Raw genomic sequence first — 139,407 nt, 5'->3', positions numbered from 1 at the left:
CACCCCCAGACTCACTTTTAGTCGGCCGATAGTTTGGTTGGGCTGTTGATCAGTATGTCACTATGAACATGTATGGAAGTGCACGCATTACACCGATTTGATATCGGCCGATTCCTCAACCTAAAATAACAACAAATTAATGATAAAAAGTTCAGATAACAGACAGGTATAGTACCGGAGCGCTAGCAACCTGTCTTAATACTCGTACTTGACAAATTCCAAAATATGATATTACTATTACACATTGTTTTTCGCAAATATTATATCAACGACCTTCAATTTTATGTGCACATATGCAGCTACACGCACACATGAATAGAAGTAATATATTTTTTATCTTTAGTACAGTCAGACAGTAATTATGTTAGATTTTGAGACCGATCATAACCGCCACAGGTGGCCCGAGCCGCTGCAGCGCTGCTTCAAAAAATGGACTTAATATTTTTTACAAAGTGAAACACTGAGGTCTGTATTATACACATGACACTTCAGTGTAAGTCTGCACTGAAAAATAGATTCAGGGCTACGGTTTTTCCAAATTAATATTGAAAGTGGACCAGTTATAGCTAATCTATTTGAATTTAAAACTTGACAGACTATACAGCCTGACTTACTTGACATAAGTCCGTTTTCACCATCAATCCCTAATTTAAAATAAATGAAAAATTTGAAAACGGGCATTAATGTCCTCTGTCCCCTAGATGGGACAGAGGGCATCTTCCATCGCGTTCGGTCTTGAGCTTCATGTTTGATCTTGCTCCAAGACTATATGAAAGAAGATTGAATGAGAGTGAGAATTTAAATGAAGATTAAAATAAATATTTTGCACTGTTACCAAACTTTCGGGCCGACTGTACAAAATGCACCTGCAGTAAATCTCGGGCTTTAGATAAAACTTATCGTCTGCACTTATCGGTACCTATCAGATATTATCATAATATTGGAAAAAGTCATATTGACGTCATGCTAAAATTTACTAGCACTTTGCACTAGTCTTTGCCTGCGGCTGCGCTTGCTTGAAGCGGAATGTAATGTATCTCAACATAATAACTCTCGTCATCTAAATAAGTTACTTATCCATTTTTTCAAGTCTGCAGTAGATAATATTATAATCATGTCGTTGACAATTTCAATTACTTTTTTTGTAACATGAGAGCGCGTTTCCACTTACATTTAGCTGGATTGAGCCATCGAATGATCCATCTTATGGAGGACTAGAGCCTTTTTATCGGACGCCTAGGCAAATCGGTGTAATGTGCGTGCAATTTCATACTTGTTCATAGCCTAACTATCGCCCGACAGAAATCTGTAGTTTGCGAGGGATTCTAAGTTATCCAGGACGGCAGCCAGATTGTGACGGCAATAAAATTGTTACTACAACCCAAACCATAAAAGAAGATGAAGATGAAAACGAAGAAGTTTAACAAATATTCAGTGAAGATTGATTTTTTTTTTTTGGACAAAAAGAAGATTCAATTTTTTATCGGACAGCAACGAAAATGCCCGATTTTTTATCGGACAACAACAGTGTACACTGGCGTTCAGTAGCCAGACAGTAACATCACAATACAATGCGTAGTTAGTCTCAAATTCCTATTGTCCGCGACACGATAATTTCCGAATAATGTGACATTTGACGACACAAAGTAATTTTCGAATCGGATGCTTTGACAAGTAATTAGTAATTATACATTTTGACAAGTCGATTGTTCAACATCCGCTGGCAATGGGCACAGGAACTGCAATGAAATTGAATGATACAGTATGTTGAGTTTTATTAATAGAGTTTAATCAGAATTTTATGGCTTTCAAATCACATTATACCTAATAGGTATTTAGAAGATACATAATGAGATTAAGCTTTAATTTTGGAGGTTTATAACAATAATTAACACTAGATCAGTCTCGGTAAGTATAAAAAGTCTGTTTAGTATCAAATACAATTTTGTGTTATATTCGCAAGATTTCCACAACAACCAGTTCTGTGCTGCCCGCATCCAAGTGCTTCCCTCGACCTTCACCAGATCGTCGGTCTACCTAGTGTGCGGCCTACACCGTATCTTCTGCCCCGAGCTTAGTCGCTATTTGCGAACTTTTCTGTCCCAACGGTTTTTCAGCCCCGCCTACTGCTATGCTAAACTTAAGTAGTTTGTAGATTCTTTGGGCTATGACGGTTATGTGAGTTAGTTACTGGTTGATAGGTAAAAATAGCGTTTTTTCATTCATTTTCTTTCCAAGGTCTTCACTGGCGAAGCTGCAACATCAATTACAACAATTATAACTCGCAGGTGAACGCACTCCGGGAGGGTCCTGTAATAGGCCGTATCCCGCAATCACTGCGCAGGAGTTGCGACGCGTGAACTCGCGAACACGCAGCGATCACACGGGGGAAAATTTTGCCCTCTCATTTTATTGTGAAAGGTCAATAATAATAAAAACATGCATATGACATTGATTTTAAAGCACAGATTTAAAATTGACAAAAATTCAATTCCGTCCTCTCATTCCCAAATCCCACCACTTCAACTCCAGTGTCTAGGATCTACTTACAGCTTGAACAGTAAAAAACAGAAAATAGACACAGAAGAAAGAAGTATAGCTAGATTTATATAATGTTTATGGTGAAATGCCAATGTTTATTGCGTCCCTGGTGACGCTCTTTTCAAAATGGTTCCTACAGAATACCAGCATCATGTTCTTTACGGAAGATGATACAAGCTGAGTAGGAGCCATTTTGGTTCAACAATTTACTTATAATTACTATCCAAATTGTGTATAATTACTATGTTTGAACCAAATAAACAATTTTTCTTTCTGTCTTTCTTTCTTTCTTTCTTTCTAGGTCTTTTTGTAAGTACTTTGTCTTGCTATCGAACAAAATAAACTTAAAATAAGTTAGTAATTTTGAAATGTCGAATTTTGAATGTTGATGTTACGATAATATGTACTTAGTCAGTATTATTAAGTACCTACTTATCTCTAACAAGCGCGTGTGTGTGTAGTTATTACCAAAACAGAATTATAAAAAGAAAAGGCTAGGCTACCTATCAGAATACCTAACGATGCGGTGATATTATTGTGAGAAATACGGCATTAATCGCATCCAGATAAGATGTTTTGCTTTGAAATTCATTTAATCAGTCATTAGGAACAACAGCTTGTATGCAATGAGTGCAAAATATTATTTTTTAAACAAAAGTAAATATAGGTCGTGTGTCGGATCGTTTGCCTGTCGTAGGTATGCCTAAGGCAGGAGGATTTTTTGCTGGCCCTGGCCACAAATTGGTAAACTTGGCGAATTTATAGCATTTCAAATGCAAAAATAGTGATATCTGCAGCAGTAAAGTTTCATGTTGTTTTAAATAATAATTTTCATATAAATTCTTCTGATTAAATTCGTTGCTGGTTCCAAGATAGTTAAGCTATCCTCCAGGTCTACTCATGCTTCTCTGGTTAAGTTTCCTGGTCATTGGAGGCCCTTAGATCCTGGCCACACAGGAGTTGCAAGTAGGAAAAAGTTTAGTGGTGGTATGGTCCCGTCATTGTAGTTCCTTTGTAGCCAAAGTCAGCTTAATCGCCAATAAAAAAAACATTTTCCTCCAATAAGTGAAGGCATAAAAAGTCGTATAGTGTGACCGGCGCACTGCGCCGACGCATGTCAGATGGACACCTGTCAACCTCGGACGCGGTGCGTAGCCGTGCTCCATATTGCTACTTGATTACATACTTCGTATTTTAGATTCACTATACGAGTACTTGTATATTGTGTATGAGCTCAACTTATTAAGAATTGGAACTGAATCGACGCAAATTTTAACCGACTTCAAAAAAAAGGAGAAAGTTATCAATTCGAGTGTATGTTTTTTTAACACAACATTTAAGCGCTACGCAACATGTAGGCAAATCTGTCAAGAAGAAAATTACCTGAGACCCCAGAATTTGATCCTAAAATCGATTTTCACCACAAGATTTGAGAACAACATTGACATTATAGTTAAATAATTTTAAAATCAACTATACATAACAAAACGCGCTGTTAACATAACGTTCTTTTAGCAAAAGTATAGTTTTTATTCAACTACGAGTTAATACAGGCTGTTGAACTAACATATTTATGAACTACATAGACTAAATAATTTACAAAATTATTTCAATTTAACCAAGCAACCTAACTTACGTATCAAAATCACTGCCCATCACGATCTTCTAAACCCTTAGCTAAAGAAAGGGGTAGTGCGGAATCGATTCGTCGTAGCGAAGATGCGCAGGCGACGATGATGGCGAGACCAATCGTCGACTGATTGCGTTGCGTCCAATTTGGACACTCAGCCACAGAAAGATTAATGCCCGTTTTCACCATCAATCCCTTATTTTTAAGTGACCCCTATGATAACAAAATTCCTATTATGTGTTACCATAGGGGCCACTTAAAAATTAGGGATTAATGATGAAAATGGGCATAAGCCTTTGTGACCTTTCAAAAGGATATTTTACCAGCAATCTTTGTCAGAGTAAGAAAGTATGCTGTCCTGTGTTCTTCTGAATTATTTTGGACAAACTTGACCTTCACTGGTTGGGTTTTTATTAACGGATCTGTAGATCTTGGCTACACAGGAGTTGCAGCGGTGGGAACAGTCCCGTTTCCTCACAACTACACATACGTGACATTTTTAATTTTGCAATCGCATTATTTTTCAAGTCAATTATCATGAACAAGGGCTCAATTCAATAGTGTCAGCATTTCCATACATTTTGGTTGAATCGGTAGAAACTTTAATAATAATTAGTAGTATTTAGTGGAAATCATTGGGGGAGGCCTATGTTCAGCAGTGGATGTCCTATGGCTGAAATGATGATGATGAGTAGGATTTTTGATTGGCAACTGTTTAAAAATTTACTGAGTATAAAAAAGAATATTTTTATGATACCTCCTCCCAGTCATAAGGATACGAAAAATTTGTTAATTAAATTAACGTCACAGCGGAAGTGATAGATAACCACGAGCGAGCATCGCTTCCTCCCGAATTGGGTCAAGCGTGAGTTCATTAACACGCTGCGCAGGCGCACATTACAGCGTCTGTTTATTGTGACATAATGTGTTGTTCTTAAACACTTATCTAAATATGCGGCAGCGACGCAGCGTCGAACCAAGTTCAAGCCGAGAATATGGAACTAGCGATATAGCACTTAAACTGGTGATATAGCACTTTAAACTGGCGATACTCGTAGCAGCCACGACTGCTATGTTAAGAGATCCATTTGGTGATACTTTTGAAATTTCAATAATTTTTTTAACTGTGTTCAAGTGACATCGAAGGTTTATTTAATAATTATTATTAATTATTGCATATTTTATTAAGTTTTACAAAATCTATGGAGGAATCGCCATTTGACAGTTTTAGTATCAACATATGACGGTTTTTACTAATAAGACAATACATGTTTTTGTGGTGTTACTTTACTCCTTGTGGCAACCAAAACTATCATTATTTGACTCGTGATGGACTTAACTATGAAAGAACACCTGTTTAATCAGTCAATCACACTCTTAAAACTGTTTTTTTAAATTGAGTTTCAATCAGATCTTATTCATTTATTAATCGTGTCTGAAGTCTGTGCGCGACTGTACAACGTCGATGGGCTAGTGATATGTTCACGCGTTGATCGATTTGGTCTATCCAGGGAATGGACAAAAAATGGACACTTCGCTTTTGAGAGACCCATTATGGCCACTTCTAGTTCAGGTTATAAGGAGTTTTTGTTACAAAATAACGAGTATTTGATCTTTATGTTGATTGATATTGACTGGAATTGAGTCGTTAGAAATGACAAAAAGTTTTTGTGAATGGTGGTTACCTATAGAACGACTTTACTAACTTATTTCTTTCTAAGCCCAGATAATAATTTAACGCAGGACGCAAGTAATTTATGTCTGTATCGAACTGAATTCAAAAAATAAAAATCACGACACAATATCAGAAGATGATATAAATGTGATATTATTATAGTGACTGATTTTCTTGCGCTGCTTCTTCTCAGCACTGTGCACTGGCCCATTTATTGTCCTGAAGCAGTGGTAGGGTTTTTTTTTTTTTTCTTATACCTCTGACGATTTCATATCGCAGTGGTAGGGTTAGTTAATACCGGGACGTGTGCAAGTGCTTGTTAAAAGGCTACTTGCAAAAATAAAATGAGTTTTTTAGTTTTATGAACAACGGATAGATAACCCCTAGGCTGGGTTGCACCCATCTTACTTTAACTTTAACAAACGTCAAGTCTGTCAAACACCATACAAAAACACAGGTTATAATAATTATATTTACCGTTAAAATTAAAGTGGTGCAACTGTAGCTTGAAATATTTTGCTTTAAAACTCGTTACAACAATTAAATAGAGAGAAAATCAAATCAAAATACATACTTACATACACTTATCGTTTGTTTGGGTTTTATGTAGATAGACTGTAGACCATGTGGTACGGTTCAACAACCGCTTCCCTTACAATCGGCCATTCATAACTAAAGTCGATGAATCTGATTAATTAACTTGTGTCCATTGATAAGTACCTTTTCATGTTATTAATAAGAAATTAAGTCATATTTTAGAGATTGTTGCGAAAAAAAAGGTTTCCATTTCACGAGTCATATAAAAACTTTATATTAACCCAATCAAAAGTTCTATGTTTCAATTAAATAACTTTTAAAATCAGCATGAAAACTTATTTACTTAGGTAGGTATCGTAATTATGACGCAAAATCAATTAAATTTATCTTTAAATACTGCTAGTATTTACTATTGGTATTACATTATTATGTATTATTCTGTTCTGTGGTATTACATAAAATTGGATCATTGTTTTAATAAAAACCTAACTGTAATTTAACTTATAAAAATTAATAAACTTCAAACTGCAAGTCCAAAGTTAATCATTCTATTGTTGCTGATTTTTAATCGATCTTTAAAATACAAAAAATCTGACAAAAACGTGTTGCCGATAGAAAATCATTATTAGCATTGAACATGCTCGTAACATTGATATTTTAGCTAATTAGTACTTTATTACGTTGGTGATAATTGGTCAATGTGTGAACGGCGAAGGTTGCTTGTGGTTGCACCATCTGTAACTTTGACAAACGTCAAAAATCTGTCAAAATCTATACCTAAAGCACCGTTTATCTTCAAAGTTACGGTCAAAGTAAAGTGGTGTAACTCAGCCTAAATGTGTCTCAGACCCAGAAGTCCCAGGTTCGATATCCAGTGGGGTCAACATTTACTGCTAGATAAGATTGATGGTGACTGGGTAGCATCTACCGTCTTGTATAAGTCTGCCGCCATAACAACAATGTTAACAACATTATTGTGTTTTGACAGTAGGAGGTAAGATAGCAAGTTCCTCTATGGTTGAGGATTCAGTTGAAGCTCGCTTCCACCTTCGGCTGATCATCACTTTGCCTCAGGAGATATGATGGCTAAGAGCTTCCCTGTTACAGTTAAAAAAACTTACTCAGCATCTCAGAGTAAACAAAACTACAAAATTCATTTGAAATAAGATTTTTTCTTGCACAACAGCTACTGTTTCTGAAATTGCCCTAAAAATATTCAACCTGCAACGGAAACGTGGCCGCAACGACAAGGTGCAGTGTTTTTGTGGTCGGAGGGGAAGGGAGGAGGGAGGGGACCAAAATGTGTTTTCAATCAATCATCAAGGACGCGGTTCCGAACTGCGGTAATCTGTTACGGATTTCACAGGGGGATATGCGATGGATTTAACCACATCCTTTTAAAAAAAGATGGAACTGAAACTCAAATTTTGAAATTGGAACGAGTCGTCTTCTTCCAATTTCAAAATTTAAGTTGTACAGTTTTCACTACTCGTAATACTGGTGGAATTTTGTAATGCAACCTGAAGGGAGAAACTCCACTGAAGATAAAAATGTTTTACTCAAAGAAAACATACCTACCTTTGTTTTTGAAAAGAAACAAAACTGCATTCAAAGATTTACGAAAATTCTGAGAATATAGCAATTTCTTAAGTAGGTTGAAAGTGTGCTTAAGTTTGAACCTAGTTTTAAGCTTCGTTTTATAATAATTTGATCCCACCTTATCGGGGTCGTTCTGGGTCGTTCATCTTAGTTATGCCAAGTCATATAAAGTTGAGGCACGAAGCATGAATTGATGTTCCTAAAGTATTGGAATTGCAAAATGGTGGCCTTGAAACATGAGTTTGTGCAAGACCCGGATCTAAGATTCTAGGCAAGTAGGTATTATATTTGCTCTATGCCTTCATAGGTACCTACCTACTACCTACTCTTGGATTTACCTACGACTTTCTTCACCTACCTTATGTCAATAAATTGATTTTTTGATACTATATTTTTTAATTAATTTCCAGTATTGGATATGGGTAAATGTTAGTTAATTAATTAATTCGTTCGTTTCAGCCGAAAGACGTCCACTGCTGGACAAAGGCCTCCCCCAAGAATTTCCACAAAGACCGGTCCTGCGCCGCTCGCATCTAACTAGGTAGAAAAAATATCTTTTCTAAAACATCACCATTCTGGACTAAAAAATACCTTCGTTCATCAACTACGTATTTTGTATACAAAGTTCTTCAGACCATAAAAAAACATGAAAAAATGTTTTCTCGTTCCTTTTTGTTAGCAAAAACCGAACATTCATAGAAAGTTATTTTATAGCGGTATGACAGACAGACGGACTATATTTTACGCAACATCTGCAGCGAGCGGAAACAGTTTTTGTGTGCACCGCAAACTTACACCGATTTCCGTTATAAATACATAAATAAATATGTAGGTCAATATGTCACCTAACGTTACAAATATATTTACATCTGGAGAAAATGTGGTTTAAATTACTAGATACACAAAAAATAATTAACAAATACCTACCTAAATAAATTAATAAAACAAGGAAATCCTTGGGGGAGGCCTTTGTCCAGCAATGGACTTCATTTGGCTGAAAAGAACGAACGAAACACATAAAAAACTATTGTGTTTATAATGTTAAAATAACAGCGTTCAACTGTGGTTCAACTAAATGCATATTGTTAAGAAAGTGCATGTAGATGCGGTAAGTAGGGTAGAATAACAGCTTGTAACAAAAACAATTTATTTTCGCCAATCTTCGAAATGTCTAACGTAGGTAGGAACACCATTATTGAAAAATGGAAAATGTTATTTTGGAAAAATCCGTGACAAACAATAGTTTCACTAAGACGTGAGAAAAAATTTTCAGTCGATTTTCTAAATTGACCCGATTCGGAATCGAATCTAAAACCTCCAGCATTCCACAGGTTTCAGCGCGCCCACTGCGACACCGCGGCTTTCTAAAGTTTCCGAAAACTGTGCGATATGCCGAGAGAAATATTCAGACGATAACTACCTACTTATCAGATATAAAAAAACCTAATTATATATTTACACCATACAAATTGTATGGGTGATCTATTAATAGTGAAATAAGTTTTACATACCTATCCGAAAAAGTTTTTGAAATATGGAAAAAACTCGGACCTACCTACCTATTTAATATTTTAAATGGAGTGCTTACTTACTTACCTACTACACCTTCAAAAAGATGAAGTCCATACAATATTGTTTAAATTATGTTATAAACGATTATTGCAAGTGCCAAGTAAAAGTCATCTAACCTTGAAACGATATTTTAGAAATAATACAATCCACGAATACAGTACACATTGTAGATAAAATAAAAACTTAATTAAGACACAAAAAGCATTCAACTATAACATTTCATCTCTAGTAAAATTAGTTTATTCGAAGAAATAGTAATTATTCATCATATTAAATCTGTTGCCTGCTAAGAAACCATTTTGGATAAAGTAGTATAATTATTGCTCGTCTCGAACAAATAAAGTAACTCAGGCGGAAAACATGTATTTTATACAAAAATAATTATCGATAAACTTATTCGAATCTGCTTGAAACTAAGAAGTAGCAATACAATTTTAACCACATTAATAAACAATTAAGAAAGTTGCAGCATACGATTCGTTCCGTAAATACAAAGAGATTACAATTAAATAAAAGAAAATGCACCGCTCAGGCCTTGAGTTGTCAAACAAACGGAAGCGCGACGCGCCAAATACAATTTTCCGACAAAACTCGAGTCCACCGGAAAGTACCGCGTTTGTTTCCCGCCATCCGGCGCCTCGACCAACCGAAATTTGGCGCCTAAAATCCTCCCAGCCAATCAAATAGTTGGCCGCCATTTTCAACCAATGAGCGCCGAGCCCGCGCTCTCGCCATCGCGTCATTGTCATATCTTGAAAATTAGTACGGCAGTGCAGTGAACCCCGACGGTAAATCGACGATTTTCCCTTGGATTTCACAAAAATCCCACGAGGTAAGTGATAGAATTAACAACAACTATTAATTTCCTAAAAATAATACTTTTCCCCGCCATTTTTACGCAATTTTCCCCGAAGTAACTCGAATATTTCGTAATTTTAATTCAATTAAATCAAGAATGAAGTCACTAGTTGCTCGATTCTCGTGGAAAGTTACTGCAACTAGTTAAATAAAATATCAACACTTCATTTTGAGTAAACTATTATTCAAATTCGACTGTATGAATGCCGAATTCTGAATAAATGTTTCGAAGTTCTAATACAAAAATCGACTCGAGCTCGTATCGGCAAAATGGCGGCGCTGGTAAGATGGACTGGGGCGTGAGCGAGACAAAGATAACAATTGTCCGTTGCTTTGATTGTGTGAGCTCATGCCTCAGTCGCCGTTTGAACACGCTATTACTGTCACGTTTGGATCGAGCCCTGTGTTTCATTTTGCTGACCTGCCCTTCGACGTTAATCAACCCCGCGTCCTGTCTTCTACAAAGTGGTATGTGCGCTATAAATACGCTCGCTGTCCCTTTCACACGCGGCCGCTGTAGTTAGGTTAGAGTGGGACGGTGGCATGTCAGATACGTAGTATCGTATGCTGAACACGTAAGGAGACACGTCTTCGTTGTTCGTAAACAAGTTGGGTGAAGTGGCCGGGGCTGCCACAACGCGATGTTTTATACCCGCAATGTGTGGAGAATGCGCTGGCACTTTAGATATTTTAAAATTATGATCCATTTCTTTTTATTTTAATTGGAAATTATTGAAATAGGAATAAAAGAAATAAAACGCAAACATTGTTTATGTTATTTTAATCTGAATGCAACGCAAAAGTTTTTAACTATGTAACGCAATGCAACTATGTAGGTATTTGTTTTATTTGACGATTTGAACTTATATTTGTGCAAATTATAATAACAATTATTGTTAGATAATAAATAATGAAGTAAAAAATAAGTTGTTGTATTAGTATTTTTTAGTTTATAAAAAAAAATATTTTACCGACTTAGTTTGACAAGAATATTACAAAACTGATTTTAATGTAGTTTTATCAACATAACGACTTTAAAATTACTGGAGAACATAGATTTTTAATATTTTATGCGGACGTGGATGGTTTTTTACATAGGAAATACCTGCTAAAAAGTTGTCAGCAAATCCACGGTAATAGGCTAGTGCCTGCTTTCGTTTCCGTAATTTGTTTTTTATTGTTTTGGCTCGACGAGATCATTTTGTATTGTTTAAGTTTTATATTTTGTACATCAAAATGGTGCCTATTAAAACTGTGTAAGATGCCACAGTGTTTTGGTACTATTACTTATTCTGTGGTTTAGTTTGATGATATGCCAATGTTTTCGACTGTACAGTTACTACCATACGACCACAAATCACAACAAAAGCGCAGAAATGACATTGTTGCCACCTCCACCCCTACACGCACTGCGTTTGCTAGAAGACAATTTGATAGTCAATCAACTTACGTTTACAATAATATTAATCGTATACTCAAAATCTACCCTATGCAACTATTTACATGTAAAAAAACGGTAACTGAGTGGTTAAAAACTTTATCATACGCAGAGACTGAAAGTTTACTAACTAGAATAACCTAACACACACACACACACACACACACACACACACACACACACGCACACTCATACACACACACTTGCATGCATTTACCTATCATAATTACAACACTCACTCTTTTGTACCTCTACAAATTGTATTTTGCATAAAGCTATGTAATTTTGTTTACCGTTTGGAAAGATGCGAGACATTCCCAACACAAGTATCTCCGATTACTTACTGGGAAGCCTCCGCTATTAATATTGTATAAAACTTTTTGTCAATAAAGAATTTTTAATTTTAATTTTAATAACAGTTTTAGTGCACTCTTTTAGTGCGGCTCTGCGTCCGAGGATTTCGTGATTTAATTAATTATCCGGGAGTCCAGGACAATAATAACTAAATTAATAATAGTGAAATAATTCAGAATTGAATTTACGGTTTCTGGTATTACTTTCCTCTTAGATAGGTACATTATTTAAATTATACTATTTCGAATGAAGTTCTGATCATGGGAAACAATAAAAGTAAAACTTAGATAATTTTTAATACATAGTTAATTTCCTAGTTTCTATTCAATAGGTTAAAATAATTATGCTGAAATAAAATTAAGCAATCAATACTATGCAATACAATGCCCAAATCATAATTTAGAGAAACAATAAACCTCTCTCCTCGGTTGAATTGATTCTTGTCCTAAAACAATAATCGTAAAAGTAGGGGACTAAGGCGGGTCGCTCACTCGATCAACAGTCGAGGCGAAGTCGAGGCGCGGACGCGTAAGCGGCACGCCGCAACTAGGATTTCTTTAGAAACAAATGGCAGTGCGCTCATATACTAGAGTCGCGGCACGGGCGAGGTGAAGTCGAGGCGGGGGCGGGGAGGCGCGCTCAATCGTGCCCGAGCCTCGACTCCACCGCCATTTTGTCATTTCGTTTCGTGCGTAGCTGTGTTTAGACGTTTTAAAAATGCGTGACGATTTTGAAACCAACGTAAAATTTATTGAAATTGTTCAATTAAATCCTTGTATTTATGATCAAACACGATCAGATTATAGCAACAGGAACAAACAAGACAAAGTGTGGGGCGAAATTGCGAAACAATTAAACGAACCTGGTAAGTGTTTATTCTTGTTTATTTATAATATTAATTAACACAATACATATTTTGGGCGCGTATAGGGGCTCGGCAACATAAGTATGTGCATAAGTGATCTCTTAAATTTTTTGCTGTGTACCTTACAATAGGAGATTCTGGTATACCTGATAATAGTGTATTTGTTTCTGTAGGCTCACAGAGAGTTCCCTCGCAAATACGTATAAAATTATGCAAGACACACATTGCGAGTACCAAATTGTCTACTTTGTTCGGGTGGCACGAAATTGGTGTTTGCAATAATCTGAATTTAGTGGCTAACATTCCGAAACCACATTCTACCATTTTTCGGGACCTGGACAGCCTGTGATTGAACTGCCTTTTATTATTATCTAATTGTGCTCTTGGATAAGGCGTCATCAAATTTCTCATCAGTGGAAATGCTTCGTCACCAATAAAGTAATAGGGAAAAGTTTGAGTATTAGTCCACTTAATTATCTAAGATTTCTATACAAAAACTTTAATAAACCCTTAAAATAGTGTTTATTATGCTAATAATTAGACATACGTGCCAAAAACATTACGTAAAGTAGCTAAAACAGTAATTAAACATACCATGAAAGTTCCCTACCGGCACGTTTTTTTTCTAACTTGACGACGTTTTCCATTCACCTGTGTGCAGCAGCAACTTGCGTAGATTTTTTTGTAGTTATTACTTGTCAAATTACATTTTCATGCAGGCAGGACTGTTACTTAGATATTATAGATTGTAACAAGTCCAAACTTGCACGGAAAGTTAGGTTTGTATTCTAATTTTCCGTATTTGTTTGTGGCAAGTCGGTCAAATGGACGAAAACAGGCGCTGGACGGAAAACCGGCGCAATTACCCTACAATACGATACGTAACTTTAGATAACAGATGCAATTTTTTATGTATTTTATAGTACTAAGCCTGAAAGCTCATATTGCTTTCACAATACAAACCGTAATCTCAATGGCCATGGCTTAATTATCTCCTAAAGAAACGCTAAGAAACAATATCAAATTATTACGTAATTATTTCACGAATCAAAAAAATCCCCTTAAAATTCGCCATTGCAGTTTTTTGTCTGTCAAGGTGTGAAATGATTCGTAAAGGGTTAAAGGAAGTTCCCATTAAATAATCACCGGCACATAATTAAAAATTAACTAACAAACGAAAGTCTATTTAGTTAATTTTTTATAGTTTTCCTTTGGGGCGATTGTAAAGGATTTGACTGCTTATTAAAATGCATTTAAGACTGGCACGTGACTATTAAAAAACATGAATGTTTCTTAATTTTTTACTTGCCTTTTATTCGTTTTAAATTTCGAACGCAATCCGAATTCCGAATTCAAAATACCGCTATAGAAATACCTGGGTAGGTACTGTTATAACAAAAACAGTTTTCTGTGATGCTCATTGTTTGGTCTTATAATAGAACGAAATCAAACTGTAGGAGGGGCGCGTCTAGATAACGTGTTGTCCTAGATTCGGTTTGTTTTGAAACGCTCTATCTCGGATGCTCAGTTGCCTCCCACATTTGTCCTATTTTAGTCGGCACATGTGGTCTACGAGTAGCGTATTTTGCAGTGACAAATACTATTATTTACTACACCGTTGCTAAGTAACAGTGTTGTATAGCGTACAATTTACAACGCTAATTCATTATTCTGTCGTAATACGTACCTATTCTTTGTCTATTGAGCAAGTAATGAACCAGCAAAGTTTTTGAAGTCTCATTAATCAAATTCACTTTAAATGTAAATAGAATAGGTATTAACATAATAACTTAACAATGACCAATAATTTAATCACTAACTAAACTAGTGTGTATTTCCTTTCAATATTTAATCAGTAATTCGTAATAATTGTAGCGATAACTTTTTTCGTGAAATATGTATGACAATGTGGCATTACCTAAAAATAAACCTATCCTCGTGATGACGATTGTTGACGTCACCACACGGCGCACACTAGTACGTGATAATGAGTAACACGGTTCTATATTGGCTCACATAAAATTCTAAATCCTATTCTTTGTCTTACTACCGATTTGTGTTCATAATAATCTCCCTTCATAATTTTATTTTTCATACTTTTTTTATTCATACATTTTTATTACTACCATCGGAGCTCATAACAGTTAGTAATCATATTTTTTTTATCAATACTGTTACTACCAAGAACCATTTAAAATACATAATTTTTATTTTCAGATCTTTTTTCTTCATAACATTCATTGATCATATTGTTTTAATTAATAATGTTGTTACTAAGAACATACTTCAACTCATAATGTTGTTGTTCAGAATAATTTACTTTATAACAGACATACTCGTATCTTTAAAAAAATCATATATAATTTAATAGAGTAGATAAGCATGCAGAGCATGCAGCATGAAAGCAAGCATGCAGCATGCATTGGTATCTCCTCGTCTCCGGCGCTGCGGGATGTGCAGCCCTTCCGCCCTTGCGTAACGAGGCTCAGGCACCCACGCTTGCTTCCGCAGCTTCGGCTTTTTGGACCGCCATCGGCGCCTTCGGCGCCTCGGCGACCAGCCTCAGCCGCTCCAGCTCACCCGGGCGCCTGAGCCTCGTTACAGCGGGCGAGGGCTGCCCTCCCTCCGCGCCTCCGGCTTTTAAATTACACTCTAGGGGTAGGGCAGACAAGACTACGTGGAGCGAGTACACAGTAAACACAGCAGACCTAGTTCTACAGTCTAAATGGGCACGTATGTCCGGACCAGAAATACCTCATAAAAATATAATAATATTCTGTCCAGCAAGATTTTAATTTATTTGACGGCCAAAACTGCAGACAAAAAGTCAAATCTTCCTAACTGCTGACAGCACAAATCTCCCAAAATAAACCACAAAACGCCGGCACATTGTCCAATTTCAACAATCGCACTCATTAAGTGTGCCGTGTTATGTTTTTTAACTCGTTTATTCTCAACAATATAGCTGCATTCAGCCTCTCTATGCCATTTTTTGTCTGCACCTAACTAAACCAGTAAGCAGTCAGTTTTTTGTTACACACCTATTCAGTATTGTCATCATAAAGAAATCTACTGCGAGCCAGTAAGATTCACTTGCTGAGACATGATAATCTTTTTACTATCCATTCTATTCTAAACGCTCTGGCAACTGAGAAAAAACTTACCAACCAGTATTTTTCAAACCAGCCAGTGATTCTATATCATTGCCACGAAGAAATAAAAAATAAATCTATGAGTCAGGGCTTCGAAACATTTTTTTCGCGGTTCTTTTTTAATTCGAATTGGTATTGGCTTTCTCAACCGAATAATTGAAACCGATTCCGTGCTTAGCTCACACCAAATGCATGAATAAACGTCGGAAACAACAATCGGATCAAGGGTCACGAATTTCTTTGTCTGAAACTGACCAACCGAAGAAACAACCTTAGGGGTCCAGGAAAAGGGCTCACCTTATTCCTCCGTACCATTTCTTAAACGTAATTACACCTTTACTAGTGTCATTGAACTTTGAATGTTTAGAAATATTTTTACGTCTATGAGAATGTAAGTGGACTTAGCCGCGGGGTTTCTAATCGTATGCATTTGATTGCATAGACGAAATTGTTGCAATTCTATAAGACCCTTTTGTGAGTTATGTGCGGTCAAGAAATACATGCGATTTCCGTTACAAGTAGCAGGCTTGCATTAAATGCTTTTTTTAAACATACCTAGTTGGTACTTGAGAATTTGTGTCGATCATAGTAGAATTTATCAAAGTGGATTCGAGTGCCTATTTCACTAGCTAAAATATTGGGAACAATAATTGCAATGCACAGCTGTTCAGAACAACCGATGACTATTTTGAATATAATTAAAGTCCACCCCTATAAATCGCGTAATAAGGAATCGCATTGTGCTGTGATATGACAGCGCACAATAGCGCGCCGTAATGACGGCCGCGGCGCGTGCGCACACCCCTCGCATTCACCCTCGCAGATAATGTAACGGCTATATTGATTTTTTAACTGTCACTTTCTCTGTTTAGTTTAGAAACACGCGTGCTCGGATTTCGGGAAACAATCGTCGGCTCTTGAGTTGGCTCTACAAAAACATAATTAAATTCAAATAATATTGAATTTTATAAAAGGGACCTCTAATTTCCTTGATTATAGGAATATTTAATACGTGCTCCTCAACAATTTTAGTTTTAACTTTTAAGTATCCGATTTATGGACTGAAGAAAAAGACAAAAACCAAATCGTTGATTTGCTATTAGAGTTTTCGTGATTTTGTGGACATTACAAATTATTTCATTTTGTCATTTGTTAAAAAAATATTTCAGTGACAACGACCACTAGTTCGCTCCCTCGTTCTGTGTTAGAGATTACAATTTCAACAAACTCTCACTTTTGATAACTCCAAAACACAAGCGCGAAATCGATGCGGGTGATTACAAAAAAGTTGTCAACGCACGTGTTCCAAATTCGAAAATTTGAACAGATAGGGGAACCGTAACGGTCGTTCCGCATCTGTCTGCGCCCGCGCCGAATTTAGCAGATCGCACCCCTGCAGCAGTGGCTGTGGGGACATTGCCGTGGGGTTATTTTAGTACCCCTGCAGTGGGTGGTAGATGCAGTAACCTAACGCTATGGGCATTTTGCATTTGATGACCCTTAGTCGACAGCTGTTGACGTGAAAACTGATCCGTTTATAGTAAACATGGGTGGACCCGTGCACGCAATATTGAGACAAATAATGTAGCTGTTCTAGCTAGACGATAGATTTACATGCAGCTAGAATTCTTGCGCATGCGCATTGATATTACATGTCATCAACGCGATAAATCTTCTGGATATTTGGTTTAGTTAATGTAACTTTTAAACGGAGAAGAAATGTGAACTCGCCAAATCTTACTGAAGCCAACGCGGACCGTACATTGCCCGTCCCTACTTTAGAGTGAAAAGCAGTTATTAACAATATAATTGCTGAAGAAACAAGCGGCAATTAGCTCAAAACATGCGCTGTGACATCTCAGCAGCTAACGAACCGATTCTTGGTAATAACGTGACACAACCGCCGTAACTATTGCGAAGATCTTTCCCATTACTTACGTGCACCTGCTAATGCAGAAATGTAATTGGTGGAAGCAACGACACGAGACTAATGCGCAGGAGTCGGATGTACGTTATAGTTCTCACGCCTTGTCGGCGCACTTTAACGGCTCGGGGGTTGACAGCGTTTAAAAAATCCCTGAATGTCGTTATTTTACATAAAAGTACATGGCATGATTAAAGAAAGAACTGACTAATATGTATACCACTTATCAATTTTGTTTGTCACCAGTATACGCAGGTAAAATTAATGCAGCAAGAGTATTAGAGATTCATTCACATTTCTTATACCTGAATTGAAGGTGTTTCCATTGATTTGACTAAATATTATAATACATATTGTGGAATGCTGCTCAATACCCTGGATTATTCCATTAAGTAACATTTAAAAAAATGCAAAATTTTTAGATATTTTTCAAAATGTTGCCGACTACTGCCCCAAGGAACGTAAGATATGGTTCAATGCGCGTAACGACTGCAGACGCGGTAAAAACTAACAATTCGCAGTAACAGCACACACGCCATTATCCTGGTGGTAAAGGGCACCACCTGTGACTTTATAGCACCGCAAAAAGTTGCTAATTACATTTTTTAATGATTTTATTAAAATGTTCAACTGCCCTGATTTTAATGGAACAACCGCGTACACTAAAAACAATGTCATTTCTGAACGAGTTAAAATTGGTTTTAATTTCCATAATGTATTCAAATTAGACCTAGTTCATTTAAAAAGCGAGCGTAAGTAACGGATAAATATGCGCGCTAAGTGCTAATGATAACTATAGCTAGATAAATGCCTTTAAAGAGGCACTTAGAGAGGGAAATATGTCTAAAAAATTAACTAAACGTCTGTGCGTCGTTTAAAAGATAAGATATTTTGAAATGTAAAATCTCTAATTTTTTAGAGCAAAAATAGAACAAGGTAAAAGTGAAAAATTCTGAAACTCATAGCGTTTGACTAATGACGGAGTAGATCAAGGACGCCATATTTTGTCACCGCTTATTAATAGTCTGTAGAGTAACAGACTACAATAACCACAGCAATCGTGTGCGTTGGCTCAATATTACTAGATACCATGGTGTGTGTTGCGCAATTATGATTTAGGCACGAATTGTTGAATTGAAATGAATCCTAAGTATTTGTAACAAGGGCGATTTTACGACAAAAATGTAGTCTGACGCACCAGACTATTGCGTATTTTTGTGACGTATCAAATAGCCTTATCAATAACGATAAGTACCAATATCATAGAAAAGAGTAAAATAAACACAACAGGACACCAATCAGACAATTTAGAATTTTAATGATTATAATATACCAAAAATGAGCTATTTTGCACTGCGAAATTGAGAATCTTGATGTACAGTCGCTGTACATCCTAAATTGGCTGTGACAAAAATATCCAGCAGTTAGTAACAAGAACAACTTCATTAACTAAGATGTAGAGCTAAAGAGATTCAATCAACTATCCTAGAGATTTACTAAATTATCTTTATGCAGACGTTATACGATCTTAGAAAACGTTAATTGACGTATACTAATTATAATAGATTATTGCTAATTGGAGAGTGCAATTGGAATTGAAATTAATAAGTAATACCTATCACAAAAAAATACTGTATTATTGTCAGTGACAAATTTTATTTAATTATTAAATGAAAAACAGACAGTTAATTTTGTTCACGAGGAAAATGGCAGGTACATTTTATTGTAATAAATAATTATAAAATATAAATTAATATTGTTGACAGCAATATTCGACAGTTTAGGTGAAAGTCATCCTAAAATTAAATTGCTACAATATTAAACGCGAATTTTCTTACAATTTTGTTTTGTTTTTTTTTTTTTCGAGATACTTAATTACTCGTATTAATGCCTGAATAGATTTTTATTGATAGTTTTCAATCAAATAGTATCTAGCAGTAAAAAAAATCAAATTACTCATTTAATTCTTCTTGTATTATGTTTCCTGTCAGTATTTTGAATTTTTTAGTCATCACCAAAAAAAAATATTTCATGTCTTAAAAAGCACTGGCCACCGTCCACTTTCTCACGTCCACCCTTCGTAATGGCCGAGATATGTCATAAAAACAGCTGATACCACGGTTCGGTTCCGGACGAGAGCGCTAAGGTTTTTGTATGGGAACTGGGCCGCGTGAAATCTAGCCATTCCGATCCCGAAGCGAAAGTGTATGGACTCTTGCTTTCGATGAGTGACTAGGAAAAATCCTGGGGCGTCAACGTCATCTCATCTTTTTTTTTTATTCCGTGCTTCAGAAAGCACACCGTGTCAGGATTATCTTAGATAGAATAGAGTCAACACCATTGTGCATTGCGGCTTAGTTTAACTCCAAAGTAGTCACTGCCATGTTTCACATACTTAATTTAAATCTAATCTTCAATGTGCTGCTTCAACAACCAAATTGGTAAGTATGATAACTTACACTTCAATTCGACTACCTAAAATTAGTGACTAATAATTATAACAAAATTATTGTGTTGTTTATTAATTAGGTTATCATCATGACAATATTCGTTAGGATGGGACTAACCCATACGTAAATAACATTTAATATACTTACTTTCCCTTTTGTTGTCCTCATGATGGCGCTAAATATGACTACTGAATTATTTTAGTAATCTATTGGTATTGGTAATCGCCTATATCCACAATTTCTTGGTCAAATCAAGTTAATTTCGAAAAAGTTTATGGAACTTCTTTTCTCTACATTATTATTACTTACAGTTATTTTAGTTATTTGATTATAACCGCTTTAACACATGCATTTGGACCTTAAAAACGTCACCTTAGTTATTATTTTCTGTGAAGTTAGTTGTCAGACAAATGACAACGAGAACGCTTGATCAAACTGAAAACGTAATTATTCGTCTATTTAACAAGGGGCTGGTGTAATCATCAATTTCCCAGGCCTGGCCAGTTAAACGCCAGTAATTTTTCAATAAACGAATCGATAGTCCAATACCGGGGTAGATAATAATTGATGCTATCGCCGATATATCACCCTTGTTACGTTCCCATGACCACGTGCTGGCCAAATCATGGGAAATGTAACAGTAGTTAAATACGGGAGCTTATATGGTACGTTATTATCTAATTGATTTATCAATAACAATATAAAATGTGTCCAACTAAATATTCTAACCTAATCTAACCCATCACCTAGTTTACACTTACAGATGACTGCCATGGTAATCTACACTAATATTATAAAGAGGAAAACTTTGTTTGTTTGTTTGGTTGTAATGAATAGGCTCAAAAACTACTGGACCGTTTTTAAAAATTCTTTCACCATTCGAAAGCTACATTATCCACGAGTAACATAGGCTAAATTTTATTTTGGAAAAAAATAGGGTTCCGTAAAATATGTAGATAATGTAGTCGCCGCGCGCGAAGCCGCGGGCGGAAAGCTAGTCAATAATAAAAATAATTAATTTAGCATAATACGTTATAGCAAATCAAATAATAAGGTACGATACATGTGAACTATCCACCCCAGCTAATAAATACCTACCGTGCGTGCACATGGCGATCTGTTGGGCGAAAACAGGGGGGATTTTTTATACTCCTACATGCAGCGGATCAATAAATAATTATCATTTCGACCTCGTGTGAACGTAACCTTAGCGTTCTTTGCCAACCTTTTTTAAAATGGCGATTTCATTAAAAAAAAAGTCAATTCCATTAACCTTTCCAACGGACCGAGATCAATACTTGTCTCGCAATGCATCGAATAAAAATCGATGATAACCATTAATAACGCTTAATATTTGAAGACAAAATTATAACGCCTTAAAAGCAAAATGTAATACTTAACAAAATAAATACATTTCACGCCGTCAGATTACGTACGCAGATGCACTAGTCCAGTGTGCGCTCAATCGAATTTCATTATTTTCAATTTGGAGTCGTGTTTCATTATTGTTTTAAATGGAACGCGTCAATTTCAATTTAGGAACGCGCCGGATTTATTTTTTTCTGGTGGCTGACAGCTGTCTGAGAATAAAGCTGCAATAAAATATTTTTTAAAACACTGGCAGCTTATAATATCGATGTTTTAGTCGTGTGCCTAAAATTTAAATAAAAACCGTAATGTTCCGCTTATTGCGCTGCAGATAAGCAGCTGTGGGGGTCTAACCCGGTTGTTTTGAATGTAACGGTTAAAAAGTTGCATAGGTTCACCGGCAGTCTAGTTATTTTTTACCGACTTAAACAAGTAACGAAGATAGGAACCCGCATTTTTAAAAGCATAAAATGCTTATCTCGTTGAACTTATGCTAACAAACTTATAACGTATGCACGTCAATATAACCATAAAGAATTTCTAATAATCATCAAGATTTATTCATGCGGCATACTAAGTGTGTGTACTTTTTGATTCTTTTGACTAACGCGCGACACCGATTACGGAAATGCCTTGTCCGTGGGAAACCGACGCAGTGCTGTAATTACGGCTGTCGCAATCCCTCTGTCATTAAAGTCCGATCGTGATCAAGAACTTTTTGGTCGACTCACTTCTAAAATAGCTTCTAACACTCTCCCTTTCAACAATTTTGATTATAAGAAACGTCGCACACGCATTTGTTTACCTACAACTTGCAGTGACCCGTAGGTCAATTTTGCTATCGTAAAAGGAAGTTTTGCACTGAAAAAACAAGTGTGTAATAGTTAGCGGAATTGCACTCATTATTATATTTATTTCAATTAAAATATGTAAATGAATGTATGTATAATACTTTTCTATGAACACTTAATCCCTGTTCAAAAGGGTATTGATGGCTACGAATACATTTACAATGTTCACCCGAAAGATTGAGGTGAAAACAGACAATCTATCATTATGTAAATCCATTTGTTCCGTTCAATTGTGGGACACTCGTGAAGGGCGTGGAAGCGAAAGACTTATCACTCGAACACAACACAAAGCTCGGGCACTTATAAATCAAACGACATCAACACATTACTTATTCCGAGTGGCGATCACTTCAACGGCGACCTCTTCAACTAGACGTCTCGATCCGCCATACATTCTAATGCATTTATTTCTTATTCCCAAAATCTTAATGACCCATTGTCGCTGACAAAATTTCCATCACTATACCGCGTCTGTCGATACCAAATCTATTGTGCACAGGCGTTAACCCCAAATTCGAGATGGCTTTTTAAGGGGTCTCAGTTTACGCACTTTAAAAATCATGGGAAACTCTACCTTAAACAAACAACCGACTGCCAGAGTCATAACAAGTAAAACTAATTTCGATTAGACAAAACACACAGCGACCAGATACAACGACAGGCCCTTGATATTCAAAATGTTTGCCGAAGACTGTTTACCAGAACGAGCAGCCATGGTTGAGTAGACGACACAATGCGTGGGCGTGGAGAATAAATATCCACGATGACAAAACAGTTTTGAAATACTCGACTGAACTTAGGTCAACGACAGAGATTTAGGGTCGCACAATCCCATTGTGGACGAACTAAGAAACACGTGTGAACTTACACCCCGTTCCAATTCCAAATTCCCTTTATCAATCTAACACTTCATTCTTTGCGGGAATTCAACTGTCACAAATGTCCCCGTGAAGACATCCATCAAGAATATCTGACCCTACGAATGATGGATTGCATTCGATGAATGAATATTATGTTAATACCAGATTGATATGTTAATCCGAAATAATTACTGAGTTGAGTGCGTGGAGTACATCTGAATAAATAGTAAATGTACATTTCCAGTTCCACAGCTTTGTTTGTTGTCGTCATCCGTATAACAATACAGAATAAAGGCGTAACCTTATTCGATTGTTCACCTCAAGCCAGGAAAATTTTAACGTTATTTGATGGCGTAATTAAATAACATTTATTTATGTTAACAATGAAAATATCGCAATAAACAAACACTGGCATTCAACACGTGGCGGCGCGTTATCATCAAATGTTCCGCGTTTGTTTATTATGGAAATATTTCCTGCACTTACCGCAGCGATGTAACATTTACACGCCATAAAAATAATTTTATGTTTACGGGCAAACATCTCGTCAATGAGCACCATTATTCTGAAGACGTTCTTCGCGCTGAGCAAACAAATGCACAAAGAAACGCCAACACATTCCGAGAGCGGCCGGTCCAGCCCTTTGACCTGTCCAAGTCCACGACGTTTCTTGATTTGATTGATAACGGTCATAAAGAATTTTCAAGACGTGACTACTTCCAAAAGACACGGCCCTTCACAAATCTCCCACTCAAAAAACTAATACATCTTACGCCCTTCGCACAAAGGGCAAACCTGAATGGAAGCCACGACAATAAAAATAGGGCATTGTCAAGTAAAAATTCATATTTCATGCTTTTCATATAGATAAAAATTACTGATATAGAGTTACAATCTGAATTTTAGATTTGTTTGTATTTTGATGCGCGTTTGGGTGAATGGACATAATGAAGCTAATTGTGTGTGAACGAATACTGTTCGAGGAGAATATTTTAATATTTATGTTAATGGAGTAACGGATAGGGTCAAATTCGTGATGGACATCTAAAAAACAGATTTCTGTGATAATCTGAGTTAATAACATATCAAAGCTTCTACTAAATCCTTTGTTCCACTCAAGATTGTACATAACTATGACGCACAAAGTCAGAAGCTTGCAAGAAATCTATCCGGTCATTCTGTATGAAACGACTCTACTACGACAAACGCGTAACAGCGAATGGTCCGTTAGTCAGCTCGTGGAGGCCTGCAGGGTTTCCAGCGACCTTCTAACGGTAAACTACTTCGGGCACTGTAGGTCTGCAATCACTTGAACCTTGGCCATATTCTTTTCAATTGACTCTATCATTAGTATTGACATTTTATATTGTTACCGACGTCTTAACTAACATGTCATCTATGTAACTTATAATACTAAAGGTGCTAAGTATGTCAACATCACATTTGACACCAAAAGAGGGAATGGGCTTTCACTCAATTTCCGCGTAGAAATCATAAAATCTTACGCAGTAAAACGCTTTTATGACACGTAGACAATCGCGCACATCATGGCAGATTGATTCGAGTAAAAATTTTCATCAAAAAAGAAAATTTTAGACTACAACTTTCTTAAGTCCAGAACTTTTTTCTTTGAATGCTGCTGTTAGATTTGCAAACATTGGTGACTCCGCAGTGTCTTTGCAAGCGGCGCCGGCGCATCGAGGTCGACGAACCGACGCCACAGCGGTGTTATTGAACGTACCACAACAACACGCACACAGCTTTACGACGTACGGCCAAATTCTGTCGGTGTGCTGACGCGGCCATTAAGTTCACGAACCTTACCAAAAAGGGAGGTACACACTTTAAACCATCGCAAACGTCTCAATTTTGTCAGTCAGCGATGCTGATTATGACTTCATAATAAGATCGTATCTTGAAATACCTACAACAAGAACTTTCTAAAACTTTACAAAAAATCTGCAGAATTTCAAGTGAACCAATGACTTTCACAAGGCACCATTCTCGGCCCATAGCTTCAAATGTTGTATGAAGCATCTATTGTACTGTAGCGGTGTGTAAACCGTATTGAATCAGCCATTGAATCTAAACATTACACAAGACCAACCATTGTGTTACAATGTGTCAAATGGACTAATGTCAAAACATTCGTTGTGTATTCCGGGCCTAAAGTGTACGACCGCGGTAGCTCAATTAACGGTATCTACGACAACAACGCCTTTCGCGAAGCCTTATTCTAAATTCAAATAGCAAGGTGCGCGTACACATACTGTCAATATAAACAAAGTGAGCGTTGAGTCGCTGACGGTACCATCCGCGTACGTGCTGTTATTCCGACTGCGTAAGAAATGCATTCCAATACTTAATACGGTACCTTTTCAGCTACGTGTACTTCACAATCGTTTATCACATCATTGAATCATATCCAACCATCAAGGCATCAATACAACGACTCGTCGAGATAACATCTCCAAAATGGAATTTTTGACTGTTCTCAGAAGTCTTAATCTAATCTACGCTCTGTTGAAAGACAAGTTTGGCTCAACCAAAAGGCTAGTTACACTAGTTATCAGAATGCGTGCAAACACCGCTCAGCAAGACCGGAAACTTGCTAACGATTTAGAACGCAAGCTAGCCATACCCTCAAAATAGTGGGCGGAGGTGGTTGAACTCGACACCACCTCCAGTTTTATTTTAGCAAATTTAAATGGTAATGCGCAAATTGCAACTGACCACGTAAATGGTGCTAATTTAACAGCTCAATCCACTACAAAACTGAGTAAAGCTTTAAAACTAATTGTATCGGTCATAAATTGCAAACACGCTCGTGTGAGGATAGGTAATAATATTTTTATCGTCGCAGATATGGACGCACCTAAGCAAACGCATCGATTTGACGCGTGGGGACTATTTGCATGTGACGTCAAAAGTGGCTTTTAATCGATATGTAATCAGGCCGCTGTAGCATCAGATGATGGTGTCGATGGCAGAAGAGTTTATAAACGGAGTTCGTCGCTCTCAAGTGCGAACAAATGGGATGGTTAAGAATATTTCGATGCGCGTAGGGCATGGATACCGGTATACCGGTATACCGAAATACCGGTATACCGGTCAAAATTTTCGGTATTTTGATACCGGTATTTAAGGGGAAAATACCGGTATTTCCGTTTTTCGAAAAAAATGATCTAATTTTGCAATATCGGCAGTTTTTCAACTAATGGAAAGTCATTGATAGGTTATCACTTATTTTTAATATTGATTCAGATGATAATGATTCGAATCATCATATCGATTCCAATAATCGATTGAGTCAAGTCAGTTCTGCTGATATCATTGAAGCGAGCACGAGCATCTTAATAAGCACGAAAATATACGTATTAATCCTTCAAGGCCCGCGAATCTAGACACAATAGATAATCAATTGTTATGACATTAATGAATGCCGTCTGGGACTCAAGCGGTTAATTAATGACCCTCTCTACGTCCAATGGCTCGTCACCACACGGCTCCCAAATCTTGAAAAGGGCCGTCTTAACCAGCGTATCCCTGTCATGCCACACGAGTTGGATTTGCCTATCCTTGTTCCCAGCCGATCCTTAACTACGGATGCTGAAACTCTTCCCAGCACTCTCTTGAACGACTCTGTGTTATCTACTATGGCTGCTCCTCTTCCTTGCACCCTACTGCACGACTGCGTTGCCTAGCCGTATACCTGGTCCAAGGTTCGACGCCACGAAATCAACTTTGTACGCGTGAAAATAGTTTGAATACTATTTCCCGTGCTTGCAACATTTTTCTTTACTGCTTCGCCCCTATTAGACGTAGCGTGATCGTATAATATCCTATAGCCTTCCTCAATTTACGAGCTATCCCACACAAAAATAATTATTGAAATCAAACTAGCAGTTACTGAGATTAGTGCATTCAAACAAACTCTTCAGCGTTTTAATATGAAACTGTTGTTGTTGATTATTGGAGTCGAACCTTGGACCAGGCATAAGAATAGGCAACGCAGTCGTACAGGAGGGTGCAAGGAAGAGGGGCAGCCACAGTAGATAACACGAAAGTCGTTCAAGAGAGAGCAAGGAAGAGGCGCAGCAACCGTAGTAAAGGAACGGCTGGGATGAATAAGGATAGGCGAATCCAACTCGCGAGCCTTGACAGGAATACGCTGGTTAAGGTGGCCCTTTTCAAGGCTTGGGAGCCAGCGGGTGACGAGCCATTGAACTTAGAGAAGGTCATTAATTATACGCATATTTTTTACTTTGTCGAAGATAAGCACGAAAACGGTTTGTCTAAAATATATGAATTTCGTCTTATTCAATGCAGGATTAAATGCCCTTCACGTGCCATGAAGATCAATTTTCTATACTGCAAGTCCTTTATTTATACGGTATAACCATAAAACCGGAAAGAAAAATGCCCCTTTGGGGGGGCCCCACCACACCTCCGTCGAAGTCGAAAACTTAGGATAGTCTTAATGAGCAACAAATGAAGCTATTAAAACAAAACCTTTAGGAATTATTTCCGATTTGATTAATTTTCACGTCTTATTCTACTGGCCTATTAATAACTTTTCGCAAACGAGACTTACTAATCGTTCTTGGAAACATTTAAACAGTAAATACCAGTATCTCAAGAAATACCGAAAAAATACCGAAATTTCGGTATACCGGTAATTGAAATTTCAATACCGGTATAAAACTTATTCCGGTATTCCATGCCCTAGATGCGCGGTCTGCTCTCGAATCTTTTCAACCGCCGTCATTAGTGCTCCTTTAGCGGTACTTATCATCACATCTGGCATATTTGCATCACCATGATCGACGTTTTTGTAGCGTGTATGCTTTAAATTGTTGCAAGCAACAATTGCCTTAAATACTTATGCCGGATTCAGCCACGTGAACAATGTTTATGTCGCAATGATTGTCATATTTCTTTGCGTAGTTGCACGACTCGGTCATTTTATCTTGTCTACTGCAATTATAGAGCCACTCGGAATGCAGCTTAATTGCAGACATGTCCCCTAGCTAGCCACCGGCACTGATTTCACGTTAGGCAATGTTTAACAATTGACATTTAATCATTACGATTTAGATGCCACAAAAAGAGAGCCCCAAGCCAAAGATGACACGCGAGCTATCGTGACGGAATGTAATATATTGCTTTTAAATTTACACAAACTTTCTAAGACATTGAAGAAATATAATAAGTTTAAATATAAATACGAATAAAGATTGCATTTCCGATAGAACATTTGTAAGTCAATTGCTATCTCGGAATATAAATGTAGCTTTTCAATTCAGCTGAGTTCAGTAAACGGACATCTGTTGAATTTCTACATTTTAGATCACGAATTCACGATATTTTACATCAGAGTCTATTAAACTTTATCTTGTTTGAATATCGTAGTTATTCAGTATTGTATCGTGTAGAAGATGACATAGTAAATTATAAGTAGGCGTCGTTTATCAGTTTAATAATTGAAAATAAATAATTTGCATAAAATATAAGAAACGTTAGAGGGCCTACATTAATGCAATAATATGATTGATGTGCCCTTGCATAAAAACCGCTGCAGGCCATCCTTTGCCTAGTTTAATCTTGGTTGAATCTTTACGGCCCTGACACTGCGCTTTATCGCCGTTTTTGCAGTCATAAACAACGCACAAGCTACTGTAAAACGTCAAAGTAATTCTAGTCGCAGGACATTATGTTTTTGTTCGATCATAATTCAAAATCAACGTCATTTACTTCGAAACTATCCTTCTTATCTACTGTTACGTCATATTTGAAACTAAATTCAATCCAAACATCAATAACGTCTTCATTTTCATCTAACAAATCAATGATGAAAGCATATTTAAACTGGAATATGAGGCTCATATGAATGCACTCAAATACATGTCTGAGCACCCGACGATACCGGTTTGTATTAGAAATCTTGTCTCGATTGCTTCAACCCGTCCATCTCGCGTCCCCCACGTAAGAAACTAGAGGCGATTACTTTAATAAGCGGTCATTTTGTCCTATTTGGATAATTGTACGCGTACCCGGAATATTTCATGTAAAAAAGCATAAAAACTTAATTGCGATGGCACTGGGGTTTTTAGATAAACACATGCATATTGAAACAATATCTGATGGTGATACGTCCAATGTTCATATTTTCTCGTTAAATAAAGCTATAATCTTGACTGACGTTTCTATTCTTTTTCTGTTTCAGGTAAGGAAGTACTGTTTGTTGTCTACATTAGTGAGTATGTAACTAAGAGTTTGCATTCATTTATCTACAACTGTCACCAACTCTTCAAAAATCCTGGTAACGTAAAATATGTAAATATTACCTAATCTTATTCCTCGTGAAATTTCCATTTGTTTACTAACATCTATCAGTCAGTATACAAAGTCAATAGCTACTAAGTATCAGTTTACGCAATCCATTCGAGTTTTAACGTGTTTAATGTTCACATTATGTGCATTTCCACTTTTGTCTCGGAGCTGATTAGGAACTTTTTGTTTATATCTGTCGAGTAGCGTGTGTGAAAGTTTGATCGTGATGGGAACATTCGAACATTTGAAGAACCTGAACACTCAAATTGGTCTATTGTTTTTCATTTGGGAAACTTTACGGAATGCATTAACATCGAACACGCCCACTGACAGACAGCTCTATCGTTTGGAGCAACATTGAGCTGAATTTCTAAAAATATATCAAGCTCTCCATCAGGCACCATGAGAGCGTCAAACAAGAGGGTCAAGGGCTATCTGGTACCCCAGTCAAGTGGGTTACTATTACTACGGAATGTCTCCTGATTATTTTTTTGCCCCACTAACCGCATTCGAAACATCAGGATAAGCGATAACGCAGTCTAATGACGAAACAGCCATTATGTAACCATTAGGAAACATGGGTAATTTTGCTCTCAAAATAAAAGCAGCGTATCGTTTTTGATTACCCTATCATTTATGGGCGATGTAACCAAATCCTAGTGTGAGCGGTTTTACTCTTTTTACCCATAACTCATCCGGAACGAAAATTATATGGATACATGATGCCACGAGTAAAAACCAGCCTCTTACCTGGACCTTGCACAACGCGCCGGCAGAAACCCGCTTTGTGATGATATTGTTTTCTCTGAGCTGCTAATAAAATGTACATCAAACAATCACCAAGCGACTCGGGATACGTAATTAGAATCGCTCACAATATAGCCATTGATGCTCGAAAGGCAGTTACTTCATTATTTATAAGCGTGTTTTATGATGCGCTTTTATTACAGGGTCTCGAAAAGAATTCAACTCAATTGATTTACACGTTTAGTAAAAAACTATAATTTATATTAACGTTATTACTCTCGTTCGGATAATATGTTGCAGAAGTTGCAACGGCTACTCACGTCATAATTTATTAGTAAGGTACATAGGCAAGTGGGATACGTAATGGCCGTTGCATGAGTATTCAAAAGGCTAATAACAATGAAAGCACACTCTCTATCTGGTTTCTTAGAAGTGTAATTATTAAGAGAGATCTTATTAGACGTGGAGATCACGCCAACGCAATCAGTTCTTAGAATCCTTACAAGGGCGGCAGAAGTGTCAGGTTCTTTCTCCACTCCACAACCGACAGGGACGACCTGTCGACCATCTCGCTCGTTTACTATTTGTGAGCTCGTAAAATGATTTTGGTCTCGACAAAAAATTGTTTTGGTTTTTTCCAGACGCGTCTCTACGGACCGTTGAAAAAAAACTTCGTCGTCTTATTGGAGATTTTGTACTCCGTCATAAATTAACTACTACGGGACGCTCGCTTTTTGTGGGAGTCAGATTCGAATGCGTTGATCCAACGGCCTTTTAGAGCACGCTTCATTTCGGGATAAACTTATCGCGACTTGCGTTTGGTGTTATGATATAATTGCGTTGTATTTTTGTTATCTACGCTAACTGGGTCAAGCCTAATCTATTTCGCAAGGCTGTTTTTTGTTTGAACTTCCAATACTGTATCAATATTTATTAGTTTAATTAATTTTAATTAGACCATAAAAATGGTCAAGATAATAGAGCGTAATAGGGCAGAATTGGTTCAATCAAAGTCCCGATAAAAAAACGTTTTTTAATTGGTCAGAAATGGTGATGCTTCTATCTGGGGGAAGCTGCATGGGCACTAGATGCAATCTGGTCGAAGATGTGCGGTCATTGACCGAGCGAGTGAAACACCCCTTAGCGTGCGAGCGGGATGGATATGATGCGTACGCACAGAAAAGGAATGAAAATTATTGTATTATTGTGTGACCCTTGTGTGCGTTTCTGTAATGACGCGAGGCGTGTGCGTGCGTCTAATCCCGATGCGTTTGTTATTGTTTAGTAGAGTCCGCTAGCGTTATTAAAGTACGCTTTTTGAATAACTATAGGGTCAAAATATTTCTTATTGAATTAAACTTCTTCAAACCAGACCTTACTATTAGTCTTGTATGAGAGTTAAATATTTCTCATACAAAAATTGACTCTACACACTATAGGTACCTACGCAGAAATGTAAAACTGTATAAGCTACAGCAGCAACCTTTTCTATGCCGCCTGCGATTCAAAGAGGATTTAGTTCCTATTGTGCAATACTAAATTGAAATCGCTAATACCAATTCCCAACGCCAAGACACGCAGCCGCTTTGTTGATGAATACTCAATAGAGCGACAAAACTAATCTAAATCAGTTTCATTAAATTGGATTAATGACAATATTCCCTTGCTCTAACCTTTAAAAAAATCTATCCGTCACCTGTCATAATAGCCGTCACTTTTCCCGTCAAACTCGATCCGCGATTTCGGTTCCCATGCGTTACTAAAAAAAGCTCTCGTTTGCTTCGATAATTTCTAATGATTATGCATCAACGGTACCTGCCGAGTGCAGATCACGAGCTCGCACAACGGACAATGTGCATTCATCCATTCACATTTAAATTTGAAAAAAGCTGCTCACAATCGCATAAAACGCACTGTTTATTACTCAAAATACACAAATAATGCCGGTCTCATATTCTTTGAGGGTCAAACTGCGACCATTGTTGCCCTAAGTTGTCCAGTTTCTATAGAAGAGGTTACAAGGGACAAAGGTGGTGACATGTCTAAGAAGAGAGAATAGGGCCCGCTAGAGAACGCTTAGGTTATGATAATGAGGTTTAATTGAGTTTATAATAGTCAGAATGATGGATACGTTAGTTGCTGAGGGGCTTCGAGGCGCGACAATTGCGATGAGACAGCTGTTAGACAAGTTCAAATAAATTGGAAACCATTAGGCCACTTATTTAATTAAATATCAATGCTGCGGGTAAACGACGATTGACAATGATTCTTGTATCTAATAGACGTAAATTACACATGAAAACATGGATGTCCTTAAACACTGTTACATTTAAGAAACACACCTGTCCGTAATGTAGCCGTTGTCTTTGATCTGTGAATCATTCGTCAAACAAACGACAGCGAGCTCCCGTTCTATTATCACAAGGCAAATGAGCAAGAAAAGTAACGGTCTATTTTGAGAGTTACATAAAGCGGCGCGGTTGAACGGTGCGGTAGGTCGCAGGAAGGTAAACAAGACGCACGTGCGCCCGATGCACCGACAAGACCCACTGTTCCACTATCAGTTTCTAAAACAATTGTCTGACGCCATGATGCTGCGGCGGACTCAATTGGATAGGTGACTTGACTGACACCAATCACCAATTCCAAGACACAACTTCCTTGGAAATACACTGAAAATAAAATTAGTTACAACTGGCTGTAAAATTAGATTTGAAATCAATAAATCTTCACTCGCTACTTCGCAATCTTATGATATCATAGCATAGTCATAGTCTCTATTGCCAAACAAAATCTACGGGAGAGTCGCTTTTTGACCGATCATAATCATAACATCATTGAATACATACTCAAATCAAACCCACTTACCGATACATTTATCGAAATGTACTAAAATACTCATTCATTATCGGTCATTAACTTGTTTGGAAAAGTATATTATTTCATATCTAATAACGAATGCATGCAATCGTGTATCGCTACAGACAGACTGTCTCCGTTATTATTTACTACGCTTTTATCAGTATGATAATTTCTATTTGTACACACAACTTCGTGTTCTGTTTACCACAAACGTGCACCTTGCAAAAACTTGCGCCCAACTTCTTATAAAGACCTTTTGAAAACGAACAAAGGCTCGAACCTGCCGATCCTTTTCAATAGCACTTATTTCCTTTTCAATTTTGCAATCTTTGCACAATTGCGTTTTTTTATTTACCCTCGCATTGCACTCGGTAACAACCGAGTTTATTATCTTCTAAATAAACACATGTTGCACTGATAGCGACTCTATCTTGTATTGACACAGATGTTGCTTGCAATCTTCCCTGCAGAGACATAGATCTGATAACACGTTTGAGACCGTCTTCTCGGATATAAAGACTCTTTAAACGATTTTTGTCATGTAACATTGGGGCAAAAAATCTTAAATTGCTTCGTATTTCTTAACTACATAGTATCATTCTTGATCGTATGGTATTGTTATTGTGTTGTGTGTGTAATGTGTTGTCTGTTACTTAGCTCATGAACAATAACGTACAACAATACAAATTGCTACTATTGCTACTATACATGGATGATGTACCGATATTCACACGTCACGATTATGATAACCATGTTTGGTTTGTTCTTGCAGCGGTAAACGAGTCTAGTAAAGCTTTCAGAGTCGATGATATTGATAGATCAGATTTTTTCTATTGATCGCTGTCAATGCCTTTCGATCACTTTAGTACGTGAGTTGACACGGCCTATTAACCGAATTCTGATTCGATTACTTATCTAGATATGATATCATCTTCACTTCAAATCGATTAGATTTGAGGTACGTCTCTCGATTTTCTGCTCCAAATTCCTAGATGTATTGTTTATACAAACGGGCATAGTGTTCATATGAATCAAAAATCAAAAGTCAGTTCCCATGTCATAATTTGTGTTCATTATTTTTCTTATTTTAATTAATAGTATGCAACCCACCCCTGTTCCGCTCACTCTATAAAAGATTTTTGGAGATGTAATTTGTGGGAACCCCTGGTCCGGTTACGCTACGATGACTCCTATTTTGTAGTGCTTGTTTATTTGTTTTACAGTCCAACGGAATGATTATTATTTCAAACGTTTGCTCTAACGTCTATTTTCTTTACGTACTCTTAAGTTCTCGATATTAACGAATATTAGTTGTGGTGATTAACAAGGGTTTAGAATTAACTGCCAAGTAAAGTTTAGAGCCGTTAAAGAGATTAATGCGTTTAACGATAAAGTAAACTTCGTTTCTCGCTTGACAACAGCGATACGCGCAACCTTGAACACTATGTGTGCAACCCACACACTGCACCAACTGTTATGAAGAATGAATATAGAATTTTAAACGCCGTATTGGAAACTCGAGTAAAACCAGTATCCATCTAACATTGCAAGTGGACAGCAGAAATTGTTGCGATTAATAAAAGTATATGAATGCAACTATAATTGAATGATCAAACGAACTTACCAAGTGAAGTTCGATCTAAATTATCCTGTTTTCGCCGAAGAGATTTATTTTACCATGTAGTACCCCTGTACGACAACCCAATCCGCACACAATATTCAGCGTAGTAGTATTAAAAAACAAAAGAGCGGGCAACCCCACCCCTACCACGCTGTGGGCTCGGTGTCCGAGCGGTCTCATTATATTTAGAGAAGAGATGACATTGACGTTTACCTCCAGGGAAGAAGATATANGTTTACCCTACTAATTGAACAATTGCGGTTTGTAATTTCACCTTTTTTTGTATCATTTGCAACAATCGGTTAAATTCAAACTGCGCGATCCTATTAATCTTAATTAGGTACTAAATCGCTCTTTTATTGGTAGGCAAATTGTGGTTAATAACAGGAAATAAATTATTTAAATTTTTGATCCCTGGTTCGGATTCATCATCATCGGGAATACTTAATGAAAATTTTAATTACTTTGCGCAAGCAGGCTGAATAAGACTTTCATTCCAGTGAAATGGCGAAGTCAATCATTTCGTATTACATCCTTCATCTTTGAAATATCTTTATTAATGTGTACAATAATAGCGAAAGGTCACTGACTCACTCGAAGAAACTACAAGTGCTAGGAGTCTCAAATATTACATGGGGGTTCCTTTTAGAACGTAGGTGCTCACTAAGATGGGATTTTGAAATATTCAACCTCTTTTAAGTGGGTAAAACAGAGTCCACGCATATGAAGTCGTGGGCGGCCGCTAGTTAACTATAATTATTTGATGTTGAAAAATGAAGTGCAAAAAATATCAGCTTCCTTCTTTATTTTTATTAATGTTTTTTTTCCTTCCCTTAATCAATATCAATTATGTATTTACGTTCAGTTTAAGGATTATATAATTTACTCGATCAAACCGTGTTTAAATTGGGAACATTTTCACAACTTAGGCTGTTATTGCACCACCTAACTTTAATGGTAACTATACGATAACCGGTGCTTTTCGTATGGATTTTTGACCTTTCCAGTGTTAATTAATATCAAATAAATAAAGAATGACTTTGTGCTATCTTTAAGCTCGTTATTGAACGAACATGGGAGTCATCTTCATCTCACTGCTTTAGAATAATATCACCAATTAACATCTTTGTGAGCAAATTGAAACATGTTGCAATCGGAAACGCGTGGAATCCAATAAATGAAATAAGAGCAATCAATTCATTTATCAACAATATTAGATTATAATATTATATCACACAATGGCTTTTAATTTAACATGCCGCATTGTACATATAATTCAAGTTATCCCTTCAATTAATTTAATCTCTTTAGCTCTTTGAAATTGTGAACAACTAAGTTTTTGAATTTTTAAAATAAAGCATTGAAAGAAAATAACCTATTACGTTGCTTTTATTTTCAGATGTAGAGGGTACTTTTAAATATCAAACTTATTCACATGTTGATAATTTGCTAGATACCTACTTAATAGTGGACTTGTAATGAACCGAATAACAATTTTCTCAAATTCGCGCATGTCTGCATCATTGTCTCGAAGCGCTGGTAGGGCCCAAAAGATAAGGAGACATGTAAAGTGCCCCATAAGGGCTACCTTTTTCTTTTTTTATTATTTTCTATTGACGTTCATAAGTGCCACTTGTGGTCTAAACTGAATAAATATTTTTGATTTTGATTTTGATTTTGATTTTTGATCACATTGCGTCATGCAACTGGGATTTGACTTGTCAAAATGTCATTAAAAATATCTGGTATTCCTTCACATCAATGCAAATATTGCTAGGAATTTGATCAAATACAATCGATGGCGGTTAGATTTTGGCACTAGACAAATTGCCTCGGGCTGGAACTGTCTGGCATTGGCATTAGGTTAATAAAGTTTTGAATAGTTCAAAGCTTAGCATTGACAGGCCAAGATTAAAGGCTTTTGTGCCATGATGTCCTGTTTTTCTTCTCTCTTCTTGTCTTTGGGAAATATTTATAATTTTCCTCAAAATGTAGGATAGGAAGGCCTAGGATGCGCGCCGCGATAAGCAGTTATCGTCATTTCATCGATTATGCCCCATACATTTTGACGTCAAAAATCATCGATAAGATCTTATCACGCCGCACATCCTAGCTCGGCTGAACACGTGTAATCAACGTTGATTTCAATCGAAGTAAAAAGTTTAGCAGAATCTCTTGTACATAGTACACTCCAACATTATAGGCCCCGAGCTAAACTGCTCAAACTCCCGCTTTTCCGCATATGCAATTGCCTTTGTCGATCCTATAATATAATAGTCTTCCTATGACGTAGAGCGCGTACAACTGCGACGTCGAGTGCGGCTGTGATCGTGTTTTATTGCTTTGACTTTGATACACACAGACGCAATACACAATGCGTCTTTGAATTCTGCTGCGTTCAGTGTGCTTACCATGAGTTCACGTTAGGTGAGCTCGCTAGCGAGTACGTAAAAAAAATCTATGAAGATTTTATTTCTTGAAAGTTGCCACTAGGGGCGCTGCACAATATGTCATACATTTAAATGTCATTTTTTACGCAGTCGCTAGCGAGCACACCTAACATAAACTCATGGTAAGCACACAGATCACGCTGGTTGAATAGTTTATAAATGCTGCTCAACCCTAGGCTCGCGGGCCACAGTGAAAGAATTTTAAGTAGCCTGCGCCTGTATAGTTTGATCTTAAATCTTAATAATTGAGTTTTTATTGCGCTTGTCCTGAGAGTAACTGAAATAGGAAACGTAAGTGGCCCGTCTTTAACGACTGAATCCACCGTTTGGCCCGACTCGTCATAAGTTTGAGCAGCCTTGCTCTAGGTTTAGCGCATGATTTAAGACGATTATTATTACCTTACATTTTATTAATCTCTAGATTAAGTACGAAATCATCAAAATAATTTGAAACATTTATTAGTCCAGTGTAATACCCTAACGATTGGCTCTTCAAAGCAATAAGACTTAAGTATTTTATTGGATTATCAGGATTGCCTAACTGTAATTAAGCACAACAGAGAAATAAATGAAGACTTTTCTATCTGGCAGCCTATTATTTGCTAGGCACTCGAATCAAAATGATATATTAAACCGAAAGTCTATACGCCCACGGCTAGATATGCCACTTGACTATTTGCTATCTAGCTCTGGAGCAGATGATAATGTGTAATATTGGCTTCATAAAGCACTTACCCGAGCATTAATACTCATCAGCCATGGCGTATAAGCGGCGATAAATTACTCCCCCGTACACTCGCGATCGGAATACATACGCACTATTCGGTATACGGTTGTTCTTCTGGAATTTATGAGTCTGCAAGAAAAACGATTCCGATATCGGCTGTAAGAACTCGTTTAATTTTTGCTCGAGTGAGTGAAAGAAACCAATATTGAAACCTACATTGAAGTACGAAAACATTTATCGTTTCTGTTGATAACCTCTGATACATTGATCCCGTACAATCAAAGTAAAAAAGAACTGAACAATGTTAATTTCTGCCAAGTCCTGATAAACTTTAATAAATTAAACTTAGAACTAACATTTGTGAACGTAAATGCGCTTTTGTGGCTGATTGTACATCACTAATCGTTATTCAATTTGGCTGAGAGCGGCACTGTCTATTATGATATGAGCATCAATGGCTACTGGGTAACATCTCGCATTACCTCGGAGCAAAAAAATGGCTACTGGTTAACATCGCGCGTTAACTTGGAGCTAAAAATGGGTCAAAGTTACGCGTCGTGTCACAACGCTTATAATAAAAATGTACGAGCACTTGCACAAAATAGTTGTTACAACCAACCTTTTGTTGGGTCTAATTCTCGTCACTACACTGCACAACTTAAAATAATTACGTTTTTTGTCGGTAAAAACGTCCTGGTGACGTCACTTAAGCATTTTTCTTATACTGCGTGCGGTCGTTGCGCGTGCGCACAAAGGAATGAGACCGCTCGGACACCGAGCCCACAGCGTGGTAGGGGTGGGGTTGCCCGCTCTTTTGTTTTTTAATACTACTACGCTGAATATTGTGTGCGGATTGGGTTGTCGTACAGGGGTACTACATGGTAAAATAAATCTCGGAGGCGAAAGCAGGATAATTGTAGAGAATGTAAAGACTCAACTTATTAAAAAGAGGGTTTCAAAAACGTTACAAAACGGACCTGTGTTATGCAAATTAACACAACAATTAGTGTAAATCGTGTAATTACAAACTTGTCGAGAGCAATCAAGGCGGAATGAACTCTTGCTATTCTTTCAATGTTTTGATTGTTCTCAATTGTTTTTCACTTTAATGTATTCAACGACACCCAAATCTTGCTAAACGTTTCACACACTTTTTTCCTTTTGTTTCGAATATTAACGGTAAGTCATTCTAGCATAAATTGTTTATTGATTCATGTCAACTTCTTAAACATCTTCTAACGGTCCATTTTCTCTAGAACCGAGCCATAAATCAGTATAGCAATTTATATTTCATCATGGCTAGATCAAATTGATTTTCAACGAGTGAAATTGAAAACCACAACTCGCCGTATTATTATTTGCTTGTGATGTAATTTGTAGAACCCTCCTGTATCAGCGAAATCTGCGTGAACCAGCTAGTTTTTTAATCCGATAAGATCCAGTTTCTATGCACAGATCCGAATCATCTGCATCGAAATTTGCATGTACACCCGTCGCGAAACAGGTCCGTTCCCTGCGCCAGCGCCATTCCCACGACCATTTTAATATCCGATAGTGGACTTGCTGTAATTATGCACAGATAAAAAATACATACATAAGTTTCCATTGGACAGCATGGGCAACACGTTGTAAATTTAAAAATATAAAATTTATTCCAACCGTAAAATTGTTTTGTAATTCTAGAAGTCCATAGAAACATTGGCAGCTTACAATCGGTGAAACTTTTATTGCTCAATATCGTGTCGGTAAAATTAATCCAAGCTAAAATTCTGCCTTTCACTAGCACCATAAAAAGTAACCGACACAACTTAATAGCTCTCTCGCCTTGCATTTCCTTTCCCAAGACCGCTGACCTATATTCATAGGTAATATAATTATTGTATTTGATCCATCAATGCTTGACCAATCGTTTTTATGACCGACCCCGACCGGTCAGTCATTTTACACACTTTTGTCACCCCACCCTTCTGTTTTACTTTCACACGTTTTAAAAAGTGGAATTTGTTGTAGCACCGAGCGGTCAGCTCGTAAAATCTCGTTAGTAAAGATCCTACGGTTCCTGCATAATAATGTCGTAAAAACAATATTTATGATAAAATCATTCTTTAGCCGCAGCCTTTTCTTTTATTGACGATTTTTAAAGTTTTGAAGCTGATTTACGAGAGCTTTTCACTCGCAGCGTTACAAATCCTGCGCATTAGTGCACTGAAACTAATTAGAGCATCGTGACGGTTGAAAAAACACCACATCCATACAAATTACTACCTTGTAGTTTTTTACGAACGGGTTGAGGGAATAGATCATTCGGTCCATTTGGGTGGTCCGGCGCACATCCCTTTACACGATTGTATCAGTTCAAATTTAACCTTTTTTGTTCGCTCACGAGTACATTATTGCTTTACGGCCGGCTCCCAAATTGAATTTACCTTTAGCTAACTAAATATTTGAAATATGCCCAACTCAAAAAACTCATTTACCTCCATTAGCGCTCGCGAGAGAGATAAGGCGAAATCTTTAGCACTTCACGTTTTAAAAGCAAATGTCAAAGGCTCCGCAAGGCAATAACCGGCTGCAGCTTTCTAGGCGTTTAGAAACCCAAGCACTTAAAGGAAATTGTAGACTAGTAACATGAGTAGGGCGACGCAAGCGCAGCCCAACAGGTCGAGAGAGAGTGGCCGCTAATCCAGGCCAGATGCGGTCGCAGATGGCGCTGTGCTTGCCCGGACTTCTAAACCATTACACCGATTATAATTGCGCAACTCCCTCATCTGCCAAATGTTGCCCTTCTGTCCCAGTCAAGGCTGCCGGGGCGCCGCAGTTCACCGCACTGCCGGTCATCTGATAGCCTGCAACACAAAACATGCAACACTATTGTTTCACTCGACTATTCAAACCTGCACACATTTCGTAATGCTCAGTTTGCCGAAACGAATGCTAATTCATTAATTTACTTAACAATGTACATGCACACAGCCGCAGTAAACGTCTAAATACACCCATTTAGAATAGAGATTACACGAAGATCTCGACGGACCCCAAACATGCACGATTTAACTCGAACGCGAATTCGTTATACACGTAGATTTATCTTGAGAAAAAATGTTATGAACCTGTTGTGCATCTTATTAGCATAGCACCGGCTATTGTGTATTATATTCCACATATTCATGGGTAAACACACACCAGTCTTTGTCCCATTGTTCATGGAATACTTAGCAGTATCACCCCTCGCGGTAATCCTATCCTTTCTATCCATTGTCTGACAATGGGAGAGACGCAGGACCGATCCTGCTCTCAAATTGGTCCACAGGTCAGACTCCTTAGAGTGACCTGAGGTCACCTCTCACAATGCACTAAACCGTGTTTACTTTTGAAAAACCGATGTTTAAGCCAAACGGTTGTCCTTAGAATCATCTCAACCGGATCGGAACCTGTCTCCGATTGTTGCCAACAATGGGAGACATCCCAGAACAATGAATCACACAAAAGAATTATTGTTCTCCTATGATATTTAGCTACCGTTGGTCCTATTATTGGAGGTATTATCGATCTCTTTGTGTTCCCGATTTACAACGTTGTTTCGGCTCCTGTTTCATCCCGATTTGAATATTAACGATCATGGGAACGGAGGCTGCGTGTCTAATTCGGTTTAGAGACGTTAGTCGAGAATGTTGGTCCTTCGAGCTGTAATTTGGAGTGATCTTTTTTTAAACACTGCAGATCTGACGTTGTCCGGTAGCCGGTGCAGGTTGCGGCCACAAATCGCTCTGATTTACGTTTATATGGTCGACGCAAACTGCGGATGCACTCGGTGTCCCTGTACGCGGTGATAAGAAGCAGAATTGTGCTTGTTAACTCAATCTGGTCCAGCAACTAACAGTCAATAAAACTTCCATAAACGCTGATGTGGTTTAAGCCTTCTATTGCCCGCATTCGAGTTCCTGATGTAAGACGGTTGGTTTTTTATCAGGATCTCGCCGAGCGAGGACATTGTGTATCTCAGTAGCAGCTGAAATGAGACTATCGATGAGTTCGAGTGGTCGATAAAGCGGGCCTTTGATGGTTAAGATGCGCCGGCGCACGTGGCCTTTGATCTCGCCGCCACCGCAGGGTGCGCATTTTTTAACATTCATTGAGGTTCTTCATTAATTTGTAAAGTGCTTTTGTAATTTTGCAAAGCACTTTGTTTTGTGTTGCTGAGAGTAGTTTTACAATCTATTATTAACTTGCTAATTTTATATTTTCTTTTCGTTTCTTTACCATGGAATGTCCTGTACGTAGGGTAAACCGTATAGCTATTGCCCACTTAAAGATTTCAAACACATTGAGATGAAAAATTAAAGAAAGTATTTTAATTATCGACCATTTATGACTTTTTTCTTATAACTCAATAAACTGTTAAACAGAATATTAACAGTTTTTAGTTAAAACTTACGTAACTTAGAAAATATTGAAATAAATTTAAAATCCTCCAAAAAGTACAGTCATTGCCCATTACTTACACTAATTGCCCACATCAAAGCACAGTAATTGCCCAGTATCTTAAAACAAAATAATCAATTTTAAAATGACAAAATAGGCTTTAAATAAACAAAACAAAACATTAAACTTAAATTCTAGTAGTACAGTCTTCAAAATTTCAAAATAATTTCAAAATAAATTGCGTTTGGCCTTATTAACATATTATCAAATATTTCTGATGAGTCAGAATCGGTAGAGACAGAATCATCAACTTCAAAACATAGATGACGCAAAAATTTGAATTTTATATGTAAATTTTATATGTATTTATTTTTTTATGATCTTTGATATCAGTTCAAGTGGTTGCTCAAAATGTTCAATTAGCTGTTGGTTATTTTTCCCTAAAGTTGTATCTATTTCCTTACAATTAACATTTTCACTAGTAGATTTAACGTAGGATTTTCATTTTTTGCATTTGCGTTTGAATTTTTATCATTGTTTTCAAGCCAAACCATATTTTTCTAGATAAATTGTTGGATACATCTTGTATAGCTTCGATCGCTTTTAGCAAATTTTCTATGCTATATTGAACTTTTGGAGTCTTTGGCATAGTAAAAATGAAACATTAAATTTCAATATTTACCTATGCCTGTAAATTGCAAAACAAGTCTAGCAATGAGTAACTTAAACACTGCTACTGCATGGTGGCAACACTCTAATAATAATTGCCCCGGGCAATAACTATACATTAACATATGGCAATAACTGAAATGATGGTGGGCAATAACTAAAAATATACAGATTTACGTGCAGTGATTACCCACCGTTAAAATCACCATTAGAAATCAAATTTTATCAGTTATTTTCATTGATAATGGAGAAAACACTTATAATTTCATCATGACTATACACCATTAGTTGAATATTAAATAACTTGCAAAAAAAAATTAACCTTTAGGCAAGTAATTCCTTAGTAAAATTGTTAAAGTCTTTACCTGTTTGAGTAACATTTTCACCCGTCTTGACAAAATCTGCCATAACTGTTTTTTTTTTGTGTTTCCTATTGTAAATTTTAAATCTACTGTACATTGATCTCGGAGCCATCTACTTAGTAAATTCAAATCTAACTAGAGTGATTCAAAGTCAGCACCTGACAATATTATTCTTAAAGCGGGCAATCACTACCAGTGGGCAATCACTCTCTGGTTTACCCTACATTTATTTTACTCTACTACAATATTCTATGATTTCCCTCAGAATTATCTGGTTTTCATATTCTTTATGCCACAAAAACATCTCTTATTAATATACAGAGTCCTCACTTGGACTGCAATTATTTATTACGTGCCTGCTTATACCTGTTTTCGTACTTAAATCCACAGCACCGAGCCCCACCGTGCAATTATCTGATCTCCCAACGATTAACTCTGGCGAGTCCTTCTCCTCTAGATTACTAGGAACACCTGCCTGAGTCAACGTCCTAGGTGAACGGACGCAGGACATACGATATAAAAACTAGGCGCATCAACCATCGCCGTCTATCCTCCAGGAAAACGAGCGAGAGGCAAAAAACATCACGTAATGCACTGCGTTTAATTAAACTGCATAATAGCTTGTCGCTGTTCCATCGCAAACTCAACAAAACCGAGGTTCGGGATAAAAAATCTGTCGTCTGTTCAACGTAATAGGCATAACATGCCGACGCCTTAACGGCAGAGTAATTATCCATTAGAAATTTTATTTAATGTGTATCAAAGATTCCAAAGATAACGCGAATTAATTAGTGCTTAACGGTGATGAAACTGATGAAAATCGCTCCATTTAGTCTCAGAATTCTGCGTGGGACTTAGACGCCATATTTTATATGCAATTAGTCCTCTAGTGGCGAAATAATGACTTTAAAAGCACCTGAAACTGCTTTAATTGAGTAATTAACAGGAAATGGACTATTAAAATATCTCATTATGTGACTAACATCATTCTAGTTCGTTTTGGAAGGTTTTATGTAAAGCTTGTCGTTGAAACATGTTGTATAATATCCGTTTCTAGAGGCCTCGGAACATGTAGTGGCATGACCAGTTGCAATCTGTTTAGTGGCATAATTAATTAATGGACTTATGTATGTCCAATCAATTAAGATTGCATGTGGCTTGAGCTTGCAGAATATCCGCAAATACGTATAGATTTACATTTTAGGAGCAACCATTAACATTAAAAAACTGTATAAAATACAGATTTTGAAGGATTATTTTACACAAAAGCATCTATTTTTTACGCATTCAACTTTGAATGTATGACTCATTATAAGCAATAATATATTATTATCATTAATTTACCATTAATGTAACAATACATTTGATAATAAACCTGTTTTGCAGAATTACCTACCAAGAGCCAAAATACAAGCAAAATTAGGCCATGCAACAAACGGTAAACTGTGGTTAAATATCAAACCAGTTTAAAATCACGTGTAATTACGAGCACCATTTCAAACTGAGGTAAATTAAACCAATCGAATCTACGGAATAATGTTTGATTAATTTTGCAAACTACGTTTAATTTTCTTTGCTTTTTTGTGGTACTCCTGTCACCACGGCTGAGGTGGTTGGTAGAGCAAGCATAATGCATCAGGCGGGGTCGCATGTTAATACGACGCGCGAGCGTTGAACTGCGCCGTGCACTCCTGCGCAGCTCGTGACGGATACAAATTTCGTTTTAATGACAGCACCACGAATTCCTAGACACTTATCTAAGAACTGGACGGATTATAAATATTTAAGTTAATGTTTTTTACACAAGTATTTTTGGTAGTTTAAAAAAATAGGTACATGCTTCTGCACTTCTGTGTGTGATATAGCCCTGCCGTTTTAATTAAAATTCCTTGTTAACTTAATCTTAATCAGCCGTCAATTTTGCTTCAGCAATTTCGCTGCTATCTTAAAAATATTTCTTACTGGAACTCGTCCCGGTAATGTCGCCATCATTTTAAGTGCACCAGAAAATATCTGATTTAATTGCTCAATTCTCAAGCCTCGACTCCATCTTACTGGTCAGGTTTAAGAATATTTCCTACAAGCTGGCAATTATTTAACGAATTATCATACTGATAGGCAGTTGTGGGCTTGGTTCTAGTACAGTTAAATTGCACTATAAGTACTATAACAGTCGGTTAGACACGCAACAATGCGCGCTATTTCGCTTTACTTTCACAATTACGTGGCCGGCCGCAGTCACCACCCACGGCAGTTTCTACTGCGACAGCACTTACTTACTTTTACATTGCCAGCACAATCTGTTACGCACGAGACACCAGAGAATATCTCCAGAGAAAACCAAGAATTCACCTGAAAACCAAACCAGTAAAAATCTCCAAGTGAAACCAAGAACTGAAGTGTTTGCAGTCCACTACAAGAAACAGCATAGAACAGAAACCGGACTGCACTTAAATTTGTCAATAAGCAGTTCCATTTGCAAATAAACATAAAATTCCCATCAACACTAATTGCTATTGGGTCCATAAAATACCTAGTCATTTCTGTGAGGCGTGTGCTGGCAATAATAATGTAATGAAACAGGTTTAAAACTTTATCGACACCAGAACCTGATTCGTCTTCATAGTCATTAGGGCAAGTCTATAGTATTCTAAATATAGCCGACCTATCAAAGTTGCAGGGGTTTCTAGAGCGCGTTCTTGACTTTGGTGTTCGTTACCAAAGGAAACTTGTAACACGTCGACACGAGCTCGGTTATCGGTCAGCAATCAATCACTAAAGGCACCTCGACTGCATGCGAAAACCACTATTCCAAACCAAACATGTTTGCACAGCTCTATGCACTGTTGACACTCGCAGCGGACTGTTAACTCGCCAGCCAGTTTCACACAGCTCCCACTTTAAAATCTTCTTTTAACCGATAATACAATCTGTTGCTAACCACAAAATCAATCAACCACTAATTTCACAGTAACACATCATATCCTAACCAAAGACATCTCAGCAAAAACGCCCTCAATTTACCGCGGGAAGTTTTAACTGAGATGCAAAATGAAACGTTCAATTTACGACATCCTGTTTAGGCGATTAAAATCTAGATAATTGCGGTGTACTGGCAGCTCACCTAAGGAGTCTAGACCTGTCAGTGGAGCCTGATATCTATCGCGCAGGTAGTAATTTAGGGTCATTACTGCACTCTGCTACACGGAACCGTCTCAAAATGATTTATTAACCAAAATTAGACCACTTCATGTTTGCTTTGAAACAAATCTAAAAAATGAAAGCGAGGTAGTTTACTGTTCATATGAAAATAGGTTAATCAATCAACTTGCAAACAGGACACTTGATGGCCTGACTCACTAATGAGCAAGCAACAATACCGCTTCCTGCGCAACGTTCTGACTGAGAAGAGAACTGTTGCAAAATCGACACGTCACGAGCCAACAAAAATAGATTATACGGTGTTGAAATAAGTTTATGGACCGTCAAGTTGATCTGTCACAAAAAATATGGGCCCAATACAAGATATCAGATAATATTTAACAAATGTTAAGAGCGGGATACAATGCGCGCTACCTGGATGCATGTCACTTGTTTGTTTAGGCTGCCACGTTCAAAACCAGTAGCCGAGAGCCCAAACAACTATACATATACACGTTTTATAGCCATTGCTATAAGCGCGAGGTGCGCGGGATTATTTTTTGTGTCTCTTTTTATCTCGGCGTCCAGTTGTACTAGAACTTCTTCGCTAGGGCTGGCAACCACACAATGGCTCCGCCTCGCGATATCAATGGAGTGCCGCGTGTTCGCACCGAGTAAGTTTTGACATCAACTCGCCTTTCACTTGGCCTAGATATTTCGGAACTGGTTCGTATCACAATACAACGGACGGAGTTGCCATTTGAGAACTAACAATATATTTCCTGTGGCAGCTGTGAAAAAACGCAGCTGAATGCAGTTAATAGAGTCGGTCGACAGTTCGACACTATCGGCTACTTGTTTTGTTAAAAAATAATGAAGCTAAATAAGTATTTTCCATAAAGGAGTAGATGTAGATGATAAAGTGTAATTCATTCAGCCCTGAACAGTAAGTGAAGAGAATAAAAAGGCGCTACACGCCTCGCGCGCAGGTTAGGCGAGCCAACCTGTTTGGTCGCGGGCGCAGGCGACCCGCCCACGCCTGACAAATCCGTTCCTTACGATAAACCCCGTGTAACAATATAAACCGTGATCGACAGTATGCTTACCGTGCTAGCGAAACAGATTGACGAAAAAGAACATGAATAAACTTTTGAATACAATAAGTTTCCTGAAGAAGTATGGTAAAGCTAAACAACCATATAAAGAATGCCGATTTACGTAGCTGTCGACGTCATAAAATTCGACAAAGCAATTGTACAGCTGCATGGAGATGTATGATGATTGATGGATATTACGAAGATTGATTTGAAGAAGACTAATTTAACTTGACGCATCACCCAAGATATTATCAGTCCCCTCAACAAGAGCACAGTAAGAGTCAACTGCGTTGAATCAAGTTCCGACTTGTTCGAATGAGTCAGGAGGATAAAACAAAGGTTATTGGTGGCGCAACTTTACCGCCAAAACGAAACGTGTATTGGAGCGATGAATATGTATAATACCAGAGTGGTGTAGTATGAAAATAATATTCGCAAATATTTTCCGGATTTTAATAGAGGTCGTTCGCGGCGCGTGGGCCCGTCTATCGTCTCGTCTGAATCGCAGAGGTTATTATTATGATTGCTAAATAATGGAGCCTGTCTGCTTGTATTAAGTTTCTCTTTGCTGTGGTTTCCTCAGCCTTGTTGCCTGCAATTGGAAAGTTTCTTTAGCTTTTTGAATAATGGTACGATCTCGTGATGTGGTACTCCATCGATTTTCTCGTGCATTGAAACGGTAATGACTGCCACGATTCCCGGGACGGAGGATCGTGATCCGGGACTGTGAGCCGCGGGCAACAACATTTGGACACCATTTGTGAGGGAACCCGATCCTTTGTACGGCACGTTCTCAAACAATAAACGTAATGCGGCGAGGGCAATTTCAGCATCGGGCGTGGGCAATTTGGTGAATTGTTAATGATAATGAACGGGAGATTACGAGCCCGCTGAGTGTTCAGCAGGTTATCTGTCGTGGAAAGTGTTCCCATGGAGACATGTGATTGCCTATTCACTTGCCGTGCGCAGTTTCCGCGGCGGGATCAAACGCGACACCGCACGACACTCCGGCGCATGCAATGCAACGCGTCACTCACAAAAAATCCAATTTGACGGTAAGATCCTTCAACTTGCCTCAAAGGAAGGATCCTTTTTACATGACCGAGACTTAATACCCGAAACATTAACGCTTTAAAAGATTCCAGTCATGAAAGGAGCTGCGGATGCAAGACCAGCCGAGGCGGCCTTCGATGCACGTGGGCTGCATGTAGGGTTGCCAACTCTTGAAAGGACCAACCCGGGAGAATTGTGGGGGGGGGGGGGCGCTTGCTCCATAGTTGCTCCATCACGCTGAATACGCGCTCGAATGAAGCATTAATAGAGATAGGAATGGAAAGAACAAACGTGACCATTTTTTTTTCCAGGACAAGGATTTCTGTCTTTCGATTTCGTAAAGAAGTCAACCCAGCGTAAATCCACTCGATTTTCTTCAATAAGATGTGGTTGCACCTCACGCAAAAGTCCAACCGCATCGTACAATTTGTCACTATCTATGTCAATATTTAATAATTCCTGGAGTTTACTAATGCTGGTCCATGTAATTGGTTCTTATAAAGATAAAACTTATACACAAGTAGGTACGAGCAGCAATGGATGCATTTAATTTTTAGAAATACCGGAGAAAATATTGCTCTCCGGGAGGTCGGGAGGTTAACCATTTTTTCCGGAGTCTCCCGGGCAATCCGGGAGGGTTGGGAACCCTAGCTGCATGCGATCACTGCTGCATTGTTATTCACTTCTACACTTGTTACTACTTGACTGACTGAATAGAACTCATGTGTGGTACAAAGTTTATAAATTCTGTATTCGATGCTTCGGCCTTTGAAATATGCAAATGATGTAAGTCACAAAACACATTGTCTAAATATTTCGACGGCGGTTTGAAATACTGGTTTCGTATTAGGTTTGGTGAGTGCGGTAAACAAATTATATCTGCCTACTTCAGAGGAGCAGAGTCGTGCGTCCGCGCAGATATTTAGGTCGACCGAAATAACCTCGGCTCTCCGCCCGCCATTAAACCGGGCTCTCGAACTCTGTCGTTATGCGCTTACTTCGATTCTTAACAAGAAATATTACTTGTTTTAGTACTTTACTTCCTCATAATTTTGAACTCACGTGATGACACACGCATACGCACAGTACAATCGGCCACACCCAATGCTAATAGAATCGCGGAAGCGTCACGCAATGTATTTAAAATACCTGCTAGATTTGTAAAACTAGTAAACTCTGAACGGTCCAGTATTAGCCTAAACGTGATAAACAATTATGATAACGCGGTGATAAGAGCCAGGGCTGTTTGCACAAGCGACGCGACCATGCCCAGCGCACGCGCTCCTTCAAGGCCATTTTGTTTACGCATGTTGTTTACGAGCGCTACCCGGCCCGCGCGCGAGGGACCTTCCTCCGTGTAACCTCCGCGCTCGCGCCCACTTCGGCAATCGGTCACGTTGTACGCGAGAAAACGGCGGGAAACGCTTCATTGAACGTTTGGCGGGAAATATTGCGTAACCACGTGAAAGTATTTTCCTCTGCTCGTAGCGAGCCTTGCGTGCTTCAGTGAAATTCCACGCAATTTTCATAAATATTCAACCATTCTTTCCATTGCGATTGCATATTTTATTGAAATTTTCTTCTGGCTTTTAAAGTTGACTCTTTAAAAGTATTCGTATGGAATTTCTTCGAAATAAGGGTTTTCCACGTTTGTTTTGATGCACACGTGGTCGGATGATGCCGAAATTGGCGGGAAGACGGCGTGGTCCACCAGTCGACCTTGGGTTGCGTGACGTCACTGACATAGTTCCCGACTGCAGAAACCGACGCGACTGGCTTTTTTGCCATGATTCCGACGTGTTATTATTAAACGTTTTTAATTCTGTCTGCTTGATCCGCAGAAATTGGACTCGAGTCTCTTAGAATTTGACTTTGTAACGTAATAACTATACGAGTAATATGGTAGAGTCGTACCAAGGCATGGTAGTGGTGACAATATTGAATATAGGTACTGGATCTTGAGGTAACCTTGATTGTGTGCAGCTATTATTGGTACATACCACCAAATTCGTAGCCTCCGGTGTTGCAATTTGAAAAGGTCCTACAACTTACTGCAATGTCGAATTCATCAAAACTTCATCGAGTTAGTCCAGTCTGCAACTGCAACTTTATACTGCTTCACTTATCAGTTGGTGTCTTATTAAAACTACTCGTACGTTACGCTCATGAGTGTCTCGTAGTATAATATATCAGTGATAATAATACTCCTTGCTGTTATAGTAACTCATACATATATTATACGGCACTTGACACCAACACCAAATGATACGACCTTGACGGCGCATCGCGTGTTGCCAAGCCTTCGTTGTAATAATTTAGTGATCATCGATGTCAGTATGGACTACTGATCCAACTTCTGTTCGTATAATATCGCTCGTTGCGGATTGTTGAATTTTAAATTTGAACGCTTTGATTTCGTCAAACGTGCTCAGATAAAGGCGGGAAACATTAACGCTGTTTTTAGGTTAGAATTTAGTTTGAACGCTGTACAGAATTCCAATTAAGTCTACAACACAGTAACTCACAGCTCACGGCCATTATAATACAGATTAAACGGTAGTAAAAAGCTAGTAAAACTTTTATAGTTATTAAGGTCATAATTTTTCAAAATTAGAAATGGGCACAAAGGGCGTCACCGCCTCTGGGACTTTGTCAAAGGATTTCGGGACTTTAAGAGCTTTGGAGTTTTTTACTTTGTAATGGATGAAGTCGTAAACATGTCGAACGGTTCCGTATGCAGGCATCCGGGTGAACGTTTAATTTTCAACGTCGTAAAATTTACCAATTCCTTCGTTACGGTTTACGAGAACTTTATGCGTCGTAACTAGATGCACACAATGCTCCACCCTTCCGCACAATGTGCGTACTCGTAAAAGTGTTATCAATTGTAATTTTACGACCTCTCGATGTAGAGTCTTTTTCTCTAATAGACGCAGACATATTCAACACGGCATCAATTGTCTGAAAATTAGCAAAAACTTCGCATCGCACGCTTACATCGATCGAAGTAAAACGTGGGAAAAGATCATAGAAGTATTATTGATTTATCGGAGTACTTTCTAAACGATACATTGCCGATGCTGTTATAACCAGTGTCTTCTGGTTTAGTAGCATAGCATCGTATTCTTGTGACGTATCATAATGCAATCTTACTTACTATCTTGATTATGTTCTCAATTTTGCTACGTATTTTATGTGTATTAGATTTGGGAAGTCCTATTCTTCCAAGATAGCCCTCCCGGATCGTTCAACCAGTTTCAGTGGTGGCCAAGTTGTAGATCCTGGCTATACAGGAGTTTCAGTAGTGAAAACTAGTGATGCAATTATCCTTTTGCGAAGTAGTCCCCAATTTGAATTTTCTAAGTTACGCGACTCTATATTTTGAGATTTAGTTAGCTCTACAGTAAGAACCTTTAACTTATCACAATTTTCTCCATTTTCCAGATTACCTGAAGCCCCGCAAGCGGTTATCGGCCGGCGGCAAGAAGTCTCCCGCCCACAAGCACGAGTGCGGGCACCGCGCGCACATCCGCCCGCCCAAGGTGGCACGCCTCTCGCCCGCGCACTTCAAGCGCCCCAGCTAGGCGCCGCCCGCCCTAACCAGGACCAACTGGACTCATATCCAATCAGACTTCCAAAAAGTCGCATACCAGCATCCAACACTCAATCAATGGTCTGCGGTGAAATGCCGGCAGCTACGTCCAGACCTTGTCACGTTCATCAGGTTGGGCTCGGTATGACAAATGATTGTGCAAATTTATTATATTTCTTAATTTATTTTGGATGTGATTGTTTTCACTATGCGGAGAACAATTTATTTAATGTTAAGTAATTTGTAAGACAGTTTCGGTATACCAAGGTTTATATTCGTGGACTCCGCGTTAATGTCTTTTGGGGCTGATGATTATTGTATCCAGTAGTTTCCGCTTGTCACCTTCATTATCCTTTGTCATCACAAGAACATTGTTTGGCTCGACATCAAATGATTTCATTTCATCCATCCACAACAGCTTGTCGTGAAACAAACCATTTGCAATATTACAATATTTATAGACTTAGTTTTAAGTTTTTATGATCTCTTTTGACGGTTAGATTTAGAATTGAGTAAGTGTAGCGTAATTAATTAAGATGTCAGATTTTGTGTTAAGGTTTGCATTGTGAACGACTGGCGCGCTCAGGCCGGTCCAACTTCCGAAATAATTGTGGTCACAACCATAATAAAAGCTGATCAGTTTTTCTTATGTCACAACTACTTTAAAAGCAATACCTCTCGAACCCTCAGAAGTCTCGCCGGAATTAAATTTCAGACGACTTCTGAGAATTCGCGACGTATTCCCAAATTACACTGAATTCTCTTTCATATTTTTCGTACACACGAGAAATGTGTCAGAGATAAATTTTACACACTCGAACACAGCATCTGTAACTTGTTGAACCGACGGCGTAGCGTAGGCGAAATACAAATACTCAAGTAAACAATATTTTGTTACCTCGTAACAGAATTAATTTGCCGATATTTACATTCTAACTGTTAAGTGTACAACGTTTTATTAGAGAATTGAGTATTTGTGTTTTAACAATATTACTCCTATTACAAATTATATTTGTTTTGTTGTTGTATTATAATGGATTATATCTTTATCAATATATTGATGATTGTTTTTATAATATTGGATTACATAAACTTTTAGTAGTTCTAGTTGATCCGGAGTTTCCCTTTCACAGCAATATTCGGTCACTAACCGCAGCCCTTTATTAAAGTACAAATTATATCGCCAGTTTAGGTCGAAGGGCCGCGGTCTGCATACAAAAGACATACTCATCAGTTATCATTTCATATCATTCGTCTTAATGTAACTCTTATTTTATAGGTTTGATTCGTTTTATGTAATGTTTTAATGGCATACTCTGTATGACTAGTTGGAGTTGTACATCGAAGATTGTATTATTTTATTCTATCAGTGCGTCTGCCAAAGCGCTTCTGCTACGAACTGCCGACTACTTGTGAATGAAATATTAAATGAACTTTCTCTGTAACTATAGCACGCTATTTTTTTACAACGCGTTATGACGTTTACAAAAGTTTACTTTATGACTGTTTGAAAAAAATGACGTTACTTGATATTTTGATGAATTATGTTTTGTGGGGTGTCTCAGACAGATTCACGAGTTGATTTTTAGTTTGTTGTAATCATGTTTTATACTGCGACCATGTAGAGTCAAAGTATAATGTGCTTGTGCATGCATATATTAAAAATCATGATTTTTATTTAAGAACTTAATAATAATGTAAAACACTGTTAGGTTCACTTGTACCGTTTTAATAATGTGGCGTTAGCCTAACTATGAATTGATACATTCTCTAGCTGTCAATTTGTTTAAGTTGATAGAGATAGAATAGCTATTTATTCATAGTTATGTTAACGCTAGCGGCGCAAGTGTCCCTTTAGTTGATTCTGTATAATGTATAATAATTGAAACTCAAATATGTAAATAGGATTAGAATATACTGCAAATAGTTGTTTGCTGATGTCAGACAACTTATTTCCAAATATATTCGTTCCGTTGCACTCTGTTTGTGACATCCCACTGATTTTGTAAAGTGTTGTTTTGTAAAAATATTATTTTTGGTATTGTTATGTGCCAAGAGCTGAATATTAGACTTAATTTATGCGTAGTCATTCCTGAATACTATTGATTTGTCATCGAAATGTGTGAATGCAATAACACTCATGGCGTTAATGTTGCAATTATGTAAAAAATAGCTCAATGCTAAGATACAACTATGATACAAATCAAAAAGTCAGGAGTTACAGCAACTATGATTCTTAACTTTAACTAACCAAAACTTTTTTCAATATCCCGGCTTAATTTTCAAGCTTCGCTGCAAGCTCTGTCGCTGTAGCCACAAGAGCCCTTTGTAATTTTATTTTTTCTCTAACACCTGTGATGTATTAAATATGATCTCAGAACATAATGTACTATACCCAATTTCATATTTAATATTTGTTTAAAATAGTGTTACTGAAGCGCAAAGTAACAGGTATCCCAGGCGAACGTACGAACGTCACGATGAGAAATAATTTAATACATCAGTTAATAATATTTTGGTTATCGCCATTAGTGCGTAGGTAGGGTTACTGTAAGTTGATGGAATGGACTGAGTTCGGAGGGCGAGGGCCCCGCGCACTGTAAATAACTGCACTCTAGTGTATTTATTAAGAAAACGGGGCAAACACGCTCGCAGGTGACCTATGTAAGGGATACACAAAAATATCTAATATATTTGTATGTTAATTATTATATTCATAAAGCTTCAGAGGCAATAATTATGGTTCTTTTAGAACGAGACACAAAGATTAATTAAGTAAAGCTTAACTTGTACTTGAATCACATTTTCCCGCCCTGTGACGTAACAGGATAAGTGCAAGCAAGGAATACCGCTGGGCGTTAAACTATGTAAATACTTGGACAAAATTCAATTAACATTTTATAGTGTATGCGTATATTATTATATTATGTAATGTATGAAAACTTAAATTTAGTTAAAAAAGCTTATTTCACAGAATACTTTCTTTTATTTCCACCCATTAAACTTCCCCATAATAATCATAGGAATCATAAATATGTATAGCCTGACCAGGAACATAAAAACCCTCGCCATGTTGCGGAAAACTAATGGTACTAATTTCTTTTAATGGCAACAGTAACTGAAAACTTCATTGACATGTCACCTTGCATGTCAGTCTATTGCTGTCAAAGTGTAAACAAACTTTATTTTAAATGTGCGCAATTGGTTTTATGAATTAAATTGCTAAAATCTTTTTATAGTCGTGAAAGAAAAGTGGTTCACAATGTGTTAAAGTATTTGTCGAAGAGAAATACTAAGGGTTCGGACAATATTTTCATTGAATAATGTTTCCGACAAAGGTTGTCAAATTGACTGACATGTTTATCGTATAGTACAGTCCACTATGAAAATTAGCTGTGGTTTGTTTCAACTACCTATTTTAAATTTTTTGTCACTTTCTAAGTGTTGAATTTTATGGGATTGGGAAAGAAGTACCGAGTTTGAAGCGTTCATGAGCAGACATTGCAGTTGAATATTCAAGTTCTGAATTTGATTATTGATGAATAATAAAATAAATTCTTCTAGCTCGATTGATGGTTTCATTTAATTTATTTAAATCAGGTTACCTATAATAATATTTTTTCGTTTATTTATGAAAATATCAAATTAGCCCGTAATTCTGAATCCTGATACATAAAGTTAGCCTATTAATTTAACACAGGTACGACTGTACTCAGTGTTGCACTATCAAATGCAATTGACGCGCCTCTATGCCAGGGTTTTTATGTTCCTGGTCAGGCTATATATGCATTGGCTTTTAGCCTTTTACTAGCGTTTCAAACCTGCTATTATTGTGTAAGGTTAAAGATAAAGTACAGTAATAAAATTAATCTCAAATTAATTTATTTATGTAACAATGCCATACATACTGAAATAACATAGAAAGAGAAATATCTGTTCATCAATAACTCAATCACTAAACGTCTATATCTCCTGGCCCAGTGACTACAACGCCAGCTACCGTCGCGAGTTCGAATCTCGCCGAGAACAATTTTATAAGTGCATCAGTATATTGTCCTACTGTGCACTAAAATTTACTCTAAGAATACATATATTTTTATTATATAAATTAACAAGGCACAAAAATAAACAATGCTCAGGTTGATATTCATTTGTTGCAATAAGTGTTCAATTGGCCATGACCATAACACTAAAGATAATAATTTCTATGATGCCTAATTATTATTCAAATTCAAAACCAAATAAATAAAAGAAAAAAATAGTTTTAAAATACTTATTTTAGTTAAAAGTGCCCATAATTTAGCCACTTTATTATCTGTGGTCGGTGCCGTGGTGGGGATAACGCCCAAAATGGCGGACGGCATAGTCAGTTGGTCTTAGAACTTTGTGAAGGTAGTTTGAAAAGTGTTTTCTGTGTAAAGCTACGGGAATTAAAATGAAGAAATCACGTCGACTGCGCCTTGAGAAGAACGTGCTCCAGACGAATATTGCTAGGACAGGAGAGTTTTTGGTAAGTGAATAACTATTTTTTACCTTAGAATTTCAAGTTCCTTGTGTGTTAACAGATCCTTTATTGCTCTTTAAATCAGTATAAGATCAGTCGATCCTATAGATCAGCATCAGGCATCAGCATACTTGGTGCCTACCTAAAATAAAAAAAGTTCCTACCGCCGCACGGTGGATCGAGCCCATACAAGGTGTTGGACATGGTGCTTTAAATGCAACTACTTAAAACAAGATTGATTTGCATATAAATTGAAAGATGAGACTTCATTCTATCAAATATCACTAATATCAAGTCATGATCTACTATCATAGTTATGTGGTGCGACCGTAAAGTGAACAAAGTCAAAATCATGGATTTTCTGACTTCTGTTTGTATTGTCAATTTATCCAATTTCGTTCACTGGTTTTATGTTATTACTTATTAATGTATTAGCTTATACCTTTATCTTAATCTGTGTGTTAAAATGAGTGCCTAAAAAACTTCTAGCTTGGCTATTTTGACGTATTTTTAAAAGGTATTTTTTTAAATGAAAACTGCGTGTTTTAGTTGACATCTTGGGCGATCTTTAACAAACCATGAATGAGAGATGATAGATGACAACGTGGGCGATATTATTACTCAGTTTTTAGACCCTTATTCATCCATATTTTCGAGAAAATCACAAAAAACTAAATAAAAGCGCCTCATTTTTCCGCATAGCAAAATTAACTTAGGTAAAATTCGTTACACTAAAATAATGTCAGGTAAACCAAAGATGTTTATTTTGGTTTATGAGTTGTTTATCGTGTGCAATTCAGTAAAAATACTCATTAAAATGAAAAACCTCAAGTCAAATAGAGATTTGTATGCATTATTAAAAACCACGATGAAAGATCGCGCTAGTTCTTTAGCTAGGATACTAGAGCTGTTTTCGCATACACTCTCTTCAGATAAACAGAGGTAAGTACTAACGTAGTTAATACTTTATGAACATAAAGAAATACTATAAAACAGATATAGTAAAAAAATCATATTGTCATCATCTCAAAAGATTGTCGTTGAATTTAGTACATACCATACATACATTTTGTATGTATTTTTTTCTTAATTTATGATTGTGTTAGGTAGGTACTGAGTTACACATTTTATTTATCAGATAACTATAAAAAAAAAAAATAATTTCATTGACACTGTTTGTCGCAAGAAGAAGTAGTGTCATTATAATGAGAACCAGTTTTTAGCTACAAACGTAGATTGGCTTAGGCAATCTGTTGATTGGAGTCAGTTTTGTAGTCCGCTAAGTCCCTATAAAATTGCATTAGTATGTATCTAACAGCTAACAGAATATAAAATCAAGCTCGACAAAATCGAACAAAGTGATTGTGTGCAATGAAAAATCAGGCGTTTGCAAAAACATTTCTTTCATAAGTTTAACACTTAATGAGAATAAATTTAGAGTATTGTTAGATTATGTATCTAACAGTTAACAGAATATGAAAACAAGCTCGACAAAATCGAACAAAGTGATTGTGTGCAATGAAAAATCAGGCGTTTACAAAAATATTTCTTTAATAATTTTAACACTTAATGAGAATAAATTTAGAGTATTGTTAGACTATGTTACTCTTTAAATATGGAAACAGACCAAAATGAGTGAGTATTTGCTTTTAATTGAACAATAAATACAAGTTTTTCATCACTATATTTTAAGAATTTTTTTCACTTATATTAATTGCCATCTAATAAGTAAAATCTATCACATTAGAAAGATAAACTTGTCAACCTTACACTGTAAAAATTTGAAGTTACTACGTTGACGCAATCTCATTTTATTTTAAAAACACTGAGTAAGGAAGCGATGTCCAACGCTTTGTATGGGCTCGATCCAGTGTGCGCCGTTGCTAGATTTTAATTTTTTCAACGACTCATTCTTACATGAGGACCAGTTTAAAAAAGTAAGTTTGCAAGGCGCGGCCGCGATGTAGGTAGGTAGACTAAAATGTCAATTATAGTAATTTTACCTTCCTGCTGCCTTTATGAGGTCGTCGGTAATATGTAGTTGCGAAGGTAGAAATGTCTTTTTCGTTATTTACTTAAGTCCAGCAAGTAGCTACAATGAGGGTACCCGTATTTTAGCCAGTGGCGCTAACTAGTGAGCGCAAACGGCATCAGTTATTCAGGTAAGGTTCTATCTGTCTATCTGTGTGTGTAGGGTGCGTTCAGAGGTAGGAAATGAAACAATTAAATTGGATGCTCGTATGAAAATGTTTACTGATATCACAATCAAGTCTACACAGCTACCCGATTAGCCATCGTTTTAGTGTACACGGCGAATATGAATGATTTTACAGAAAGATACACTTTAGTTACCGATTAGTACATTCAAACGCCGCAGCGCGCTGACGTCGCTACAATACATGTTACAAATCTATAATACATTTAGTTTTCCAATGAAACAATTACTATAATTCTGGATTATAATGCAAAAGATCATTCTGGCGTGCTATAAAATTCAATAATATCTAAATTTCTAGTGTACCATAATAACTACGTGTACACAAATAGGTACGTCCGTGAGTGAAAAGTAAAAAACATCTAGTGGATTAGAAAATTACTCGCTAGTCAGTACAATACTATTTTGATTGGAATATTAATAAATTTAGTTATCAATAAGCCAGGCAAACAATGGTAGGTATTAATAAAAAGGTGCGTACGTTATAAGAAAACATTACTAGAAAATTAGAATGCAAAAGAGAAGTTATTGTCTCAAAATACATTTTGCAATTAGGCGTTCTGTTTTACAGGAAATACAAATTGTGACGTCACTGGCATGGTGGCGCACCATGCTACACTCTCATGCTGAGACTTGTAATAAATACAATTAGGTACTATACAAATATATACAATTACAATAATAGATTATTACACTTAGGCACATCAATTGTTATAAAATTACGATTTAATTCGAAAACGTGATCCGGTCACCGACATCTGCTATACTACCACGAATCTAATACACATATAGGTGTGAGTATTTAGTAATTTACACGTGGGAATAGATTTTAATCGTATATAACGAAAATGTATATTCAAAATTTAAAAGAAATGGGAAATGACGCAAGAGAACAATTAACTACTACAACATTTATAAGTTTGAGACGATTAAAATCAATAATATTTATGTAATGCAACTTCTTTCTCATATATAATTCTAGGTATATAAGGAAAGAGCTTTTTAAAGCATTTAAGACTGCTGGGAGAGAGTGATAAATTTGTACTTTCAATTTTTCCCAGTCACGCAGTATGTAGTCGGTTATCATAGCATATAATATAACATTACTTATCACTTAACAATCATTTGTGTGTAAGGATATATTAATTTATGCTAATTTGGTCGTAACACTACGTTATTGGAACTATTCTAGCATAAAATAGGTAGGTCGTATCTCTATCGGTCTACGCGCACACAGATCTACTGGACGCTAACAATATGTCGTAATGAAATGTAATATAGAAGACAGCGAACCTCGAATATTCTGGACATTGAAATCACGTAGATACATATAGAAATAAAATTTATTCGATTAGTATAGAAAATGGCGACATCTAATTTATAAAATTCAATTTGGTGCTTACTTGACGCGGGTTCGTGGTGTGGTTTTTCGCACTTGCATTATAGTAGACGTCAATTTTAATATTTAATAGTATTCATAAATATGTTAAGCTTTCAAAAAGTGTAAAAAACACACCATTCACAGCATACGAACCCTTAAAACTTTTTATTAAGTAAAACGCTGTTAAATTGTAGACATAAAGTTACTCCTACGCAGAACACTACACCCATAGCTTGTATAAATCTTTGATAAAGTTTTCTAAGGTAAAAAGCCAACGCTATCTCTAGTTACATCCCTGATATTTATTTGATCGATCCCCTGCATGCTCTGGATTTGTCAGTGTGTGCTTTGCCTGAAGCCTTCCAACAAACAACATGCAATGGATCGAGTTCACCTTAAAAGTCCTACAGCCCTATACCGTCTATAAGCTCTAGGTAAATATAAAATATTTAGACATCTATAAATTTATAAGTCGGTTGGTGTTGAAGTATGCGATTACGGTTAAAATGAAATTACCACAAGTATCAAACAGTCCAGCTGTCTGTCGTCCCGCGAGTACGGAACTTGGACGGCAATATGGTGAAGTGTATCTGAGAACCGAGATATGACATACACCTAAGTACAAGCTGTTGATATAACGTTTACAATTGACGAGATACGATATAGGTCCGGTCCTCGAGGCCAGGCCATCGCTCTGGACCAACACTTTACTGAAGCGAAGAGTAGACACACTGGACTGCACACTTATCTAAAACGTTACGTACTATAGACAAAAATCACATTTATTTAAATAGACAGTGTAAAAATAATGTTTATAAACATTGGCCTAATGTTAATCATTAGAATTCATTGTACTCCATCTAGTTGAAAAGCTTATTGTTATTATCACACATATAGTTACCTAATAGATAGATATTGAACATCGAGTATACAAAAGTTACGCTAGAGAATAGAGCCTACAGCAGCAGCTAACACCAAACACGTGAGAGATCAGACTTGTAATATGTGGATTAGTAAATCTTAATATTCCAGTAAGTATAAGCAATTTGTTCCCGCGACACTCTCGAGGCTTGCCGTTGCGGACGCGCAGGCGCCGGGCCTCGGTCATCGAGTCGTTCAACTCCATCGATATCGATAAATACTTAACCAGTGACCGCACAGAGATGCCTCAAGTTCAAAAAAGTTAAAATGATGCATCTATGTGCCGCCTCGATTTGTCGAACTTACGAATTTAGAAACAATTCTCAGCAACAGTTACTCTACCAACTACATAATAGCAGACAACTGTACTTATCATTTTTGTTAACTTTATGATATTTTTTCGGTACAAAAGGTAAGAATTATTATAATAGATAAATATACTAAAATTACCCGAATTATTTCCCAATAACATTAATAACATTTAAATTTTGAGAAGTTTATTTATCATTATAATTACAAGATTTTATTCGAATTAAATGGGCATCGTCATTTAAATACATTTATTTTTAATTTAGTAAGACATTATACTCGTAATTAATATTCTATGGTTTAATTTGTAGAATGCATCAACCACCATCATGATTCATGCATCTGTTCAGTTATAAGTTGACAACTACTTTTTATTTGAATGTATGTTTATATGCATTTTGTGTCATTAAATATACGGGTAACGATGGCTATCATCAGCCTACTAAGTGTACTACCAAAGTACTACCACAGCCTACATAATACTACCATACACTTGTGTTCAAAACAGAGGTAGGTAGGTAGTTAATTAACTGCCCAAGCAAATAGCTTTTGCTGATTTTCAGTATTAAAATATTTAAGTTCTTGACGATGCCCTTTGTAGATTATAGGAATTCCTAGTTCCATAATCAGGAAGCGATTAACACGGAAGATATACTCATATTAATGTCTAATATCGAAAGTGACTTTAACATGCTAAAGTGGATTTAAAAATTCAAATCTTCGTAGAAATGTAAATATAATTAAGTATTTAACGAGGTAGGTATTGTTTTCAACTACTACACGTAGTTCTCGATGCCAACAGCACGAAGCTACGAATCGTCATATTATAATGACATTTATACATAGGGTAAACCAGAGAGTGATTGCCCACTGGTAGTGATTGCCCGCTTTAAGAATAATATTGTCAGGTTCTGACTTTGAATCACTCTAGTTAGATTTGAATTTACTAAGTAGATGGCTCCGAGATCAATGTACAGTAGATTTAAAATTTACAATAGGAAACACTAAAAAAAAACAGTTATGGCGGATTTTGTCAAGACGGGTGAAAATGTTACTCAAACAGGTGAAGACTTTAACAATTTTACTAAGGAATTACTTTCTTAGAGGTTAATTTTTTTTTGCAAGTTATTTTATATTCAACTAATGGTATATAGTTATGATGAAATTATAAGTGTTTTCTCCATTATCAATGAAAATAACTGATAAAATTTGATTTCTAACGGTCATTTTAATGGTGGGTAATCACTGCACGTAAATCTGTATATTTTTAGTTATTGCCCACCATCATTTCAGTTATTGCCATATGTGAATGTATAGTTATTGCCCAGGGCAATTATTATTAGAGTGTTGCCACCATGCAGTAGCAGTATTTAAGTTGCTCATTGCTAGACTTGTTTTGCAATTTACAGGCATAAATATTGAAATGGCTCTTAATGTTTCATTTTCAGTATGCCAAAGACTCCAAAAGTTCAATATAGCATAGACAATTTGCAAAAAGCGATCGAAGCTGTACAAGATGTATCCAACAATTTATCTACAAAATAAATTGCTGAAAAATATGGTTTGGCTTGAAAAATTGATAAAAATTCAAACGCAAATACAAAAAATGAAAATCCTACGTTAAATCTACTACTGAAAATGTTAATTGTAAGGAAATAGATACAACTTTAGGTAAGAATAACCAACAGCTAATTGACCATTCTGAGCAACCACTTGAACTGATATCAAAGAAGATAAAAAAAGAAATACATATAAAATTTACATATAAAATTCAAATTTTTGCGTCATTTATGTTTTGAAGTAGATGATTCTGTCTCTACCGATTCTGACTCATCAACATCAGCTCAAGAAATATTTGATAATATGTTAATAAGGCCAAACGCAATTTATTTTGAAAGGACAATGACCAAAAGTGGTCCAAATGTCCACCACTAATAAGACCTATATGGGCTTATAGTCCATTAAATAGAGATTAACTTTCAGTATGGGACGAAAAAAAATAAGCTGTCAGTAAAAAAAGTTATGACTGTTTGAAAAATATTGTAGTAGTTTACGCGCTAATCTTTGGAACTAAGTACTGGTCCGATTTGAAAAATTCTTTTTGTTATGGATAGCCCATTTATCAGGGATGGTTTTAGGATTAATAACATCACCCTACAACCAATAGGGGCGGAGCAGTATAGACAAATGTTGTAAAAATGGGAAATATTATTCAAACTATTTTCACGCGTACAAAGTCGTAGGCACAGCTAGTATAATCTATATAAATAAAAATGAATTGATGTTAGTTAGTCTGATTAAAACTCGAGAACGGCTGGGCCGATTGTGCTGATTTTGGTTTTAAAATGTTTGTCGTAGTCCAGGGTAGGTCTAAACGGTGAGCAAATACGCGCGCGATATTGTTTTTCTATGACAGACAAAATTCCACTCGGGCGAAGCCGCGGGCGGAAAGCTAGTATTTAATAAAATTCATCTATAACCCCGCGCCACATGCGATATGACATAACATGCGTAGATTAGTCCAAAATATGCAATGGATAGAATGATATCAAGAACATTTTTCGGATGAAAAGGTAAAAAACAGACTTTTCATTCAGTCATAACTTTTTACTGACAGCATATTTTTGATTGCGGTTTGGTTATAATGAATCAGTATTTAGTAGAGTATTTTACTACATAGGTCTCGTTAGTGGTGGACATTTGGACCACACTCCATACATTTTTGGTCATTGTCCTTTAGAAGACTGTACTACTAGAATTTAAGTTTAATGTTTTGTTTTGTTTATTTAAAGCCTATTTTGTCATTTTAAAATTGATAATTTTGTTTTAAGATACTGGGCAATTACTGTGCTTTGATGTGGGCAATTAGTGTGAGTAATGGGCAATGACTGTACTTTTTGGAGGATTTTAAATTTATTTCAATATTTTCTAAGTTACGTAAGTTTTAACTAAAAACTGTTAATATTCTGTTTAACAGTTTATTGAGTTATAAGAAAAAAGTCATAAATGGTCGATAATTAAAATACTTTGTTTAATTTTTCATCTCAATGTGTTTGAAATCTTTAAGTGGGCAATANAAAAAAAAAAAAAAAAAAAAAATAAATTTCATAAAATATTCTTTAAATTGTAATAAACAAAGTTCTACAAAAGTATACAGATTTTTTCCCTTGAATTGTCAAAAGTGGTAGGTATATCAGACAATTTGATAAATCAGTAGTGAAACTTTTTATGAAAATGACTCGATATCTAATTTAATATCTATGTGATTGTGCGGAATATAGGGTAAATATTGCATGGCATTAATGGCACATTTGATATTTGCATTTTAGCGAGATGATAATGACAACCTCGCCTGTACTGTAATCTTTAGTAAATATGCTGCAAAATTGTACGTCATCGGCAACTTGTGTAAACTCACATCCAACGCGTTATCACTGCGTCTTCAATGTGTGCGTGTGAGGAGGTCGCGTGAGGACGGGCGCGCGCGCTTGTGTGCGCGCAGCGGCCCCCTGCGGCCGGCGCGTGCGCCGGTTATAAGCGGTTCGCTTATCACAGCCTGTTGTTGTCTCACTTGTGTTCTTGCTATCAGTAATAAAGTTAATGATGTCTCGAATAAAATATGTGGCACGTTTCACAAGCTAACTTGATTAACTGTCGCGTAAATTACCTTAGTTTTTAAATGGCGTAATACTAATTAAATCAATAAAAATGTTGAAAACTTACTTAGGAAATGCGTTTCGACTTCAGTACGCGCAACCCTGAATCAAGTTTTCATGTTCTTCGCTTCTACGTAGCTCTCTCTTTTTACCTGACTGTGCCAGAAGGATGGTTATGTTTTTCGTGTGTATGTTTTCTGTTCTACTTCGTTCGTTCGTTCGTTTCAGCCTATAGACGTCCACTGCTGGACAAAGGCCTCCCCCAAGGATTTCCACGAAGACCGATCCTGCGCCGCTCGCATCCAGGCACCTCCCGCGACCTTCAACAGGTCACTTGCTCTACTTATATAAAATTAAAAAATATTTGTTTCATATTAATGACGCATGTTTGGTAACATTTACATTGCTTTGTTCGTCTGTCACCAACCAAAAATTTCCCAAATATTACATTTGACCTTAACTTCACATTAATACAGAGTTGTAAGTACTGTACTTTTGTAACAGTTTAGGCGCTGTTATTGTTAGAAGTCGCTAAGTAAAATTAAAAATCCCTACTGTGTAATTACATTCGAAAGACAGAATGGAATAAACAAGTCAAGTGTTTATTATTGAAAAGATCTTTCTCCGGACTTTGACACATTGCATGATTTGTTTTGTACAATTTAGCAATAATTGCGAGTTGGTTCTCCGTTATCGGCACAGAGTGGGGCAGCCGGACGGGTCATCGGTGCCGGTTCGAAGCAGTTCTCAGCTATCTGAGTAGCTGTGGAACTGTACAACACTCCATCACCACTGTATTTCACAACATCTTAATTGCGAATAAACGATTTGTTTAAAACTGTGATCTGTGGTTGTTATACATTGTTGTTGTACAACAATGTATAACAACCGGCAGACAGTGGTGACTTGAGTTTTTTACGGCGCTTCTTCTCAGCACTTGCCAAATGTTGGTCTCGAAGCGCTGGTAGGGTAAAAAGATTGAGACATGTAGAGGCTCTATTTAAATAGTCTATAGATCTATACAAATAAAGAAATTTTGACTTTGACTTTGATTAAAGAGATTATCCCTCTATTCCTCCCTCTGTTTTTAAATTCGAATAAAAAACAGAATTGAACTTTTGCTGAATTTCAGCTTATTTTTTTCGTAATAAAGAGCTTTGATCAATAGTAATGTATGCGACCTTACCGAATCAAAGTCATTTATTCCAGTAACAAAATCGCAATAAAGAACTAGCTAGTACCTGGCAGACTTCGTACCGTCCAGTCAATTAATATGTGACATGAGGTGTAGATTGCGGAAAATGGTGGAGTAGAAAAAACTCCTATTTTCATCAGGGCTATAGGATTCTAATGGTGAAAGATTTTTTCAACTTGGTCTATTACTAGTATCAATGCAAACAAAGAATCAAATCTTTCCTAGTGTACGGATGTTATTAGTAGGTACATCGTCCATCTAAAGTATATGACAGACTAAAGTCGAGTTTAGCTTGTTATTGTGATTCCAAGAACGTTACTGAATCATAACCTTTGTGAATTACAATGATGAAAGAAAGTCTTTGTTTATTGTAAAGTCCAGTCAGTAAAATCTTATCTCTAAATCAAAAGGAGTACCTAGTTGGAACTTGCTTGTACTATAAAAAACCCTTCAAGCAGGACTAAAACTTCTGATGATTTTGTAACTTTTTGGTAAATATATATTTTTAGTTATTGATAGAAATGAAATAAGCTTTTCCGCCATTTCACATTTTGTACATCGTTCCTACTCCCTACTACACCATTATCGTAATACCACGAAAGGTCGTATTAAGTTAATTTGAATAGTTTTTTGTAGATACCTACTTAATGAATTAAGTGCCCCCTGTATTACAATATTATAACATAGAAACTAGTGATACAGAACAATTTTTCGATCGCCCTTGCTTTAATTTGCGTCTTATATTGTTCGTTTAGTTTATTTTATGGAAAATCACCATTGGGAACTTATCTGCCGAATTGTTAGACTTAATCAGACACAACGCTGATAAACGGTTTTATTGGTGCTTAAATCTTGTTGATATCGACAGGGATTTCTACGTATGACCGTCTGGAGATACGCTGATGATAAGTTGACGATAGCGAGTGGTGTAATGTGATGTCTGACGGCTTACCACGCACGATGCACGAAAACTGAACGTTTGATCACACGATCACTGCGTGATAATTATTAGAACCGTGTAAAAATAAATATTGACTACATTTTCTAATCTTGATGAACAGCTTAAAAGATTTTCCTCTAGATCAAGACAATAAATATTTTAAAGAATAAGCTGTGTATGGAATATTTTATTTTTGTTGCTATGTTATAATTGGTTCTATTCCCTTAGATTTGTGTAGACTTTCAAGGTTATTCTTAACCCAATACGAGTAACGAAATAGGCGATCAAATAAACAAAGAAACACTCACCATTGTATGTCTGATTCACGGAGGTTTTGTAATCCCAGTGTGATTAATGAGGATTATGAATTATTTAAAAAAAATGACACCGATTAGTGGCGGGTGCACCGGTGGCTACCAGCAGCGACTGCGGCTTTCCCGCCAAAAGATGTTGACGGGATCGACCACACGCGAACTACGCCAAAATAAAAATTCGAAAATAGCCACCAAGATTATACCGCGGCGAAATTAAAATAGTAATACGCCGTGTCCGAGTGACGTTGGCGCGTTTACACACGGCTTTCCCCCCAACAGCGTTTTCGTAGGGTAATAAAGTCCACGTGTGACGATCATTCGGCTTCCATACCTAGGCATTGTGATGCTGCGTCTGTGATCGTAACCTAGCTTCACTGAATAAACAATTGATTGAAGCACCAAGACCGTCATAGTAGGTAGGTACAGGTTACATGACCTGAAGGGTTCAGAAACACTGCTGTCCTGGTTTTATTTAATCTCCTTTACCAATAAATCGAAACTTGTTCGTACAGAGTTACTAAACTCAGGGCAGAGTAATACTTTAGTAACTATAAAGAGTTAAATTTTCTGCTCGATATTTTACTTTCGGCGTTTAAGCTAAAATATGTCATAACGAGTGCGGCTCGACGAAATAGGCAAAGTGACGACGACGACAGTTATTACTTATTACTATTTATTTTCTTCTTAGTTTACTACACTTCATCCAATGTTTTTCCAACTTTTCGATCTAACAAGTGTTTTAACTGTCTACTCGATCCCTAAACCTTTGTTATAAGTATTGGTTTGGTTGCAGCCACGATCGTTACATTGAAGCTAAAATATTTTTCGAATATCTATGGATAAGGATTTTCTTTTTATGTCCCTAAGATTTGCTTTGGCTTTTTCGCAAGAAGTAGTCTACTGGTTAATGGGTTCCTTAGTTTCTTATATTGTAGGAAAAAATGGTGGAATTATAAAACGACGCGTTAGCTCCATCTTGTTTTATCGAAATAACTGTAGTGGTCACACGCGTGCATTTCTGATCCACATTGATCCACATTCTACTTATGTACCTACCAGCTTAAAAAGCTGCACCCATGCTTCGTGCAAATGCAAACAGCTTGTTCATGACGGCTGCCTGGCTTAGTGGTTCGCGTTTCAGACAATGCTAGAGGTCGCTGGATCGATCCGTGCACAAAGCAAACATACAATATTCTTATCTTTTTAAAGTCTCTGGAGTCGTCATGACCACATCATGCTGGACGTTCAAAATCACTTGTGCTTGAACAACCAAAACGAAAATCTGTGAATAATTTGTGGATCATTCTAATCGAGTGATCGATAAATATTTGTGTAGTATTATATGGCAATGCCAGATTTTGTATGGAAGGTGGCGTCTTTGATTACAAACAAGTGTAATAAACCAAACTTACTATGACATGTATACCTCTAAACTCAGTCTGAACTGAGTTACGAGCATTAGAAGTTTGATGATTTTACATACTAGATTTGCTTTCTGCGCGCAAGTTTTGTAAGAAATTTTTTGACGTCTTTTTTATTGCACTGATTCTGCTCCACACTGATTTTTGACAGATTTTGTTGAAATTTCTTACAAAACTTGCGCGCAATAAGTAAAATTTTATAAAAAAAATAAAACCGACTCCAAAAAACCTACACTAAAACGTAGAAAAATAATTACTAATTACCTACTTATTTATTAGGACGAATTATTAATATTTATGTAGGTATACCATGATTGATACTTCTGGAGTCGGTGCCAAGATTATGAAACATGTAAAGTTTGCCTGCACCGACTCCAAAAGTATCAATCATGGTATACCTATTCAACAAAAAAATAATCGTTCAAATTGGTTTATAATCGGCGGAGATATTGCGTATAAAAAAGTTCATTCCCAATTTTCCACCCTTGGGGGTTGTTTTTTTTATTATTAAATTTAAATGGGACCACCCTTGAGGTATTACCTATACGCCGAAAAAAGATTTGTTCAAATCGGTTCATAATTGGCGGAGTTATCGCGTAACAAACATAGAAAAAAAAAAAAAAAAAAAAACATACGGGTCGAATTGAGAACCTCCTCCTGTTTTGAAGTCGGTTGAAAAGCAAATCTAGTACCTATGTAAAATCATCAAACTTCTAATGCTCGTAACTCAGTTTAGACTGAGTTTAGAGGCATACATGTCATAGTAGGTTTGGTTTATTATACTATTTTGTAACCAAAAAACATGGTATGGTCGATGGCCGCGCGAAAAAAAATTTCCAGCATTGTCTTAGTCCATCTTTGCGACAACGCTAAAACAATTTGTTTTTCTTTATTGGTCTAGAAAAACTAACGTCAAATGTGTCTGAAAATTATTATTGGTTATACGTTTTTCTCTTCCTTTAATGTTTCTAGAAACCTAACATACCTACAATGACGAACTGTCTGAAAATTATCATCCACACTTTATGCAATTTGCGATAACTATTCATAAGGTGATTTTTACCAGACTTGCCTATCAGTCTACCATCTATTTATCATCTATACTTCGTATTGTTTCAATAAAAATGAGTCTGATAACACCAGAAAGTAATAAGGTGACTTTCAGGAATGTACCTAAGTTGGTACAGTAAAAAATTAACCAAGTGCGTGTCGTGCCACGGGCAGTGTAGGGTTCCGTTAGTTGTCCGTCGTTACCACAAATATATTTCAGAAGCAAGCAATTACTTCATCCAAAGTCACTTATAATATTTTCTTCTAAGGAATTTTTATTAGTTAAGAAATTTTATAATACATGAGGTGACATAAGTTAAACGACTATTACTCTTAAAGTAACTGATCTATTTTCACCGTTAGTTTTCCTGGAAAGTTCATAAAAAGAACTATTATTATGAATTATTTCAGATTTTTCAAGCCAACAGTTTAGTTTCAACAGGGGAGCTACCCTAAAAAAAATATTTTCAAAATTTTACTCTACCACTTTGTCGGCGTGATAAATATACATACCTCCACAAAATTACAGCTCTCTAGTGTCAATAGTTTCCAAGCAAAACCTCGGACAGACAGACAGATGGACATAACGAAACTATAAGGTTTCCTTGTCAGGACTATACGGAACCCTAAAAACGAAATAGTGACCTACCTCAAGTTATGCTTAATCTAGTAGATTATGCTTAATATCAAAACTAGGGATGTTATGGGTTTGTAGTTTCGGTTATGGATACGGTTACGGATATTGGAATAATATTATACCGGTTACGGTTACGGATTTTTTTAAAATTTCCAATATCCGAAAGTTTCGGTTACGGTTACGGACATCTATGCTAAAGAATGCAAATTGTAATTGTTGTCCAACACAGTTCATGCCTTATGAATAGAATGGGTGCAGAAGAGATTTCTTTGGCATCTGACACCTTTTGATCTTAAAAAAAAAAGCTTTTATCTTATGCTGAGATCTTATGGGAAAAAACCCATGTAATTCAAAATCCAATCATTAAATCAGTGTAGGGACTTGCTTATCTGCCTACATCCGAAACTATCCGAAACTTTTGAATCATACATACACATAACATCCCTGAATCAAAACCTATCGTCAATTGGTAACGAATAATCTTTTATGATGTCTGATGATTGATATATTTTATAATTACCTATCAGTATCACGAAATGCCGAATGGTGATCGTTACAGGTGACTTAGGGACTACCCATTAAAAAGGGAACGGGCAGCAGCGCTCTCTGATAAATATTAATCTTTTCAACTGCGATCTCCAACCCGCTTGCCAAGCGTAGAGATATTAATGCCAAATCCCTCCACTAATGTGGAGGCTCATTGTCGAGCATTGGACTGTAAAGAAAGGGCTATTGATGATAATCAGGAAATTATTTTTTGTGTTATCCAGCGATACATAGCGAAGATTGCGTGTATAAAACTTTTCTTATTTTTTTTTCCTGATAGATAGACTTTCTTGACTCACATTCGAAGAAATATGTGATTTGTTGAATTTTAATATTTCGATCAACCACAACAGACTTTTGTAGGTACTTTACTTACTTGGTCTGGTTTCAGATGATTAATTTTTTTGTTAGGTAACTTAACCAGACCTAAATGCATTGATCGCCATCGCTGCACGCCGGTTGATCGCGTGTGATCGCGTTGGTTCGGCCGAACCTTTAAAATTTCCACTTAGCCTATAAATACATAAAATCCAATACTTTATGTTTGCTACATACAGCAGTAAAATACCTTGACATACTTTTTTTTCCCGGTGCCCCATCATTCGCCTTAAGTGGGAAGGAACTGTGGGATTCCGGACAAAGCCTTCACTACCACAGTCCCTCCCGGCGATTGTCCGCCTACACGGCGGGCCCTACAGGCCCCCCAGGACGGGGGGCGACGGGAGCAGCTAGGAGCACACAGCTGTTCCCGTCCGACGGTGGTGGTGGAGGGCGCCCCCACGCCCCCGGCCCGCTAGCCATCACCGAGGAGAGGAAACTGGAGGCGATCATACTGTCGCCTCCTCTGACCCCTCCGCCGTCGCCGGAGCGAGGGCGCGTTTGGATCATCTTCGCGCTCTCGCTCCGCGGCCTGCTTCTGTGATATCACATCTTCGCAGAAGGAGGACATTGCCGCCCAGGCCTCGCTGCTGTCCAGCATAGCTTCAACTATACTGGGCAACACCAGGTCCTGGCCCACCACCGCAATTAGTGTACTGCGATGCGATGCCCACGACGTACACACCGCAAGGGTATGGTGCGCCGTGTCTTCCGCACCGCTGCGACACTCGTGGCAGGACGGCGTGTCCTCCGTTCCGATGCGGTGCAGGTATGAGCCAAAGCATCCGTGCCCGGTCAATACCTGCACCAAACGGAAGGACCTTGACATACCTTGACTAACCTATTACTTAGTTACGTAAAAGCTGTGAGCTTAACGAGCTTAATCTTAAAATGCGGTGGTAGACACCAATTAAGTGGTCTACTAGATTAAATATCATTTTTTTTTCGGGGTGTCTGTCCCAGCAAATCATCATTTTAGTCCGCTGCTGAACAAAGGCGTCCGCGTCCCCAAATGATATCCAAGTTGGACGGTTTGCAGCAGCCTGCATCCAGCGCCTTGATGAAACCCTTATGAGCTCGTCTTTCCACTTTGTGTGTGTATGTCAACGCGAAATTGTGAACTCCGTCAGTTTATAATATAACGCGTGAGATTGTAAACTAACAGTGGGTTAGGTTAGGACGGAATTCACAATATTACGGTGACATCTACATCCTACGCTGCGCCTGCCTCCAATCCAGAACTTTGATGCCCCATTATTTTGTGTGACCTACCCTTGCCACTTCAACTTGCTAATCCGTCGGGTTATGTCAGCGATTGAGGTTCGTTTACGAATGTCCTCATTTTTTATTCGATTTCGTAAAGTAACACCGAGCATATCCCATTTTTACCCGACTGCGCCAGAAAGAGGGTTATGTTTTTTAATTAATTAGAAAGGTAATAATCAAATATTACCTGATTTTGCCTGGCAAGCATAGCCCTCTTCCTAGCAGGCCGGCAGGCCTAGTTCCGGGAAGGCCTATTGGGAGAGGCCACGTGTCAGTATCTACCAGACCATATGTCAGCATTGGTGGTAACACACACTGGACTGGACTTGATTCTCGAGTCTTAAGTGGTTAAGTTTTTCGGACTTCTGAGTTCAGTCGTATAAAATTTACTTTGTGTTATACAAGATAACTTTAACTTATCTAAGTGGAATACTTTTGACCAATTTTTTCCACTTGGACCAAATTCTTGTTCACCAAAAATCACGACGTATGAATAATGCTGTAATTTCGAAATCACAGACTGTCCTAACGATGCTTAACGGAATCTTTTCTGGTTTCTACAACTAAATAAATAAAACAACCGTTTCTTCTTAAAATTAGCACGATTTATTTCACATTATTTCTCAATAAAATCAGCTTGTTTTAATAAAATTTTGGACAGAACTAAACAGTACATTAAAACAATACTTTAAGGGGTGGTGGTGATCGTATGGTGATCCTATGGTCATCGTATCTTAAGTACTTTTCTGTTAAGTGTAATAAAGTGTGTATACGTATATTTTTCCATTTTATTGTATTTATGTTATGTACTATAAAATTACTGTTCAATTACGAAATAAAGGACTGAACGAGATGATAAATGAAAAATACTCCCTTCTGTAGAAACATTAAAAGCATTCTGCATTTTGTGTGACGAAAATTATATTTTTTTTATAAGTAGATAAAGTCCTTTTGTAAATAAACTGGGAGTAAGTACCTACTTTAAAATTTAAGTAAAAAAATTGTCATCATCGTAGCAATATCTAATATTACCTAAAATGTAATTTCAAGTTCGATGTACGAACGTAATATCGTATACTTAAGTACAGTACTAAATTGAGCTATCAAGGCTATCACACGATTTACTTAGTGAAAAAGTAAGTATTCGTGAAGTGGACAGCGAATAAATAGAAATATAAGGTATAAAATTAGCTAAAATATAACTAGATTTTAGGCAAAGTCACCGCAGAGTTGCATATTTTAAGTTGACAATATATTTATGTAAGTTGTTCATACTTTTTGCGGCAACTTCACCTAAAAACCAGTCCTAAGAAAATGCAGAAGCAAAACACGAAGATTATTTAATCAAATTAATATATAAATAGCGATTTCACGCCGCTAATTGCTACCTTACTAAATAATGACCCAGACTCCCAAAAGTAGTCAATTTAGATCGAAACTTAATTACAATTATGTGCCATGTAAAGCAGTCTTTTCTAAACTTAGGTAAATATTTTTGACATTCCAAATCTTTATACAATTTTAGACATTGTGTTTTGCAAATTCGTATTATCTAGGTACTAGATTCCTATGTTTAAACATTCAAATTGTGAGACGAATCCAATAAGGACACTTCAACAAAATGCAAAAAATTACGGGAATGGTATTAACGAGTCTTTGAAACCTATTATAAGTCTAGATATTGGGCAAGAATAGAAATAGCGATAGGTCGTTTTAAGTTAAGCACGCACCGACACTTTTTTACTATTGAATTTATAATATTAATACTATTTTTAATGAACATCATCTAAATACATAGGAATGAACAATTATTGTGCGTTGTGTGATAAGTACGTAAATTATTACGATGCACTTAAATAAAAATAAGCTCAGTAAAATTGTAAAATTGTTTTTAAAATGTAAGTACTATAAACCTCCTTTGCTGTGATGTTTGCTCTGACGCAGCAGCGTAATTACTTTCAATCTTAGCATTGCATAGGTTGTTGTTTGCTTCCTATCTATTATGTATCATCGAAATATCATTCAATCTTTAATCAATTCGGACCTCGATGTTAATTACTGGTGTGGTATTAGTGTATTGATATGCTCAGTAAATAATATACATATACCGATCGAACATCTACATCTAATTCCCCGTACCCTGCAATATCTCAGGATCGACTTGAGTAGGTTTTCGAATACTTTGATTGTATTTATTTGTCAATCAGCGTGATGTTAATATAAATCAATTTATAAGGATAATCCTTAGAGTTCCTGGGGAAACATACGTAACCAATTTAAGTACGCAGAGTACAATAAAACTGACTTCTTAACAATATGCTTACTTTTTATTACGTTTTCGATATTCGCTTGTCATTCTTCTATAAATGCTGGGTTAGGTCTCTCTACTCCCACCGTATCATTAACCAATTGCTTTTCTTCAAAGAACAAATCTAAGATGCGGATGTATCGGGACTCTTACTTCCATCGTTGTAACTGTCTAGCAAGGAACTACAGTTTGACCGCTTAAAGCCCTACACACTGAGACTTTTTGCAGCGATATAAACGCGATTGACAACTGCTCTAGTACAACAGAGAGCTCTACAACAACTGATGTAGTCTCCATCGTGATTGTAGGTAGTGGCTGTCTTAAAAGTAGTTTTAAGAAATATCTGTTTTGTGCTTGTGTGTAATATCGACAATTTGCGATTGTATCGATACTTTGTTGTTTGTATCGTTGCAAGAAGTTCCAGTGTATAAACCCCAACTAATCCAAAGTCCCAGGGGAAACGGACGAGACGGCTTTAAGGTTCGTAAGCAATGCAATGCTACGGCGCGGTGTGCCGCCTCGCAAGCGGCGTCTTCTGCGGCGCGCGTTTCCCGTCGCCGCCTCGCGCTAGTCACGCGTACGTCTCGCGAAAACGTTTTTGAAGGTGATGAGCTGCGTTTAGAATACGGTTGTGGAGGGTTATATGCGCGTGTGGCGTGTACGCAGGCGGCGCCGGCGCGGGTGCGGCTTGAAGCGGCAGCGTGGGCAGTTGAGCGTCGTTGTCGGGGTGGCAGAAGAAAGCCACGCAGTGACGCCCGCGAGCCCGAGCGTACGTGCCCGACGGGACTACTACGCGGTGCATCTGGAAAACGAAAGAACGTGTAATTTTTTTGGGAAAAATAAGTAAAGTATCTAGTAATTTCTGATATATACCTAGCGTTGAAAGCGAAGTCTTGAAAATGTATTGATTAACAGTATCTAAACCTATACTCTCTTTAACACTCATATACAATTTTGTGAATTTTATTATACATTTTTGTGAGGTTTTGATACGGTTACTAACGCGATGTTTCATGAAATTCTTTTTACCCCTTTGGTAAAAAGCCAATATCAATATTCAGCCTAAAAACTATATTGATCCAAACATGATAGGTCCGTCTGTGCTTTACGACACAAGTACAAACTTAGTAGTAATGTATTAACTTGCTCAGTAAACCAGTCATAGCTTATGCTGATGTATGGAGGTTACTTACAAGAGCAGGAAGAAGGTTGGTGGTCCATGCAGCCAACAGCTCTCCCGGCTGGACGAGGATAGCGCCGGGCAGGTGCCCAACCGCTTGCCACACATCGCTGCCGTTCAGTTTCACCTGGAAAATTATAAGCGATGAAATAAGTAATGTTGTAGGTATAATATAAAGTTGAAAAACCGCTGGTTGGTTAAAAGATCCTATTTATATTAGGAACAAAGGTCACGCGTACACTTAACTGAATACGAAGAATTGAGCCTAAGCACACACTCGATTTTAAGATGTTTGTTTTCTTAAAAGGCCGGTTGTGAAACTTGTATTTTTTGACCCTGTTGTCACTCAGCTCCGAGAGCGAAGGAGTAATCAAACTTATTTGTAGAGAAACTTGTAAAGTTTCCTGATTTTCTTTCATTGTTAGTGCCAATTTTAGTGCTCCTGCGTCAAAACTGGATCTGGAGTCGGAAAGGTGAGTGAAGGACCCATAGAGTAAGAACACTAAGAACCACACCCCGTCGTTCTGGTTGGAACCCATCCAGCTATGGAGAGACGCCACGATAAGTATTATGTTCCACAAGCATGATCTATGATCTTATCTTATCTTATATATAAGATAAGATAAGATCTATGATCTTACTGAGTTCCCTAGCATGGCACGGGCCCTCGTCCTCGGGAGAGACGACGGGAGTGACTCTAGTCACGGTGTGTGACGCGGCTCACCTCCAGGCCGCCCTCCGAGTCCTGGGCCAGCAGCGTGAAGGTGTCGTAGTCGGCGTGCGCGCCGCAGCGCGTGTAGTGCACGGCGTCGCTGGGGCAGCACGGGCCCTCTCGTCCTCGAGGGACGGGGAGTGACTCTAGTCACGGTGTGTGACGCGGCTCACCTCCAGGCCGCCCTCCGAGTCCTGGGCCAGCAGCGTGAAGGTGCCGTAGTCGGAGTGCGCGCCGCAGCGCGTGTAGTGCACGGCGTCGCTGGGGCAGCACGGGCCCTCGTCCTCGGGAGGGACGGGCGGGTAGTACAGCAGGCGCATGGTGGACGGGTTGCGGCCGTCGCTCTGCAGCATGCCGGAGTGGCAGGCCAGGAGCGTGGCTGGCGGCACACCTGGAATCATTTCCCACTTAAGTTATGAATCTAATATTTGGTAATGGCTTCGATTCAAACTGGGTCTTAATTTTCGACTTGATCTTTAAACGCTTTCAACACGTCTGGTCTAATGATAAAAAAAAATCGCGGTTACATCATTAAGGCATTTTTACCTAACCGCTGCAGCGCTGTTGGGTTGCCATTTTACGTGTACTTATGATGAGTCTCCTTTCCATTTTGTTACAGTTATTAGGTAAATACTGTAGATTATAGAAATGTTGTTACAGTGGCGTTTTGTTAGTAGTTCCTTAATTCATCTGTTTAGACTTTTAAATTTGATAAAAACGATATAAAAATCTGCATTCAAGAACTAGACTGCACCCAGTGATTTTCAGTAATTAAACCGCAAACTGTACCGAAAGCATAAGCCAAGGCCTGGAGAAGCACACGCGAGAGGTTGGTGAGGTCCCTCGCGAGAGGCACGGTGTGGCTGCAGAACTCCGGCACCTCCTCCTCGGCGGGCATCGCCGCCGCGGTCAACGACGTGATGTTGAACGCGTGACGCAGCTCCTGGAATGAAGAGACATAAATAAGCTAAGACATTGATATTAGAACTTCCTCAACAATGAGAGCTCTTTCAAATACGAGTAAAACGTTTAAACGACTAATGGACTCGTCCGTTTTCAAGACCGCACCGGAAAATTGAACGACTGCGCTTAGGTAAGTTTACTCTTTAATCTACTAAGTATATAAAAATAAGTCGGGTTTTCCTCCCTGACGCTACAACTCCAGAACGCACGAACCGATTTCCACGGTTTTGCATTCGTTGGAAAGGTCTCGGGCTCCGTGAGGTTTATAGCAAAGAAAATTCGGGAAAAGGGGGTAAAACAGGATCCACGCGTACGAAGTCGCGAGCGGCCGCTAGTACTTTTGAAATTAATTTCTTGTGCTACTTGTAAGACACAACAGCTGAGGTCTGGCGGGCTGTTTTTGTAATAATTTTGGAAGTATGCACATACATCTACAGGTCAATACAGTTTACATTTAAGGCCAACATCAAGGAAAACAAGTAGAGGCATTTTGTTCAAGCCAATGTATTTTTGGCGACTGTATTTTATTGGTAGCTATGAGGATATCCAATCAGGTGATTAGGGACGTTCCGTAGTCCAGAGTTCGCTGTAGGTTTTCAATTTGCCTATAGAATTATGCATTTAAAGCAATCTGTTCAGTTTAGTTACAGCGACTGTCAGCAACTAGCAATAACATGTCACCCGCTAGTTTCTTCAGTTAAGTAAGTAGGTACTCCGTGATCATGGCGCTTGCAACAGTGCAATCTTACAACAGTTACAACACGAAATATCGGAGGCTCGTAAATAAGATGTATGGTAGCAATCCCGTTAATAATACTTATTCTAAAGCTAATCTAAAACTAGATACCAGGGTAGAATAAGGTATTAAAAGGTACCTTTTTAGTGTCATCGAACTGCTCCATACCCGGGCGCACGTAGCCGTGGTTGCTGACGGGGTTCCGCAGGTACTGCGCCTGGCAGCCCTCGGGGAGCGCGCAGAAGTTGTCCAAGTCGGCGTACACCGCTTTCAACTGGAATTGGACAAATGCTGGTGAGTAAACAGCGAGAAACTTTTCCTTTGCGACCTTATTTCCAGAAAAAAATATCCCATCAAAAACAATACTTGTCAAAAAAACCAAGTCTTGCAACTCAGTTGTTCTACGGTAAAAAGTTGTGAGATCCATGTAATACCAAGTCCAGGCCAGGAAATCTTTAACGTTTTACATAAATATATTGACTTGGCCATCGCACTAAATAATTTAATTTACACGTGTTTTCATGCGTTAAAGATTTCCTGGCCTGGACTTGGTATTACATGGATCTCACAACTTTTTACCGTAGAACAACTGAGTTGCAAGACTTGGTTTTTTTGACAAGTATTGTTTTTGATGGGATCTCATTTCTTTTTGTATTTTGTAGACAGCAGTTATGTATCTAGAAAACTGGACCGAAATTGAAAAATTTTACTCGACTTGGCGGTTGCACTACTGTGCCCCCAAATCTCATTTCTTTTTGTATTTTGTAGACAGCAGTATGTATCTAGAAAACTGGACCGAAATTGAAAAATTTTACTCGACTTGGTGGTTGCACTACCGTGCCCCCAAATATTTTAGTTTTTCCTTGATTCATACACCAAACACTACTTATATTCCAAATTTCAAGCTTCTAGGTCTGCTAGAAGTGCCTTAGAGTTTTGATGATCGGTGAGTCAGTGAGTCAGTCAGTGAGTGAGTCAGTGAGTGACAAAATTAAGTAACTTTGACCCGTTATAATTCTTAAACTACTGGTTCAAATTGAATGAAATTTTAAATATACCGTGTCTTTACAATGCCTGCATAGCTAATGAAAATTCAGCCTTCTAGTTTTATGCACAACGAAGTTACAGGCAGTCGAAAATGGCCTGAATTGCTTCGAGAAAAGGATGGTACGGCCGTGCCGCTTTTTTGCTCGACTTGGTGGGGGCACTGCCGTGCCCCCAGATTCGGTTATGCAGGGTCTTCAAACTTTGAAGCCTCGGGGCCATACAATTTTCGGTATGTTGCGAGGGCCATAACAATTTGGCCCGCGGGTCGTAGTTTAGAGACCCCTGGGTTAGAGCCATAAAGCTGTTTCTGTTTGACATGACGGCGACGGCGCGGCGCCGTCCAAATTGTTATGGCCCTCGCAACATACCGAAAATTGTATGGCCCCGAGGCTTCAAAGTTTGAAGACCCTGCATAACCGAATCTGGGGGCACGGCAGTGCCACCAAGTCGAGCTTAGTCGAAATCGACCACTTTATGTTTCATTCCATACAACGAAAATGGAAAATATTTTTTTCCAGCCAAACTATTGGTTTTAGAGAAAAACTTGTGCAGCATTTATTCATCAGAATAACGTAACCTATCGATAGGTAATTTTTTCAAATAGAAATTGTGAAAAAAATCGCTATGTCCATAAATCGCAATTTCGATCCATAGTGCGGCGGCATTGCGTATCTCTATTTATCACATAGTGCTGCTGCTATTGACATCTCGCTTGCTCAGTTCTTTGTTGATCTATTCCGAAGGAATACTAACTTTATGGTTAGAGTAGAGCTTTATTATTCTGCCTCATTTTGTTTAACAATTGAAGGGGGAATAATAGGTAGGCCTCTTTAGACACTCCCGCTTTTATTTCAATCGCATCTACTTCCCTGGTATGAATCAAGGGCTCAAGGCTAACCAAATAATGAAAATTAATTAATAAGTTCAACCAATTAAATCAACTTAATTTATTTAAACAATATCAAAGTTCATTATAGGATTGTTAACACGTGCCACGGGTATCTGTCATATTTAAGTTGATGACCTTATTCTGAGTCATTCGTTTAAACATTATCCGTTACTTTGTGAACCAGTAGCTAAGTTTGTAGCGATTGTCACAATATCAGAGGCGTGTGATGCTTAAATGCAATTGACCGATAGGGACTTATTTGGCAAAAAAATTATACCTAGCATAAGTATATCTTATTTTCAGTAGCTTTTTGTAACAACTTACGGCAGTCTTCTTCGGATGAAAACAGATGCACACACTACTTTCATAAAATCTTTTTTGATCAATTCAAATTCTGTTCTTACCTTCTCCTCAGCAATTCCATGGTTGACAAGTACAGCTAGACCCTTTCCACTGAGAGCAGTGACCAACTGCTGGCCAATGCGTCTCACCACTGATTTCATAGGACACACATCTGTGCCTGAAACAAAAGAAAAATGACTTTATAGTTTGGCATTTATCTGCAGGATAAATTGACGAAGGTTGAAATTACTTGACTTGGAGTTGAGTGAAACGCTTTTTTGTTTTTTTGATTATGAGGAAGACTCCGGCAATGTTAATTGGTTTTCTTTCTTATTTGTTCGCTCAAAAATTTTTAATCCAGCCCGAATCCTATACCAAGTTGATAAACTACGTTTTGCCACACATTTGTATCCAGACAAAGTCAAATGTTTTTTAGGATAGGTACTAACTAGGTACCTTGACATTTTCGGAAGCGATTTCCAACTCAAATATTTCAAGAATTTTGCTTCACAACAACTTACGAAAGTATTATTTGACTGAGAAAAACGGTAAGCAATTAATAGTTTTTTTCTTTTTTAGCTGTAGGTGTCGCATGCCGAACTTTAGATTCCTCGTTCACCTCGTCTTGCACAACGTGAATAAAATATAAGAGAGACCGTTTCGAGTTAGCCGAAGGTTTGTCCGTGACACGCTTCTCTTGAAACGGTTTCTCTGGCAATATTTTGTGTTACATACGATTACTATGAAATAGGTTTAAAACTCCCGTTACATTTACAGCCTTGTCACATTTAATCTAATATCGATGACCTTTGTATGACAGATATAGGTCGTACAGTTAGAATATTTCAAAACAGATAAATTACTTTAGTCGTAACAGTTGATATTTGTTTTATAACTCTGAAGACAATAACACGAATAATAAAGTTTGTTATTCTTTATTTTTATGGTAATTGTTTTGTTATGGTCAAGACTTCAAGCATGAACGATAGTTATATGCAGGTATGAACAATTAAGTTATATCACCGAGCTGATACCTAACTTGGCACACTGGGTTACGTACATTATGTAATGTCAAACGCTACTTTCAGGCGTAGAAAGTTACCCAGTCCTTATGCTGCAGACCAATCGTTATTATTAATGTTGTCTTGATACGAGTATTGAGTATACGTATCCAACCTTCACTAAGCTTCAGGAAAAAAATGTTATCATCTGGTACCTCGTTGTGACTGCCTTCAACAGCAAACACGGAAGATGTGTGATCTTCGCTCGCTTAGATTAGCCCAGTAACCTTAATAGAGCCGCTTGGTAATCGCACAATGCTTTGTTGCCTTTAAACGTTATGTTACGGGACTATTCCCACCTCTCGTTCCCACCACTGCAACTCCTGTGTAGCCAGGATCTACAGCTTGACCGCCACAAAAACCCAACCAATGAAGGTCAAGTTTGTCCCGGGGGAAAGTTAAACTGTCATTGGACCCGCAACGAAATTAATCAGAAGAACATGGGAGGAGTTCGAAATTAAGGTTCGACTTCCCTCCATTGCAAAGCGGATGACAGGTGACAAACAAAGGTTTAAAACCTTTAAGAAAAAGATTATGCACCACGGACAATAAATTAAATTAAGGGGGCCTATCTTATGAGCAATTAGCAACTACTTGCCAATAATATTTTTCATTGTCGCGACAAGATCGGTGTAATAAATTGCGGAAACAGATGTATGTTGTATTGAATTAAGCATTATATCTCGTTCATGTTTCCAAAGATCACACTCCGTATCGTACTGCCGGTCGACTTAGAGGTACAAAAGCGTGCGGCTATGTACTTCGCATCAAGGGAAAATATAACCTCCGATTTCTTAAATAGCCGCGATCGTTCTAAAATAAGTCGATTATTTGATTCCCGAGAAGTCGTTGAAGAAGATTTACTTAATGAATGGCAAAAAGATGGGATACGTCAGTCAAAGGACGTCACTTATATAAATTCTTCCCGAATGTACGCGAACGTCTAACTAGGCGATGGTTAGAAATCAACCATTGCTCGTCGCAGTTCCTCACGGGACATGGCAACTTTAAACATAAACTTCACGAATTCAAACTAGTTCCGTCTCCTTTTTGCGAGTGTTCCACTGATGATGTCAGTCATGAGCAGTCTGCCCATCATATCTTGTTGGAGTGTAAACGTTATGTTAGTGTGGCCCCATTCTATATTGGGAGCTAGACATTGCTAGTAGTTCCATTAATTAATATTTTAAACACATGTCGTGGAATTGGTAAACATTATATTCTTTTGATAGGTTACTTTAGATTTAGAGGATATCATAAGTGATAAGGTATCTGATATTTGTTGATAAGATGAAGAATTTCCAAAAACAAAATATTATTTTAGGCGGTTACTAATGTAGCGCACAAGATCAGCTAAACAAATTCCTAATAAGAATTACTTATATTGAATTTGTTGTTTCAATTATTATACCCACCCACATATGTACATATTACTATAATAGGGGACGTTATTATGAGTGTATTGTGTCTAAATCACAACTGTAAATAAAAAAAAGACTCCTTTACTGCTTCATATTAGGATTGTCACACATTATGTTTGCTCGCACTCCCTTGTTCGTTACCATTGGTTTACGTGTTAACAAGTTCAAAGTCAAATACTATCTAACAAGGAATGTAATGTAAAGGACCAAGTATTGGTCGTTTGTATTAACAATAACCAAAACAGTTAAATTAATTTTTGACTTCACAAATTTTCGTAGAAAATAGTGTTAAACTTTCCTCAAGATCAGGTTGCACATGTTATGAAACTCTCATAGCAATTTATTTACTAGTCTTCAATATAGGTCTGCATGAGCTTCAAATAAAAGTTGAGATTATGGCAAACAATGATTATTATAGTTGTAACCCTGTATACTCTCTATTATTGTTGCGACTTGCGAGCATCGCAAGAACGTATTGTGACAATATTCTAACCTACAAATCAGCTGTTTGGGATCGCGGATACATAGTAATTATCTAACTGCGGGCACAGGCCACGGACGTGACTCAATTGATCGTCGCGATTACACAAGCGATCAATGTCGTCATTTGTTTTACACGAAATACCGCTTTGTAGTTTGTGACTATTATTTTTCAGTCGTTTCGAAAACGCGTGACCGATAATGTATATTTTAAACGCTATAAAGTCATCGGTGGGTTTTTTCAATAACAAAATATACATTTTTATGACGCATAATTTGTTTGTTTTCAGTCCTCATAATATTTGGTAAAACATCACTTAAAAGACCTTATGTTATGACCTATTGAAATCGTAAACAACTAGGAGACAATGTGCAAAAAGATGCTGGACCACCCGGAGTGTATGTAACGTAGTATATTCACGCCAGTCTATCGTGAATGTAGTTATAGAGTTTCAGTAATTTTACACGCCGTTTCCTATTAACTATCAAGTTACATCGTGGCAACTTGCAACACGTTTCATTAACATAATGACAGTAAATAATGTGTGCGAGTCCCTTGACGATTAAACAAAGGTCTAAGCACTGTGTGAGCTCTATGTATCAATACGAAATATCGATTGCAACTATTTATTTTCAACCCTTGACATGGTTTCGTTCTATAAAAGGGTCCGAATCAACTAGCCCTTGGTTTGGTTGAAGTTCGTGTTTGTAAATAATACGTTTGTGTAGTAAGCGACAATATAATTTGGCAATCTTGTAAATATACCTACTAAACTACGAATTTGGCAATCTTGTAAATATACCTACTAAACTACGAAGAAGAAAAAGAACTTAACTACAGAGATTAAAGATCTAAACATTTTAAAAAAATAGGGAATGTTTCATTATTATGGGTATAGGCAAAATAGTGGTAAAGTTAGTCGACCTTAAACAACTATTTGATCGACTCTACCGAATATCTGTATTTTTTAGTTGAAAGCCCATTGAAAGTCTATAAAACTTTTAATATTTAGTTTCTTTGGGGTGGAGTGAAGATTTTCATTACATATTATCTCGAACCAATCACTGCTTTAACCTATTCTTGAATTTGGACTTTAAATACACGAGTTTCATTTTATAATAGTATCGGCCTATTCATAATATTTTAAATTGCATTCTAGCAAAAAGTAGTTATGCATTCTAGTCATTATGTAACTGTAGCTACGGAAGTGCTTACTGCACCCAATGTAGGTGCATTTGATAATGAGTCGGCAAAATATGAGGGGACAAAGTCTAATTTCTATTGTTTATTATTACTTAATTAAAAAACGCTTACGTAAATGATTACGTAATGGCGTAGTTACAAGTCTCAAAATATTTTGAACAGTGTATTGTTTTCTTGATAAAGCATAAGTTTCATATTTTTCAGATTGTAACTATCTTAATAGTTAAAACCTAATCAAGATATGAAAGTTGATCAGGATTTAATACATTGATTAATTTTCAATGAATATTATAATATAAATCAAAACGTCATGCTTACACAACGGAGTTGATTATAAGTTATTTATGTACTCGTACCTACTCGTATACAATACACGTAATAATTGAAAGTAATTTGGAACATTAATCTAACTACGAAGTATGTAATAAAACCGATCTAGCCGTTTTTAAATCTATATTAGTTTCCGTTATAAAACGCAGTTCTTCCACTACCGACTGAGGTTCATTTACTATGTGATAGTTTACTCGTATATCATGCACGGCTACCTAAGTAAACTCCGACAAACTTTACTTCGACATTACGTTACTCGTTAAGGATATTTGCCTTTGTCTAAGTAGTGTAGTGTCGAAGTTAGTGCTTTCCTTACAAACCTTATTATAGTGGTTTCCTGAATGCTGTCAAAATAAATTAATTGTCTGTAATTCTTTCTATTTGGTAAATAAATTAAAAAAAAAGTAAAGTCGTGTCGGATCAGTAGTGTCGGAGTAACGTAATGTCGAAGTAACGTTTGTCGGAGTAGCATTTTATAGCCGATGCATACAAGTAAATTGTGCAATCGGATTGAATGAATTCAATGACCGTCACCGATAAAAACATATTCCAATAGCATTGAGTTGCTTGTGATAGTATCGCCAGCGAAAGTACTTGTATGTATATCGGCATAGACACAATATGCCAAGCAACCGCCACTGCCAGTGCGCAGTACGCACTACTTTCTACCGCTGCGTTCTGCGTATCTATATTATCTATTCTTCTATACTATATTATATACGCGAAAGTAACTCTGTCTGTCTTGCTTTCACGCTTAAACCAATGAACCGATTTTGATGAAATTTGGCATAGAGATAATTTGAGTCCCGGGAAAGTAAATAAAGTTTTTCTGTGACAAACAAAATTCCACGCGGGCGAAGCCGCGGGCAGAAAGTTAGAAACTGCAGGATAGACAGACAGAATGCCTGCCTTCCGCTATACACAAATACTATAAAGGAAGCGCTTTAGCGAAACTCTCACGGCTTAATAAATGAAAGTCAGTGAATATTCTTATGTAAGTTTAGCAAACTCTACAGTGAAGTGGTTTTTAATGCACTTCTTGCGTTTTTTTATAATATTTTTAAATGACCTGACCACAATGGAAGGGCAAACCAAATTTATAATATGTTTGTAATGGACATATGATCGACCAGTAACATTAGCAATTTTATGTTTTTTATAGATATAAAATGGCATTAATATGACCGCGCATAAAAAAGACCTCAACGCGTTACTGTACTGCATTGGAAATTTAAAAATGCAAAGGGTAAATTATTATTGAATCATTTTTGCTATTAGGGAAAACCCAACTAAGTGGCATTCGGTGATATCGAGTACATTCAAAAACTGCTAATTTAAACAATATTTTATTTCAAACGACCATCCTTTCTTTTGTTTCTTTAGAAGAGATCTCTTCCTAGAGATAAACCTTTTAAATTAAGACTAAAATTCTCACTTTTTTGTTTCTTGGATAATTGTCAGTTTTTCTGTCGTATACAATCTATTGTAATACTCGTTTAAAACAGTTACATGTTATTAATGCCTGAGTTTGCATGATTACTCCATGAATGTTTTATTAGTGGTTTTTTGTTGCTATCGCGTTGAAATGCCTTTTTATAACTATTTGCTAGTGATGGAACCGAGGTCACACGTGACGGTGAGCGGTTAACGCGTGACGTATAGCTTGTCGGACTCGCAAATGAGGCCCGAAATAGACTTTCACTTAGTACCTATTTAGATTGACTGCAAGCGAATTTAATAAGGTTTCTTTGATTAAAACATGTTTATTTTGCTCGAACTACAGCATTCGGTGGCGTTTTCCATGTTACATAGAGCGTCTAAGGGTATTTAAAATAGAAAATTTTATTGGAATATTGTCATACCTATCATTTACGAAATAGTTTCATCAAGATCTATGTAGTAGCACAGGTAGTAGAGATACTATATGGCCACATGTGAAAAAAATTAACAGCTAAAGGTAGGAAACGTTTTTAGAGGCACAGTCAAAAGTTGCTTTATGGACAATGGTTTGTTTTTTAACTTATTAAAAACAAATAACCATCAATGTTGTATTATTTTTGTTACAACCGTACAGACTTTAAAAAGGTGGAACAGTGTGTGACCGATAAGCAGACATGACTTTGAAAATCTTAAACAATACATGCAGTTAATCAATCGTAATTAAGTCACCAATGGGGTATAGAAATGATTTGTTGATAGTCGTAGCATTGACAATGAAACAATGACTTCTTACATTATTTCTTTCCTCGTTATCAAGGCATCTAATCAGACAAAAACAAACCTTTAATAATAGTGTTTATAAAAGGCATTTTTTTATAGATAACACTGTTTTTACCCGACTGCGCCAGAGGGTTATGTTTAAAAACACAACTTAGATACAAAAACATTACTCCACTCGGTTACCTATAACAATACATAGTAGTTGTAACTTCCTATGGCACTTGTTTCTATTCTACTACTACTACATAAATGGTAAAATATTATTATGATATTTATTTATAATAACGAATAGGGATGTGGGTGTACTTACTTCCGATGAATATTTGCATATAAATGATAGTTTATTTACATATTTAATGAAATAAAAAATAGCTTTTTAAAGGTTTTTTTAGCTTTATAAAATAACTAGCTTTCCGCCCGCGGCTTCGCCCGCGTGGAATTTTTCGGTTTTTTATATACTCAGCTGTTTGTGGCTTTCTATTGGTGAAAGAATTTTTAAAATCGGTTCAGTAGATCCCGAGATTACCCCTTACAATTTATCAAATATACAAACACACAAACTTTACCTCTTTATAATATTACTAGCTTTCCGCCCGCGGCTTCGCCCGCGTGGAATTTTGTCTGTCACAGAAAAACTTTATCGCGCGCGCGCGTCCCTGTTTCAAAAACCGGGATAAAAACTATCCTATGTTCTTTCCCGGGACTCAAACTATCTCTATGCCAAATTTCATCAAAATCGGTTGCGAGGTTTAAGCGGGAAAGCGTAACAGACAGACAGACAGACAGAGCTACTTTCGCATTTATAATATTAGTTGGGATAGTATAGATTAAGAAAATTAACGATGAAGGAAGATTAGGTTTATATTGAATTAACATTAGTAGGAGAGCCAGTTTCCATTCAACATCGGACGTAGTTTATGATGAAATGTAATTTGCAGACAACCAGTTGGCGTGAATAATTTAGCAAGTATGTACTACACAGCCACAATAAATATAATTATAGCTATTGGGGTCGCCAGTGACTCATGCTGCCGGCACTACAGCGATTGAATGATTCCTTACAACTTGCATACTAATTTGGGTAAATGTTACAAACATTAAAAGCTAATATTTACCACGTTAACTTGTTACACTGACCGAGTTTTTAAAATTCCTGACAAGATCATTGTAGAGACAATCTAAATAGATAAATCAAGTTGATATGTTTATTGTTATAATGAAAAAGATATCAGGGAAATACTTCACTCCGATTAAGTAGTTTACCTATGTGTCATTTAATTCAAAGAAGGCAGGGATTTCCAAACCAAGTACTTTACATCATACTTACGCGATTTGAGTTATGTTTTTGTTGGTATAAAGTTTTACCTCCCTCAGTATTAAAACCTATAAATCTAACCGCATGTCATGTACCTATGTAGGTACTTAAAATATGCCAGTTCCTAGCAATATGCGCTTGCAGATGGAGATCTGTCTAACATTACTTACTACATTAGACTTATTTACCTCTGGTATATACCTCTCATGAAATGATTATATAACTATGTAGGTATAACATTTAAGGTACATATTATACTAAGATTGTTTCAATTAAAGTAATGGGTACAACTGTTGTTCAACATAAAAAGGCAGGAAACATTCATAACTTATTATTTATTGAAGCAAATAAACATGAATTATTCAGCCAAGTTTCCACAATAGGTACTCATTGATATATTACACTCATAAATGAAACAAGAACAAACAATGAAAGTATACAAATACCTACTTGACAGCTAATAACGTAACATAGTACAAATTATAGGTTTCACGTGAAACATGGTCTATTTGTAACTATTGCGCTGAAGTCTTCATGAGTAATTCATGAGTATATCATCTTGTTTACTATAACTAACTATCAAGAAAATATGATAACGAGTGCCTAGATTACGTACTATCTAGATTGTGATGACAGGTAAAATCTAAGAAGCTACTCAATCACAGGAATATCTACATTACGAGTATGTATAATAAAATTAGGCCTGTCTTAGGTAGGTACATTGATAAAACGACACTGGCTCAATTTGTAATTTAATACTTGTATTCTCTACTTTCATTTTAAGATCAGGAAGCGGCCTATTCATAAATACTTTAAAACAACAACAGTACTTCAACACGATCGAAACTATCAATACTTTCATGAGGCGTCTGAAATCCTGAAGAATCGATAACAGAATATACATATTTTTCGATTAAAGGACACGATAGGATCCTGGAAACCTGAAAATAAGAAGTCTCTATTGTAGATAATTGTTTAATAAGAGTGCATTAATCTCATGTTTATTGATTTGCACGTTCATATCTCTTTCCATTATTTACTTACTTGGTTCATTATTTTACCTAAGCAGAAACAATGAACTCTCACACGGATGTTTACATAGAGATTATAGGCAATGAAAGAAGTTTAACCTGCACACGTGCGCGTGAGCAACGTGAGCTCTTATCAAATGAGGCACAAAGAAACCAACCAGCTGATTGTTGAAGTCAATAAGTATGACAAACTGCTTTTGAAGCAAGCTTCTAAGGTTATGTAAATAGTCCAAATTTTTCTTGCAATAATTCTCTGAAAATCTGTCACGTCACCATATTTTACCTCTGGTAGTCTTTGGAAGGTTTTTTAGGAAATTTTGAAGAAACTATAGGGTCTTATTGAACTTTTGTTACCTACAGAAGGATGGTAGGTATAAGAAGCACGTACTTGGTTGTTTTTTCATTATGAATTTGTAACTTGTTTTGTTGTTAAGGTTATTGTACTGTTTAAAAATAATACATACTACATGTAAAAGCCGACATCGAAACTCAGTTAGAAATTCAGCGAGGAAAAACTCTTCAATTTGTTATCGGTTTAGGTACTAGTTGTTGCAGTTAACAAAAACAGTTGTTGTCAATATCATAATCATTGCACCAAGTTAGTTTAGAAAATTAGCTTTCTTACCAATAAACATAGTATCAAAATGAGTGCGAGTACTTACTACCCTATTTGTTCAGTTACCTAAGTTAATATGCCCATAAAGAAAACTGTGTTTATTTTATATTTTGCAAAGACTTAATGGATTTAAGCTGAAATATTGCTCGTATATCATAATGTTTACAATGTTTTTTTAAGCATTTTCTTATCAACATAGTAAAGAATATTATTTACATGACTATTTCACAAGGGGGCTCTCGGTTTAGATTCTCATTATAATTACTACGGATTATGTTCGCAGAAATTCGCGTAGTCGTGTGGTTTTCCTCAATAAATGGCTAGTACCTATGCTTTATCCACTGACAACATGGAGGAAAACTTCGATATGTGCGAGAACCGATATCGTTAACCGTTACATAATTCAAAATTCAAGCATATCTTTCAAATCAGCTATATAATATCAACACTAATTTTCTTTTTGCTTTAATGTTCTTTCAGTCAAGTAAATTCCTTATATTTCTAGTTTCCAGAAGAATCCACATTATATCGTCTTTATTTCAAGTAGGTATAGTTATTGCTATTTTTGTCGTGACGTAAAGGCGCTGAGACAAATTAATTAACCGCTCTTTGTTACCATTGTGCCAACTGTATTTATGTGACTGCTTTTAAATTTTTATCTTTCATCAGTCTAGTCACATACTTTGGCGTTGTTTTCTTAATAATCCCATACCTACATTCCATGAATGCCTGGAAAAAATAACTTACCTACATTAATGTACTGTGTAGATTAGTCGTGTGTCCTTACCTGAAAACAAGGAAATTAATAAGAAAATTAATGATTTGTATACAGGAAGCGGTGAAGATTGATTAAAATAAGTAGTATTAATAATACCATCCTATTTTCTCAATTTAGAGAGCCGAAAAGAAATTGTGTCTTGTTATGTAAAGTACCTAACTTGTCTGATTTTGTACATAGATCATACAGATCGCTAAAATGTGCCATTTGGATAGCACCTACTTTATAAATAAGAAATTAGTATTTAACAACCGTATCCCAAAAGCCTGACTGACCTGACAGTGTGTGATTAATGACTACACTATGCATTTAATTGTTACTTTTTAAAACCACGCGAGTGGTAAATTGAAATGCGTAATTTATTATCCTAGACGCACTAGCCTAAAGTTTAATTTTATCAGCTTATCAATCGAAATTGGTGACGCTCTACACTAAACTTGACATTGACTCATTTATTTTCTGCGTATAATAACAAACATGTTAAGTGCGTAAGAACATTTTTGATATAGGTAGGACAAACAACATGCTCATTCTGTTCCTTCTTTTGTCAAACCTAAGAAAAATAAATCAAGTTGAAGTAGTGATAGAGTTCGAAGGATAAAATTATATACATTTCCAGGAATTTTGTACACATAAGGAATTCCCGCATCCAGATGCTTCCCGCGTAGGTAGCGTAGGACCGGTCGTTGTCGAAATCCTTGGGGAGAAGGTCATTTGGCTGACTGAAACGAACGAAAGGAATGCGAAATAAATTCTTGTAAGTATTACCTAATAATGATGAAAATTCAATATCTAATCAGAAACGATCAAATCTCATAGCTTGGTGAAACTGTAGTGAGACTTTTTCAATTAAATAATCGTTTTAACATTGACAGATAACTCGTCAGTTTTTATTATAAATCTTTATTTTATCGTGAGTGATTTTAATTGTTTCTGAAGTATGAAAGTAGGTAAATTGATCATCGTAAGTATTTTCGTAGTGTAGTTTTTATTTTCATTTATATTAAGGTTTAATTTTTAAATCCTCGGTTGTTTTTATTTAAACACGGAATGTGTTTGTTCAATAACAGTCTCAAAATAATGTAGAGCTTGTTTTGGATGTTCCGTGAAGCACTCAAGTGGACTTCACATTGCTTCACAATACCTATTCTTGCTGTTTGACATTTGGATAACGAGTTTCTACTGGTTTGCAAACATTGGGCTATTATTAGCACCGTTTCAACAGGAACCCGTTACTATGGAGACACGATATTCAAGTGGATATACCTACCTACCGTACTTATACCATTTTGAGTTTGCTTGATTCTCTCCGATCCAAAAAGAGGCCTAGGTTTGAACCAAACAAAATGGATTCAGCTCTTTCTAATCTAGAGACCTATTGTTTTTGGATATTGTTCCTAAGGGTATAGCGCCAGAAGAACATTACGAGTAGGATAAGTATTTTCGTATTACGCAGAGTTCATAATGTGTAATTCATTGTTCTTAATTTTGATGAATTATCATTTTCAAGACTATCTAATGGACTTAGTAAATATGTAGGTACGATAATGTGCCTTTATTTTGATAAATTAGATACTTACGTCAAACCAACCACTTTATCTCTGAGATATTTATTAATTCATCCTTTATTAAACTAGCGATACACCAACCTTTAGCCTAAAACACCTCCATTTTATATTAAATTTCTTAAAAACTTGAAAAAATAAGCACCCATACTAACTATCGTGGTCTACGAAGGTGATTTGCATCGAAATTGATTAATGAATACTTAGTTACCTATTCGATTTGTTCTTATCGACAGCTGAAAAACCAAATAGGGTTCTATTTTTGTTTTTGACTGAAGTTGGAGCGTCCAATGTAATTAAACTGTCGACTTTACTTATTATAGTGTAAAAGCAGCCAAGGTGACAGAGGCAAGGATAGAAAGTGAAATCTATTTGAGGCGTGCCGTTCACCGACTGCAATTCGAGTGCCTCCTACGAAACCGCTGTAACCAGCTATTCTATTTATGTGCTTTTTTTACATGCACTCTTTGCTTCCGCACTTGTTTTTCAAGTGATAACAAATTGAAGCCTAATATTAGACGGCTATTACTTCTAACAATAGAAGTTATTTCAAGTAGTTATAATGCTTTGATGATAATGTTGAACAACCATTGTGCCAAACGTATAATATTATCCATGATGTCTATTTTCCGGATAATATCTGACGTCAAAATTGTACAGGTAAATGATGTTGATTTATGTAAATTAGTTACTACATACTTAGATGTAGCTTTTGATTCTGCCTAAATTACGTACGTAATGTTTTTTATTTTGTTAACCATTACAAAGATAAACAGGGCGATAAATAAATGGTATTTTATCTAATCAGAATAAACTTAATTACATTACAACGAAAACCACTTTCATTCAAAAAATCAATTCTGCCTATCTACACACCTGAAAAACCTGATTTCATGTTAGTTCAGAATTCCTGAAAAGACGCTGAAAACTTGATCCAAGTCATGAAAAGATTTCAGCATGTGGTTGAATTGTATTGAATAACAATCAGAAATTCTACCGGAGTGCAAATTCATACTTCATTTAATAATGCGGGTCTGAGTAAGTAAATTTACGTATTGGGGACAATGTCGATTCGAGATAGATTATCACATTGCATTCAATAGAGTTTTGGGGCAGGTCGAATTGCGGTTTCCTAACCGAGTAGTGAGTTCAGGCTGTCTCTATGTACCTATCTACATGCCTAAGTATGACAAATTGTACTTTCTAAAATATTTATAAGTTGTCATGTTTTTGTCTCCTTGTAGATTTGTCAAGCTAATGCACGACGACCCACAAAAAAGGAAAACGCTTCACAAAATCACGATTTCAAATGTCACGAATCAAATATCAACACATACATAGTTAGCTAGAAACGTAACCGTATTATCTTATCAAACCTTATCCAATGCACGATAGCAATAAAGTAAATAGTTCCTTTGACAATATGCCAAAAAACAAATAAATATCCACTTAATTGTATTTGTTACCTGCTGCTTTAGTGATAAGTTAGAAATTGTTCCTTGGTTTACGCAAATGTTATTGTGCAATATAAAATATCATGGCTCTCTCGAATTTTCACCTTTTTAGAAACAGAAAGTGAATGCACTTTGGGTCAATTTTTTTAGGTAGAGCCATACCCATACAAGATGGGTGCCAATCTTGCCAATACCAACCGTTTTATTTTGTTTGGAGTGTGTATGCGTGTTGTTAATTGCATTTGTATCTATTCAACGACTTCACGTGCCTGCTAAAAGTGAGTAAAGTAATAAAATAATTGGTTGTCATTTTATATATCTCCCACAATTCCTCACTGGAAAGTTCCTAGCACGAGCACACAGGTCTTCAATTGTTTGTTATCTTACAGCACAAATACAGCGTTCACGAGGACCCACTCGTACAACACGTGCCGCTCAATGAACCGCGTATAAATCACACTGCACCAATATGCCTGTCTGCGACTACGTCAGCTATGCACTTGACATGCATTCGATAAATGAAATTTGAGATCGGAGATATCTGAAGCTCGAGATTTGAGAAGAAACAGTCGTTGTAACTGATTGAAATACTCGTATCTGACGTCTTTCTGATAATGTTGCAAGATATTTTTTTAAATAAACCAAAAGTGCATTTTATCTGACATCTTTCTGATAATGTTGCAAGAATTTTTGAAAATAAACTAAAAGTGCATTTCTTTCTAAAATAATAATAAGGTAGCGTTTTTGTACTTCAGAAGTCACCAGTTCAGTTTCGCCGCCTCTTTTGATTATAAGACAGACAAACACGTTAATGCAAATAGCGAATTTGGTGTACACAGATGGAACCCCGGCGGCACAATGCTCGCACGTCACGAGGACGTAGGTGGATTCCGTCTGACAATAGCATACCGATACATCATACGGTTTTGTGCCGGGCACGATCCGAATTCGTCAACAAATAAGGAGGTTCTTTGTTAGCAACGCTGTGTCGCACCAATCACTATTGGTTCAACTGTTGCTTATTTAAATAACTACAAAACAATGCTTGCCATTGAAGGTAGAGTCAACAACACTGTAATAAAAATTAATAAAATCTCAAAAGAAAATACATTTACATTGAACATTATTGTCGTATTCAGCATTTAAAATTTTCCTTACCAAATGTTGATCTCCATTTTATAAGTAGGTATGTATAAGTTAAATTAGATTCGCGCACTGTGAGTTTGAAATTGTTTCTTGAATAGAACACTATCGAAAAGTCGGTGATAAAGTAATAATTCGCTTTTATCGAGAACCGGTATCCATATTCAAAGGGTAATCATTGTAGCGACTTGCAGATACCGTGAAGGTGACACAGGAGTCTTGAAGCAAAAAACTAATTACTTAAACACTGAGAACCGTGTACATACCAATTTATTCAAATTTTAATTAAACTTAAATCATTAGCGCTTATCTCTCGCAGATCTATCTTAATTTAAAACGTTTTTAGTCAATAATAAAATTCAGTGCGTCACTTTAGCTCTTGATAAGTTAGACGCTCCTTTTTCTATGGTTGGCACAATTATTTTATAAGTTATTTTAGAAAAAAACTACGATGATAATACTACTGATCGGTACCAGATTTGTATGTATTAGAGATTGCAAAACTGCAACACTGCACATTTGATTATGTCGTCAGTTGCAGGTTCACTTGGGGTAACTGACAAAATACAGTTTTTCAGTAGAGCCGTTTAAAGTTTTTTTTCGTCTTAAATTGGACATAATATTTTTCCTTTTTAACCTTTTTTAGATCTGTTTTTACAGAAATGCTTAGAATTCTACGCGGTTTTAGATTAAATAAAAAGAATTATCTAATATGTCTTAGTTAAAAGGAAATAAATTGCAGTTACACCAATGTATTTTTGTACTTTTGACAGTTACACTAATTTTACACCAAACTTTTGGAAAAAGCATAGGTCAAATTGGTGTAAGTACTGCCAAATTTGAAATAATTTGATGAATTTGCTGGGTTTTGTTTACTTAGTTGCTGTATAATTTATGTAAAAGTATTAAAAAATAAGAGAATTCATGAAAAAAATAACATTTTGTCGTTTTCTTTATATTTTTTTTTTAATTTTATTAGAAGTAACTTTTATTTTATCCATTAAAAATATTAAAAAAGGCACGAAAATCAAGAAAATATGTGTATTTAATTTTTTTAAGACAGAAAATATTGAAATATCTAAAGTATTACTGTGAAACTAAGTAATTTGAATATTTTTTAAGCTTTGATTTACCAATACCGTATTTAGCTCTACGGGGCAACTTAAACTGAAAACAAAATGGATTTAATTTCCCACCTCTTTATAGCAATGTTGAATTAAGGTCATGAATACTACAACAGTAAAAGTAACAGAGTAACAACAGGTTAATGTTAGCAACGCGCAGTGACGCCTAGTTGGCTGGATAGTTTGCTCAATTTCAATATTTTTTTTTTTGAGCTAACTTTAACTTCTTTAACTGATACTGCTGGTATAATAATAATGTAATATGCCTTAAAACTTTCTAAATTCCTATTTTATTTTATGTTATAAACCTTAGCAAATCAGTGTAACTGCAAAGTTTTGTAGCAAAATTTTTACATTATTACAGATACACCAATTCAACCTCGTAAAATTATTACAATGTCAGTTACACCAAAATTATGAAGGAAATCTGAAAAGTTCACACCTGAAAATATCCGTGTAATTGTAATTTTTTTAAAGCTAGAATTTTTTTACGTATACCATTCGAAAGAGCAGAAAAAACTAAGAAAAACTGTATATTTAACTCAAAAACCGTATTTTGTCAGTTACCCCAAGTGAACCTGCAACTGACGATGTAATGCTTATTAAGTACGTGTACCGTTTCCTCCATCTAGCTCATTAAAAATTACGAATAGGTAGGTAGAGTCTACAGCAAGTATTTCTTTACATTTTATAAAAGGAAGGAAAATAAATAAACCTTGCGTATTTTAGGTACACTACTGGCAATTGGGTTTTCCCCTATCATACGACCAGCTTTTGCCGACCACCGACCGACATTCACATAACAGTGATAAGCAGAGCCTGCAGTAGTAGGACATGTCACCGTTTTCATTTCCTAATCTGTGCTTGAAGCTTGAAGTTATGGTAGTCGTCTCAGCGAGGCTCAGGCGGCGACCGACTGACCGACTTCGTTTCGACACGCCGAAAGAAAAGAAAAACAAATGAATCCAGGCTCTGGCACTTAAACGCGGAAGCAGCACAGACATTAACATTTTAGTGTCCGAATCGAGAAACGACCCAAATCGAGTACTCGCTTGAGTTTTCTGGGAAATCACCGATGACTCAATCACGGCGGAAAATCTCTATAGGTAGTATAGGTAATTGCTCGATTATATGAGACAACAGTTTAGAATCACGTGTGGAATTTCTGTATGTACACTGTACAGTCAACAGCACATGATATTTACATGATGCATACTGTAGTTAGCCTGATGTAGCGTCATTCATAGGTACTGTTAGACAGTGACGCCTCAAGCACAGATTACTAATACGTTAGTCCTCAAGATCCAGAGCAGAGAGCTCTAATAATTGAGTCGAGTAATAGCATAATATCTTTAAACTAAACACTTGTTGAGTGAAGTGGCAAAGTACTTAAAACTGAGTCAGTGTACGATGAACTTAGATTAAAAAGTAATGCTTTAAGTTCAAAGGTATTTAAAAATTAACTGTCCTTTATTGCTTTTTAATGAGATTCGTGACATATTTACCTACCCTCTCGACTTCAAACTTAAAATAGGCTACTTAGGTATTCAAAGGAACAAATGGTGTTGAAAAGTTGCCTAAGTGACAAATGGCAGTGTAGAGACAGTGAAACACATTGTGAAAGTCGACTTTTGTTTAGTCTTCAGGCACTTAGGCTTCAAAGTTTTACGTGTTCTGAAATGAAGCCATAAAACATTCACGTGGGACGTAAACTATCTACACTTTTATCTATACACGATTTCGTATTATTAGTAGATGATAAATATAGTTCAGATACATAGAACTGTCTGTTTGAGAATTAAACGACATCGTCATTGACGTCATTTCACACTCACAGTGAAATCATAGGCATATTATAGCCCACAGGTTAAGACTTCAAAGAATTCGGATTTTATTTAATAAGTTCATTTTATAGTTTTGAGTTACACCTTGCAATTTTTTTTTTACTTTAAGTAAATATTAAAGTGATTATTATAAGGAAAACTATGTCACAATTAGCACAAATATCTCTTTATAGTCGTACAATCGTGTTTGGGATTACATTTTACGCTATTGGTGTAAGCAAACATTGTTCACTTAACACGCGCGTTCTGAATGCGGATTCCGTGTTGTTTGCTACCTAGTTTTTGTAAGCAATGATAGATCAAGATGTCGAGAACTTATGAGAGATTTTCTTGAGAGATTAGATAGTTTTCCACGTATTGTGATTCGTTAGAGAGAGTCTACTACTAAGTATTATCTGATATTTTGGGATCATGGTAAGTTTTTCGCATGTGGCCGCCTGGCCGCGTGGTTTCAATTTATAGGAAAGAGTTTCTCCTAGAGTAGAAGCAACCTCATTTACATTCGTAATAACAGAACCTACATAATGAAGTCTTTTCATTCAATATCTCGTGACATACCATCTATGTATTTGTAAGCATTCCAATACCTAAGTATTTATCATCTGAATGACTCTATCTCTTTTCCATATCAATAGAATATAAATAAATAATAGATAGAGAATATTCGTACAAATACATCTTTATGAGATATAAGTAAACAAAACAATGGAAGTAAATAAATGTAACGTGTTGAACTATTATATTCCGTGACAATAGATTGATTCATTTATGTAGAGTCAAGCCGTTAATGTCTCATTCTCTATTGTATTGAAAGCAAATGTCACTAACTACCTACCTACCTGATAGTTACAAGTTTTTTTCCTCTGAAAATACGATTTTAATGATAGGAAATAACTTAAGTCTAGTAAGTTACTAATACTTTTCAGGATACTCTTGTTTAATTTAATGTATGAATGGAAGTAGATAAATATTACTACAAAATATAGAGTTTTAGCGTGGCTTAAAAACTTAATCGATCATCAGTAATGGCGGCCAAATATTTGGTCAAAGTCAAGAATTACTGGTATCGATCCTATATGTATAATATGCCTTCCTCGAGAAATTATCTTCATGATGATGAAATGATAGACACTATTGGGATAGAAATCTTGTAAACATCAAACGTTAATGATTACAGACAAACACGATGTAATGAATTGACTTATTTCTACAAATAAATTATAAATAATAATAAAAAGCATTTCAACTCAAACAGAGCAATGTAAAGAATTAAAAGATGATTTATAAAATAAAAATTCATAAAATTCATTTATTTTTGCAAATAGGCTTTAAAAAAGCGCTTTTACACGTCCCAATATTAACCCTACCACTGCTTCGGGACAATAAATGGGCCAGTGCTGAGAAGAAGCAGCGCAAGAAACTCAGTCACTATTATATCATGATGAATATATATCATGATATATACATATATATCATGATGAATCATGACGTAGAAGATGGAGTAATCATAAGAAAATAAGATATTAAAACTCCATGATTAATTTGCGTGAGAGTTTTTCAAATACGAAAGCCGAAGTGGTTTCTCGTTAGCAGACATGTGTCATGCTACACCCACTGGCCACTGATGATGAATGAACTCAAATATAGGTCAGACCGCTACTACAGATATACGGTTGTGACTGCACAATTAACGATGCGAACGTAAATATTTGACTCGGATGCGTTGTGATAAGTAAAATACGACTTTTCTCCATGTCTTTACACCTGATACTAGCCTAGTGGTAAATTACGGTTTCAAGGCTCGGCTAACGGCAACCGAAAGGGGCCAATATGATCGTGAGAGCGCGTTTAGCTGCGTCGTAACCCCAAAAAATGCTCAACTCGTTTGTTGTTTTGTAACTCAAGAACTGGCGTCTCCGTGTCCAATGTTCGACGAATATGTTACGAGTACTATTAGTAACAATTAACCAAATGAAAATTGGATCGCTGCCAAGGGATAGTATTACAGATTATCAGCCTATAAATATTTGTCTGCATGCTATGCCTATGTAATTTATATTACCTAAATAAGTGATTATTTTAGGTAGGTACTTATATCATCATGACACAAAGGATTTAAAATTGTATATGTAAATTATGCGTTATCTTTACGACTATTACAACAATGTGTGACGAACTGACAAAGCACATCTCGCCTTTCTACCACACAAGAATTTAAAATAAAATCCAGATTAGGTAAAATCGAATTATCTTTCAAAATGTAGAGTTAATCTTACAAAAGAACAGTTGATTTACCAACAGTAAAACTGAAGATTTTTCTTCTTAAAAATATCCTCTCTAACGGTGCCCTCATTTTACAGTTTAAGTAGGTAGTGTTTTACTTTAAATAATCATGGAAATAATAGAACCCAGAAAAATTAAATCACGGTTTTTAGCAAAATTAGTGATATTTTTTCCAATATTATCAAAATAGAATTCGAATGAAAATAGGTACTTGCGTTATTTTCTCTGAAAAATCAATACAAGATAAATGTTTGATAAGTAGGTAAACTTGACATCTATGCTCTTTTATAAGTCATGAAAATATACCCTACGTATTTATTTATGCTAAACATGGCTAATTAATATCTTTCTAAGCGGGTTACACGTCATGATGTGGGTAGATAAGCAAAAGATAATACTTTTCATTAAGAATAATCCGACACAAAGATTGATTTTCATTTAAATATGATTAATGAAGGGGCACGTCATTTATTGATTAGATATCATATTAATAAACATCGCATTGTTATTTTCGTAAAACTGAAGAAAATGTATTTGGTAGAGTCACTCCAAATTGTGACATACCCTATAGGTATTACCCATTACCTATCTCTATGTATTTTTTGAACTTATGAGAACTGTAATGATCTTGAATCTCTATCGAATGGTTATCTTGTTTTTTTGTTTGTTTATGTCATGCATTTATAATAGGTATTAGTCCATCCATGGCTATGTACTCGCTAAAATAAAACCGTGTGATTTTGCAATAGAAACACGTCTCTTATCTAATCTGGCCTTTCATTCGCGACCTTCGTTGTTAAAATTATAGTTTTAGTGTGACCGACAATATTTCATTGGCTCAGTCAGTATCGAAGTTACTACACCTGATATTAAAGTTGCGATAAGAAAAGTTAACTCACAAATCTCTATCATGAGGTATTTATTTTTTCATGTATCTATTGCGAAAAAGTTATTATTATTTAGTATATTAAAATAAATGTACCTACAAGTAATATGGCATTTTATTAACTGTAAAAATCTGTGACAGCTGGATTTGTTATTTTATGGTTTTGTACTTCAACTCCTTGAAGACATGTTAACCTTTCCTTGTAACTAAACATGCATTGTAATTTACGTCGTTCATTAATAACCCAGCAAAACCTCTTCTGAAACATTTTTAACCTTATTGCTTTGTTACTAAAGTTCTATCTTCATAATTTAATATGAAGGTAATCAGGTAGGATGTAACACAAAAATGTAGAGTCAGTGATTTAGTTGGTATGACATCTTTTATGACTGAATTGTTTGTAAATATAAATGTGATAATGCAGTTAAGGGAATATTTATTGTGATTTTTGTCTACAATAGCTTAGTAGCTTTATATCGACGAGTTAAATGATGTTCGCCCTAAGTCATTAAACAGGAAGAACAATGGCCTGAATAGGATACGGAATAATTAAGAGTATCGGGTGTCTGTTCCCCCACTGAACAGCTACATTGATTTTCTCTTTTTACACACGATCAGCACAAGATACTTGCGTGATGCGCGTGTGGTAGGGACGGGACTCACAAAGGGCCGGACGGCCGTTGCCCTCACTCACATCGCAAAAGCTTTTTTTCTGTCGGCTATGTTTAGTTTAGATACTTCCGACAAGTTTGAGGATAACGTTGCTACGGCGAAGTATTATTGGAACTGGATTGAAATAAGTACTTTTTAGGTTGGCGGATGTTTGCAGTTAAATATAGTTGATGGTAAAGCAATTAACCATGTTGATTCATATTGAACTGTACTGCGTAGGTACTACTTGTTTTAACTGCATATACCGACAATACAGCTCGCGCTGCTTACTCATCATTTCAGTGAATTCAGTCTTTGTTTACGTTTTGCGTTGATGTCTTTAGTCACACGTGCCTACCCACACTTGGGATGATTTTAACGGAGTGAATAACAAGAAACACTTCACTTTAGGGGGAATTAGGTGGATGAACCACGATGAACGGTTCGGTTCGGTCTTTGAACTCCTCCGGCCGAGAGCGAGATGGATGCAGAGATTGTTTAATGACAAATAAAACATCGATGCACAGCTGTCGCCGCCTCACGCGAGTCCGGACTCCGGAGGGTCCGGCCATAATAGGGATGCGCCAGGTAAACGTCTCCGCCGTTTTATTCAGAAAAAGCTCGTATTATTGAAATCCTAACAGACCGTTAAGTTTTCGAATAATATTTTTCTGTTGCTACCTGTAGTTTTATACATGCATTATGTATTTAAAGTTACATACGGTACCTACCAGGTAGAGACTAACGAATGACCGACCTTGATTTATAAGTTTTTAACACGCGCAAAAAATATTTTATAAATTCATTGGCTTCAAGTTGATTACCTGCAATATGTTATGGTGTGTGTGCGCTTACCTACCTACTGTTGATTCATAATAATAATGCAGGTATCCTGGTATGAGTGTGTGTAATGTTGTAGTGTGTTGGTTGGTAGCAAGGAGCTCGAGGCTGCTCACCTATATGCGCCAGGTCGATTATGGGGATTTCACAGCGCGAGAGCAGCGTCTCCTCCTGCGGGGCGGCCATGCTGCTGCTGCTGCTGATACTGCTGGACTCCTCTGGTCGTCGCACACGTCAGACACCCACTCAGCCGAATCACAGACTCGTTATCACTCGACTTCCACAGTAATTAGCAATTAGCGATCGCGACACCGAAAGATAAAGGATAGGGAAAATGACAGATAAGCACTTATAAACACCGTACGGTAAGACTAAACGTTAAAGTTTATTGAAGTTGTGAATGGTCTTTTGATTACCCCTGGTATAGAAGCGTTCAGAACTCATTTGCATAACCTTGTAGTTCCTGCTCGAGGCGTTCTGCGATCTGACGTAGCAGCAATAAGCTATACTGACTTGACACATTAAAAATTGGTTTCCGTTTCTCTCTGAGAGTTAAGTGTGTGGATACGTTGCTCCCGCGTGTGCGACCCGACGGCGTCGCGCGCCCCCCGTCCCTGCGAGTTTCGAATGTCTTTAGTCCGATAAACTGGCTCACCGTGTGCGATGAGCGTTACCCGGGCGTTCGATGTCGGCTCTCACTTGTATATCATCGCGCAGACTTTCGCAACCGAGTAGCGTGTCGAAACGGCTCTGCCTGGCACGCGGCGGTGTGGGGAGAGCGGGCTCGTGTGCGGTCGGGACGGCGCTCGCGGAGGCACTGACTGACTAACTACTGCGGTCTCTGCGCCCGAGCGTCGTCGGCTCCGTTGCTCACTTCGCGCCGCTGCGCTAACCTTCGCATGCCGCTCACTCGCCGTATAAGAACAAAATCACGCAATTACGTCGGCTGGAGATGGTATCCTTTTGTTTGAACGCCTATTTCAGTCTTTGTTGGAGCATGGCATGTAGCGACCAGCTATTTCTAAGAATCAAACGATTGTACGCCCCTTTTATGACGCTAAGCACGCGCTTCAGTAAGGAGCACATGTAGAGCAAATCTAGTGTTTTAGTTTTCTTCAGGATTTAACTTATAATTTAAAAAAATACATTTTTTTAGTTAGGTCCAGTTTCCATCAAGGCGGAGCGGAGTGGAGAAATGTTTTGATTAATCAATGATTTCATTTTGCAATAATGAATGAAATCTGATTGGTTATTCATAACACTTCTCTGCTCTGCTTTGGTGGAAATCTGCCTTTAAATACAATGATTTGTTTGTATTTTGAACTCTACAATAAATTAGGTGTAGTGCAAACAAGTTATTTTACCAGTCGGAAAAAAGAGGAATTGTATATCTGTTAGACTACGCTAGAGAGTTACATAAACATGAAACAGTTATTCATTACGTAGTAGATTTGAGATAAAAGGCTTTACAATAGTTAAAAGAATTTTAAACATACCAAGTCAGCGCCCTCTTTATGTCAGAGATAAGTTTAGCGAGTTGTATAGTTATTAGTTCCGAAAAATTCCGCCAACCTTAAAAAATGTCGCGCTGTTAACAAAACAAATGTTAAGAAAACCTAATTATGAAACATTTACAAGAAAAATCACTACAAAAAATTTATGCCATTTAATGATTAATTTATAAAATTAAAAATACATTAAAATGACTATGAAAGAACAGTTCATAAGATAACATTTTATTTCACTGCTTGCACACCTAATAATATTAAATGTAATCTCTTCTCAAAGTAAAGTAAAACGTATTAAAATAAATGAAAGCATAGCGCAATATAAAAATAATGTCAGTCGTCATACAAATTCATATTATTAGTATGTGGGCCCTTTTCAGTTTCAGGGACTTATTAATTATTATTACACAGAGACAACCAGATGTTCTACTACTCTACTCTAAAAATGAAAATGAATGAAAAATATAATTTCTGAAACGGACCAGTTGTCTCCGTGCATTTTTGTGTATTGTGTACGACCACTACGCGTTTACTATGTATCTTTTGTCTAGCTATATTATACTAAAAATATTTTGAATCCGGTCAGTAATACCCCATCTCACAAATTGGAATTTACGTTTTGAATGTTCGTCACGCGCGCCTGAATAAACTCTACTGTCGGCGTAGAATAAAGTTTTAAAAGTAAAATTAGCTAGTAAAAAAATCAAAAGTTCTTAAAAATAAAGTGAGATTGTTTTATTTATAGGGTTGGTAGCATTAATTTACAGGTCGTTCATTTGAGGCACCGCTCGAAGTAGGACGAGCCGACGTAGCCGCCGCGCATGGCTCGCTGGACATGCTGCTCGAACAGTCTTCGGTTGCTTTGGAGCTCGTCTGCCGCTTCTTTGTTTAGTGGGTCTTCGGGGTTTGGTTCCTGGAATAAGTTGAACAGTGAGAGAATTAACAAACACAAATTATTACAGCGACCGCCTGCGACTTCGTACGTGTGGACCTCCTCTGACCTCGTTTTACCCTCTTAGGGATGGTTTCGTAAAATCCGTTCAGTGCATATCTAGTCTACACTATGGAACTTGACAAATTTCAAGTTTGTAGGTGTTATCGTTTCTGAGATTTCGTGATTAATTCACTGATTACCAAAATAAAAAAAATAATAATATTATAGTTTTATTTTTATTTTGGCACATAGGTTAATCAGAGTATGACAATGATAAGAAACACAGACATAAATTAGATTTCAACTGAATAATAATGCCTCGTCCAATGCTTGCCAACAAGGCCTCTACCAAGGACTTTCATAACGACATCATAAATCCAAGTGGTATCCTCGACCTTCACCAGATCGTCGGTCCACCGAGTGGGAGGCTTACACTACGTTTTTCGGTATGTAAGGTACATAACATGTGACTCCATTTAGGTGTTTGAGTGTTTGAAGTTCTCACTTGAAAGTTTACACACATCTTGAAGCTTAAGAAAGCTCAATAAGTTGATTTCTTAACTTTAGTAAGAACATGAATTTGTTTTGTAGTATATCAGAGACATTTGACATCTCTGTAAGAAACTTTTACTGACTTTAACCATGAATGTAGCTTACATGATTTGCATGTTTATGTACTTATTGTCTTTTTTTCATTTCTCTTGATAACTTAATTATTAGTCAAAATAAAGTATATTCTCACCAAGAATAAATATTGTAGTCCGTAAACTATGGAGTTGACCGTGAGCACTGGTTTCCAGTCTTCTCTGAGTATGTTCAGGCACACATTGCCATCCAAGTCTATGTTTGGGTGATACACGGCAGTTTCACATTTCACCTTGGGCGGTTCATGAGGATAGTTTGGTCCTACCTGTAAATTGTACAAATTAAATTAAATTATGTGTTAAAAGTGACAGAAACTTCGTATTTACCACTAAATTAGGCAGCTTGAAAGCTACAATCGGCATTGGTAAAGTTTCTTGACAGACATTTTGACCTTTCTTCAAGGTACCTAAGAAAGTTGCCAGAATAAAAATTCCAGTTTTACTAAAATTGATTTTTCATGCTTTCAAGTGGAGCTTGACATTTAAAAAATGAAAGACTCATCCCAATATTCATACCTACACATGTATTTATAACTTTTATCAAGATCCATTCATGTCTGGGGCTAGATGAAAGAAAGTAGAGCTTCTACCAATGGATGGTGCTATCTCAGGTGCTATTTAATGGATAGCAGTCAAAAAATCCACTCTTAGAACTCATCTAATAGTGTTATGGATGGCTGATAGTAGATAATTAAGAATAAGAAGAAAAAAAAAAGATCCATCCATAAATAGCTGAAGTGGCAATGAGCTGGTCAAAGTAGTAATATCTGCTGTAGAAAGCGTAACAACGCCCTGTATCAAGATGGAATGGCGATATAGCCATAGTAATAAAGCTAGAGAGAACATGATGACAGACTAATCATGTTGTGCTCATGATGCATGCCATGCATCAATAATGCAGTAGAAACAAAATTACATTACTCCTTTGAGTTACAGCAAAATTATATCTATTAAATGGCAGAATCATCATAACCATGGAGCACTCTGTAGAGAGAGCAGAGCTAAAAATACAAATAAACTCCATCTTTAGGTTTTATTGACATTTTATGGTTAGATGAGATGTGATAGGTACAACTACAACAAGAAGAACCTGACTCTACGCAGATCCCTGGATTGATAAGAAAACAATTGTTAGTCACTGGAAGAGATGAAACTTAATAAAAGCATGTTAGAAAAATAAAATAAACTTATTCATACCTTAAAACTAAATACAAATCTGCCACCTCTGTAGAAACCTTCATCTGGACATATGATAAGTTTGAAGTTGAGCAGGTCATCAGGGTCTGGGAATTCTGTACTGCATGTTTTTGGAAGATTCAATTCATTTAAATCTGTAAATAATTACAAGTGTTTTGGTACGTTCAGTTTGGTATGTTCTGTCTGAAATCTACAACTTTTTATAATAATTGTGTATGATAGTGATGATGTTTTTTGTGACATTAATCTTCTGCATTTAAGTGGTAATAAAAAGTTGTTTTACAAACTGTATAAACATTGAGTTTATTTCAATTATTATCAAAATTTATTATAACTTTCTTAGTTACATCCGAATTGCGTCTACTGCCGGACAAATACCACTATGTACAACTAACACAATACCTATTGGTAGAATGGTAGGAGCAAACAGATTTTCCTTATGCAATATTAGGGGAAAACTTTTTCTCTTCAAATTATTGGTGAACTCGATATGCGCATCATGAAACGCACATCAATTTTATTAATTAGTATCAAAAACAATGACATTGTATACAATTTGTAAGCTTCTTCATAGTTCTACCACACACACTAAGACTATTTCAGCGTAAATAAGGCACTCTACATCCTAACAAAAATTTTTAAAAGATTGTAGACTTCAAGTAATTATAGATGCCTACAGGTGATTTAAAATGAATTGGTTGTAAATGGTTCATTTTTATAGGGACTTATTCAAGAGGTAACTCATCATCTTTATCTATTTACCTTTTGTGATCCGCAACTGTGCTGCTGACGCTTTTTTTTGTGAACCCCCTGCTCTTGCTGAACCTTCTTCATCCTTTTTTTGTTGTTTTAATGAAAACAGTTTGATCATTTTCCTAATCTAATCGATAAATAGAAATTAGAAATGAAAGCACGATTTATTTTGACAGCTAATTTTTGTATCACCCATTCAATGTCGTAGTCGCAGAGGGATATGCAAGATCTATTTGACAAATAAAAATGTATGTTTGAATTCAATTAACCTATCATGAATCATTATGAGTTATTCAAGGATCGTTTTTACCAATCATAGCACATTACTGTAAATTCATTGTACATAGCTCTTTCTCATTGGTTGCANAACCGCCTAGCTTGACGTTTCCCGCGCTTTCTCATTGGTTGCATAAATCTGACTTATTACTTTTTAATTTAGATCTTCATTTCACGTATCAAAGGAATAGAATAGAAAGTTAAGTTTCTTAATGGATAGTTGACTTTATGAGGTGAATCGTATCGTAATCGTATTTACTGGTTATTTTAAACATCAAGGGCACATCCCTATCTTGTACCGCTTGCTTGTGTTTTTTTGTCTGTGGAATTGTGGAATTTGAGTTGTCAATTTTTGACTGTAGCTTTGTGAGCGTTTCTGGTTTTATCTTTCATGAAGCAGATTTTCGCATAATTTTATTTATTTAATGGTGTAATACATAATGAAAACTTGAAATAACATTAAATTAATCTGTCATTCATGCAGTTTCAGTGTTTCTTGATGTATAACTCTACAGGACCTTATAGTTACAACGTGTAATAGAAACTTACAAAATGGCTAGTGAAGATGTGATCGAATTGGGTTCTTCTGATGATGAGGCTGAGCCTGTAACTAAAAAGGTAAAAACAATTATCTGAACTCGAATTTAAAGTTGTAATGTTACTAATGTACATTTTCTCTTTTAGATAAGGCCAATGCCAAACGCTATGGTACATATCCCAAGAAAAATACATGGAGTGACCATAAAACCGGCGAAAAAGAGTGTTCCTTGTGTCCCAAAAGAATTGGCTGGTAAAAATGTAACTGTGACCAAAATAGCTAAAGTAAATGTTATACCAAACCCCTATGCATTAAAACATAAAGTAAATGGTAAGCCAAACCAACTAAAACATGTGGCTACAGTGGTATCAAAAAAACCAGTCGCACAAACTGTCCAGAATAAACCCATAAATCCACTCAGTTTAATGAAAAATATAAATTCACAAGTTGTAGTCAATAAAATACCTGCTCCTACAATTCAAAGAAGTCAAGTATTGAAAAATCCGATACGTATTCAAAGTCCACGATCTATCAACAATTTGCCACCTAGTATCACTGTTACTAGAACTACAGGAGTGCCCAAACGGACAGCGCCTTCCTCTGTAACAAGTGCTGGACGAAAGAAGCAGAAGCTAAATAAACCGAAAACAACACAACAAGAGGTTTTGACTGTAGAATTGGACGATGATGATGTGTCTGCAACATCTAGTCCGCAATGGTATCTGAGACCAGAAGAACAAACAAGTATTTTAGAACAGGAAAATAATAAAGAGCCAGAGCCAAAGGCAGCTTCTTCCAACCTTGTAGAAATAACTATTGAAGATAGTCCTGTAAAGCCCCCTCACATTATGAGGACTCATCAAATTGGGGCTGAACTCCCAGTGACAATTGATGATAGTCCGGTCAAAGTTGTGGTGGAGAAAAATACTGCTAGCGGTAGTGATAATGAGGTTACAGTTCAGAATAAAGTGCCACATAGTAAAAAGAAGTTAGAGTACCCTAAAGAATCACAATCGGCTAATGAACCAATTGAAATAGAAATTCCTGGAGTGTCAGTAATAGAACCAACTAAAGAATCTGAATCAAGCAGCAAACCAGATAAACCTTCTGCTAATGTGAATAAACCTATTGTTGAGAATATTATTATTGAAATTGAGGAATCACCACTGAAGGTGGACCATGGTCAAGCCACAAGTACTCCAAAGAAAAATCATAAAAAACCACAGTTGGAAGTACCTGAATCCCTAAAACAACTTAAAGATGATGAACATGAACAAGTTGATGAGTTAAGTGAATTTCATCCTGTATATCGAAGCTTTATTAAACTTTGTTTCCAATTAGAGAATTCAGAAGACATGAAAAAGATAGTTGAGAAGAAAATCAAGACATATTACAGACAGGTTCCAAAAGAATACACAGAATCTGAAGAGTTTACGGATATGGTGGCTGGAAAAATATTGTCAATGAAGGCTAGCCCTGAAAAGATGTATTTGTACATAAAAGACATTGTTGATGAATTGAATTTGCAACGAAAGATGGCAAAATCACAAGTGTTGGCTACTATCACTGAAAAGAAAGCAGGTAATTAGTTTTTTATTTTTGTTTGTATAACCTTAAATATTTATCTAAAGTTGATTACTGTAGAGAGAGGTCAGAAGATTATTATTATGTACACACACCGGCAGATTTAGCGGAACGCAAAAAAAAGTATGAAAATAAGGAAAATTACTACTTATCTATGAAATATTTATTATACAAAATAAAGAGATAATTAAAATAAAATAAAATAACATATATTTTTTAAATATTTAGTCGTTTTTATTTAATAAAAAATCATCGAAACGAAATTTCAATTTTTCAGTTTTGAACAAAAATTAGAAATTGTGGCCAGATTAAAAATTAGGGTAGCTTATCACTATCCAAATGAATGAATTAATGATGGGTATTTCCCCCTCTTGCTCTGATGATGGTTTCCATTCATCTGAGCATGCTGCAGTTAATGATATGAAGGGTATTTTGGGGCAATGTCTGCCATTCCTCTAGTAACGCGTTTCTCAACACCACCGGTGGTATTCTGAGTTTAACACATCTTTTAAGAAAGTCCAAGACATGCTCTATAGGATTCTTGTCTAGGGATCTTGCCAGCCACTGCATCATGGGTATATCCAAATGGTTTAGATGTGCCTGTACTGAGCGAGCACTGTGAAAACGAACATTATCGTGAATTAAACTAAAGGAGTCCACAATAAATGGAGTAAATGGCACATCATGTTCTTCTAAAATGTTCCTAGTGTACCATTCAGAAGTCGTATTTCCTCCATCACCCACCACTAACTCCGTGCGAGCTCCCAAAAAAATCCTTCCCCACACCAGAATTAAGCTACCTCCATAAACCACGATATTTTCAAAATTAAGACTAAATGTTACGTTCTCTTTGTGTCTCCATATTCGCTATCTTCCATCGATCTGGTTTAAGAGAACTCTGCACTCATAAGTGAAGAGATCATGCCTCCAGTCGTTCAAGACCCAATCACGATATTCACGTGAAAAGTTCAATATGTTTTTTCGGTGCTGTGTCACAAGTTGGAGCTTTCTCGGGTATGCACGACCCTATACCAACTTCAGTAAATCTCCTGTGAACTGTGGGCTCAGTCACTCTTACTCCTCGAGTGTCTTTAAGGTTATTTCTGGCTTGAACAGCAGGTAACCGCGACTTTCTGAAAACTCGAAGTTGTAAAAAACGGTCATCCCGTCGCGAAGTACGCCTTTTTCTGACTTGAACCCTCCTCCTAACGACAGAAATGATCAATCTGTACCGTTGGTTACTGCCATGGGTGGTCGATACTGATCAACGACGTCTTACGGCAGCCGATTTGTATGCATGGCCGTTACTTCTCATTTCATCTGCCTTAATGATTTCTGACGGTGCTAAGCTGGGCATAATAAACCCTTATAAGTAACTGAATGCTTACACAACAAAATTCTCAGAAAAAAACATCTTTCACGTAAAAGAAATCCAAATTAGCAAAAGCTTCATTCAATTCAAAACACTCAACGAAACTGTTGATGGGGTAATTTAAACAAAATAATTAAAAAAATATACTGTTGGCAATTATTTTTTTCATATTTAGAATTAAATTAAAAAATAATGTCATAATTAGGCATTTTTTTCCTAAAATAATGATGATATTGATGCTTTTTTTTCCGTTCCTCTAAATCTGCCGGTGTGTGTATTTTGAAGCACTAAGAAATACCTATTCCTAACAAACTTCTTATAATGTTTCAGAAACAGAAAAGTTTTTGTATGGTGAAGAAAGCGAATACGATTTAAAACGTCAGAGACAAATTCGCAAACTTGAGAAAACCCTAAAGAAGCTGCACAGAGCTATACAGAAACTTGAGGAGCAGGAGGTTGATTTCGATGACGATGAAGATTCTGTTTATTTACTTACTGAAAGGTACCTATTCTATTAAATTTTTAAATATGGATTTTAGTTCTGCAATATTGATTGTAAAAGTTAATTTCACACCAATTAGTTTCAAATAAAATTAACTTATTATACTTCTAATTAACTAACACGACATTAACTAATGTTTATTTTTTAAGAATAGTTTGAGTTTGTTGTTTGTTTGTTGGTATTGATAATTTTGTTGAGTTAGAAAACAAACATTGTTTTAGCAGTACAATGTTAAGATGTATTTTGTAAAGAAGGAAAAGTGGGAGCATTTTAAAAAATGACAAATAATTAAATGCACTAGATAAATAAAGTACTGCAATGAATGATGGTCTGTGTAATAAGAAAATGCCAAATTAAGTATATTTTTCTTATGACAATTTTGGTAATACATAATTCATGTATTACTTAATTTTAAAATAAGCCATGGCTGAGTTTTTAAAACTTTCGAGTGTATTTATGCTTCTTATGGGCTTCAGCTGAATATATTGACTTGCAATTTGTTGATTTTGTCAATATCAAGCTATTTATTTACCTTAAAAAAGAAGGGTTTTCTCAAACTACTAATCTCAGTTAAAATTTAAAGTAAACTATTTTGATTGATATTTTGATTTATGTAGGATATCGGTCTAAAGACAGGTGTACTAGTGTAGGTGGTTAAAACACTGCTTTTAACTTTTTATTTTTGTATGCAGTGATGATGGCAGTTCTTCAAATAAGGATAGTGATAAGCAACTTGAGAAAGATCCTAAAGCTCTATTGAAAAGGTGTGTTGGTGAGATATTCAACCACAATTTTTATCATTGCTTTAATTTCAGTTTCGGTTTTATCCCATACCGTGTCAAGAAGACGTAATTTTGGAATGAGGTGTTGCATTGAATATGTATTGCGATGTTATTCTTTTTTATGTTATTTAGCATAAAACATTTCTTTTTATTTATGCTGTATGTTTTCTGTCCAGTAAGCAATATTACTTTCTAGTCTTTGCCCATGATTCCATTTGCGTTATATTAATCTATCCCTATTTTCCATATTCCATTTAGAAATTGTAGCCTGAATACATGTTGGATACAATTTATTTTGCAATTCATTTGGATGTTTTATTATTGTTGAAAGATCAATTGCTTTTGAAATTGACTTTTATAAAACTGTCTTGCATTTCAAATATTAAGTTAAGGTACTCTTTCTCTTTTAGTCTTAAGATTTGTGGTTTCTATGTAATTTCTTTATTTATCTAGTGCAGTCTTTGTGATGAATGAAATCATTTAATTTCGGTACATTACTTGCATTCTTGTTAAGTTTTGTTTTTTATCATTATTATTTGTTAAACTAAGCAAGAGCATAAGAGTCAATTTCTATCTATTTGTTGACTGGTTAATGTGAATCTAAACTGATAACTCTTATGTTTTATTGACTTTTAGGTATAAAGAGAGAATGGTGCGTGTACACGCAAAATTCTGTCAGCTTACCAATACGAAGATGCCTTCGGAGCCACGAGTGCAAATTGACGCAAGGCCTGGCCAGCCGTCTGGGCCAGCCAAGCGACTTGAGAAGTGGATTAACAAAAAAGTGCCAATCGGGACTCCATTACCTTTCCCAGACTTTCACGATGTGCTACGATGCGTGAGGGAAGCCAATAGCGAAGACAAGTTAGGATGGAACGAAGCTGACATTATGGAAGAAGGTAACAACAAACATATTTCTATGTATAGATAGAGTCTAAACTTTAAAAGTGCGACTCTAACAGAAAATTATAATTACAGCACGAGACTTGTTCACGAGATGCGGAAAGAAATTACAAAGACGAAGACAGGAGAATGAATGGAGGCTAGCTGCATCCAGAATATCGGTTGATATTGATCCAGCCGAGGAAAGTACTGACTTGAAGAAAAAATTGGAGGATAACAGAAAAGTTGCTGCCAAGAAAGAGACTGAAGTTTTTAATAAGTAAGTACCAAAACTTTTGATAAGTAATAGTGATGATCTTTTTTGAAACTGGGGATAATCATTCTCAATTTTATTTTTAGGTATGCTGATAGACAGAGCCAGCTCAAGTTGGAGGCTGAAGAAATTGGAGATAAGGAAGCTGAAGAATCACCTGTAGATGACGATGATGAAGATGAGCCTAAAGAAGAATCTTTAGAAAACACAGAAAAAAGGAAAGAAAGACTAAAAAGACTTTTGCAAGAGAAATCTAAAAAAGGTGTGTCCGAATCCGAGAAACTTGTAATTGATGGCACAGATAGTCAATCAGGAAATGAACATGCTATGGACCAGAAGTCGGACAAGGCTTCTCATGAAACAAATGACCAAAGTGGGAATCAACCCGAGCAAGAAAAATCTGAAACGCAAATTCAAACAAGTGACAAAACGAATAATATGGACGTGGATATAGAAATCATTCCAGAGAAAGCTACGGATGCATCAGAAAATAAATCAGATAGCAAAAAAGAATCTGTAATTATTCAGGAAGAAATTGCTAATAAAGAACCCGTTTGTCCAGTTAATAATACTAAAACTAAAAATGGTAGTGAAAATACAGCAACAGAAAATCAGAGTGCTGAAAATGATCTGATTACAGATGATGTTGATAAAACACATTTAATTAGTGATGACAGTAACAAACTCGAATCGGACATAGATGAACTACATCTCTTACAAAAACTCCATACTGAAACTGAAGCTAACACTTCAACACAGGACACATCAGACTCTGAATCTCCCATAGCGATTTCAGATACTTTAGAATCAAGTAGTGATAATAAAAAACATACCGCAAGTGACGTTATTAGTATTGAAAACTCTAGCTACTCTGAATCGGAAGTAAATCTAGAATCAATTGATTCAAAAGCTGACAAAGAAACAGATCCCCTTTCTGATAAAGTAATTGCAGAATCTGTAGATGAACATACAGAAATAGAATGTTCTAATACTGGGGTCGAAAAGAAACTGGCAATTACAAATAATGATGAATATAATGAATCAATAGAAGATATTCTTCTTGCATCAACTGACGACGAAGAAGAGAACAATAAAAATGCTAAATTGGTATATGAAGAAGAATGTGTAAATTTAAAAGATGATACTATATCTATAGGCGATACTGTTGTTGTAGGAGTTGATAAACCACAAAGTAGTCCTACAGATGACAATTCATCTGGGAAACAGGACGATGCAAGTTCAGTAGAGAGTGTTGCGTTTGTTTCTACAAAAGAAGATTCACCTGCAGAAATGAAAGATGTAGAAAATACAGACAGCACTTATAAAGAGAACACAGCACAAGACCAAAATACTGACGCACCTGCAAATGATATTATAAATGCTGAAACCATTGAACCAAAAGAAAGTTCATCTGAAGATACTATTAATCCTACTACGGAAAAATCTGATGACTCTTCCGACTGTCCAAAAAAGTCGCCCGAAGTAATAAATAACGACGATAAATCGCCGAATGCCGAGCATGATACTGTTCAAGTACAGAATGTTGGAAACTCTAATGATGGTAGTGAAGATAAGTTATAGTCTAAGCAATTCGGTGGTTTTAGCTTTGTCAGTGTTTCCAAAATATTTCTGTCAACTAAATGCATTTTGTTTTAGAAATGGTCATAATAAGATTCATTTATTGATGGAAGTCGTTAGGATGTGAGCTACCTAATACATAATATCTCTAATTAAGTAGCTGATAATTTAATCATTTTGCATATAGAGTGTAACAAAAATATTGTACTGTATGGTAAATAACAAAATTCAGGAGCCTCAAAAATCAACCATCACAAGAGTAATGTATGGGTCTGAAACAGATTTTTTTTTTACTGGTCTTCCAGTCTTTCTTTTCTTAGTAGTTGAAAAGCCAAATCATCATTGGATAGAGGCAGACTAATTGCGCCGCGCGCACGTCTATTTTATGTACCTACTATTGATCAAACATTTTCTCGCTCGAAATTTGAAATATTCAACTTTCAGTACATAATAAAAAGAATTCGTACCTACTGTTATTTTTTTAGTAATCGTGAAGTGTCGGAATGAGGGCTATCGTTTTAGCGCTCACCAGTTAGCGCCACTGTAGAGTAAGGTCCTGTCACTTGCTAGTAGCGAAGACAGTGGCGCCAACTTGTGAGCGCTAAAGTGATATGAGGACTATCGTATTTGCACTCATCAAGATGGCGCCACTGTAGAGTAAGGTCCTGTCAATCGCCAGGGGTGCCAACTTTTAAGTATAAAAACGATAGCCCTCATTGGACCCACTAACGTTATGGTGAACAGCTAATTTTCGAGGCATAGAAAAATTCAGTGAAATTCGATGAAGGATGGGCAAGGAAAGATGTTATCATTGATGTGCTTGTGTAAATATAAACCAAAGGAAAGTCTGATAAGAATGAAGGATTTTTATACTAAGTAAAATTAATAATATTATAGGTTTTCTGCATTTAATTCCTAGTTTTAAAGTTATAGTGAAATGTGATTGCTTGTTATTATTTGGTAGTGAGGTTTTATGTAATGAATTCTGTGTAAGTTTAGCGATAAGACTTAGCAGATTGCAGGATACCTATAATTTCGTAAACATCGTGCAGTTTATCACAACTTTATATAACGGAATAAATTAATGAATAAATAGTCTTTGAGACGTATATTTTGTATTATTATTACCAATTATTGACGTAAATGATGATACCCTTACTGTGACGATATCTATTCTAGAACACTAGAGTCTGATGGTCATTGAGCCATATTATAGATCAATGCCGATGGCACAGTGAATTAATCCTTGAATTGAGGACAAGGAGGCAACAAATCTAGTTTAAATTTTGATCGGGTTAATTTTAAAACAATGGGCTCTCGAATTTACTATGATGGATTTAAGACGTTCTTATTTTTAGGGTTCTTGTTTGTAGTATACTACAAAATTCAATAAAAGCTATTATTAAGTCGTCACAACATTTATTTACAATATTTACAAGGGTCCAGTCTTAAGTACATAAGTGTTAAAGCTATCCTTATTTATGTTGGTCGCGTCAAGTAAAGCAGATGGGTCCGGCGTGGAAAGTGAACTGGTGGGCAGCGTCTGCGTATCCTAATGGCTGGAAGTCGGTTATTGGAAGCCTTTCCAATCGCGAGGTCTTGATTTCTAGCACAATTTCGCCGGTGCCCTCCTGTTTGGAAAATAATAACATGTTTAGTTTGATCACATACTCTGCATAGCTTTGACAACACTGTGTAGAGGAAACATTGAAAAATTGGCATCAGATTGGGAATGTAAAATGTGACCTACATATTTTGCATGAATGGTTCATTGCTTGTATTTTTCTTCAAGGTAAGAGGTTTAAATATTTTTAATGGACCGTTTTTAGTACCTTGCAATCATCTTTGACCACTTGTGGTTCCCTGAACTCAGCAGAATTAGTTCCAAATAGCTTGATGTTGTTGATCCTGGTTGTGTCAGCTGGGATGTCGGATCTGAATAGAAGAATTACCAAAACATTTACTAATCTTCATTAAAGACAATAAAATCATCGAGATAAACAAAAGTGTTATTAAATAGTTTCATTACCGTTGTATTGTTTTAGTGCTGACGCAGGTATAAGTGAAGTTCTGCCTCGCGCCGTTGGACAGCAGTCGCAAGAATCGCAGCTGGATGGCGCCGTAGCCTTCACCGTCGTATGTTATCTGGAACAACGATTGGTAAGTGTTTTGTTTTTTGCCTATATTTTCTAAGATTGTGCAGAATTTCTATTTCAAGCAGCAATTTTTGAGTTGCACATACAAACTTATAGAAAGAGGAAAAGAGTGAAAAAGTATTATCTTTAAAGATCTTGAAGATGTGACAAAAAATTCCGGTTTCTACAGACCTAGCAAAAACGATACAAATCCCAGCTCAGTCCTAAGTTATTATTATTATTACCACAATCGATAAATAATTTAGTCCGGATTTGCAAAGGACAGACGTGTTACCAAAGAGTTTCAAGTAGCTTCCAAGCATTCTCTAGAAATTATTGCATTGGACTATCTTATAAAGCCATTGTCTTACCAGGTAGCCGTTCTGCAGCTGCGAGAATTTGTGTTTGTCCTCAGCCGTGCCAGTTCAGCCTCGTCAGGGTGGATGCATGTGCAGTGCTGTGACCGCGACAATAGGCACGCACCGTATCCAGTAATATCCTACATGTTGTTAAAGTCATTCTCTTACCCTGTATCCGTTCTGCAGCTGCGAGAATTTATGTTTGTCCTCAGCCGTGTAGAGCGCCAGTTCAGTTTCATCAGGGTGGATGCAGGTGCTGTGGCCGCGGCAATAGGCGCGTACAGGGCGGGATGCGCCGCCGCCGCGCGCGTCTATCCAGTAGTAGCCTAGGAACGGGTATTTATTATGTTATTATAGCGTATAAAGAGGAATAGTGTGGGGAGAAGAAGGCAGAGGCTAAACATTATATTCTTCTTCTTCCACCTTGTGCGTTTACACAACTGATATACCCTGTTACTTACTACTAGGGTTGTGGTCTAAAACGAAGAACGAATGCTCGAACACTCATGAGCCGCATGAGGCGTTTAATTGGCTTTATCAGACCGACGACGGTTAAACGTGCCTTACGAAACATTGAATCATATTTCAGACAGTCATGATTGAAGCTTGCTTGCTTAACCAAACTCGGAACATAAACTGACTATTGCAACACACGGAAATGGAACTCAGAAGCTCTCAACTCTGAGAAAGACTGTGACTTTTTTGTATGTGTCAGACATCACTAGAGCACAGCAAGAGCACAGATGGAAGCAGAAATAAGTATATGCTCCCGTAAGCTTTCAGTCATATTACCAGTTCCGCTTGTCAATATAAACCTGTTTGAGAACTAAGTAATAATTATGGTACCAGTGCCTTACCGTCAGTGAGGTTAACGTGGGTAGTGCGAAGGTCGCGGCACGTGAGCGCGGGGTTGGCCCTCGACCCTCGCGGCCTGCGCGCAGCGTCCAACGCCGCTCGTGCCGTCACGATCTCCGCTAGAACCTCGCTTGCCCACTCTGTTTCTTCGTCTGAAAGACAAGATACATTGGAATCATGAAAGTTTCTAATCTAAGGTACGGCTAAGCCAACTAGCAGCGATACAAAAGGTCGATTCGACTGTCGAACTGACAATCTATTCTGTCTCTTCCCATCTTGTGTATTTGTCGTAATGTCTCGTTCTCTCGCCAAAATATGTCAAAGTCAAACCCCTGCTATTCCAACCAAATGACCATGACATTGGGTTTGTTTACATTTGGTATCGCTTCTCGTTGGCCGTACTTTACTTGCTAATGTGATTGCGTGCGCTTCTTGTATTTGACTTATTAGGATTCACGTTTGGGTTTTAAAACTCTTGTTGGTTTCTATTTTTTGCGATTTGAGAAACAATAAATTATATTATGTGCGGAGCTTGAAACCTAAATTTTATTGGTTCGGTTTTTATCATGAACTGAAATTATTACGTGTCTAATCTTCTACCAGACCAGCGCCTGAAAAGATTACTACTCACCATCATCAAGGTTATCATCAGTGGTAGTTTCAGCCGACTCCATATTGACGCTTCGCCTCCTTCGTCTATATGAAGCGAACAACTCCGCTGGTATTTGCGGCGCTGGCGCCGGTGGTCCCGGGGGTCCGGGAGTCCCAGGCAGGCCTGGCAGGCCTGGCCTTCCTTCAGGACCAGTATTGCCTTTAGGCCCGAGCGGGCCCTCTGGTCCGGGGGTACCGGTTGGTCCCGTATCACCTTTCGGCCCTGGAGGTCCAATTGGGCCCTGCGAAATTCAGATTTGGTGAGATTCATAGCTTTGTTGTACAATAGCAAATAATTTTCAGTTCCATATTTCTCAAATCGTCACATTGTAACATGCAAACATGCATGTTTATTATGTTTTTTGTCTTACCATGTCCCCTTTAGCACCTGGCGGTCCAGCGGGTCCAGGTAGGCCTTGCTTGCCCATTTCACCCTGGTCCCCTTTCAATCCCATCGCCCCCGTATCGCCAATGTGACCCTTAGGTCCTCTGTTGCCTTTTTCACCTCTAGGCCCTTGAGCGCCTGGCAAACCGATTTTCCCTGGTGGTCCTTCGATTCCGACCTGTCCTGGAGCTCCAACGTCACCCTATGAATGTAGAAAGTAATTTTATCTCAACGTTATCCAGTATTATATCATGCCATTCCAACATCCCGGAGTGCTGATGCAGTTTTTGACCTAACCTTTTTAGTTGATTATATTTTAAGAAACTTACCGTGGGTCCAGGGGGGCCTCGAACGCCACGTTGTCCAACTTCTCCTGGTGGTCCAGTAGGGCCTGCAGGGCCGGGTTCTCCTTGTGCTCCTTTCGGCCCTAAATCACCCTTTTCGCCAGGTATACCGGGGCTTCCTTGTAAGCCAGCTGGGCCTTCAGAACCCTACGATTGTAATGATAAAGTGCCTTATTAATTAAATGGCGTGATCTAAAGGTAATTTTTTGTTACATGTGATTTGCAAAATATAATATATATTTTGTTTTTCTTACCGGAGTTCCTGGCATTCCTATCTCGCCTGGTTTACCAGCCAAACCTATAGGGCCGGCTGGTCCTGGGGGTCCAGTGCTGCCTTCGGGGCCGTCCGCACCCGGTTCGCCTTTGATTCCTTGAAGTCCAGGCTCGCCTCGCTCGCCAGGAAAGCCTGCTGGCCCTGTATCTCCTTTGGGGCCTTCTGGCCCTGGTGGTCCTTTGGCTCCTGTTTCTCCTTGTATTCCTGGTGGGCCATCTTCTCCCTTCGGACCTGCTGGACCTCTTGGTCCCTGGAATTTAACATATCAGATTTAGAAATCATTAATCTTGATTACTTGATCTTGATGCACCTAGACAACGTTAAGGATTTGTGGTTCTAAATTATTATTTTATGTCATTGTGTGGAGAAAATGGTACCTACCAATTTACCTTCAGGGCCTTGAGGTCCAGGTGGGCCAGCTGCGCCGGGGCTCCCAACCTCTCCGTGCTGGCCTTCTGCACCCCGTGGCCCAGGCTCACCAGGCACTCCTTTCGGCCCGCGTCTACCCGGTGGACCGGTTAAACCGATTGGTCCAGAAGGTCCTATATTTAAAAAACGAAGTCAATATAAAGTTTCGTGGTAAAAATGACAAGAGCTAAGCAGTATCTATGGAACGTAACGTGCCAACACAATAATAATTGTGGGTTGTAACATTTTACCGATTGGTCCAGTGTCTCCAGTATCGCCTTTGAATCCTTGCTGTCCCTTTTCACCAGGTGGTCCAGTTTGTCCTTGCTGTCCGGGAAGGCCCCGTGGGCCGTCTGCCCCTTGTGGCCCTGGAGGCCCAAGATCACCCGGTGGGCCCTTATCGCCCGGCAAGCCCACTGATCCAGATTCACCGCGGAGCCCTTGGATGCCGGGTGAACCAGGTGGACCCTATTGTATGTGAAATTACTCTTTAGAGTTATTATACTAAAGTGGCATAGACTTGTCTGTAGGAATACATAATGGAACTTGCTGTATCTTATGGAAAGATGAAACTTTCAGTGTGTTTCATTATTTAGCATCATTATAGTCTTTTTCACCTAAGATGATCCCTATGACGTTTGGAGTTTGAAAGATTTAGAGATGTCACATAACTAAACCATAGCGATTTATCTATCGATTTTTTTCGAAGAGTTAGTAAAACCTACTTTTAGAGAATTATTTTGTTTAGGTGTTATTTAACAAAAAACATGTTTTTTTGAATTACAAATATTATTGTAACAATTTTTATTGATAATATTCAAATTTCATGGTTCGTGTTCATAAAAACGATTCCTAAAAAGTACTGGTTCTGTTTCTTTAAATTAAAAACTATTAATTTATTTTCAATGCGTTTATTAAAGTCAATAATCGAAAAATATAGTTGATTTTTGTGATGTTTTTAATAACTAAGTATTCACTGCAATCGATTAATGAACCGCGGAAATAATCGATTGTATTATACAAGAAATACTCCAGCACTAAATCTATTCCGTTTCACACATTGCGTACATTAAATAAAAAATATTTTTACTTCGTATTTAATTGAAATATTAATCAATAGACTCAGATTTTACTATATATTTCAAGACAAGTAGTTAATTTTTTTTTAGTATATTGCTAATGAAATACAAATATTTTTTCAAAAATATTCTGCATATGTAGTATGCGTAATATGGATAACCTTGAAGTGTCATACGGATCATCTTACGTGAAAAAGACTATAGCTGTAATTTCAGTATACTTACCGGTTCACCAGAAGCCCCTTTAAAGCCCTTTTCGCCAGGCGGCCCAGCTTCTCCCTTATCGCCGTCTTCGCCAGGAGTCCCTACTGGTCCAGGCGCGCCTGATAGTCCTCTTGGGCCCGGCAGTCCATCTCGGCCGATTGGTCCTTAAATAAGTTGTTTACTTGAATGGATCGGTATTTAAATTTGTCTATCTACATTATAAAGAAATATTTGCTTCGTACTTACTTTTTCATGTAACAATTATTATGGTCTCAAAGAAATTTAAAAAGATAGGCAGTATGTGCATGACAGTTTAATTTAGTCTTCGTACCTATTGGTCCCGGTTCACCAACTTCTCCTTTTTGGCCACCGGGGCCTGGTGACCCTCGTGGTCCTTCACGTCCCTGCGGTCCTTGAGGCCCTTCGTTCCCAGTCTCACCAGGTTCCCCTTTGTCACCTCTTACGCCAGGTGGACCTGGCAAACCCATGTCTCCTTTTGTTCCGGGTGCACCCTGAATTAGGTATTATTATTTTTAAATAACTAGCCCTAAATAATGAATTATACATTGAATGAAATATATTATTTTCTTTTAAAGCAACATACTATTGGTCCAGGTAATCCAGCTTCTCCGAGGTGTCCTGATGGGCCTGGAGACCCAGCAGGGCCAGGTTTTCCTTCCGGCCCGGGTGGGCCAGGTGGTCCCTCTTTGCCCATTTCCCCTGGAGCGCCAACATCACCAGGAGTTCCCGGGATACCAGGCGATCCTGGTGGGCCTGCCGGGCCTGCGTCGCCAATAGGTCCTTGTGGTCCCACGGGCCCTGATGGCCCAGTCAATCCAGATGCTCCAGGTTCACCCTGTAAGTAAATAATAGTATAGGGCACTTACATAGGTACAGAGATTTAACTAAAATATCATTTTTGGGTCTAATTATTAGTAGTTATACCGTTGGTCCTCGCTCTCCAGGTGGTCCAGGCATGCCTGGTTTCCCATCAGGCCCTGGTGGACCGACTGCCCCGGGAAATCCACGAACGCCTTCTAAACCCTGTGGTCCTCTTTCTCCTATAGAGCCTGGAGGGCCAGGCTGACCTGTGTCTCCTTTAGGACCTGGTGGCCCATCAGACCCTCTACGGCCTCGTGGTCCTCGGTATCCCTAAAAGTTAAATCGTTATTAATTGCTACTATATTCGAAAAAGATATTTCATATTAAATGTTATTTTAATTTTTACTTACTCTTGGCCCCGTTTCACCTCGATCTCCAGGTGTACCAGTTAAGCCCTGCACAGATTTATTAAATGTTTAGATTGTATAAAACAACGTCAGATACTTATTTAATTAACGGGTATTTCCAATTACCATAACTCCTTTGGTGCCCCTTCTTCCACGCCTCCCTGAAGCTCCTTTGTCTCCCTTTTCACCTTGACTGCCTGGATACCCTTGTGGTCCTTGAGGCCCTGTGGCACCTTTTTCGCCTGATAGACCGATCGGTCCAGTTTCTCCTCTTGGTCCTTCTGTTCCCTGTATGAAAACAATGATTATGTAGATATAAAACAAAAGTAAGTAAGTTTAGTATAACGGAAATTTTGAGCAACTTGTTTACCTTTTGACCTTCTGGACCTTCAACACCGGGTGGGCCAGGTTCTCCTGGTAAACCTCGATCACCTTTTGGCCCTATTTCTCCCTTTTCTCCTTCGATACCTAAAAGTAAGTTTTAAAAGAAAATGATTTCCGATTCAGTGATTTTCATAGTATATTATAAATCATGATCAAATAATATTACCTCTTATTCCTTTATCCCCCTTGTCCCCTGGCAAACCACGGGGCCCATCATCGCCTTTCAATCCACGTGGGCCAGGAAAGCCAACCATTCCCTATAAAATATTTCGTTATTTGGTTACACCATGAATTATTATAATTGAAATGAATACCCATTTTATTTTAAATATTAATTTATTACTTGTGGTCCCTGAGGTCCTATATCTCCCGGTGATCCTTGTTGGCCTGGATTTCCTGGTGTTCCTGGAGAACCTTCTGGGCCGGGTAGTCCTGAAATGCCTGGTTTTCCTTGCGGACCCTAAACAAAAAACATTTTATCGTAATATTAATTAACTTATTTTGTTTATTAGCAAACAGGTAGAAAAATGCTAGTTCACCTGTATTCCTGGAGATCCTATAGGTCCTTGAGGGCCTGGCGAACCAGATGGGCCCATTGTCCCTGGCTGGCCTTGCGGACCAGGCGGTCCAGGTTGTCCTGAAGCTCCCTTTGCACCCTGTTGTCCTTCAATGCCTGGTATTCCCGGATAACCAATTAATCCAGGGTAGCCTCTTGGTCCCATAAAACCTCTTGGTCCCTATTAATAAATTGTACATTTGTTTAATTATGTCTTCTGAGTGGTATAACGGCTTTTGGCCTTTATTTTGTAAGCGTTGGTTAGATAAAACTTACTAGTTCACCAGTGATACCCGGTGGTCCAGGTGGTCCGTCATCTCCAGGGGGCCCATCTTGCCCTGGTAACCCTGATTCGCCCTGAAGGCCTGGAGTTCCTCTTTCGCCTTTATCACCAGGCATGCCTGGTAGTCCTGGGTACCCTTGTTCCCCCTTAGGCCCTGTAGCCCCGGGGGATCCCCGTTCACCGTCTCTACCAGCGTGCCCTCGTCTTCCTAAACGACCAGGCGGACCTGCGATACCTCTAGGACCTGGTGGACCCTGGTATGAAGAAAACAGGTTTTAATTACACATTAAAAATCACAGAATTTAAAGTATTAGTATATGGTAGGCAGTACTTACTGGTTCACCCTGTTCCCCTTGTTCTCCTTTAGGTCCTTCTGGTCCAATTTCACCTTCCGGACCAACAGGGCCAGTCAGTCCCATTGGCCCTTCAGCACCACGCATTGCAGCCTAAAAATATAAGTTAAGAGCAAATAGTAAGAAACAGGAAAAATAATTCAAAGTTATTAGTACCTAGCTAAAAATCTATTGGCCGATGACCGTAAAATACTTCTAGAATGTCTTTATACTTATGGACGTAAACCAAATCACTCAAAGAACGAAAATTCTTCAAGCGTATTTTGAAATTGTGTCTTTTAATACCATAACTCCTTAGTACTTAAAGAAACGTGACAAAACTTTTCGCCTTAAAATTGTTAAAGTCGGATATTTTTGAGGCGAAGCTTAAAAATCTATTAAGTTGAACAAACTTTGCGCCTAAAGTGGCTTTACTGTAAAGAAAAACTGATGTAGACCTCGTAAAGTAGGAAAAAATAAGAAATGGAATGTTTCACCGCGCCGATACGTTAAAAGTTTGTACTTGCCATGTGTTGGGATAACATTTGACGGAGCGCCTCTGCTTGCGCGTCTGGACCTTTTTCGTTGCCAGATTGGTGTAGCTAGAGAAATAAAAGAGCTTTTTAGGCATAAAACATTGGACCTATGCCTTCATATTTCAATCATATACCTACTTAGTTTTGATTTAAAATATAATTATTTATATTGCTTAATGCTACAATTTTACGTGTAGTTCAAAATAATTTGGAACTGCGATAGTAGGTAAATGGAAACTAATATGCTGATTTACTCAAACAGAGAGCACAAAATAATTTCATTAGGCAAACAAAGATAGAGCTTCATTTACATGCAGAACATGACAGATAGTTTCAGCATCAATGTTAATTGGTTGTGTTTGTTTGCAAGATAGCTAATTTCTATCTCAGACTATGCAATAGTTTCGTTGATTTTCTTCAATAATTTTACAACAGAAAACTTACCGGAACTACGAATACGTGTCCAGGTGCGCCCGGGAAGCCTTGCTGTCCTTCTGCACCATGTTTTCCTGGTTCGCCCTTAGGGCCCCGGGGGCCTTGCGGGCCCGGCGGGCCAGGGTACCCGCGCGGCCCCATGTAGGTCCCCGCGCTGCCATAGTCGTAGTACGTCTCGGAAGAATCGTAGCTGATTGAACCGTTACCCTGTTTATTAGAAGGAAGTGATTTATGAAATCATTTTTGGGAATAATAGATGAAAATTTATAGCTTTTGAGGAAATTAACTAAACTAAAGTTACTTTACGCCGCGCCGTCGCACCGCTCGCCTATTGTGGTGTAGGTACCCAATCGTAATACGCATATGCTTACCAGGAGGGGTTAACAGGAACTATTAAAAAAACTTATAAATGTGGGTAGTATGAGTGATTTTAAATTAATGTATTCTAAAAAGTTTTCCCTTAAAAAGAAAATGTTTTTCTAGTAGCTAGGTTAACCTTTTACTAAAGAACTGGGTCAGTCAGCTTTGCAGAGTTCAATGTTAGGACTTATCATGGTGGCTTTGATGGCGTACAGTCGCCAGCATATCACACTAGTTTGTTGAAAAATAGCACATATCACAACTGCAAGAGATACGAAAATTGCTTATCTTACCGTTTCCGGCGGGTGAGTGAGCCAGTCGTCGTCCTCGGTGGTCGTCATCGGCGTGTACGACTCGGTCGTCACGACCGTTGTCGCTTCCGAATCGTCGTCGTCTCCTCGCTTGAGCTGTAATCGCATCCGGTATTGGTGTAAAAAGATATTACGTAATGTGTGCATTTAGTATGGACTTTATCAGAAAACTTTTGTAAAAGCAACGAATCATTTGATTTGACTTCCAAAGCTAAACGAGAAGAAATTGGTAAAATACTTGGTTTTCCTTTTTTCCTTGTGAATTTTGTTTGACCAACAGCATCAGAGTGACATTGTATTATCTAGCAGCATTAGGTTTCGTTGTTTTGAAGCTCAGTTTTCTTATAAGTAGACGTAGAGTCTGTCGTAGGTATTTATTTTGTTGAAAGTTTCGCTTTCACGTTTTACTTAGGAAGAATAAATTCCTCTATACAAAGAAGCCTAAGTACCCATAATGTGAACTAAATATACAAATATTTGAAGTAAGCCGAACCAAATACCTAAATAATTCCCTCTTATAACATTAGTACCTATTTCATGGAATCCTTAACGCGAACGAATTGATGTCAATGCTGATAAATATCCCATTTCTGTTACCATACGTACGAGTAATACGATTGGACTAGTGAATACGTTTATAAAAGTCCCGAGATTTAAAGATTTATAGCCGTAATAAATAAAATACTTACTCGTATCTGCTGGGATCTTTGTATTTGTGTAGTCAAATTCAATCTATATTCTAAGTAACAAGACGATGGACGTCTGAAGATAATCTCTACTTATTTTAGTTGGCATTCAATTAGCTTATTCGAGTCATTCATTCAAGGTCATCGGTATTCAATATTAATTTCAATACTATTATAAGTACTGTATTATTACCGAATCCTTATTGACGCAAACTTTACTACTGCCATTTATTAACGTGACGTATCAAAATGGAATATTAAATTAATCAAAATGCCTTACAGGCACAGAAACTATGGCTTTGAACGTTTTCATTCAACAGTAATTATCTACGTCTACACTAGTGTGCGGTTAAATTCTATTAGTGGTAATTAGGTAGGATAATATTTGTGAATAGATTTCTAAAGATTGCCTCCGACCACGTAGTCACACACAATGTAAGCAGGGTACTTTTCTATACTAAGCAAGTTTAAAAGACCTTGCAAATAAGAATTTTATATAATTTTCCTTCAACTTACTCTTGGTGTAGTGTTGTCCAATATTTCAGCTGTTCCAAAAGTAATAGGAGGCACTGTAGGCAGAACCTCGTACTCATTTGAAAAGCTGCCAAATATGCTGTTCTCGTCTAAAAAACAAAAAGGAAGAATACAGAAGTGCCTTTAAACGGAAATTCTAAAAGTTTACTACGTTCAAAACTTACCAGAATCAGTCATAGCTGGGTAAGAACCAGTAACACCGACGTACTGAACGTAGTTAGGTACTGACAAATCGGGCCGTTCTGTGGTCAAATCTCTACTAGCACTATCCCAGTGGTTTTCCGACCGATTTCTGTCTGGAAAGAACCTTCTTCTTCCAATGTGATCATATCTACTGTTGTCGCTCTCTCCAGTGCTTAGGGTATTCAGATTTGGAGCTTGTGTTTGAGGTTCAAGGTGTATTTTCGGTTCCAGCTCTTTGTCTACGATATTGTAGAACGTATTTTCCTGTCTAAATCCACTTATGTAACCTGATCCGCAGTCAGGAGCAATGGTGGTGCACATTTCGTATGCGGTGTCGGGTTTGGTTGAGATCTGCAGTATTTCGATATCCCCCTGTAGACAAACCATGTATCATTTTAAATGTTTTTCTATGTGCCATGAAAATAAATGCTGTGTTTTATATAGTGGATACTTCAGAACTTACTTCATCTAAAGATGTTTCGGTTTATAGTTAATCGCTTCCATCTTGATTCCATCAAGAAGAAATAAAATGTGGAACTTCTAACAAGCATAACTTGACCTTACTCAATCTTTGATCCGGGGATAACGCTTAGACGACTATTATAGCGCAAAAGTGTTCGTCCCTCCTTTGACATGTTGTGAAACGAAATTAGAAGCTTCTACCAGTTGTGCAGACTTCAAAGCGATTCTTCGAAGGATTCCGAGTTCTACTTTGTAAACTGCTGGCTAATGGGCGTCAGCGAAAATATTTTTATAAGAAAGACGTATCCCGTAACTGTCGTCGAGTTACAGAAGAGTATTTAGTAGAAAAGACAGAAGTAGGACTATAAAAAATACCAAAGGAACACCCGCTGATATTTCATTCGGCTAAAATAATGATCTGAATCTTCAACTACTAGTCTTACATATATTTACGTACTCCCTAATTATTTACTAATAACATAATAGATAAATTCCAAGGTTGGGTTGCACCATCTTACGTTAACTTTAACAAACGTCAAAAATTTGTCAAACTCAATACAAAAAGCACCGGTTATCGTCAAAGTTACGGATAAAGTTAGGTGGTGCCAAACTGCATAGTTCTTGTTACACATTTCTCTAAAAATAACCGCGTCTACCTAGAGACTAGAACTAAAATAAAATTATCATAAATATAAAATCTTGAATTTGTAAATTAGATTAACGCCGAGAATATCTGTTTTACTTTGTTAATTAAATTCTCATTAATTAGTAGGCACTTGTGAGCAATTTACTGTAATGTAATGGAGAACGAAATTTTTTTGGCTTTGACGTTAAATGAAAATTCTTTACATTACGAAATCAAGGTGAAACTTGGGATTATACTCCTAAATAGAAATAATAATAAATCGTAATATTAAAAAAATATTTTGCCAATTGAAGTGGAAAAAGTACTTGACCTATTGAAAAAAATTAGTGAATCGATGCTCAATGTTAAAATAATAACTGTGATATACAGTGTGAGTCACGTTAAAGTGTACATATGAAAATAGATGAAACTAGACCTATTTTTATCGACAAAAAAGAGGTCAAAAAATTTTTGAGATTTTTTTTTAATTTTTTATAGATTTTTTTTTCTTCCAATTACTTGTTGTAAAGAAAACGTAATAACTTTTAAACTAAGCGGTATATCCTGATAAAATAAAAACAGTAATAATGCTAAATAACAGGCAATACTAAAAAAATACATAAAATACACAAAAAAGGCCAACAAATAATAAAAAATGATACTTTTTGAAAAAAATCTGCTCAAAAATTTGTGTTTTTTTGGTTAATTGATAAATTTCTCCAAAAAATGGCCCTATAACCGGTGGTTTTTATTACTTTGTATTATTCTCTATCGTATTATCTTTGTAAAACCAAAAATCGCATGTCTCTATCCCTATCACAACGTTTGCAATGATCGTTTGAACTAAGCCTCTCCGGGCGCGCCATTCAACGCTTCGTTAACAACAAAACTGAAAATGGCTCTAGATTTGTAATTTTGATAAAGACAAGTCAGATTTCAAATAAAAACAAAAGATTTCGAAGTAAAATAAGCATTTTAGTTAAAATTAAAATTGTCTCTACCTGTAGCGGAGAATAATGTTGTGGCAGGCCTTTGTTCAAACGATCATAGCAAATGTTGAGATAGGGATAGAGACATGCAATTTTTGGTTTTACAAAGATAATACGATAGAAAACAATAAAAAGTAATAAAAACCACCGGTTATAGGGGCATTTTTTGGAGAAATTTATAAAATAACTAAAAAAACACGAATTTTTAAGCAGTTTTTTTTTTCAAAAAGTATCATTTTTTATTATTTGGTGGCCTTTTTTGTGTAATTTATGTATTTTTTTAGTATTGCCTGTTATTTTGCATTATTACTGTTTTTATTTTATCAGGATCTACCGCTTAGTTTAAAAGTTATTAAGTTTTCTTTACAATAAGTAATTGGAAGAAAAAAAATTCTATAATTTTTTTTTTTTAAATCTCAAAAACTTTTTGACCTCTTTTTTGTCGATAAAAACTGGTCTAGTTTCATCTATTTTCATATGTACACTTTAACGTGACTCACACTGTATTTTGTAAGCTTCCGTATTGATGCCGAAATGCCAATTGACTGAACGAACACTATTAATGTGCCTCTCCTATCTTCTTACTGTCAGTAAACAACTGTATCTATCTCATTTATAAACTACTATAAGAACGCGTGTATAGAAAATTTTAAGAATGTGTACCTATTATTAAAACCTCTTCGAAAGCGACAATATCCCAATAGTGTCAGTTTCGGGTCAGGACTCTACCATAAGTAGTAGGTACGCGACGTCGTGGGACTTACAGTAAGACGAAGAGCGATGTAATGGGAATGCAAGCTACGTCATGTCTATTGAGCAGGGATGTTATGGATATCCGTAAGCGTAACTGAAACTTTCGGATATCCGAAATAAAAATATCCGTAATCGTAACCATAACCGATTCAAAGGTTTCGGATAGTTTCGGATGTAGGCAGAGTCAAGCAAGTCCCGACGCTGATTTAATGATTGCATTTTCAAGTTCATGAGTATTTTCCCATAAGATAAAAGCTTTTTTATAAGACCAAAAGAAGGTGACAGATGCTAAAGAAATCTCTTCTGTGCCCATTCTATTCGTAAGGCATGAACTGTGTTGGACAACTATTGGAATTTGCATTCTTAGCTCAGATATCTGTAACCGTAACGGAAACCGGTATAATATTATACCAAAATCCGTAACCATAACCGAAGCTACATATCCATAACATCCCTACAGTATTGAGGAGCGACATTATGGGAAGCGACGTTCAGGGAATAATTCGTAGGTACCTCGAACCTCGCCGTGCCACTGGATTATTGTGGTGAACTCGTAACACAATCATATTTCGCTTACCACGAGGGGTTAACGGGCCTTACACATCTAAATGCAGGTACCTACCTTAGTAAACTTAAAGCTTAGTTACAACAGGATATTGCAAAATTCCCAAAAAACATTTGTATGAAAAAAATCTAAACCGCGTAAGATAGATGAAGGGGGTAAAACGGGTTCCACGCGTACGAAGTCGCGGGCGGCCGCTAGTTACTTATATTCTTTTTAGGAATACTGCGGGCATAAGTTCTAAAGAAACTCTTTTTATTTACCTCATAGAACTGGTCCGCGGTGAATTGCTTGCCCACGACGAGGGTCCCAGCCAAGTTGAAGCTGCTGCCAGGCTTGCGGTCGAGCCGCAGGGTCTCCGTGATGTTGCAGTCTACCAACAGGGTCGCCGAGTCGCCTTTGACGCTGAGCGCTAGACGGTGCCATCTGTAGGAGGTATGTTTCATCTCAATCTTACTATTAGGACGTCCTGTTTTTTGCAGGATCCCGTTTATTAGTATCGTGTTCTAATCCCGTTTGCTGTATCCCGCTCCGTTCCAAAAAACCGATCCGTTCGAGTTTATAATTCGAATTTCAAACACACTTGTGTGTTCAAGCGAGAGACAGTCCAGTTTTTTATGATAATAAGGCTTCACTTACTGATTTTTTATTTAACTTACTCTTGACATTTTCTTTCTACTACTAATCAAATTACATTTAACATTTTTGTATAGGTACAATAAACAAAAGAGAATCGTGAGAATATCAAAACAATTTTTAAAATGGCCAGTTACAATAGTTTATGCAGGTTTTATTCATTTTGAAAAAGAACACTGTAAGAAAAACAAAACTTTTTTAAAAGTGGCCAGTTGCAATAATTTATGGAGGTTTTATTCTTAAACGAGTAGAATCAGTGGAACTATCTTGATGAAGATCGTTTTGCAAAGCGTTCTCCTAAAACCACGTGACGTTGTTAGATGGGACAGGCCCAGGTGCTTCGAATTTTTCGATTAAACCCGTATTGTTCTCGAAGGGTCTGCGCGCCCGTCAAAATCAGGTATAGGGCTTATAGCGTATTCACACTGAATGTACGAGCGGGCACGAGACAGCAACATTTAAAACTTTTTAATTGGAAGAATACGTGATAAAAAGCGAATTACGAGCGAGCCAGTGCGTGTAGCATTGATGTGGTTTAGAAGTTTAGACTGAATTAAAGTACAAAATAAACTCCAAAAATACGGTTTATGGTTTAAGATGGTTAAAATACTCATATTTAAAAAGGAAAAAGGTTATTTATCTTATACACATAGTACATATTTATATGTAGGTAGGTATATTGCAAGTTGCAACCAACATTATACAAACAGTGGAAAATGCAGCCACGCTTTCGAAGTGAATCGAGCCTTAGTAGTGCAGTCGAAGTGTGGATATCTCAATTATTGGCGAGAGTGAGAGCTCCAAATTCAATATTTTTAGAAGCAGGATTTTTAGTTTCGTGACTGATAGTCAAACATTACAAACAATCAATTGATCCTTGTTTATTTCAGTTCATAGGGATATTATAATGCAAAGAAACCAAAAAAGCACCTTTTTTCAGCAGTGGGCCTTCTGACCTAATGCCTTCAAGGCGGTTAACGGAAGCGTAAAGAGGCAAAGATTCGTCGTGCGTGGTAAGAAAGTTATTCACCCGATCCCGAGGTCGTGGATTCAACTCTAGGAGTTGGGACACGCAAACAGAAAAGTCACCTTTAATTGTTTCCTTTGCTGAAGACTCTGCAGGCCTGAATCAACCTGATTTCTCGAAAAAAAGACCAAGTGTTTCAAAGAGCAAATTATGGGCCGATAGTCCCATTGAGAAACGTAGCTAATAAAAATTCTGACATCAGGATTACGAGCATATCCACGCACTAGTATTTATTCTGAGTTCACACTAAGAAGTTTTCCTCTAATTAGTACTTAGATTGAAATGGTAAAGACAATAGGGTGATGATGTGAAGCTAAAGTGGGTTTTTATGATCTTAAATGGTAGTAAATATGGTGTGGTTTACCTCCCATCAGCAACAATGGCGCGGTATGTCAACAGCTCATTATCCTGAGGGTCTCCGTTGGTATCCTCATAGTAGAGCTCGACCATCTCGCCCACTACCAGTTGGAGCTGCTCGTCCCCCGCGTCCGAGTATAGCACGAAGAGAGGACGTTGGGATTTGGCTGCGACATATAAAAATAGGAGATTAAACTTTCAGTTAGAGTACAGTTAAGGGTCATATTTGAATGTCAACGCATCCGAATAGGTACTATAGCATGAAGAGAGGTTTGGGATCCAGTCATCGGAATCGAATGTTGGGAACTTGAGATCTTTCACTCCTAATTGTTAGCGATCCAACTACACTAGTCCCGTACGTAACTGTATTTTCAACAGTTGTAGTTAGTTTTTAAGTTTTAATAGATAATAAGTGAATTAAATAAAAAAAATATCAATAATATTACAATACGAACGAACATCTATTAAAACTAGCTCATAAATTACTCCTTTGTTGTAATTATACTTCTAGTTTGTCTAAATTACAGTAGATGCAAAACGAAATTAGAGTGAAGGCATTCAAACCACACGACCTATTTAACTGCGCACGTCTTAATTAATTTCAATTGCTAAAGTTTAAAGCAGTTCAGTCTAGTTCGAATGTAACAATAAAATCTACGTTGAATGCCTTAGATGTGTAATTAAACTTTGCTTATTCGTAAAAGAACATTAATTTAGTTAAATGTAATGTTTGCGAAGTTGATGAAAAGTTTTTCATTTCATTCGTAAAACGAGCCAAAATATTTGTTTACTGTTTATGTTAGGGTACGAGGACCCACGTCTGTCTATTTCCAGTATCAAAAATATTAAAAAGAAACAATATCATAACGTAATATGCTTTTTTCAGCCCAGGAGTCGTATTTTTAGAAACATGGAATTGAAATGAGCGTATTAATAAAACTAATTGCTTTTGGAATTGGTATACGTCTCTGTGAGAGTCGTCTAGAGTAAAAAAATAAGCTAAGATATTTTAACTCCTCTTTTGTGCAATCGACAGTTTGTTTCAAAACCAAATAAAAAATGTCTTTATTTACTCACACAGACATTGAAAAATATTTGCATCATGTTTACATCGTTTAATTATTTAATACAATATCAGTGTGAGTCTATGCAAGGTATCGAATACCTGTTTGTAATGTGTTCTTGCAAAATATTACCAAACATAATTAGTTATAATCATAAGGTGCAACTTCAATATTTCACTTTTAACTATTGCTCGTACTTACTTAATGTAGAGTCAATTATTACGAGAACTTAATCTAAAAACATAAGCGAAACGTGCACTCTTATTGAATCTAAGTAATATTGACAATGTATTAGCACTAAATACTTCCAATAAAAAGCTCAAGTGCCCTGCATAGTGCGCTCAAGAAACGGCTGTTAACAAAATTAATGCCAAGTCCTTTCTTTGACTTGGACTAATGGATGGCACGTTCCAGTTATTAATGAGCCCTAATTAGGGAAGATCGACTCATCTGCTCCTTATTAGCGTTGAGAAAGTAATTACGCTATTAAAATACGATATCACCAATTTAAATAATATTGACGTACGTGAAGCTAAGCTCCCGTTTTATTTATTTTTGATTATGTAAATCAACACGGAGCGCCACAAAATACTGACAAGATTCACATTCAATTACAAATTGAGTTTGGGCTGGAATTGATGTACATACTCGTATACACCTAGATTGGTACATTAGGATGTATGTATATAGGTATTGTTCCATCTTTTCATCCTAATGTGTTACAAGTTTTGTTTTATCTGAATTACTTAGAATGACTGGATGAAGACCATGATAATCATGTAGAGTCTATTTTTTATGTGATAGGAGGCAAACGAGCAGACGGATCACCTGATGGTAAGTGATTACCATCGCCCATAGACACTATACAAGTATACTCGTATTTTAAATGCACCATTTTTGATTGTGTTCTTTTCATCTGATTAAAAAAAAAACAAGACAAAAATACTTAATGGGGTAGGTATTTTTTATAACAGCGAAAATTGGCATTCGAACTTATACGAATATGCCTACGTCTGGTTCCTTCAGTCAGATTTAAGAAAGCAGTTCCAAATCCTCACCTGACAATCGCACCACTGCTAACACAGAGAAGTCTTCAGGAAAGGTGTTGTAGAACATGCCAGCGGCATCCTGGTGCAGCGTGGCGTTCTCGTCGAGCCGGTATGCCGAGAGCTGGTCTTCGGGCAGGGTCGGCGACTGGCACCGACCTGGTATGCGGGCCACGCCATCGGGCAGTTGCTCTTCTTTTAGGGTTGATAGGATGTCGAAGATGTCTGCCTCATCTGGGCCCCAGAAAAAAAATAATTTTGAGGCATTATTTCAGTTTCATTTCCAAGAAAGTGTGATTTTTAAATCCTCAAACCACGCTATAGAATCAAGTTAGAAACACTTTGCTTTTAAAAAATTGCGACTCTACCTGTAAATAGAACGTATTAATACTTTGATCACGCTTCATACGCCAATAAGTACTTTACGAGGGTAGGCACATCTACAATATCCTCCGTGGATTACATTCCCCGCGTTCAACGTGTGTTCGCGATATTTAATTCATATGGCATTCGATAGCCCCAAATTGATGTTCAACAACGTCTAAAACGTGCAGGTGTTTTCCTAAATATGCGTGGTCATGCACGGAAAACAAAAATAAAGATGTTCAAATTAAGAGATATTTACTCACCGTCCGCGTTTCCCGCGTTGAGGAGGCAGAACAATAAAAGGAGTAAACGTCCCCTCGTCTCAAGAGCCATAGCGGCCCGGGTAAATACGTCGGAGGGGTGTGTACATTAGATCCATCCCGGAGGGCGCGTTTTCGGGACTACAGGCTATAGCCTACAGACTGGTCTGTGCGGTATTGTCCCTCCCATGGCGGGAATGTGAGCTCCTCGGCCGAGGCCGCCGCGATACTGAACGCCGAAGACGGGCCTCTAACTCATCACTTCGCATCTAAATGTTTAACGCATTGGTGTCAAAATAATGAAGATCAATGAACGGCCAGTACATAATTGAGGACATTGGTGAATAATAGATGAATGTACTTAATTGCGAAATGTTTTCAGTTTTAGTGTGATTTATCGGTTCAGGGGCAGTTATTAAATTGTAATACCATAAACCATAAGGTACAATTCAACAAACAATGAAAAAACACACTTCTAATAAACTGACCTGACTCTACATTTAAAGAGGTTTTATTTTCTTACCAAAAGATACGCATAACTCGAAAAAGCAAATGGTTCGTATAAAGATTTTGCAACGATACTGTTATTGCTTAGATTTGCCAGAGATTTGTTCGTGACAAGGGCTTTAACTAGCTGCTGAGTGTACGAAAACTCCCGCGTCACGTGACATTTCACTCATCTCCCGCGGAAAGTGGAACGTGAGGATAATATGTCAATGTTTGTTTCAGGTGTCTCAGCAAAGGTTGGCGACGCCTGGCGCTGACGTCGGGCATGTTAAATTTATTAATGATCGCTGATTTAAATTAACAGTTTAACAGTCCATAATATACTTTCTAGGTTACTTATAATATATGTCACGGATACACTAGGGGACAAATGTCCTGTGCAACTCAGATCCTACGTATTAAAGAAATTCTCAACTCAAACCACCCTATGAACTATCCCTCAGTGTTTCACGCAACATTATACATGACCCGGGACATGTTTGACGGACTGCGGCAACATTGTCCCCAGGAAAATCACTCGATGTGAAACTCCTGCTTTCGATTCTCAGATCATAATGTCGAACACGTTTCCTTAACGTTAATTGACATCATCCCATTATAATTAACCTTTAAGGAAATTATCTCATTAGAATACACTTAAAATAATTAATTTCATAAAAAATATCATAACTTGGCCTATTACGTTAAAATCAAACTCCAGTTTTGGAATAAGTACGATGACTTACTCGTAGTATAAATATGATATGAATACTGTGTCGGGGGCATCGAATTCGTATGCCTACCTTATTACTTGCTGTGACATCTGTCTGATACACTCTTTAATTTGGTGTCAGTCCCTATATTTGCTTTATTAATATCTAAAATGTAGGGTAGGTGTAGTAAATATTTGAACTTCGTATCACACAACTATGTCATAGGATCTGCCCTATGATTGGTCTAAAAGGTTATAATTAAAATTCAACCAATCATAATTTGCCCCATCTACGCTTGAAATTGAATTGATCTTTGAGCTTTGTTTTTTAGTACACACCTTTATTTTTCTCAGACGTCATGATACAAAAATAAACAGCATGAACATTTAAGCATGTGTTTTCTATGCTCATTGATCAGTATTTCATAATAATATGTAGATGTGAATCATTCCTCAGTTTTGGTTTGTTTCTAAACCCACATTCTGTGCGAATTTGAGGCCACTAATTATTATAAAATATAACATTGCCGTTTTGGCTACCCACGTGTAGTTACTAGTTGTCAGTTGTTCAGTATTGCGCAGTTGTGAAGCGAAGCCCTTGCAAGGGTTTGCCCGCCCATCCGTGTAAGGGTCGACCTTCGTGATCACTGGCGACTACGTTGCATATGTCTACTAGTCCTTAGTTTATATTTACTACTAGCTATAATTAATCAATAGAGCTTCGAAATCAGAAAGGATTTTGCAATTTGTGGTTAGCAATAAAAGTAATTTATAAAATTATGTACCTACTTCGAATTCTGTGCCTAAAA

The 139,407-nt window shown here is 37.0% G+C and overlaps 4 protein-coding genes and 1 long non-coding RNA gene across 6 annotated transcripts; 2 read left to right on the top strand and 3 right to left on the bottom strand.

The window, feature by feature from the left end:
- Positions 1-74,068: 74,068 nt before the first annotated feature.
- FNSI (flavone synthase I) lies at positions 74,069-104,744 on the bottom strand. Its single transcript, XM_028301516.1, has 7 exons — positions 104,023-104,744; positions 81,723-81,838; positions 79,522-79,656; positions 78,473-78,626; positions 77,857-78,074; positions 76,985-77,098; positions 74,069-76,593 (listed from the first exon to the last, which is right to left on the bottom strand). The coding sequence occupies exons 1-7, from the start codon at positions 104,090-104,092 to the stop codon at positions 76,363-76,365; spliced, it is 1,038 nt and encodes a 345-aa protein (XP_028157317.1). The 5' UTR covers positions 104,093-104,744; the 3' UTR covers positions 74,069-76,362.
- A 1,032-nt stretch (positions 104,745-105,776) lies between these two features.
- Positions 105,777-109,164, bottom strand: UbcE2M (NEDD8-conjugating enzyme UbcE2M). Its single transcript, XM_028301518.1, has 4 exons — positions 108,952-109,164; positions 108,190-108,323; positions 107,091-107,258; positions 105,777-106,327 (listed from the first exon to the last, which is right to left on the bottom strand). Exons 1-4 carry the CDS (start codon positions 109,058-109,060, stop codon positions 106,187-106,189), a joined length of 552 nt encoding a protein of 183 aa, XP_028157319.1. The 5' UTR covers positions 109,061-109,164; the 3' UTR covers positions 105,777-106,186.
- A 399-nt stretch (positions 109,165-109,563) lies between these two features.
- Positions 109,564-117,839, top strand: LOC114350630 (calponin homology domain-containing protein DDB_G0272472). 2 transcript variants are annotated; one of them, XM_028301496.1, is made up of 8 exons: positions 109,564-109,836; positions 109,903-111,337; positions 113,043-113,214; positions 113,907-113,978; positions 114,633-114,895; positions 114,975-115,158; positions 115,239-117,235; positions 117,448-117,839. In XM_028301496.1, the coding sequence occupies exons 1-7, from the start codon at positions 109,771-109,773 to the stop codon at positions 116,731-116,733; spliced, it is 3,687 nt and encodes a 1,228-aa protein (XP_028157297.1). In that variant the 5' UTR covers positions 109,564-109,770; the 3' UTR covers positions 116,734-117,235; positions 117,448-117,839. The 2 variants fall into 2 exon arrangements, with proteins under 2 accessions (XP_028157297.1, XP_028157299.1); XM_028301498.1 differs by lacking the exons at positions 113,907-113,978; positions 117,448-117,839 and having other exon boundaries at positions 115,239-116,939.
- Positions 117,840-118,136: 297 nt separating this feature from the next.
- Positions 118,137-138,138, bottom strand: LOC114350642 (collagen alpha-1(I) chain). The gene is made up of 32 exons (XM_028301511.1): positions 137,404-138,138; positions 136,787-137,008; positions 134,672-134,831; positions 132,908-133,070; positions 129,235-129,625; positions 129,053-129,159; positions 127,833-127,946; positions 127,189-127,386; positions 126,736-126,810; positions 126,212-126,322; positions 125,870-126,130; positions 125,577-125,774; positions 125,381-125,497; positions 125,204-125,294; positions 125,024-125,121; positions 124,780-124,941; positions 124,657-124,701; positions 124,370-124,576; positions 124,029-124,280; positions 123,756-123,936; positions 123,446-123,588; positions 122,393-122,609; positions 122,115-122,275; positions 121,714-121,983; positions 121,445-121,606; positions 121,102-121,317; positions 120,711-120,972; positions 120,082-120,231; positions 119,393-119,550; positions 118,760-118,875; positions 118,563-118,665; positions 118,137-118,361 (listed from the first exon to the last, which is right to left on the bottom strand). The coding sequence occupies exons 1-32, from the start codon at positions 137,471-137,473 to the stop codon at positions 118,224-118,226; spliced, it is 5,319 nt and encodes a 1,772-aa protein (XP_028157312.1). The 5' UTR covers positions 137,474-138,138; the 3' UTR covers positions 118,137-118,223.
- LOC114350643 (uncharacterized) lies at positions 124,172-138,956 on the top strand. The gene is made up of 3 exons (XR_003655715.1): positions 124,172-124,282; positions 132,915-133,079; positions 138,130-138,956. It is a non-coding gene; the product is annotated as an uncharacterized LOC114350643 (long non-coding RNA).
- Positions 138,957-139,407: the final 451 nt, after the last annotated feature.

Source organism: Ostrinia furnacalis, unplaced genomic scaffold, assembly GCF_004193835.3.
Source record: "Ostrinia furnacalis isolate ACB-3 unplaced genomic scaffold, ASM419383v2 OfSCF0932, whole genome shotgun sequence".
Taxonomy (NCBI): Eukaryota; Metazoa; Arthropoda; class Insecta; order Lepidoptera; family Crambidae; genus Ostrinia; species Ostrinia furnacalis.
This window is presented reverse-complemented; position numbering and strand designations above follow the sequence as displayed.

Excerpts from the sequence above, each read along its gene's own strand:
- LOC114350642 (XM_028301511.1), bottom strand. The coding sequence starts at position 137,473 with ATGGCTCTTGAGACGAGGGGACGTTTACTCCTTTTATTGTTCTGCCTC. Across the intron at positions 129,626-132,907 it reads CCGCGGACCAGTTCTATGAG|GGGGATATCGAAATACTGCA; the intron begins GTAAATAAAAAG and ends GTTTGTCTACAG. Across the intron at positions 125,122-125,203 it reads GGGGGATAAAGGAATAAGAG|GTATCGAAGGAGAAAAGGGA; the intron begins GTAATATTATTT and ends ACTTACTTTTAG.
- FNSI (XM_028301516.1), bottom strand. The coding sequence starts at position 104,092 with ATGGCCGCCCCGCAGGAGGAGACGCTGCTCTCGCGCTGTGAAATCCCC. Across the intron at positions 78,075-78,472 it reads GGCCTTGGCTTATGCTTTCG|GTGTGCCGCCAGCCACGCTC; the intron begins GTACAGTTTGCG and ends AAATGATTCCAG. Across the intron at positions 76,594-76,984 it reads CCAACCTTCTTCCTGCTCTT|ATGCACCGCGTAGTAGTCCC; the intron begins GTAAGTAACCTC and ends TTCGTTTTCCAG.
- LOC114350630 (XM_028301496.1), top strand. The coding sequence starts at position 109,771 with ATGGCTAGTGAAGATGTGATCGAATTGGGTTCTTCTGATGATGAGGCT. Across the intron at positions 113,215-113,906 it reads GTTTATTTACTTACTGAAAG|TGATGATGGCAGTTCTTCAA; the intron begins GTACCTATTCTA and ends TTTTGTATGCAG. Across the intron at positions 115,159-115,238 it reads GAGACTGAAGTTTTTAATAA|GTATGCTGATAGACAGAGCC; the intron begins GTAAGTACCAAA and ends TTTTATTTTTAG.
- UbcE2M (XM_028301518.1), bottom strand. The coding sequence starts at position 109,060 with ATGATCAAACTGTTTTCATTAAAACAACAAAAAAAGGATGAAGAAGGT. Across the intron at positions 108,324-108,951 it reads ACAGTTGCGGATCACAAAAG|ATTTAAATGAATTGAATCTT; the intron begins GTAAATAGATAA and ends AATTATTTACAG. Across the intron at positions 107,259-108,189 it reads GATTTGTATTTAGTTTTAAG|GTAGGACCAAACTATCCTCA; the intron begins GTATGAATAAGT and ends TACAATTTACAG.